General features: G+C 44.4%; 4 protein-coding genes and 1 non-coding gene across 6 annotated transcripts in view; 2 read left to right on the forward strand and 3 right to left on the reverse strand.

The window, feature by feature from the left end:
• The window catches only part of LOC133554104 (IQ motif and SEC7 domain-containing protein 2-like), a 134,876-nt gene extending 133,997 nt beyond the window's left edge, over window positions 1–879 (forward strand). Inside the window, exon 19 of the mRNA XM_061902510.1 lies at window positions 1–879. This exon is cut by the window's left edge and continues 802 nt beyond it. Within this exon, the coding sequence (XP_061758494.1) occupies window positions 1–362 (362 nt within the window). The 3' untranslated portion in view covers window positions 363–879.
• Window positions 880–22,215: 21,336 nt separating this feature from the next.
• On the reverse strand, window positions 22,216–22,312 carry trnas-aga (transfer RNA serine (anticodon AGA)). Its single transcript is given in 2 exon segments — window positions 22,216–22,260; window positions 22,276–22,312. It is a non-coding gene; the product is annotated as a tRNA-Ser (tRNA).
• A 3,833-nt stretch (window positions 22,313–26,145) lies between these two features.
• LOC133554108 (ER membrane protein complex subunit 3-like) lies at window positions 26,146–52,966 on the forward strand. Of its 2 annotated transcripts, XM_061902514.1 has the most exons (10): window positions 26,146–26,271; window positions 33,615–33,784; window positions 38,335–38,392; window positions 41,015–41,108; window positions 41,948–42,052; window positions 42,120–42,201; window positions 42,300–42,379; window positions 44,514–44,596; window positions 45,658–45,789; window positions 51,966–52,966. In XM_061902514.1, the coding sequence occupies exons 2-9, from the start codon at window positions 33,630–33,632 to the stop codon at window positions 45,784–45,786; spliced, it is 786 nt and encodes a 261-aa protein (XP_061758498.1). In that variant the 5' UTR covers window positions 26,146–26,271; window positions 33,615–33,629; the 3' UTR covers window positions 45,787–45,789; window positions 51,966–52,966. The 2 variants fall into 2 exon arrangements, with proteins under 2 accessions (XP_061758498.1, XP_061758497.1); XM_061902513.1 differs by lacking the exon at window positions 51,966–52,966 and having other exon boundaries at window positions 45,658–48,461.
• On the reverse strand, window positions 45,903–47,386 carry LOC133554106 (uncharacterized). The gene has a single exon (XM_061902512.1). It carries the CDS (start codon window positions 47,384–47,386, stop codon window positions 46,244–46,246), a length of 1,143 nt encoding a protein of 380 aa, XP_061758496.1. The 3' UTR covers window positions 45,903–46,243.
• On the reverse strand, window positions 47,277–105,759 carry LOC133554105 (ubiquitin carboxyl-terminal hydrolase 11-like). Its single transcript, XM_061902511.1, has 21 exons — window positions 105,499–105,759; window positions 97,768–97,877; window positions 97,379–97,509; window positions 92,137–92,254; window positions 90,449–90,594; window positions 85,602–85,663; window positions 76,580–76,679; window positions 76,258–76,431; window positions 76,028–76,186; window positions 71,280–71,504; window positions 68,181–68,264; window positions 68,026–68,120; window positions 67,767–67,949; window positions 67,568–67,668; window positions 62,964–63,392; window positions 52,138–52,208; window positions 51,963–52,075; window positions 50,919–51,068; window positions 48,530–48,645; window positions 48,280–48,368; window positions 47,277–48,200 (listed from the first exon to the last, which is right to left on the reverse strand). The coding sequence occupies exons 1-21, from the start codon at window positions 105,663–105,665 to the stop codon at window positions 48,042–48,044; spliced, it is 2,982 nt and encodes a 993-aa protein (XP_061758495.1). The 5' UTR covers window positions 105,666–105,759; the 3' UTR covers window positions 47,277–48,041.
• Between the last annotated feature and the right edge of the window lie 19,609 nt (window positions 105,760–125,368).

Genomic DNA, 125,368 nt, shown 5'->3' on the forward strand with positions numbered 1-125,368 from the left:
GACTTTACCACTCCCACCCCCGCGGCGGCGCCAAGTTGCCGCTCACCATCTCGCACTCCCAGCCCCACCCCCACGCTCACTCTCACAACCACTCCCCGCTCAGCCTGTCTCCCACCGCCACCCCGCCCACTCACTTCATCTTTTCCGCGCCTCCGCCGCAGACCCCGTCGGCGCGCCTTGTCACCCAGACGCCGCCCCAGCCCTACGGCCCCCACTACCCGCAGCTCTCCTCCATCCCGCCCCCGCCACCGCACTCCCCGCTACCACCGCCGTCTGCCGCGCCGCTCTCCCCACACCCGGGGGCGGCGGGCGGCCTGGGGTCCAAGTCCAAGCCGGTCAGTCGGATCAGCACGGTCGTGTGAGGAGCCTGAGAACCGGGGCGGCGAGCGACCTTGTCACCGCCCATCGTAGGGCGGCGCTGAGAGGAAGCCGGCGGCGCAGGAGGAGAGCGGGCGGGCAAGTGCAAACCTATCAAAATGGCCGCCTGGTGAGACGGCGAGCGCTTAAAGCGGGGAAGAGGAAGTTACTTAGCCTCTGTTATTTCCACCTCCACTTCCCCCGCGGTTAGCGCCGCCTTCTTTTAACTTACGGAAAGTGGAGTGGTCCCTTGAGCGGCCAGCGGGGGGCGCTGTACTTACTTTGTGTCCTTGATTGACAGCCATGCATGTCTTGCGCAATAGCGACTGAGTGTCCACGCTTACAGGGAACAGGGGGGCGGGGTTGGGGACCGCCAAGCCCCGCCCCCAAAGTCACTCGAGTTCTTTTGTAACTTTGAAAAGCCATCGAACTAAAAGTGTTTTTTTTTTTTTTTTACCTCCGTGCTTGCTGGAGTTCTTGTGGCGGCTCGCAGGGTTTGGACATTTGGACATTTGGACATTTCATCGCCCGTATGAAGAAATATAAATAATATATATTATTATAACCGACCCCCCCCCCCCCCAACCCCCCACACTATTTTCTACGTGTTGCCAAGGGAGGAGATTAACGTGCTACAAGGTGCCAAACAGGGTGCATTCTGGGAAACAGAGTCTCTTCTTTTTTTTCCAGACAAATATTCATAACAATCATGGCTTTAGTGGTTCACAGCAGGGGTCCCAAACGAGGGCCCCGGACCCCCAGTGGCCCCCACTTGACTTTGTATTTCCTACAATTTGTCCTGGCAGACGTCCAACCATCTTGTTGGCGTACACACTTGTGGACGTGTTACACACTAACTGTGTACATGTTACACACTAACTGTGTACATGCTACACACTAACTGTGTACATGCTACACACTAATTATGTACATACTACACACTAATTGTGTACATGCTACACACTAATTGTGTACATGCTACACACTAACTGTGTACATGCTACACACTAACTGTGTACATGCTACACACTAATTATGTACATACTACACACTAATTGTGTACATGCTACACACTAACTGTGTACATGCTACACACTAATTGTGTACATGCTACACACTAATTGTGTGCATACTACACACTAACTGTGTACATGCTACACACTAATTGTGTACATGCTACACACTAATTGTGTACATGCTACACCTTAATTGTGTACATGCTACACACTAACTGTGTACATACTACACACTAACTGTGTACATGCTACACCTTAATTGTGTACATGCTACACACTAATTGTGTACATGCTACACACTAACTGTGTACATGCTACACACTAATTGTGTACATGCTACACACTAATTGGCTACACACTAATTGTGTACATACTATACACTAACTGTGTACATGCTACACACTAATTGTGTACATGCTACACACTAATTGTGTACATGCTACACACTAACTGTGTACATGCTACACACTAATTGTGTACATGCTACACACTAACTGTGTGCATGCTACACACTAATTGTGTACATGCTACACACTAATTGTGTACATGCTACACACTAATTGTGTACATGCTACACACTAACTGTGTACATGCTACACACTAATTGTGTACATGCTACACACTAACTGTGTACATACTACACAGCAATTGTGTACATGCTACACACTAATTGTGTACATGCTACACACTAACTGTGTACATGCTACACACTAACTGTGTACATGCTACACACTAACTGTGTACATGCTACAGACTAATTGTGTACATGTTACACACTAACTGTGTACATGCTACACACTAATTGTGTACATGCTACACACTAACTGTGTACATGCTACACACTAATTGTGTATATGCTACACACTAATTGTGTACATGCTACACACTAACTGTGTACATGCTACACACTAATTGTGTACATGCTACACACTAATTGTGTACATGCTACACACTAACTGTGTACATGCTACACACTAATTGTGTACATGCTACACACTAATTGGCTACACACTAATTGTGTACATACTACACACTAACTGTGTACATGCTACACACTAACTGTGTACATGCTACACCTTAATTGTGTACATGCTACACACTAATTGGCTACACACTAATTGTGTACATACTACACACTAACTGTGTACATGCTACACACTAACTGTGTACATGCTACACACTAATTGTGTACATGCTACACACTAATTGGCTACACACTAATTGTGTACATGCTACACACTAACTGTGTACATGCTACACACTAATTGGCTACACACTAATTGTGTACATACTACACACTAATTGTGTACATGCTACACACTAACTGTGTACATGCTACCCACTAATTGTGTACATGCTACACACTAATTGTGTACATGCTACACACTAATTGTGTACATGCTACACACTAACTGTGTACATGCTACACACTAATTGTGTACATGCTACACACTAACTGTGTACATGCTACACACTAATTGTGTACGTGCTACACACTAACTGTGTACATGCTACACACTAATTGTGTACATGCTACACACTAACTGTGTACATGCTACACACTAACTGTGTACATGCTACACACTAATTGTGTACATGCTACACACTAATTGGCTACACACTAATTGTGTACATACTACACACTAATTGTGTACATGCTACACACTAATTGTGTACATGCTACACACTAACACTTCCACTCTGTTGAATAGACTGCAAAGACAAGATGTTTCATGTTCACACTGACAAACTTTGCTATTTGTTGCAATTTGATGCCTGCAACATGTTTCAAAAAAAGCTGGCACAGGTGGCAAAAAAGAGTGGGAGAGCGGAGGAATGCTCATCAAAGACTTATTTGGAACATGCCACAGGTGAACAGGCTAATTGGGAACAGGTGGGTGCCATGATTGGCTATAAAAGCAGCTTCCATGAAACTCTCACTCGTTCACAAACAAGGACGGGGCGAAGGGTCACCACTTTGTCAACAAACGCCCGAGCAAATTGTTTAAGAACAACATTTCTCAACAAGGAATTTAGGGATTTCACCATCTACGCTCTGTAATATCATCAAAAGGTGCAGAGAATGTGGAGAAATTACTGCACGTAAGCGGCAAGGACGAAAACCAACATGCCCTTCGATCCCTCAAGTAACACTGCATCAAAAAGCCACGTCGGTGTAAAGGATATCACCACACGGGCTCAGGAACACTTCAGAAAACCGCTGTCATAACTACAGTTGGCCGCTACATCCGTAAGTGCAAGTTAAAACTCTACTATGTAAAGCCACAATCATTTATCAACAACACCCAGAAAACGTTTCATCTAAGATGGACTGATGCAGAGTGATGCCAACAGTGGACGTGAACAAGTTCAGTGATGCCAACAGTGAGCGTGAACAAGTTCAGTGATGCCAACAGTGGGCGTGAACAAGTTCAGTGATGCCAACAGTGGACAAGAACAAGTTCAGTGATGCCAACAGTGGACGTGAACAAGTTCAGTTATGCCAACAGCGGACGTGAACAAGTTGAGTGATGCTAACAGTGGACGTGAACAAGTTGAGTGATGCCAACAGTGGACGTGAACAAGTTCAGTGATGCTAACAGTGGACGTGGACAAGTTGAGGGATGCCAACAGTGGACATTAACAAGTTCAGTGATGCCAACAGTGGACGTGAACACGTTGAGTGATGCCAACAGTGGGCGTGAACAAGTTCAGTGATGCCAACAGTGGACGTGAACAAGTTCAGTGATGCCAACAGTGGACGTGAACAAGTTGAGTGATGCCAACAGTGGACGTGAACAAGTTGAGTGATGCCAACAGTGGACGTGAACAAGTTGAGTGATGCCAACAGTGGACGTGAACAAGTTGAGTGATGCCAACAGTGGACGTGAACAAGTTGAGTGATGCCAACAGTGGACGTGAACAAGTTGAGTGATGCCAACAGTGGACGTGAACAAGTTAAGTGATGCCAACAGTGGATGTGAACAAGTTCAGTGATGCCAACAGTGGACGTGAACAAGTTCATTGATGCCAACAGTGGACGTGAACAAGTTCAGTGATGCCAACAGTGGATGTGAACAAGTTCAGTAATGCCAACAGTGGACATGAACAAGTTGAGTGATGCCAACAGTGGACGTGAACAAGTTGAGTGATGCCAACAGTGGACATGAACAAGTTGAGTGATGCCAACAGTGGACGTGAACAAGTTCAGTGATGCCAACAGTGGACGTGAACAAGTTGAGTGATGCCAACAGTGGACATGAACAAGTTCAGTGATGCCAACAGTGGGCGTGAACAAGTTGAGTGATGCCAACAGTGGACGTGAACAAGTTCAGTGATGCCAACAGTGGATGTGAACAAGTTCAGTGATGCCAACAGTGGACATGAACAAGTTGAGTGATGCCAACAGTGGACGTGAACAAGTTCAGTGATGCCAACAGTGGACATGAACAAGTTCAGTGATGCCAACAGTGGACATGAACAAGTTGAGTGATGCTAACAGTGGACGTGAACAAGTTGAGTGATGCCAACAGTGGACATGAACAAGTTGAGTGATGCCAACAGTGGACGTGAACAATTTCAGTGATGCCAACAGTGGATGTGAACAAGTTCAGTGATGCCAACAGTGGACATGAACAAGTTCATTGATGCCAACAGTGGGCGTGAACAAGTTGAGTGATGCCAACAGTGGACGTGAACAAGTTGAGTGATGCCAACGTTGAGTGATGCCAACAGTGGACATGAACAAGTTGAGTGATGCCAACAGTGGACGTGAACAAGTTGAGTGATGCCAACGTTGAGTGATGCCAACAGTGGACATGAACAAGTTCAGTGATGCCAACAGTGGACATGAACAAGTTGAGTGATGCCAACAGTGGACATGAACAAGTTCAGTGATGCCAACAGTGGGCGTGAACAAGTTGAGTGATGCCAACAGTGGACGTGAACAAGTTCAGTGATGCCAACAGTGGATGTGAACAAGTTCAGTGATGCCAACAGTGGACATGAACAAGTTGAGTGATGCCAACAGTGGACGTGAACAAGTTGAGTGATGCCAACAGTGGACATGAACAAGTTGAGTGATGCCAACAGTGGACGTGAACAAGTTCAGTGATGCCGACAGTGGACGTGAACAAGTTCAGTGATGCCAACAGTGGACATGAACAAGTTCAGTGATGCCAACAGTGGACATGAACAAGTTCAGTGATGCCGACAGTGGACGTGAACAAGTTCAGTGATGCCAACAGTGGGCGTGAACAAGTTGAGTGATGCCAACAGTGGACGTGAACAAGTTGAGTGATGCCAACAGTGGACATGAACAAGTTGAGTGATGCCAACAGTGGACGTGAACAAGTTGAGTGATGCCAACAGTCGACGTGAACAAGTTCAGTGATGCCAACAGTGGACGTGAACAAGTTGAGTGATGCTAACAGTGGACATGAACAAGTTCAGTGATGCCAACAGTGGACATGAACAAGTTCAATGATGCCAACAGTGGACATGAACAAGTTGAGTGATGCCAACAGTGGACATGAACAAGTTGAGTGGTGCCAACAGTGGGCGTGAACATTTTCAGTGATGCCAACAGTGGACGTGAACAAGTTGAGTGATGCCAACAGTGGACGTGAACAAGTTGAGTGATGCCAACAGTGGACGTGAACAAGTTGAGTGATGCCAACAGTGGACGTGAACAAGTTCAGTGATGCCAACAGTGGACGTGAACAAGTTGAGTGATGCCAACAGTGGACGTGAACAAGTTCAGTGATGCCAACAGTGGACGTGAACAAGTTCAGTGATGCCAACAGTGGACATGAACAAGTTGAGTGATGCCAACAGTGGACATGAACAAGTTCAGTGATGCCAACAGTGGACGTGAACAAGTTAAGTGATGCCAACAGTGGGCGTGAACAAGTTCAGTGATGCCAACAGTGGACGTGAACAAGTTAAGTGATGCCAACAGTGGACGTGAACAAGTTAAGTGATGCCAACAGTGGACGTGAACAAGTTGAGTGATGCCAACAGTGGGCGTGAACAATGAGTGATGCCAACAGTGGTCGTGAACAAGTTCAGTGATGCCAACAGTGGACGTGAACAAGTTCAGTGATGCCAACAGTGGACGTGAACAAGTTCAATGATGCCAACAGTGCACGTGAACAAGTTGAGTGATGCCAACAGTGGACGTGAACAAGTTGAGTGATGCCAACAGTTGACGTGAACAAGTTGAGTGATGCCAACGTTGAGTGATGACAACAGTGGACATGAACAAGTTGAGTGATGCCAACAGTGGACGTGAACAAGTTGAGTGATGGCAACGTTGAGTGATGCCAACAGTGGACATGAACAAGTTGAGTGATGCCAACAGTGGACATGAACAAGTTCAGTGATGCCAACAGTGGGCGTGAACAAGTTGAGTGATGCCAACGTTGAGTGATGCCAACAGTGGACATGAACAAGTTGAGTGATGCCAACAGTGGACGTGAACAAGTTGAGTGATGCCAACGTTGAGTGATGCCAACAGTGGACATGAACAAGTTGAGTGATGCCAACAGTGGACGTGAACAAGTTGAGTGATGCCAACAGTGGACATGAACAAGTTCAGTGATGCCAACAGTGGACATGAACAAGTTGAGTGATGCCAACAGTGGGCGTGAACAAGTTGAATGATGCCAACAGTGGACGTGAACAAGTTAAGTGATGCCAACAGTGGACATGAACAAGTTGAGTGATGCCAACAGTGGACGTGAACAAGTTGAGTGATGCCAACAGTGGACGTGAACAAGTTGAGTGATGCCAACAGTGGACGTGAACAAGTTGATTGATGCCAACAGTGGACGTGAACAAGTTCAGTGATGCCAACAGTGGACGTGAACAAGTTGAGTGATGCCAACAGTGGACATGAACAAGTTGAGTGATGCCAACAGTGGACGTGAACAAGTTGAGTGATGCCAACAGTGGACGTGAACAAGTTCAGTGATGCCAACAGTGGACGTGAACAAGTTGAGTGATGCTAACAGTGGACATGAACAAGTTCAGTGATGCCAACAGTGGACATGAACAAGTTGAGTGATGCCAACAGTGGACGTGAACAAGTTGAGTGATGCTAACAGTGGACATGAACAAGTTCAGTGATGCCAACAGTGGACGTGAACAAGTTCAGTGATGCCAACAGTGGACGTGAACAAGTTGAGTGATGCCAACAGTGGACATGAACAAGTTCAGTGATGCCAACAGTGGGCGTGAACAAGTTGAGTGATGCCAACAGTGGACGTGAACAAGTTCAGTGATGCCAACAGTGGATGTGAACAAGTTCAGTGATGCAAACAGTGGACATGAACAAGTTGAGTGATGCCAACAGTGGACGTGAACAAGTTGAGTGATGCCAACAGTGGACATGAACAAGTTGAGTGATGCCAACAGTGGACATGAACAAGTTGAGTGATGCCAACAGTGGACGTGAACAAGTTGAGTGATGCCAACAGTGGACATGAACAAGTTGAGTGATGCCAACAGTGGACATGAACAAGTTGAGTGATGCCAACAGTGGACGTGAACAAGTTGAGTGATGCCAACAGTGGACGTGAACAAGTTCAGTGATGCCAACAGTGGGCGTGAACAAGTTGAGTGATACCAACAGTGGACGTGAACAAGTTGAGTGATGCCAACAGTGGACGTGAACAAGTTCAGTGATGCCAACAGTGGGCGTGAACAAGTTGAGTGATGCCAACAGTGGACGTGAACAAGTTGAGTGATGCCAACAGTGGACGTGAACAAGTTGAGTGATGCCAACAGTGGACGTGAACAAGTTGAGGGATGCCAACAGTGGACATTAACAAGTTCAGTGATGCCAACAGTGGACGTGAACACGTTGAGTGATGCCAACAGTGGGCGTGAACAAGTTCAGTGATGCCAACAGTGGACATGAACAAGTTGAGTGATGCCAACAGTGGACGTGAACAAGTTCAGTGATGCCAACAGTGGATGTGAACAAGTTCAGTGATGCCAACAGTGGACATGAACAAGTTCATTGATGCCAACAGTGGACGTGAACAAGTTCAGTGATGCCAACAGTGGATGTGAACAAGTTCAGTAATGCCAACAGTGGACATGAACAAGTTGAGTGATGCCAACAGTGGACGTGAACAAGTTGAGTGTTGCCAACAGTGGACATGAACAAGTTGAGTGATGCCAACAGTGGACATGAACAAGTTCATTGATGCCAACAGTGGACGTGAACAAGTTGAGTGATGCCAACAGTGGACATGAACAAGTTCAGTGATGCCAACAGTGGGCGTGAACAAGTTGAGTGATGCCAACAGTGGACGTGAACAAGTTCAGTGATGCCAACAGTGGATGTGAACAAGTTCAGTGATGCCAACAGTGGACATGAACAAGTTGAGTGATGCCAACAGTGGACGTGAACAAGTTGATTGATGCCAACAGTGGACGTGAACAATTCAGTGATGCTAACAGTGGACATGAACAAGTTGAGTGATGCTAACAGTGGACATGAACAAGTTCAGTGATGCCAACAGTGGACGTGAACAAGTTCAGTGATGCCAACAGTGGACGTGAACAAGTTGAGTGATGCCAACAGTGGACGTGAACAAGTTGAGTGATGCCAACAGTGGACATGAACAAGTTCAGTGATGCCAACAGTGGACGTGAACAAGTTGAGTGATGCCAACAGTGGACGTGAACAAGTTGAGTGATGCCAACAGTGGACGTGAACAAGTTGAGTGATGCCAACAGTGGACGTGAACAATTCAGTGATGCTAACAGTGGACATGAACAAGTTGAGTGATGCCAACAGTGGACGTGAACAAGTTGAGTGATGCCAACAGTGGACGTGAACAAGTTGAGTGATGCCAACAGTGGACGTGAACAAGTTGAGTGATGCCAACAGTGGACATGAACAAGTTCATTGATGCCAACAGTGGACGTGAACAAGTTCAGTGATGCCAACAGTGGATGTGAACAAGTTCAGTGATGCCAACAGTGGACGTGAACAAGTTCAGTGATGCCAACAGTGGACGTGAACAAGTTGAGTGATGCCAACAGGGGGCGTGAACAAGTTCAGTGAGGCTAACAGTGGGCGTGAACAAGTTCAGTGATGCCAACAGTGGACGTGAACAAGTTCAGTGATGCCAACAGTGGATGTGAACAAGTTCAGTGATGCCAACAGTGGACATGAACAAGTTGAGTGATGCCAACAGTGGACGTGAACAAGTTGAGTGATGCCAACAGTGGACGTGAACAAGTTGAGTGATGCCAACAGTGGACGTGAACAAGTTGAGTGATGCCAACAGTGGACATGAACAAGTTCATTGATGCCAACAGTGGACGTGAACAAGTTCAGTGATGCCAACAGTGGACGTGAACAAGTTCAGTGATGCCAACAGTGGACGTGAACAAGTTCAGTGATGCCAACAGTGGACGTGAACAAGTTGAGTGATGCCAACAGGGGGCGTGAACAAGTTCAGTGAGGCTAACAGTGGGCGTGAACAAGTTCAGTGATGCCAACAGTGGACGTGAACAAGTTCAGTGATGCCAACAGTGGATGTGAACAAGTTCAGTGATGCCAACAGTGGACATGAACAAGTTGAGTGATGCCAACAGTGGACGTGAACAAGTTGAGTGATGCCAACAGTGGACGTGAACAAGTTGAGTGATGCCAACAGTGGACGTGAACAAGTTGAGTGATGCCAACAGTGGACGTGAACAAGTTGAGTGATGCCAACAGTGGACGTGAACAAGTTGAGTGATGCCAACAGTGGACGTGAACAAGTTGAGTGATGCCAACAGTGGACATGAACAAGTTGCGTGATGCCAACAGTGGACGTGAACAAGTTCAGTGATGCCAACAGTGGACGTGAACAAGTTGAGTGATGCCAACAGTGGACGTGAACAAGTTGAGTGATGCCAACGTTGAGTGATGCCAACAGTGGACATGAACAAGTTGAGTGATGCCAACAGTGGACGTGAACAAGTTGAGTGATGCCAACGTTGAGTGATGCCAACAGTGGACATGAACAAGTTCAGTGATGCCAACAGTGGACGTGAACAAGTTCAGTGATGCCAACAGTGGACGTGAACAAGTTCAGTGATGCCAACAGTGGACGTGAACAAGTTGAGTGATGCCAACAGTGGACGTGAACAAGTTGAGTGATGCCAACAGTGGACATGAACAAGTTGAGTGATGCCAACAGTGGACGTGAACAAGTTCAGTGATGCCAACAGTGGACGTGAACAAGTTCAGTGATGCCAACAGTGGACGTGAACAAGTTGAGTGATGCCAACAGTGGACGTGAACAAGTTGAGTGATGCCAACAGTGGACGTGAACAAATTAAGTGATCCCAACAGTGGACGTGAACAAGTTGAGTGATGCCAACAGTGGACGTGAACAAGTTCAGTGATGCCAACAGTGGATGTGAACAAGTTCAGTGATGCCAACAGTGGACGTGAACAAGTTGAGTGATGCCAACAGTGGACGTGAACAAGTTGAGTGATGCCAACAGTGGACGTGAACAAGTTGAGTGATGCCAACAGTGGACGTGAACAAGTTAAGTGATGCCAACAGTGGACGTGAAGACGGTGCCTTGTGACAGCAGGATGGTCAAAGACTACTCACATTCCCTTACTCACACAATCAGTGGTTCCCTTCTCTTCATTTATTCCGAAATGTTTGGGCTAAGGAAGGACATGAGAGCTGGACTTAACGTGGACTAGATCTGTTTTTTTTTTTTAATGCACTGGAGCCTACTTTGACCAGGTGTTTCACTGGTGCATGATGGGAAATGAAGCTGTGAATGCAAATATTGATGTTGTGTACATAAAAATGTGCTTGTTTTTCTTCCATGTGGCCAAAGTGTCAGGCAGGGTCCCAGTTGAGGGCGGCGTGCCTCTGGGTTCCTTCTTAAGTCCCCCCGCACTTCTAGAACATTGTCGATATTCTCCAAAACAAGGACATTATTTCTTGGTTTTGTACTTTGCGTGTGTTCTAGCATGTAAGTCAACTATGGTGACTGAGCACCACTCGCTTTGTGTGCACGTCTTATGTCAGCTTGAAACGATGACATCACTCTCAGTACCTCCCACACGGACCTAAATGGGCTGCCGAGTCGTCATTACGTACGTATTTACACAGGAAGTTACACAATGTCCGATGACTTTCTTCTAATTTGATAAACCGTTTCATATAATATAAGAATAGTAGTGCTGTCAATTTTTTTTTATTTTTTTTTAATTATTATATGATTTAAATTAACCTAAAAAAAAAATGTTGACACGAAAAGCAATTTTTTTCATACGCAAATATTGAATTTTTTTTTTTTTTTACGTAAATGTCCGTCATTTATTCGCCGGAAACCTGGTTGAAGCGTTATCTAAAGTCCTGTGTTGCTTTATTTTGAAGGGAAATGTGGCCATACCGCACATGTTCTTCCCCATCCGATACCAAGTAAAATCCAGGTTGGTATCGACGATACTGGTCCGATACTTTGTGCGTGTAAACTTGTCTAAAAAGTTGTGTATTTTCAAATAATAACATGTCTATCTAAAGTGTAAGGAAATGAGAAAAAGCTGAACATTTAATTGATGAGTTAATAATAAAACACTTAGTCAAAGCTGTGTCTTTAAATATATTATCATTTTTTAGCATTTTTTTTTTGTGTTAAAAAATATCAAAAAGGGCTTTAGTGGAAAAACACCCCTAACCAGAAACAGAAGCTCTCCAATTTAAAAATATACTGAAATACAAACAAAGTTTAGTCAGTTAATTCAAACATAAAATAACACAAATTTATAGATTGATTTGAAAAATGACAACAATCACGACAAACACTGATGAATGTGTAACTGAGCATTTTAGTACAGGCAGAATTTTCGGACGGACTTGGTTATGCAGTAAAAGTTTGGACGGGAAAGTGTCAAAAGTATTGATATTTCCATCGGAGGGTAAAGATCCGGTATCGAAATGTCAGTATGGATCGGCACGTGACCGTATCACTGACCTTGTCACATATGAACGCTGCCTTCAGGTTCATGTCAGGAGCGCAAAATAAATCAATGCTAAACATTTGTTTTTCCAAAATTTGAAATAAATGAGTCGATGAATCTGCAACTATACATGACTATATATGTTCTCCTAGGACTATACATGACTATATATGTTCTCCTAGGACTATACATGACTATATACTATGTTCTCCTAGAACTATACATGACTATATATGTTTTCCTAGAACTATACATGACTATATACTATGTTCTCCTAGAACTATACATGACTATATATGTTCTCCTAGAACTATACATGACTATATATGTCCTCCATGAACTATACATGACTATATATGTTCTCCTAGGACTATACATGACTATATATGTTCTCCTAGGACTATACATGACTATATATGTTCTCCTAGGACTATACATGACTATATACTATGTTCTCCTAGAACTATACATGACTATATATGTTTTCCTAGAACTATACATGACTATATACTATGTTCTCCTAGAACTATACATGACTATATATGTTCTCCTAGGACTATACATGACTATATATGTTCTCCTAGAACTATACATGACTATATACTATGTTCTCCTAGAACTATACATGACTATATATGTTCTCCTAGACCTATACATGACTATATACTATGTTCTCCATGAACTATACAAGACTATATATGTTCTCCTAGAACTATACATGACTATATATGTTCTCCTAGAACTATACATGACTATATATGTCCTCCATGAACTATACATGACTATATATGTTCTCCTAGGACTATACATGACTATATATGTTCTCCTAGGACTATACATGACTATATACTATGTTCTCCTAGAACTATACATGACTATATATGTTTTCCTAGAACTATACATGACTATATACTATGTTCTCCTAGAACTATACATGACTATATATGTTCTCCTAGAACTATACATGACTATATATGTTCTCCTAGAACTATACATGACTATATATGTTCTCCTAGAACTATACATGACTATATACTATGTTCTCCATGAACTATACATGACTATATATGTTCTCCTAGGACTATACATGACTATATACTATGTTCTCCTAGAACTATACATGACTATATATGTTCTCCATGAACTATACATGACTATATATGTTCTCCTAGAACTATACATGACTATATATGTTCTCCTAGAACTATACATGACTATATACTATGTTCTCCTAGAACTATACATGACTATATATGTTCTCCTAGAACTATACATGACTATATATTATGTTCTCCATGAACTATACATGACTATATACTATGTTCTCCATGAATTATACATGACTATATATGTTCTCCTAGAACTATACATGACTATATATGTTCTCCTAGAACTATACATGACTATATACTATGTTCTCCATGAACTATACATGACTATATATGTTCTCCTACAACTATACATGACTATATACTATGTTCTCCTAGAACTATACATGACTGTATACTATGTTCTCCTAGAACTATACATGACTATGTATGTTCTCCATGAACTATACATGACTATATACTATGTTCTCCATGAACTATACATGACTATATATGTCCTCCATGAACTATACATGACTATATATGTTCTCCTAGAACTATACATGACTATATATGTTCTCCATGAACTATACATGACTATATATGTTCTCCTAGGACTATACATGACTATATACTATGTTCTCCTAGAACTATACATGACTATATATGTTCTCCTAGAACTATACATGACTATATACTATGTTCTCCATGAACTATACATGACTATATATGTTCTCCTAGAACTATACATGACTATATATGTTCTCCTAGAACTATACATGACTATATATGTTCTCCTAGAACTATACATGACTATATACTATGATCTCCTAGAACTATACATGACTATATACTATGTTGTCCTAGAACTATACATGACTATATATGTTCTCCATGAACTATACATGACTATATATGTTCTCCATGAACTATACATGACTATATATGTTCTCCTAGAACTATACATGACTATATATGTTCTCCATGAACTATACATGACTATATATGTTCTCCTAGAACTATACATGACTATATATGTTCTCCTAGAACTATACATGACTATATATGTTCTCCTACAACCATACATGACTATATATGTTCTCCTACAACTATACATGACTATATACTATGTTCTCCATGAACTATACATGACTATATACTATGTTCTCCTAGAACTATACATGACTATATATGTTCTCCTAGAACTATACATGACTATATATGTTCTCCTAGAACTATACATGACTATATATGTTCTCCTACAACCATACATGACTATATATGTTCTCCTACAACTATACATGACTATATACTATGTTCTCCATGAACTATACATGACTATATATGTTCTCCTACAACTATACATGACTATATACTATGTTCTCCTAGAACTATACATGACTACATATGTTCTCCTACAACTATACATGACTATATACTATGTTCTCCATGAACTATACATGACTATATATGTTCTCCTACAACTATACATGACTATATACTATGTTCTCCTAGAACTATACATGACTATATATGTTCTCCTAGAACTATACATGACTATATATGTTCTCCTAGAACTATACATGACTATATGCTATGTTCTCCATGAACTATACATGACTATATATATTCTCCTAGAACTATACATGACTATATACTATGTTCTCCTAGAACTATACATGACTATATATGTTCTCCTAGAACTATACATGACTATATACTATGTTCTCCTTGGAATTCTACAGGTGCTGTTCATATTATTAGAATATCATGAAAAAGTTGATTTATTTCAGTAATTATATTCAGAAGGTGAAACTTACATATTATATCAATTCATTACACACATATATTTGAAATGTTTATTTCTTTAAATTTTGATGATTAGTACCGACAATTACTGAAAATCCCAAATTCAGTATCTCAGAAAATTAGTTAGGACTAGTACCAAAAAATATTTTTTAGAAATGTGGGCCAACTGAAAAGTATGAACATGGAAAGTTTCAGCAATCAATATTTAGTTGCAGCTCCTTTTGCCTGAATTACTGCAGCAATACGGCGTGGCATAAAGTCGACCAGTCTGTTGCACCCTCAGGTGTTATGAGAGCCCAGCTTGCTTTAATAGTGGCCTTCAGCTCTTCAGCATTGTTGGGTCTGGCATCTCGCACAATACCACATAGCTTTTCTATGGGGTTAAGGTCCGGTTCGTTTGCAGGCCAATCAAGAACAGGGATACCATGGTCCTTAAACCAGGTACTGGTAGATTTGGTACTGTGTGCAGGTGCCAAGTCCTGTTGGAAAATGAAATCTTCACAGGCAACATAAAGTGTTCTAAAACTCCCTGGTAGACTGCTGCCTTGACCCTAGACCTCAGGAAACACGGTGGACCAACACCAGCAGATGACATGGCACCCCAGACCATTACCCATTGTGGAAATCTGACACTGGACTTCAGGCAACGTGGATTCTGTGCCTCTCCTGTCTTCCTCCGGACTCTGGGACCTTGATTTCCAAAGGAGATACAAAATTGACTTTCATCTGAAAACATAACTTTGGACCACCCAGCAGCAGTCCAGTCCTTTTTGTCTTGAGCCCAGGCGAGACGCTTTTGACGTTGTCTCTTATTCAAGAGTGGCTTTACACAAGGAATGCGACAGCTGAAGCCCATATCTTGCATAGTGCGTGGTGGTTCTTGAAGCACTGACTCCTGCTGCAGTCCACCCTTTGTGGATCTCCCCTACATTTTTGAATCGGTTTTGTTTGACAATCCTCTTATCCCTCTTGCTTGTACACTTTTTTCTACCACATCTTTGTCTTCCCTTGGCCTCTCTATTAATGTGCTTGGACACAGAGCTCTGGGAACATCCAACCTCTGTCTTGCCCTCCTTCTTTAAAGTATCAATGGTCATCTTTTGGACAGTTGTCAAGTCAGCAGTCTTCCCCAGGATTGTGTGTCATACAGAATCAAAACCAGAGACCATTTAAAGGCTTTTCCAGGTGTTTTGAGTTAGTTAGCTAATTAGAGTGTGGCACCAGGTGTCTCCAATATCTGACCTTTGCAACATATTCTCATTTTCTGAGATGTTGAATTTAGGGTTTTTTTTAGTTGTCAGCTATAATCATCTCCTTTTTGGCAAAAAAAACACTTGAAATGTATCAGTCTGTTTGGAATGAATGTATACATTCTACAAGTTTGACTTTCTTAATGAAATAAATCAACTTTTTCATGATATTCTAATAATATGACCAGCACCTGTACATGACTATATATATATTACATGGCATCGTACATCACAATGTACACAAACATGGAGGTGTGCATCGTACACAAACATGGAGGTGTACATCGTGCACAAACATGGAGGTGTGCATGGTACATCACAATGTACACAAACATGGAGGTGTGCATGGTACACAAACATGGAGGTGTGCATCGTACACAAACATGGAGGTGTGCATGGTACATCACAATGTACACAAACATGGAGGTGTGCATCGTACACAAACATGGAGGTGTGCATGGTACATCACAATGTACACAAACATGGAGGTGTGCATCGTACATCACAATGTACACAAACATGGAGGTGTGCATGGTACATCACAATGTACACAAACACGGAGGTGTGCATGGTACATCACAATGTACACAAACATGGAGGTCTGCATGGTACATCACAATGTACACAAACATGGGGTGTGCATTGTCCACAAACATGGAGGTGTGCATGGTACATCACAATGTACACAAACATGGAGGTGTGGATCGTACACAAACATGGAGGTGTGCATGGTACATCACAATGTACACAAACATGGAGGTGTGCATGGTACACAAACATGGAGGTGTGCATCGTACACAAACATGGAGGTGTGCATGGTACATCACAATGTACACAAACATGGAGGTGTGGATCTTACACAAACATGGAGGTGTGCATGGTACATCACAATGTACACAAACATGGAGGTGTGCATGGTACATCACAATGTACACAAACATGGAGGTGTGCATGGTACATCACAATGTACACAAACATGGAGGTGTACATGGTACATCACAATGTACACAAACATGGAGGTGAGCATTGTACATCACAATTTACACAAACATGGAGGTGAGCATTGTACATCACAATGTACACAAACATGGAGGTGAGCATTGTACATCACAATGTACACAAACATGGAGGTGTGCATGGTACATCACAATGTACACAAACATGGAGGTGTGCATGGTACATCACAATGTACACAAACATGGAGGTGTGCATGGTACATCACAATGTACACAAACATGGAAGTGTGCATGGAACACAAACATGGAGATGTGCATGGTACACAAACATGGAAGTGTGCATGGTACACAAACATGGAGGTGTGCATGGTACATCACAATGTACACAAACATGGAGGTGAGCATTGTACATCACAATGTACACAAACATGGAGGTGAGCATTGTACATCACAATGTACACAAACATGGAGGTGTGCATGGTACATCACAATGTACACAAACATGGAGGTGTGCATGGTACATCACAATGTACACAAACATGGAGGTGTGCATCGTACACAAACATGGAGGTGTGCATGGTACATCACAATGTACACAAACATGGAGGTGTGCATCGTACACAAACATGGAGGTGAGCATTGTACATCACAATGTACACAAACATGGAGGTGAGCATTGTACATCACAATTTACACAAACATGGAGGTGAGCATTGTACATCACAATGTACACAAACATGGAGGTGTGCATCGTACACAAACATGGAGGTGTGCATCGTACATCACAATGTACACAAACATGGAGGTGTGCATCGTACACAAACATGGAGGTGAGCATTGTACATCACAATGTACACAAACATGGAGGTGAGCATTGTACATCACAATTTACACAAACATGGAGGTGAGCATTGTACATCACAATGTACACAAACATGGAGGTGAGCATTGTACATCACAATGTACACAAACATGGAGGTGAGCATTGTACATCACAATGTACACAAACATGGAGGTGTGCATGGTACATCACAATGTACACAAACATGGAGGTGTGCATGGTACATCACAATGTACACAAACATGGAGGTGTGCATGGTACATCACAATGTACACAAACATGGAAGTGTGCATGGAACACAAATATGGAGATGTGCATGGTACACAAACATGGAAGTGTGCATGGTACACAAACATGGAGGTGTGCATGGTACATCACAATGTACACAAACATGGAGGTGTGCATGGTACATCACAATGTACACAAACATGGAGGTGTGCATGGTACATCACAATGTACACAAACATGGAGATGTGCATGGTACATCACAATGTACACAAACATGGAGGTGTGCATGGTACATCACAATGTACACAAACATGGAGGTGTGCATGGTACATCACAATGTACACAAACATGGAGGTGTGCATGGTACATCACAATGTACACAAACATGGAGGTGTGCATGGTACATCACAATGTACACAAACATGGAGGTGAGCATTGTACATCACAATGTACACAAACATGGAGGTGTGCATCGTACACAAACATGGAGGTGTGCATGGTACATCACAATGTACACAAACATGGAGGTGTGCATCGTACACAAACATGGAGGTGTGCATCGTACACAAACATGGAGGTGTGCATCATACACAAACATGGACGTGTGCATGGTACACAAACATGGAGGTGTGCATGGTACATCACAATGTACACAAACATGGAGGTGAGCATTGTACATCACAATGTACACAAACATGGAGGTGTGCATCGTACACAAACATGGAGGTGTGCATGGTACATCACAATGTACACAAACATGGAGGTGTGCATGGTACATCACAATGTACACAAACATGGAGGTGTGCATCGTACACAAACATGGAGGTGTACATCGTGCACAAACATGGAGGTGTGCATGGTACATCACAATGTACACAAACATGGAGGTGTGCATCGTACACAAACATGGAAGTGTGCATCGTACATCACAATGTACACAAACATGGAGGTGTGCATTGTACACAAACATGGAGGTGTGCATGGTACATCACAATGTACACAAACATGGAGGTGTGCATGGTACATCACAATGTACACAAACATGGAGGTGTGCATGGTACATCACAATGTACACAAACATGGAGGTGTGCATGGTACATCACAATGTACACAAACATGGAGGTGTGCATCGTACACAAACATGGAGGTGTGCATCGTACACAAACATGGAGGTGTGCATGGTACACAAACATGGAGGTGTGCATGGTACATCACAATGTACACAAACATGGAGGTGTGCATCGTACACAAACATGGAGGTGTGCATGGTACATCACAATGTACACAAACGTGGAGGTGTGCATCGTACATCACAATGTACACAAACATGGAGGTGTGCATGGTACATCACAATGTTCACAAACGTGGAGGTGTGCATGGTACATCACAATGTACACAAACATGGAGGTGTGCATGGTACATCACAATGTACACAAACATGGAGGTGTGCATGGTACATCACAATGTACACAAACATGGAGGTGTGCATGGTACATCACAATGTACACAAACATGGAGGTGAGCATTGTACACAAACATGGAAGTGTGCATCGTACATCACAATGTACACAAACATGGAGGTGTGCATTGTACACAAACATGGAGGTGTGCATGGTACATCACAATGTACACAAACATGGAGGTGTGCATCGTACACAAACATGGAAGTGTGCATCGTACATCACAATGTACACAAACATGGAGGTGTGCATTGTACACAAACATGGAGGTGTGCATGGTACATCACAATGTACACAAACATGGAGGTGTGCATGGTACATCACAATGTACACAAACATGGAGGTGTGCATGGTACATCACAATGTACACAAACATGGAGGTGTGCATGGTACATCACAATGTACACAAACATGGAGGTGTGCATCGTACACAAACATGGAGGTGTGCATCGTACACAAACATGGAGGTGTGCATGGTACACAAACATGGAGGTGTGCATGGTACATCACAATGTACACAAACATGGAGGTGTGCATCGTACACAAACATGGAGGTGTGCATGGTACATCACAATGTACACAAACGTGGAGGTGTGCATCGTACATCACAATGTACACAAACATGGAGGTGTGCATGGTACATCACAATGTTCACAAACGTGGAGGTGTGCATGGTACATCACAATGTACACAAACATGGAGGTGTGCATGGTACATCACAATGTACACAAACATGGAGGTGTGCATGGTACATCACAATGTACACAAACATGGAGGTGTGCATGGTACATCACAATGTACACAAACATGGAGGTGAGCATTGTACATCACAATGTACACAAACATGGAGGTGAGCATGGTACATCACAATGTACACAAACATGGAGGTGAGCATTGTACATCACAATGTACACAAACATGGAGGTGTGCATGGTACATCACAATGTACACAAACATGGAGGTGTGCATGGTACATCACAATGTACACAAACATGGAGGTGTGCATGGTACATCACAATGTACACAAACATGGAGGTGTGCATGGTACATCACAATGTACACAAACGTGGAGGTGTGCATGGTACATCACAATGTACACAAACATGGAGAATTGAAGGCAAAAGCAGTTCTTGGCAGCAGAAACCAACGACCACATTTCTCCTTTTGGAACAAATCTTTTCTGACTGCTGCTTATTTCCCTTCCCCTTTTTGTTTTTGCAAAAGCAAGGCAGGTGTGTTGAAATAAAACAACAACTGTTGTGTTTGCTTCTGAGCTGGTTGGTCTACAAAATCTTTGTGTCCACAGAGAGGATTTTTTTACTGTACATAAATACAATACTTGTGACCTTGTTTTGGACATTGGAGAGACAGTGTGGAAATATTTATTGCTCTGAACATATAAAACATCTGTTCGTGTTGATGGAATGTAGTTTTTGTGTTATTTTGGAATGATTGTAGAAACCAAATTAGACTGAGAGAGTTTACAAAAACAACCGAGACTTTTCTATACTTCCAAGGCTCTCCTGCAAAGAAGAAAAAGCAATAAAAAATAGATAAAAATATGTACAGCATGGATAAAAAATATGTACAAAGTATGTGGTTTATCGAAACAAATGAAATCCCTTCCATAGGACAACAATATATTGATGTTTTCATTCTATTATTTTACAAGATTTTATTCATTTGAAATCATTCATCCAATGGGAGAAGGGGGCGTCTTCCACTTCCGCGTCTACTTCAACATGGAGATCCGTGATTGGACGAAAGAAGGCACTGCTGTAAAGACAGGAGTGCTGATTGGTCGGGGGGATTTGAGGTCGCCATTTCCCGGTTTAACATGTTAATATTTATTTATAATATTAATATTGATATTATTAATATATTTTGACGATTGCTATTCGTTCTGTTCGGCAAGGTAAGTGCCGTTTCTGCATTCGGATGTCCTTGGTTGAACATGTCGGCACATGATTGGCCAAATGTTGACTTTGCGTAAGAAGCGCCGCGCTGATTGGTTGAAGCGTCGGACAACGTTGGCTACGCCGGTACTGCGCTTTTGCCTTAAACATGATTATTTGGGAGGATATCAAATATATATTCACATAATTATATTATACTCCAAATAATCATGAATACCAAATATATTCACATAATTATATTAGACTCCAAATAATGTGAGGACCATCAAATGAATGATAAACCGGGACGTAAAAGAGACGTTGTCGGCAGGATTCGAACCTGCGCGGGGAGACCCCAATGGATCACTAGCCTGATGACTTCTAGTCCATCGCCTTAACCACTCGGCCACGACAACATGACATCTACCGGCTAATATTGTTTATATATACTCTGACACAGTACACACGACAAATGAAGGACTGGAAAGATAAAAGATATATATTTTCTTTCACGTATCAATTTTTGTAGTTCAACCGAAAGTTGTTTTTGTTTGTGAGTCCCGGAAATCAACCGCCGAAACCGGAAGAAAACGAAGAAGAAATGTGCTGATTTTTTTTTATTTTATTTTAGTTCAACAGTCAACAACAAGGAAAAAAAAACAAAAGCAAATACAGATAGAGTATTAAATATGAATAAATAATATCAATAATACAAATATATAAAAGACAAAAAGGGCTACCTGAATCACTTTAAATGTATTTAATCATTCTCCAATATTTGATTGATAATTGGTAGGCCTTACTTTCATAAATCGATATTTATGTAAAAAATGTTTCACCTGGAGCGTGATAATGTTGACAAACATTTCTATGTTATAGTCCTTTATAAAAATATCAAATGTGATCTCTTCCACACTGAATGGTGGATATCTCCACATTACACACACCCTCCTTTCTCTCTCATCTCCTCCACACACACACACACACACACACAAACACATGTGCACTCTTCAATTCTACGTACACACACACATGTACACACTTACACACACACGTACACGCTCTCTATCCCACACACACACATGTCCACACTCTCACACACACACGTGTACACACTCTCAGACGCACATGTACACACTCACACACGCGTACACGCTCTCTATCACACGCACACACACACACACATGTACACACTCACACACACACACATGTACACTCTCACATTCCACACACACGTGTTCACACTCACACATACACGCACACTCTCACATTCCACACACACAGGTACACACTCTCACACACACACACATACATGTACACTCTCACACACACACTTGTATACTCTCACATTCCACACACACATGTACACACTCACACACACACACACACACGTACACACTCTCTATCACACACACACACACACATGTCCACACTCTCACACACACATGTGTACACACTCTCACACGCACACACATGTACACTCTCACACACACATGTACACTCTCACACACACATGTACACTCTCACATTCCACACACACATGTACACTCTCACACACACATGTACACTCTCACATTCCACACACACATGTACACACTCACACACACACCTACACGCTCTCTCTCTCACACACACACACATGTACACACGCACACACACACATGTACACTCTCACATTCCACACATACAGGTACATACTCACACACACACACGTACACTCTCACATTCCACACACACAGGTACATACTCACACACACATGTGTGCACTCTCACACACACACATGTACACTCTCACATTCCACACACACATGTACACACTCACACACACACGTACACTCTCACATTCCACACACACACACCTGTGCACTCTTACATTCTACACGTACACACACTCACACACACACTTGTATACTCTCACATTCCACACACACATGTACACACTCACACACACACCTACACGCTCTCTATCACACACACACACATGTACACACTCGCACACACACGTACACGCTCTCTCTCACACACTCACGTGTACACACTCTCACACCACACACACACATGTACACTCTCACACACACACGTACACTCTCACATTCCACACACACAGGTACATACTCACACACACACATGTGCACTCTCACACACACATGTGTACACTCTCACATTCCACACATACATGTACACACTCACACACACACTTGTATACTCTCATATTCCACACACACAGGTACATACTCACACACACACACATGTACACTCTTACACACACACGAGTACACTCTCACATTCCACACACACATGTACACACTCACACACACACATGTACACTCTCTCACACACACGTGTACACACTCTCACACACACACACATGTACACTCTCACACATACATGTACACTCTCACATTCAACACACAGAGGTACATACTCACACACACACACACACACACACACACACACATGTACACTCTCACACACACACGTGTACACTCTCACATTCCACACACACATGTACACACACACATGTACACTCTCACATTTCACACACACATGTACACACTCTCACATTCCACACACACATGTACACACACACATGTACACTCTCACATTTCACACACACAGGTACATACTCACACACACACATACATGTACACTCTCACACACACACATGTACACTCTCACACACACACGTGTGCACTCTCACATTCCACACACACATGTACACACTCACACACACACATGTACACTCTCACACACACACGTGTGCACTCTCACATTCCACACACACATGTACACACTCACGCACACGTACACGTTCTCTATCACACACACACACACACACACACACACGTACATACGTACACGCTCTCTCTCACACACACACGTGTACACACTCTCACACACACACATGTGCACTCTCACATTCCACACACACATGTACACACTCACACACACACGTGTACACTCTCACATTCCACACACACATGTCCACACTCTCACACACACACGTGTACACACTCTCACACGCACACATGTACACTCTCACACACACACATGTGCACTCTCACATTCCACACACACATGTACACACTCACACACACGTACACGCTCTCTATCACACACGTACACGCTCTCTCTCACACACACACGTGTACACACTCTCACACACACACACACATGTACACTCTCACACACACACGTACACTCTCACATTCCACACACACAGGTACATACTCACACACACACATGTGCACTCTCACACACACACGTGTACACTCTCACATTCCACACACACATGTACACACTCACACACACACATGTACACTCTCACATTCCACACACACAGGTACATACTCACACACACACATACATGTACACACTCACACACACACTTGTATACTCTCACATTCCACACACACATGTACACATTCACACACACACGTGCACGCTCTCTATCACACACACACACATGTAGACACTCACACGCTCTCTCTCACACACACACGTGTACACACTCTCACACACACACACATGTACACTCTCACACACACACATGTACACTCTCACATTCCACACACACATGTACACACTCACACACACACACACACACACACACGTACACTCACACACACATGTGTACACTCTCACATTCCACACACACATGTACACACTCACACACACACACACACACACACGTACACTCACACACACATGTGTACACTCTCACATTCCACACACACATGTACACACTCACACACACACGTACACTCTCACATTCCACACACACACACATGTGCACTCTCACATTCTACACGTACACACTCACTCACACACACACTTGTATACTCTCACATTCCACACACGTACACACTCACACACACACGTACACTCTCACATTCTACACGTACACACACACACACACACACACGTACACACTCACACACACACTTGTATACTCTCACATTCCACACACACACATGTACACACTCACACACACACGTACACGCTCTCTATCAATAAATTGTGCAGACAAGGTAGTTTAAAGGCCATTTTAGGGATGGAGAAAACAATAAAGAATGTAGCAAGGCTTTAATCTTAAAATGACAGGTTTAATACTTAAATTATAAGTTTTATTTGATATATTTTATTATATATTTTTTTCTCTCCCCTTTTGTTATGTGTGGTTTTGTGGAAATACATATTTGATATGTTTATATAGCAACATAGTCTGCGATCTAAGTGCTCGCGTTGAGGATAATACACACTCCAGCACAGCAGGTGGCGCTGTGCACCCGGAACGCTGGTTGGACCCGCCATAAAGTGAAGAAGAAGAAGACTCCGGAAGTAGAGGAAGCCGAGGACTACTATTGAGTTGTCGGTAAGTTATTAAGTCTTCAAGTCTCAGCTTTTTATATTTCATCCCTTTTTTATATTTTGTGGCCGCGCACATGAAGTTAGATGCTAACTTGTCCACGATGGCGACCAGGAGAAGTCATGTTTGTTTCCTAGATATGGTCGTAACTATACTAAATGCACTGGGCATAATAAACACAACATTATTAATATTGCTACTACGGATAATTTGATCAAAAACTCCCTAAAACAGCCCACTACCTATAATATAGGTTTTTTAAACATAAGATCATTGTCTCCTAAAACGTTGTTAGTTAATGATATTATCAGAGACAACAATCTTAACGTCATCGGTCTCAGCGAAACCTGGCTTAAACCAAATGACTTTTTTGCGCTAAATGAGGCATGTCCTCCTAACTTTACACATGCGCATATTGCCCGTCCGCTCAAAAGGGGTGGGGGGGTTGCACTAATATACAACGAAAACTTTAACCTTAGTCCTAACATAAATAATAAATATAAATCGTTTGAGGTGCTTACTATGAGGTCTGTCACACCGCTGCCTCTACACCTGGCTGTTATCTACCGCCCCCCAGGGCCCTATTCGGACTTTATTAATGAATTCTCAGAGTTCGTTGCTGATCTAGTGACACACGCCGATAATATAATCATAATGGGGGACTTTAATATCCATATGAATACCCCATCGGACCCACCGTGCGTAGCGCTCCAGACTGTAATTGATAGCTGTGGTCTCACACAAATAATAAATGAACCCACGCATTGCAACGGTAATACGATAGACCTAGTGCTTGTCAAGGGCATCACCGTTTCCAAAGTTACGATACTCCCGTATACTAAAGTATTGTCTGATCATTACCTTATAAAATTCGAGGTTCAGACGCATGTTCGTCAAACTAATAATAATAATAACTGCTATAGCAGCCGCAACATTAATACAGCCACAACGACAACTCTTGCTGACCTACTGCCCTCGGTAATGGCACCATTCCCAAAGTATGTGGGCTCTATTGATAACCTCACTAACAACTTTAACGACGCCCTGCGCGAAACCATTGATAACATAGCACCGCTAAAGTTAAAAAAGGCTCCAAAAAAGCGCACCCCGTGGTTTACAGAAGAAACTAGAGCTCAGAAATTATTATGTAGAAAGCTGGAACGCAAATGGCGCACGACTAAACTTGAGGTGCACCATCAAGCATGGAGTGATGGTTTAATAACTTATAAACGCATGCTTACCTTAGCTAAAGCTAAATATTACTCAAATCTCATCCACCGTAATAAAAACGATCCTAAATTTTTGTTTAGTACGGTAGCATCGCTAACCCAACAAGGGACTCCTTCCAGTAGCTCAACCCACTCAGCTGATGACTTTATGCAATTCCTTAGTAAGAAAATTGAAGTCATTAGAAAGGAGATTAAAGACAATGCGTCCCAGCTACAACGGGGTTCTATTAACACTGACACGATTGTATATACGGCGGATACTACCCTCCAAAATACTTTCTCTCGTTTTGAGGAAATAACATTAGAGGAATTGTTACAACGTGTAAATGGAATAAAACAGACAACATGTTTACTTGACCCTCTTCCTGGGAAACTGATCAAGGAGCTCTTTGTATTATTAGGTCCATCAGTGCTAAATATTATAAACTTATCACTCTCCTCGGGCACTGTTCCCCTAGCATTCAAAAAAGCGGTTATACATCCTCTTCTTAAAAGACCTAACCTCGATCCTGACCTCATGGTAAATTACCGACCGGTGTCTCACCTTCCCTTTATTTCAAAAATCCTTGAAAAAATTGTTGCGGAGCAGTTAAATGAACACTTAGTGTCTAACAATCTATGTGAAACCTTTCAATCCGGTTTCAGGGCAAATCACTCCACGGAGACAGCCCTCGCAAAAATGACTAATGATCTATTGCTAACGATGGATTCTGACGCGTCATCTATGTTGCTGCTCCTCGATCTTAGCGCTGCTTTCGATACCGTCGATCATAACATTTTATTAGAACGTATCAAAACACGAATTGGTATGTCAGACTTAGCCCTGTCTTGGTTTAACTCTTATCTTACTGATAGGATGCAGTGTGTCTCCCATAACAATGTGACCTCGGACTACGTTAAGGTAACGTGTGGAGTTCCCCAGGGTTCGGTCCTTGGCCCTGCACTCTTCAGCATCTACATGCTGCCGCTAGGTGACATCATACGCAAATACGGTATTAGCTTTCACTGTTATGCTGATGACACCCAACTCTACATGCCCCTAAAGCTGACCAACACGCCGGATTGTAGTCAGCTGGAGGCATGTCTTAATGAAATTAAACAATGGATGTCCGCTAACTTTTTGCAACTCAACGCCAAAAAAACGGAAATGCTGATTATCGGTCCTGCTAGACACCGAACTCTATTTAATAATACAACTCTAACATTTGACAACCAAACAATTAAACAAGGCGACACGGTAAAGAATCTGGGTATTATCTTCGACCCAACTCTCTCCTTTGAGGCACACATTAAAAGCGTTACTAAAACGGCCTTCTTTCATCTCCGTAATATCGCTAAAATTCGCTCCATTCTGTCCACTAAAGACGCTGAGATCATTATCCATGCGTTTGTTACGTCTCGCCTCGACTACTGTAACGTATTATTTTCGGGTCTCCCCATGTCTAGCATTAAAAGATTACAGTTGGTACAAAATGCGGCTGCTAGACTTTTGACAAGAACAAGAAAGTTTGATCACATTACGCCTGTACTGGCTCACCTGCACTGGCTTCCTGTGCACTTAAGATGTGACTTTAAGGTTTTACTACTTACGTATAAAATACTACACGGTCTAGCTCCATCTTATCTTGCCGATTGTATTGTACCATATGTCCCGGCAAGAAATCTGCGTTCAAAGGACTCCGGCTTATTAGTGATTCCCAAAGCCCAAAAAAAGTCTGCGGGCTATAGAGCATTTTCCGTTCGGGCTCCAGTACTCTGGAATGCCCTCCCGGTAACAGTTCGCGATGCCACCTCAGTAGAAGCATTTAAGTCTCACCTTAAAACTCATTTGTATACTCTAGCCTTTAAATAGACTCGCTTTTTAGACCAGTTGATCTGCCGTTTCTTTTCTTTTTCTTCTATGTCCCACTCTCCCGTGTGGAGGGGGTCCGGTCCGATCCGGTGGCCATGTACTGCTCGCCTGTGTATCGGCTGGGGACATCTCTGCGCTGCTGGTCCGCCTACGCTTGGGATGGTTTCCTGCTGGCTCCGCTGTGAACGGGACTCTCGCTGCTGTGTCTTGGATCCTCTTTGGACTGGACTCTCGCGACTGTGTTGTATCCATTGTGGATTGAACTTTCACAGTATCATGTTGGATCCGCTCGACATCCATTGCTTTCCTCCTCTCTAAGGTTCTCATAGTCATCATTGTCACCGACGTCCCACTGGGTCATTATTGTCACCAATGTCCCACTGGGTGTGAGTTTTCCTACCGAGGATGTCGTGGTGGTTTGTGCAGCCCTTTGAGACACTAGTGATTTAGGGCTATATAAGTAAACATTGATTGATTGATTGATTGATTGATGTTTGTGCAAGGTGCTTTAAACACCGCCGTGCTAGCTCAAGCTAACTTTAGCCTCTTCAAAGTGTTACGTTATTTCTTTATTTCTATATTTCAATTTTTTAAATTTCTTTATATCTATATTTCTTTATTTATTTATTTCTGTATTTCTATTTTTAACATTTCTTTATTTCTATATTTATTTATTACTATATTTCTATATTTCTTTATTACTATATTTCAGAGGTGTGAACTCGAGTCACATGACTTGGGACTCGAGTCAGACTCGAGTCATGAATTTGATGACTTTAGACTCGACTTGACAAAATATAAAAAGACTTGCGACTCGACTTAGACTTTAACATCAATGACTTGTGACTTGACTTGGACTTGAGCCTTTTGACTTGACTTGGACTTGAGCCTTTTGACTTGACATGACTTGCTACTTTCCCCATTGTCACATATGGTACAATACAATCGGCAAGATAGGCTGGAGCTAGACCGTGTAGTATTTTATACGTAAGTAGTAAAACCTTAAAGTCACATCTTAAGTGCACAGGAAGCCAGTGCAGGTGAGCCAGTATAGGTATATATGTATGTATATATGTATATAAAGGTATATACAGTATAGGTATGTATATATGTATATAAAGGTATATACAGTATAGGTATATATGTATGTATATATGTATATAAAGGATATATACAGTATAGGTATATATGTATGTATATATGTATATAAAGGTATATACAGTAGAGGTATATATGTATGTATATATGTATATAAAGGATATATACAGTATAGGTATATATGTATGTATATATATATAAAGGTATATACAGTATAGGTATATATGTATGTATATATGTATATAAAGGTATATACAGTATAGGTATATATGTATGTATATATGTATATAAAGGTATATACAGTATAGGTATATATGTATGTATATAAAGGTATATACAGTATAGGTATGTATATATGTATATAAAGGTATATACAGTATAGGTATATATGTATGTATATATGTATATAAAGGTATATGCAGTATAGGTATATATGTATGTATATATGTATATAAAGGTATATACAGTATAGGTATATATGTATGTATATATGTATATAAAGGTATATACAGTATAGGTATATATGTATGTATATATGTATATAAAGGTATATACAGTGCAGGCGTAATGTGATCAAACTTTCTTGTTCTTGTCAAAAGTCTAGCAGCCGCATTTTGTACCAACTGTAATCTTTTAATGCTAGACATGGGGAGACCCCAAAATAATATGTTACAGTAATCGAGACGAGACGTAACAAACGCATGGATAATGATCTTTAAAGTAAAGCACAAATTTGTCATAAATATTGTCCAGGATGAAGCGACAGATGCCCTGCCATAGGGATCGAGTGTTTTCACAAGTCCAAAACAAGTGGTTGACAGTCTCTGGGTGCATGTTCGGTGGCCATGTACTGCTCGCCTGTGTATCGGCTGGGGACATCTCTGCGCTGCTGATCCGCCTCCGCTTGGGATGGTTTCCTGCTAGCTCCGCTGTGAACGGGACTCTCGCTGCTGTGTTGGATCCTCTTTGGACTGGACTCTCGCGACTTTGTTGGATCCATTATGGATTGAACTTTCACAGTATCATGTTAGACCCGCTCGACATCCATTGCTTTCCTCCTCTCCAAGGTTCTCATAGTCATCATTGTCACCGACGTCCCACTGGGTGTGAGTTTTCCTTGCTCTTATGTGGGCCTACCGAGGATGTGGTAGTGGTTTGTGCAGCCCTTTGAGACACTAGTGATTTAGGGCTATATAAGTAAACATTGATTGATTGATTGATTGATATTGTCCCGACCAGGGTCGTCACTAGACCTAATACTGGGGCACACCTGGGGCACAAATAATTCATGTGAACGTGCAAAGCGCGCAATCAAAAACATTTTTAGCACTTATTTATCATAAAAAATACATAAATAGTGCTTTAAACTATGAAATCATATCAGATGATGTTGTATGGATCTTTGATGAACCACCTGAAATTAACTCATGCATTTGACCTACTTGTGCACTTTTTTTTACTCCAGACTTCTAAACTACTACTGGTAAAAGCAAAAAGGAAGAGCAATGAATCTTTTTGAAATATTTATTGCAGTAATCATCTGCAAATTTAACATCTACAAAAGTAAAACAAAAAATAAAGCACCCCTACATCTCTGGGTTCTTTTATATTATTTAATTTCCATTTATGGCAAATGTGGCTAATCCTATTTCAGATACACAAAACTATAAAATATACACAAAACAATAAAGCCACAGTAGAAGAATAAATGAACAACTGTTGTGTGTCTGTTCAGGGAATCATTTTCTGAGAAGTAAACTGTAACGTCTCCTTTTCATTTTTGCAAAGTGGTCAATCACTCTGGACGGACATGGAAATATTACAGTAACTGTTATACAGTTGACCAGTGATTCCCAACTGCTGGGTCGCGACATGAAAGTGGATTGTGTGTCATTTTCAGTCAGATGTGTGCATGAAAAAAAAAAAGTTTAGGGAGAAAAAAATCAAATTGTGGCAACAAAACCAGATATTTTTAGCCATTTTTCTAGTGACTTTTAGTGAGTATTTTAGCAAAAGGCAAAGCGACTAAAAAGTTGGAGGAGGACTCAGGACAGACATGGAAATATATTAAAAAAAAATCTAAATGGGGCAACAAAACCCGATATTTTCAGCCATCTTTCTGAAAACAAATACAGAAATGTTACTATTTTTTCTGGAAACAAAACCAGATGCTTTAGCTGTAGCCATTTTTCTGGTGACAAAACACGATTATTTTAGTCAAAGTCACACCGATTAACAAGACTAGTCTATTTTTCTGTGAAATAAACTTGAATGATTTAAAAATGTGGCTCACGACTTGATGATATGGAAAAATGTTTTTCTTCCTGAAGATAAAACCATTTGAGAAGCACTCAACTCACACATGCTGACTCCAAATCATCATTGATGCAGAACCAGCAGACAATAACCAACATTATGTTTCATGTTCATTGGAAATTCCCCCGACAGCTCGTACTGCAAATGAATATGTTTGTCTTGATACAAGGAAGAACGTTAGCTAACTTAGCATCAACTTAAGACAATGATGTTGCCTAGCTAGCGAGGACTTCACTTACATCTCTCATTCCTGCTGCGGGCGAATAACTTTCTTAAATCCATCTAGGAGTTACAGTTTGAGTCAAATCAAAATCAAAATATTGTAATTAACAAATTGTTGTTGGCTAACGTCACCTACCTCACGCAGTGATTCGAATCCCCTCTCTCTCTCTCTCAACCGAAGTCTCGATCCACACGTGAATAAATTACCATATTAAGTAGCCATGTGCTCACTGTTTCGTGGAGTGAATACAGTAGCAATCAATTACCATACCAAGTAGTATGTGCACTGTTGTCTATGTTATGTAGACTTAAAACTCTGAAGCGTTTTATTTTTTTTATTGGTGAAATTTTTACTGGGGCACTACAGCTCAACAGTGGGGCACGTGCCCCAGTGAAATAGGTCTGGCGACGCCCCTGGTCCCGACTACAAATGAATAGATTTACATAAGTATTTAATACATTTTTTGACATTTTTTGCGCCCATTGATTTGCAAAATGTGCACCACACATTATTCAAATATATAGCTGGAAGCAGTTTGCAAAAAGATTGCGCATCATACAAATTTGTATAACGCGTTTGTGCATTTTGCAAATTGCTCACATTGTTATTGTGCCTCCAACATTGCTTCCAGAGTGTAAACAGAGCCATGGCCGGTCCAGAGCTCCTGCTGGACTCCAGTATCCGTTTGTGGGTGGTGCTGCCCATCGTGGTCATCACCTTCCTGGTGGGGGTCATTCGCCATTACGTCACTCAGCTGCTGCACAGCGACAAGAAGGTGGACCTGGAGCAGGTGTCTGACAGGTGAGCCTTCTCAAGTGCAACACTGCTGACACCACTTCAGGCAAAACTGTCCAGAAGCACCAAACTAATAAAGGTTTCTTTTAGCCAATATGTCAATAGTCAACAATGTAAGTGGAATGATGACTCAGCACACAGGTGCCATACTCAAAGGTACGCTGGGCGTGTCTATTCCTCACATCTTTAGCTAATTAGATTAGATTAGATTAGATAGTACTTTATTTATTCCGTCAGGAAAATTACAATTTTCAGCACAATCCCATTCAAGATCAGACAAACATTACAGGGAGACAGAACAGGATCGCTGACGGGTCTGCCGGCTTCCATGGGCCCCTGTGAATGAATATAGACAAAGTTTAGCTGACTTTGGCTGAAATAATTGTTAAATCTGCACTATATTGCCAAAAGTATTTGGCCACCTGCCTTGACTCACATATGAAGTTGAAGTGCCATACCATTCCTAACCCACAGGGTTCAATAAGACCTTCTGCAGCTATTACAGCTTCAACTCTTCTGTGTGATTTTCATTGATTGATTGAAACTTTTATTAGTAGATTGCACAGTACAGTACATATTCCCTACAATTGACCACTAAATGGTAACACCCCAATAAGTTTTTCAACTTGTTTAAGTCGGGGTCCACGTTAATCAAATCGTGGTACAAATATATACTATCAGCATAATACAGTCATCACACAGGTTAATAATCATAGTATATACCTTGAATTAGTTACATCAGGGGTGCCCATTACGTCGATCGCGAGCTACCAGTCGACCGCGGGGGGTGTGTCAGTCGATCTCCAGCCAGGCTTTTAAGAAAAATAGACCCAAAAATGAGTGATCATCAATCTTCACCAAGACGTCACTTAAATGACATTCACGGTACCGGAGGGTCTTGTGAGATGACGCTGGCTGCTGCAAGATCATTATTATGAAAATATGACCGAGAGGAAGGCGAGAAACACTTTTTATTTCAACAGACTCTCGCGCCGTACCTTCCGTCAAAACTCTAAAGGCCGACTGCACATTTCCTATCTTCACAATAAAAGCCCTGCTTCATGCTGCCTGCGCTAACTAAATACAGAGTCTGGGAAAACTGGCGTGCACAAGCGATCCCTCAGAAAGCCGGCGTGCACATCACTTGTGCACGCCAGCTTTCCCAGACTCTTATTTTGTTAGCGCAGGCAGCATGAAGCAGGGCTTTTATTGTGAAGATAGGAAATGTGCAGTCGGCCTTTAGAGTTTTGACGGAAGGGACGGCGCGAAAGTCTGTTGAAATAAAAAGTGTTTCTCGCCTTCCTCTCCGTCATTTTTTCATAATAATGAACTGGCAGCAGCCAGCGTCATCTCACAAGACCCTCGGGTGCCGTGAATGTCAATCAAGCAAGCTACGGAATTTGCCGCCAATGTTTTTCTTGTAAAGTGTATGGAAGCTGGATGAATTAGATGCCAAAAACCAACCACTTTCATGTGGTATTGTACAGAAAGGACCACTTTTTTTCTCCTCCATTTGAAAATGTGGGCGTTATCATCATTACTGTCTGATTCCAATCAATGCAAGTCATCAGAATCAGGTAATACAGCAACTTATATTCTTGTCTTGGTGAAAGAAAGACATCTATATGTGTTACACATGCTTGTATTATCATTAAACACATTTAACTTGTTTACAAAAATGTCTCTTTCATAAATAAATAAATATAAATGATATATATAAATGAGGTAGATCCCCTCGAGTTGGTCAATTGAAAAGTAGCTCGCCTGCAGAAAAAATGTGGGCACCCCTGAGTTACATTATTTAGAATCCAGGGGGTGGGATGAGGAGGGTTTGGTTGATATCAGTACTTCAGTCATCAACAATTGCATCATCAGAGAAATGGACATTAAAACAGTGTCGGTCTTACTTTGTAGGATATGTACAGCCAGCAGAGAACATAGTGAGTTCAGATAGCATAAGAAGAAGTATATACATTAGAAATACATTTGATTATTTACTTTAGGTTATTTACAATCCGGGGAGATTGGATGTGAATGGAGGAGGGTGTTAGTAAAGGGTTATAGTTGACTGGAGGTGTTGTTTTAGAGGGCTTTTGAAGGAGGATAGAGATGCACTTACTTTCACACCTGTTGGGAGTGCATTCCACATTGATGTGGCATAGAAAGAGAATGACTTAAGACCTTTGTTAGATCAGAATCTGGGTTTAACTTGCTTTGTGGAGCTCCCCCTGGTGTTGTGGTTATTGCAGTCATTTACGTTTGACATGTACGTGGTTATCAGGATTTTATAGACTAGGCTCAGTGCAAGTGGTTTGACTCTGTCCTCCACCCTGAGCCAGCCCACTTTGGAGTAGTAGGTGTGATCTGCGGTGGAGGTCTAGAAGTAACCTGACTAGCTTGTCCTGGGATGTTTGGAGTCTAGATTTGAGGGTTTTGGAGGTGCTGGGGTACAAGCATAATGGAAAAAGGGTTGAATGAGATTTCCTGCTAGAATCTTCATGGTGCTTTTGTTGACCAGAGAGGAGTTTTTGTACAGAGATTTTGTTCGTTGGTTGACCTTTTTGATGCCCTTTGTTGCCAATTTATCACAGGAAAGATTGGCCTCTAGAATGGAACCTAGGTAGGTGATCTCATCTTTCCTGGTGATAACAATGTCACCCACTTTTATAGTGACTTTTAAGAAGGTTAATGTGGGACCCAAATAGGATGGATTCCCGTTTACCTAAGTTTATGGATAGCCAGGTGCAAATATTAAGGAGTTCAGCACTGAGGATTTGTTCCACCTGTGACTTGTCCTTGCCGGATACCAGCAGGGCCGAGTCATCTGCAAACAGGAACAATTCACAGTGGCATGCTGATGGCATGTCATTTACTTATATTAGGAACAGTAAAAGTCCTAGTATACTGCCTTGGGGGACTCCACAGTTTACTGAGAGGGGAGGGGACACCTCTACCACCTGTTTCCTCCCCTCCAAGTAAGATTGCTTCCAGCTCCATGAGGTTTTATCAAATCTGATTGCTCTGAGCTTATCCAACAGTATAGCGTGGTTTATAGGAATTGGACCATTCTTCCAAAAGTGCCTTGGTGAGGTCACACACTGATGGTGGAGAAGGGCTGGCTCTCAGTCTCCGTTCCAATTCATCCCAAAAGTGTTCTATGTGGTTCAGGTCAGGACTCTGTGCAGGCCTGTCAAGTTCATCCACACCAGACTCTGTCATCCATGTCTTTATGGACCTTGCTTTGTGCACTGGTGCACAGTCATTATGGAAGAGGAAGCAGCCCCGCTGTATGTAAGAAGGTGCACTTGCTGTCTGTGAGGAGAGACACGAAAGAGCGAGGAGAGCCTGTAGTGTAACGCCAGCAGCTAAAAGCAACCGTGTGAGAACATATACTCCAATATCACAATATAGTCATTTTCTATAACGCACAAACAATCCAATATATTCCATATATCGCCCAGCCCGACTTTAAATCAACACTCGTTTGTCTCAAGGTTCCACTCCTTAGAACAAGAATGGACTTCCAAAAATATTTCTCTAAATCATGCTCTTAAACTGAAGAAATTACCAACAAAAGTATATGGTGTTTATAATGTGATGTAATAGGAATTCAATGGTATCATGTCTGAATGCAGCTGAGATAGGCTCCAGCACCCCCCGTGACCCCAAAAGGGACAAGTAGTAGAAAGTTGATGGATGGATGATAAACCGCCATAAAATTCCAGATGTTTAGTAATACCTTTTTACATTTTTAATTACAGAAAAATTGAAAACATTTTAGGCAACACTGCTTATTTCCTGGAAAAGGAGTCACAGCAGCGCACTGACGTTTTTTGGTGTGAAAAATGGTACAAAGAAACTACTCCTTTTCCCTCATTACTGTAGAGAAGAGAGAGAAGAGAATTATATTTATATAGCGCTTTTCTCTAGTGACTCAGAGTGCTTTACATAGTGAAACCCAATATCTAAGTTACATTTAAACCAGTGTGGGTGGCACTGGGAGCAGGTGGGTAAAGTGTCTTGCCCAAGGACACAACGGCAGTGACTAGAATGGCGGAAGCGGGAATCGAACCTGCAACCCTCAAGTTGCTGGCACGGCTGCTCTACCAACCGAGCTATGCCGCCCCGGCAACACCGTAGAATTGTTGTACTGTAATTAATAACTTTGTTGGCCTAAATAAATAAACATCCATCCATTTCCTACCGCTTGTCCTGTTCGGGGTCGCAGGGTGTGCTGGAGCCTACCTCAGCTGCATTCGGGCGGAAGAAATGGACTCATTTCATAAAGCAAAAATGTTACTGAAATAAATATCGAACATCTTACACTGCATTGTTTTCCCTGATGAAATAAGGAGGTTTGGACATTTTTTTTGCCATCAACACATTCTCCTTCAATTGTCGGCGTTGATGGGCTCATATTGCCCATCTCAACTACCACAACCAGACATTAGGCTTTGTCATCATCATTGTTTACTCCTAACTTGTTACTTTGAGGAACTGTGTAGATATTGTGCAAACATTGTGTATGAACACACAACATGTTTCTTGTCTTTCAGTCAGGTGCTCCTGCGCAGTCGCATCCTGCGAGAGAATGGCAAATACATCCCCAGACAGGTCAGACATTATCACACAGCTAGCACCTTTTCACCACTTTGCCATCTTGGATGTCAAGGAAAAGCTAGCATCCTGTTGTGGTGGATAACTTCCCACAAGATAATGTCGTTCCCCGAAGTCAGGGGTCGGGAACCTTTTTGGCTGAGAGAGCCATAAAAGCCAAATATTTTAAAAACGAATTTCCGTGAGAGCCGTATTATATTTAAGTAATACTTTGATATGGGGAACATATTCACCATTAATTAGTTGCTTATTAACATGCAAATTCATAACGTATTGGCTCTTAATTAGTCATTTTTAAGTACTTATTAATGCTTTTTTCTGCATGGCCTTATTTTACAAGCAGTAAGCCATTAACTAAGAGTCTTCCCTTATAACTTCAGAATTATTGCTTATTAGTACCCCTAACCCTTACATGGTCCCCTAATGTCCAAATAACTCTTAAGTCTTTGTTACTTCCGTACTAAAGTGTTACCGATATTTTTTAACACTGAATACAACTAAATGTGCGCATTTATAAGTTAGATTAACATTTTTAGAGTATAATAAGTCTCTTATTCTTTTTAATAACATTGTTATTCTGAAGCTAAGAAAAATTAAATGAAATACTTTTTACCATTAATGCGACTTCTTGGATTGATGGAATAAAATGCATGAGAATGTTTTTAATTTTGAACGTTATTTTTAACCCTGTGATTACCAGCGGAATCAATTATTACTTATCGTGTTAAGCAATGTCAGCTAAGATTTATCTGAGAGGAAGTTGCAGTCATCAAAAGAGCCACATCTGGCTCTAGAGCCGCAGGTTCCCTACCCCTGTTCTAAGTAATGGTCCTCATCTTGCCAGCGTGACTAACTTGTAGTTGACAGAGGTAGTGTTGCCATAAGTAGTTGCCGGATGGATGGTGGCAACATGAATGGATGGATGATGACAACATGAATCCTGATGGGTGGATGGTGGCAACATGAATGGATGGATGGTGGCAACATGAATGGATGGATGATGACAACACGAATCATGATGGGTGGATGGTGGCAACATGAATGGATGGATGGTGGCAACATGAATGGATGGATGATGACAACATGAATCGTGATGGGTGGATGGTGGCAACCTGAATGGATGGATGTGGCAACATGAATGGACGGATGATGACAAAATGGATGGATGCTGACAACATGAATCATGATGGGTGGATGGTGGCAACATGAATGGATGGATGTGGCAACATGAATGGACGGATGATGACAACATGAATGGATGGATGATGACAACATGAATCCTGATGGATGGATGATGACAACAAGAATCGTGATGGGTGGATGGTGGCAACATGAATGGATGGATGGATGGTGGCAACATGAATGGATGGATGGTGGCAACATGAATGGATGGATGATGACAACATGAATAGTGATGGGTGGATGATGACAACATGAATCGTGATGGGTGGATGGTGGCAACCTGAATGGATGCATGTGGCAACATGAATGGACGGATGATGACAAAATGGATGGATGCTGACAACATGAATCATGATGGGTGGATGGTGGCAACATGAATGGATGGATGTGGCAACATGAATGGACGGATGATGACAACATGAATGGATGGATGATGACAACATGAATCCTGATGGATGGATGATGACAACAAGAATCGTGATGGGTGGATGGTGGCAACATGAATGGATGGATGGATGGTGGCAACATGAATGGATGGATGGTGGCAACATGAATGGATGGATGATGACAACATGAATAGTGATGGGTGGATGATGACAACACGAATCCTGATGGGTGGATGGTGGCAACATGAATGGATGGATGATGACAACATGAATCGTGATGGGTGGATGGTGGCAACATGAATGGATGGATGTGGCAACATAAATGGACGGATGATGACAAAATGGATGGATGATGACAACATGAATCATGATGGGTGGATGGTGGCAACATGAATGGATGGATGTGGCAACATGAATGGACGGATGATGACAACATGAATGGATGGATGATGACAACACGAATCATGATGGGTGGATGGTGGCAACATGAATGGATGGATGGTGGCAACATGAATGGATGGATGATGACAACACGAATCGTGATGGGTGGATGGTGGCAACATGAATGGATGGATAGTGGCAACATGAATGGATGGATGATGACAACACGAATCGTGATGGTGGATGGTGGCAACATGAATGGATGGATGGTGGCAACATGAATAGATGGATGGTGGCAACATGAATCGTGATGGGTGGATGGTGGCAACATGAATGGATGGATGGTGGCAACATGAATGGATGGATGATGACAACACGAATCGTGATGGGTGGATGGTGGCAACATGAATGGGTGGATGGTGGCAACATGAATGGATGGATGGTGGCAACATGAATGGATGGATGATGACAACATGAATCGTGATGGGTGGATGGTGGCAACATGAATGGGTGGATGGTGGCAACATGAATGGATGGATGGTGGCAACATGAATGGATGGATGATGACAACACGAATCGTGATGGGTGGATGGTGGCAACATGAATGGATGGATGGTGGCAACATGTATCGTGATGGATGGATGGTGACAACATGAATGTGTGCTCACAGTCGTTCACCATGAGGAAACATTACTTCAACGATGCAGAGACAGGATTCTTCAAGAAGGTCAAGAGGAAGGTCGTCCCCAAAAACCCCATGACAGGTGAGTGTGTGCTCATGTGACAGGTGAGTGTGTGCTCATCTGACAGGTGAGTGTGTGCTCATGTGTCAGGTGAGTGTGATGTGACAGGTGAGTGTGTGCTCATGTGTCAGGTGAGTGTGTGCTCATGTGACAGGTGAGTGTGTGCTCATGTGACAGGTGTGTGCTCATGTGACAGGTGAGTGTGTGCTCATGTGACAGGTGTGTGCTCATGTGACAGGTGTGTGCTCATGTGACAGGTGAGTGTGTGCTCATGTTACAGTTGTTTGATGTGACAGGTGTGTGTGTGTGTGTGTGTGTGTGTGTGTTTGTTGCAGACAGCAGCATGCTGACAGACATGATGAAAGGTGTGTGTGAAGGGACAGGTGTGTGTGTGTGTGAAGTGACAGGTGTGTGTGTGTTGCAGACAGCAGCATGCTGACAGACATGATGAAAGGTGTGTGTGCGTGTGTGTGTGTGTGAAGGGACAGGTGTGTGTGTGTGTGAAGTGACAGGTGTGTGTGTGTTGCAGACAGCAGCATGCTGACAGACATGATGAAAGGTGTGTGTGTGTGTGTGTGTGAAGTGACAGGTGTGTGTGTGTGTGTTGCAGACAGCAGCATGCTGACGGACATGATGAAAGGTGTGTGTGTGTGAAGTGACAGGTGTGTGTGTGTGTGTGTGTGTGTGTGTGTGTGTGTGTGTGTGTGTGTGTGTGTGTGTGTGTGTGTGTGTGTGTGTGTGTGTGTGTGTGTGTGTGTGTGTGTGTTGCAGACAGCAGCATGCTGACAGACATGATGAAAGGTGTGTGTGTGTGTGTGTGTGTGTGAAGTGACAGGTGTGTGTGTGTGTGTGTGTTGCAGACAGCAGCATGCTGACAGACATGATGAAAGGCAACCTGACCAACGTTCTCCCCATGATTGTGATTGGAGGATGGATCAACTGGGCCTTCTCTGGATTTGTCATAAGTCAGTTGGTCACATGACATGGGCGGAGCTTAGATCATGACATCATAACTCCACTCTCCTCCTCCAGCCAAGGTTCCTTTCCCTCTGACTCTGAGGTTCAAACCCATGTTGCAGCGTGGCATCGACCTGCTGACGCTGGATGCCTCCTGGTGAGTGACTTACAGGTGTGTGTGTGTGTGTGTGTGTGTGTGTGTGTGTGTGTGTGTGTGCGTGTGTGTGTGTGTGTGTGACACTGTGCTGTGTACAGGGTGAGTTCCGCATCCTGGTACTTCCTCAACGTTTTTGGTCTTAGGAGCATGTACAGCCTCATCCTGGGTCAAGACAATGGTGAGTCCACCTCACCACCACCCTCACTACTTTGTGTGTCCACCTCACCACCACCCTCACTACTTTGTGTGTCCACCTCACCACCACCCTCACTACTTTGTGTGTCCACCTCACCACCACCTTCACCACTTTGTGTCCACCTCACTACCACCTTCACCACTTTGTGTGTCCACCTCACTACCACCTTCACCACTTTGTGTGTCCACCTCACCACCACCTTCACCACTTTGTGTGTCCACCTCACTACCACCTTCACCACTTTGTGTCCACCTCACTACCACCTTCACCACTTTGTGTGTCCACCTCACTACCACCTTCACCACTTTGTGTCCACCTCACTACCACCTTCACTACTTTGTGTGTCCACCTCACCACCACCTTCACCACTTTGTGTCCACCTCACTACCACCTTCACCACTTTGTGTCCACCTCACTACCACCTTCACCACTTTGTGTCCACCTCACTACCACCTTCACCACTTTGTGTCCACCTCACTACCACCTTCACCACTTTGTGTGTCCACCTCACTACCACCTTCACCACTTTGTGTGTCCACCTCACTACCACCTTCACCACTTTGTGTGTCCACCTCACTACCACCTTCACCACTTTGTGTGTCCACCTCACTACCATCTTCACCACTTTGTGTGTCCACCTAACTACCACCTTCACCACTTTGTGTGTCCACCTCACTACCACCTTCACCACTTTGTGTGTCCCCCTCACTACCACCTTCACCACTTTGTGTGTCCACCTCACTACCACCTTCACCACTTTGTGTGTCCACCTCACTACCACCTTCACCACTTTGTGTGTCCACCTCACTACCACCTTCACCACTTTGTGTGTCCACCTCACTACCACCTTCACCACTTTGTGTGTCCACCTCACTACCATCTTCACCACTTTGTGTGTCCACCTAACTACCACCTTCACCACTTTGTGTGTCCACCACCACCCTGAAACTTTTTGTTCCCCTCACCACTTTGTGTATCCACCTCACCACTTTGTGTCCCCCTCACCACCACACTGACACTGTGTGTGTGTGTCCTTGTCACCACCACACTGACACTGTGTGTGTGTGTGTGTGTGTCCTTGTCACCACCACACTGACACTGTGTGTGTGTGTGTGTGTGTCCTTGTCACCACCACACTGACACTGTGTGTGTGTCCTTGTCACCACCACACTGACAGTGTGTGTGTCCTTGTCACCACCACACTGACACTGTGTGTGTGTCCTTGTCACCACCACACTGACACTGTGTGTGTGTGTGTGTGTGTGTGTGTGTGTGTGTGTGTGTGTGTGTGTGTCCTTGTCACCACCACACTGACACTGTGTGTGTGTGTGTGTCCTTGTCACCACCACACTGACACTGTGTGTGTGTCCTTGTCACCACCACACTGACACTGTGTGTGTGTGTCCTTGTCACCACCACACTGACACTGTGTGTGTGTGTCCTTGTCACCACCACACTGACACTGTGTGTGTGTGTGTGTGTGTGTGTGTGTGTCCTTGTCACCACCACACTGACACTGTGTGTGTGTGTGTGTGTGTCCTTGTCACCACCACACTGACACTGTGTGTGTGTGTCCTTGTCACCACCACACTGACACTGTGTGTGTGTCCTTGTCACCACCACACTGACACTGTGTGTGTGTGTGTGTGTGTGTGTGTGTGTGTCCTTGTCACCACCACACTGACACTGTGTGTGTGTGTGTGTGTCCTTGTCACCACCACACTGACACTGTGTGTGTGTCCTTGTCACCACCACACTGACACTGTGTGTGTGTGTGTGTGTGTGTGTGTGTCCTTGTCACCACCACACTGACACTGTGTGTGTGTGTGTGTGTGTGTCCTTGTCACCACCACACTGACACTGTGTGTGTGTGTCCTTGTCACCACCACACTGACACTGTGTGTGTGTCCTTGTCACCACCACACTGACACTGTGTGTGTGTGTGTGTGTGTGTGTGTGTCCTTGTCACCACCACACTGACACTGTGTGTGTGTGTGTGTGTCCTTGTCACCACCACACTGACACTGTGTGTGTGTCCTTGTCACCACCACACTGACACTGTGTGTGTGTGTGTGTCCTTGTCACCACCACACTGACAGTGTGTGTGTCCTCACAGCGGCTGACCAGTCACGACTCATGCAGGACCAGATGACGGGTGCTGCCATGGCGATGCCCCCTGACCCCAACAAGGCCTTTAAGGTGACCTTGTTTTCTCTTCTCCATCTGACATGATCTCAAGATGAAAGTTCTCCTGTCTTGTTATATATATATATACACAAATGTATATATATATTCATGTGTATATATACATGTATATATGCGTATTTATGTTTATATGCGTATATATATGTATTTCTATATACTATATACATGTATATATATATGCGTATATGTGTATTTGTATACATGTGTATATATATATATATGTATATATATAAGTATATATACACGTGTATATATATACATGTGTATATATATGTATATCTATATAAATGTATATACACATGTATATATATATATATATACACACATGTGTATATATATATACATGTATATACTGTATGTATAAACTCACATGCATATTTAAATGTGTATATATGTAGATCTATATACATGTGTATATATATACATGTATAAATATATACATCTATATATATTCATGTGTATATATATGTATTTTTGTATATCTATTTACATATATAAATATACATGTATATATATGTATATTTATATATGTGTATATATTTACATGTATATATATGTATATGTATGTATATACATGTATATATATATGTATGTATATATATATATATATATACACATATATATATATATAGACATATATAAATACATATATACACACATGAATATATGCATGTATATATAAATGTATGTATATACAATGTTTATACACGTACATATACATATGTATGTGTATATATATGTACATGTATATATATGTGTGTGTGTATATATATATATATATATATATGTGTATATATAAATATATATGTAAATATTTAATCAGATTATTGTTGAAAGTGGTTGGACTATTTTCTTTGATTGTGTTGACATTTCCTTTGTTCAGGATTACAATCACATCCCATGTATTGATTGATGAAACATGTATAAAAAGACTAGTATGGAGATAGTCTTGGTACCAAGTCAGCATCAAAGTTCTTCTGGGCTCTCAGAACTCTCTCAAGGCGCCATGTTTTCAGCTTTGGAGGTTTGATCTTCCCCATTGTCCACTTCTCCAGAGCGAGTGGGAGGCGTTGGAGATCATGGAGCACAAGTGGGCGCTGGAGAACGTGGAGGAGGATCTAATGTGCAGAGACCTCAACTTTGGAACCTTCTTCAGCCAGGATATCAAGTCCACCATGTTCTAGAAGGTACCTGACGAGGTTCTCCTGCTGCTGCCAAATGTCTTTTTAATGTTGACGTGTGAGGTGTGGTCATGTGACCTCACACCAATAAATACATCCAAGATGAAAACAGGCTCAAGTTCCTGGTTAAAACAATTGTCTTTTATTTGAAAAGTCTTATAAAATCTGATATTTGACAAAGAGGAAGACCAAAATCAAGTTTGCTCTGGTAGAAAAATAGTGTAGCAGCAGCTGTTTGGTCTGCATGAAGTATGAAAATAATCATTCAATAAATACCACAACAAGCCAAAATATACACAAGGAAAGTCTGCTGCTGCCTTTACCCACAATGCATTCTGCTCACATTTGATGCCATCAATACTATTCTGACTTTGTGGGGACATGATGCTTTGAGGGGAATATTGACTATCATCTTGGACTCAACTGGACTTGGAAGACTTAGTCCTCCACAGCAGGGAGTCTAGTCCACCTTCTTCTCACATCTGCACATGTAAAATGTGTGATACTTCACACAGCACATGAAGGCCAGAGGAGAAACCATTACACTGTTCTTACTGTCAAATCTACAGCTGCTGCACAATTGTATGGAAACATGTTTGTTCTTGTTTAGACGATGTGTGTTGCTGTTCCCGTTTAGACGTGTGTTGCTGTTCCCGTTTAGATGACGTGTGTTGCTGTTCCCGTTTAGACGACGTGTGTTGTTGTTCCCGTTTAGACGACGTGTGTTGTTGTTCCCGTTTAGACGACGTGTGCTGCTCTGTTCCCGTTTAGACGTGTGCTGCTGTTCCCGTTTAGACGACGTGTGCTGCTGTTCCCGTTTAGACGACGTGTGCTGCTGTTCCCGTTTAGACGACGTGTGCTGCTGTTCCCGTTTAGACGTGTCTTGCTGTTCCCGTTTAGACGACGTTTGCTGCTGTTCCCGTTTAGACGTGTCTTGCTGTTCCCGTTTAGACGACGTGTGCTGCTGTTCCCGTTTAGACGTGTCTTGCTGTTCCCGTTTAGACGACGTGTGCTGCTGTTCCCGTTTAGACGTGTCTTGCTGTTCCCGTTTAGACGACGTGTGCTGCTGTTCCCGTTTAGACGTGTCTTGCTGTTCCCGTTTAGACGACGTGTGCTGCTGTTCCCGTTTAGACGTGTCTTGCTGTTCCCGTTTAGACGACGTGTGCTGCTGTTCCCGTTTAGACGTGTCTTGCTGTTCCCGTTTAGACGACGTTTGCTGCTGTTCCCGTTTAGACGTGTCTTGCTGTTCCCGTTTAGACGACGTGTGCTGCTGTTCCCGTTTAGACGTGTCTTGCTGTTCCCGTTTAGACGACGTGTGCTGCTGTTCCCGTTTAGACGACGTGTGCTGCTGTTCCCGTTTAGACGTGTGCTGCTGTTCCCGTTTAGACGTGTGCTGCTGTTCCCGTTCAGACGACGTGTGCTGCTGTTCCCATTTAGACGTGTCTTGCTGTTCCCGTTTAGACGACGTTTGCTGCTGTTCCCGTTTAGACGACATGTGTTGTTGTTCCCGTTTAGACGACATGTGTTGCTGTTCCCGTTTAGACGACATGTGTTGCTGTTCCCGTTTAGACGACATGTGTTGCTGTTCCCGTTTAAACGACATGTGTTGTTGTTCCCGTTTAGACGTGTTGTTGTTCCCGTTTAAAAGACGTGCTGCTGTTCCCGTGTAGACGACGTGTGTTGCTGTTCCCGTTTAGACGACGTGTGTTGCTGTTCCCGTTTAGACGACGTGTGCTGCTGTTCCCGTTTAGACGACGTGTGCTGCTGTTCCCGTTTAGACGACATGTGTTGTTGTTCCCGTTTAGACGACATGTGTTGTTGTTCCCGTTTAGACGACATGTGTTGGCAGCTCTCATCCAGACGTGTCAAAAGATAGTAGTAGTGAGACACTAACTGCAGACTAGATATACTTAGTAGTAGTACTAGACTAAGTAAGACATCAGATATGACCTTGACTTGGACATTGATGTCCTCCTGCTGACCTTCTTGTCCTGGCATCACAACAGCTGTGTAGGACTAGATCTGAGTGCTCAAAGCTGACCAGTCCAGTTGAGACTTGAGATTGTAGTAAGGAGGTGACTAGTTGGGGAAGAAGACAAGCAGCAGCAGCAAATGGCACAGATTGGTGGAACGTCCAAAGAAAAGAAAAGTTGAGGAAATGAAAATGTCAGCCAAATCAAAGTGAACTTAAGCCCCTCCCCCTTCAGTGTTGTACATTACAATAAAATAAAAGTCTTTTCACCACAAAGTTGGCACCTTTAGTCCGTTTCCATGGTGAGGGTGTTGGTGCCGTTGTCACTGCGCGGCGTGGCGTCAGCGGAGGAGGAGGCGGAGGCGGGGCTTGTGCTGGGGGCGGGCAGGGAAGGTTGCCTCATCTTGTCTTGTCGATGGTAGAACAGCACGTAGGCGGCGTTGGTCTAGGCAGCAACATGGAGGTCCGGAGGGGACTTCAGCTGGTTAGTGTGTGTGTGTGTGTGTGTGTGTGTGTGTCCTCACCATGATCTGGTCCTCCCTGGCGTACGTCACCTTGCTGTCATCAAAGTAGTACCACTGACCGTTGTCCTTGTTGCGTGCATAGCTGGTGTCTGCACACACACACACACACACACACACACACACACACACACACACACACACACACACACACACACACACACACACACACACACACACACACACACAACCACACACAACCACACACAACATGAGTCCAGTGGGGACTAAGGAGGACCTGGACTAGTCTTACAGTGTCCGTCTCGCAGTCCCCCATAGTGGTTGGACACAGCTATGAGGTCATAGCGGCTAGGTGGCTCCCCGCTGGACAAGTTCTTCCTCAGGAGACTAGTTGAGAAGTCCAAGTTCCTGCAGGACACAAGCAGTCAGAGTCCAGATCTCACACATTGTCATGAGGAAGGAACTTTTGTCTGGGAAATAATCTTTTAAAAACTAAACAATCTGGAGAAACTAGCAAGATAAAGCTGGCAATAACAATCATACACACACAACACTTCCTCTCCTTCACAATAAGAGCGCTAACAAAATAAAGGCCTCAGAAGTTAGTTCCTGCTACATTTCCAGGATGATGACACGGTGATGTCAAATATTGGTCCAACATGTCCAAAAATGTCAGCTTTTCTGCATTTGATGTACGACCCAAACATGACACTCTGCTGTTTAAGTGTGAAAGTACAAGATAGAATTTCAAAAAATAAAAACTTTTAAATTTAATGTTTTTGTTTATTTCAATTGCTGTTCTTATTTTACTTTTGTATTTGTTGCTACCTAAAGTTCTTAGAAAAACCTTTTCAAAGTTGAATTTTTCTGCTACAATAAATGTCAAAAAAGCACATGACACTATTAAGTTAGGGTGGACACTACTTTTGTCCCCACATCATGTAAACAAACATGTCCCCACATCGTGTAAACAAACATGTCCTCACGTCGTGTAAACAAACATGTCCCCACGTCGTGTAAACAAACATGTCCCCACGTCGTGTAAACAAACATGTCCCCACGTCGTGTAAACAAACATGTCCCCACATCGTGTAAACAAACATGTCCCCACATCGTGTAAACAAACATGTCCCCACATCGTGTAAACAAACATGTCCCCACATCGTGTAAACAAACATGTCCCCACATCGTGTAAACAAACATGTCCCCACATCGTGTAAACAAACATGTCCCCACATCGTGTAAACAAACATGTCCCCACATCGTGTAAACAAACATGTCCTCACATCGCGTAAACAAACATGTCCTCACATCGCGTAAACAAACATGTCCTCACATAGCGTAAACAAACATGTCCTCACATAGTGTAAACAAACATGTCCTCACATCGCGTAAACAAACATGTCCCCACATCGTGTAAACAAACATGTCCCCACATCGTGTAAACAAACATGTCCCCACATCGCGTAAACAAACATGTCCTCACATCGCGTAAACAAACATGTCCTCACATCGCGTAAACAAACATGTCCCCACATCGTGTAAACAAACATGTCCTCACATCGTGTAAACAAACATGTCCCCACATCGTGTAAACAAACATGTCATCACATCGTGTAAACAAACATGTCCTCACATCGTGTAAACAAACATGTCCTCACATCGTGTAAACAAACATGTCCTCAAATCGTGTAAACAAACATGTCCCCACATCGTGTAAACAAACATGTCCCCACATCGTGTAAACAAACATGTCCCCACATCGTGTAAACAAACATGTCCCCACATCGCGTAAACAAACATGTCCTCACATCGCGTAAACAAACATGTCCTCACATCGCGTAAACAAACATGTCCCCACATCGTGTAAACAAACATGTCCTCACATCGTGTAAACAAACATGTCCCCACATCGTGTAAACAAACATGTCATCACATCGTGTAAACAAACATGTCCTCACATCGTGTAAACAAACATGTCCTCACATCGTGTAAACAAACATGTCCTCAAATCGTGTAAACAAACATGTCCTCACATCGTGTAAACAAACATGTCCTCACATCGTGTAAACAAACATGTCCTCACATCGTGTAAACAAACATGTCCCCACATCGTGTAAACAAACATGTCCCCACATCGTGTAAACAAACATGTCCCCACATCGTGTAAACAAACATGTCCCCACATCGTGTAAACAAACATGTCCCCACATCGTGTAAACAAACATGTCCCCACATCGTGTAAACAAACATGTCCTCACATCATGTAAACAAACATGTCCTCACATCATGTAAACAAACATGTCCCCACATCATGCAAACAAACATGTCCTCACATCGTGTAAACAAACATGTCCCCACATCGTGTAAACAGACATGTCCTCACATCGTGTAAACAAACATGTCCTCATATCGTGTAAACAAACATGTCCTCACATCGTGTAAACAAACATGTCCCCACATCGTGTAAACAAACATGTCCCCACATCGTGTAAACAATCATGTCCTCACAACTAGTAAACAAACATGTCCCCACATCATGCAAACAAACATGTCCTCACATCGTGTAAACAAACATGTCCTCATATTGTGTAAACAAACATGTCCCCACATCATGTAAACAAACATGTCCTCACATCTTGTAAACAAACATGAGGGGGGGGGGGGGGGGGGGGTCTCACCTGAGGGGGAAGTCCACAATGGTGTCCAGCTTCTCTCTGGTGAACTTGGTGTAGGAGAACCTCTTCAAGTGGATGATGAGGACCTCCGGCAGAGACCACAGGTCCAGTTTCTTGGTGGCCAGCTGGTGCTTCTTACACACAGGACAGTACCTGACACACACACACACACACACACACACACACACACACACACACACACACATTAGAAGGATGTGTCTCGCCATGTTGAGACATGAAGAAGGAGAAGTGACTGCTTCATTAGTGGTGACATCGTCAAAAAGGAGGACGTGTCGTTCTTAAAAGAGCTTCCCCTCTGGTCAACATATGAAATAACAAGTGTGTGGTAGATATTGAAATGCGCTCCCTTTGGCCCAAAATGTATTTTTTAAAGAAATAAATATGTGGATAGAGACAAACTGTAATAACTTCAAGTCAATAATGAAGATTAAAAACCAATTACAAACAAAATGCTTTGGTTTGGTCCGCCTTTGGCTGCTGCCCCCGAGACCCACGGCCGGATATGCGCTAGAAGACGCCTTGGAGCCACTATTTTGAGAATCTAATGCATTGTGAAAGTAATGCAGTTGTTTTATTGAAGTGAAAATATCAAACTTCCTGTTGATTTTTGCTAAAGTATGTTAATTATCAAAATGTAGGTCTAAGTGAGACCTACATAGTGGATTATAATATGGCCGACATTTTAAAGTTTTCTTATAAAATGGTGACTTTTGTCGACGACTCTTCATGAAATTGCCAACATTTTAGGCTTTTCTTATAAAACTGACTTGGTGAGTAAAATTCCAACTTTGATCTTAATATTGCACAAATGTTCACTTTTTTCTTGTAACTTATTAGAATTCTGCCGACATTCTAACTTGTTCTTGTGAAATTCCAACTCGTTTTTTCAAACAAGCACAGTATGTATGTATATTCTTCTTTCTCTGCTCCTAAAGTGGTAGCCATGTTTCCCAAGAAGGAGTGTGTGTGTGTGTGTGTGTGTGTGTGTGTGTGTGTGTGTGTGTGTGTGTGTGTGTGTGTGTGTACCAGGGGTTCTCCTCCTCCAGGGTCTCCACGGTGGTGAAGAGCTGGATGCAGTCCTGCATGGGCACGGTGGTGAGCTGCAGAGGAACATCCATGCTGCTGTGCTTGAGGTACTTCTGCAGGTGAAGCAGGACATTGAGGCCATGACACCTTCACACCTTCACTGCAACACACACACCTCCGCCTCGTTCTCGTTGTAGAATCTCTTCTTCATGTCGGCGTCCCAGTCCAGCGCCACGTACGGCTGGGCTGCTCCCAGAAACAAAGACGCATGTTAGAAAGAGAGAAGGTGGCGTTTCTGCATTTGCTCCTAAAAAAATATCAGGACAAAAAAAAAAAACAGATTTCAACATCTGTACAACCATAACCATAAGGACAAGTGATTGTGGCGGGAGTCTGCCTTCGCTGCCTTGTGTGAGCTCCAAGACTTGCAACAAGGAAGAAAATAAGAACTTTAGTTGGAGGATCAGGTGTTTTTCACCACCTATAAACTGTACACAAACGGTTTGAAGTGACAAATGTGCCATCCAAACAATACCCCGTTTGTTGACAAAAACATGCAGCCATGGAAGCACACTCAATCTATTTATTAAGCAGAGCTTCATAAATGTCTTATGCTGCTTAGGCTGCTGCCCCCGTGACCCGACTTCGGGTAAGCAGAAGAAGATGGAAGGATGTTAAGTCATAAAAGTACACAAACATCTTCACAGTGGATGTTCTCTGTACATGACAAAGATTTGTAAAAGTTTTGAAAATGTTACATTCTGGTGTAATTTCCACATATTTTATGTGGTTAAATTCTACAGAATAATTAGTTTTATTCTGTCAAGGCAACTCATGTCAAGTCAGCTCCTTCATGCTGACTTTGCTGTCTTCTAATAAGAATCAATAGGAGAGAATCCAAAGTAAAGAGAAGTGTAAACATCACGTTTTCTAATTAATAATTGATCATCAATCATGGAGATGATGAGTGAGCAGCATGAACACATTAAAGTATTTCAAATAACTGTCAGGCTTTTTGTGTGCCTTTAGCGTGTTTTTGTGTGCCTTTAGCGTGTTAGCTGATGTCGCTAATCAACGGTCAATACAATCTAAAGACTTCTGGAGAGCAACTTAGTCATCATTCCAGGTTGGTGAGTGTTTGTCATCATGCACATTCATGTCGTCATCATGCACATTCATGTCGTCGTCATGCACATTCATGATGTCGTCATGCACATTCATGTCGTCGTCATGCACATTCATGTCGTCATCATGCACATTCATGATGTCGTCATGCACATTCATGTCGTCATCATGCACATTCATGTCGTCATCATGCACATTCATGTCATCATCATGCACATTCATGTCGTCGTCATGCACATTCATGATGTCGTCATGCACATTCATGTCGTCGTCATGCACATTCATGTCGTCATCATGCACATTCATGATGTCGTCATGCACATTCATGATGTCGTCATGCACATTCATGTCATGCACATTCATGTCGCCATCATGCACATTCATGTCGTGATGCACTTTCATGATGTCATCATGCACATTCATGTCGCCATCATGCACATTCATGATGTCATGATGCACTTTCATGTCATGCACATTCATGTCGTCATCATGCACATTCATGTCGTCATCATGCACATTCATGTCGTCATCATGCACATTCATGATGTTGTCATGCACATTCATGATGTTGTCATGCACATTCATGTCATGCACATTCATGTCGCCATCATGCACATTCATGTCGTGATGCACTTTCATGATGTCATCATGCACAATCATGTCATGATGCACATTCATGTCATGATGCACTTTCATGATGTCATGCACATTCATGTCGTCATCATGCACATTCATGTCATGATGCACTTTCATGATGTCATGCACATTCATGTCATCATGCACATTCATGTCATGATGCACTTTCATGATGTCATGCACATTCATGTCGTCATCATGCACATTCATGTCATGATGCACTTTCATGATGTCATGCACATTCATGTCATCATGCACATTCATGTCATGATGCACTTTCATGATGTCATGCACATTCATGTCGTCATCATGCACATTCATGTCGTCATCATGCACTGTCATGATGCACTTTCATGTCATCATGCACATTCATGTCGTCATCATGCACATGATGTCATAATGCACATTCATGATGTCATGATGCACTTTCATGATGTCATGCACAGTCATGTCGTCATCATGCACATGCATGATGTCATGATGCACTTTCATGATGTCATCATGCATATTCATGTCATCATCATGCACATTCATGATGTCGTGATGCACTTTCATGATGTCATGATGCACATTGATGATGTCCTGATGCACATTCATGATGTCATGATGCACTTTCATGATGTCATGCACATTCATGTCGTCATCATGCACATGCATGATGTCATGATGCACTTTCATGATGTCATCATGCACATTCATGTCATCATCATGCACATTCATGTCTTCATCATGCACATTCATGTCGTGATGCACTTTCATGATGTCCTGATGCACTTTCATGATGTCCTGATGCACATTCATGATGTCATCATGCACTTTCATGATGTCATCATGCACATTCATGATGTCCTGATGCACATTCATGATGTCATGATGCACATTCATGATGTCATCATGCACATTCATGATGTCATGATGCACATTCATGATGTCATGATGCACATTCATGATGTCATCATGCACATTCTCCCTTCTTGTGAGGATTTCCTCTCCCGAGCTGCAGTGCACCTGATGCTGTGATTTACTAAGACTGTGCGTGTGCTGCACACCATGGAGACACTCATTTACTGCACATTCACCTCTTTTCAAACAAGCCGCAGACATGTACCACTTTTTATGGGTAATTTAGAAGGAGGCCTGCAGTGTCTGCACTGAAGCACAGCACAAAGCTGCACTCAAAACTTACACCTTTTTTCCATGTATTCATTATTTGAATACGATTTATTCTGAATGCAGCTGGGATAGGCTCCAGCACCCCCAGAGGGACAAGCGGTAGAAAATAGAAGGATGGATGGATGGGTGTTTGTGAAAAAAACTAAGATTAAAAAATACTAAAGAACACCAAAACGCATCAATTGAATTTGTTTTAATCAGCTCCTTAAGCCCTCTAGTTGATAAAAAATTATAAAATGATGTTGCTGAATAGACAACATGTCCAATATTGTGTTTGTTTCTGATTGTCCAAAATATACTTGGAGGTGTACTCACACAGGTGTGTTGTTGTGTGGGCAGGTGTTTGAGTTGGGGTAGTCACACAGGTGTGTTGTTGTGTGGGCAGGTGTTTGAGTTGGGGTAGTCACACAGGTGTGTTGTTGTGTGGGCAGGTGTTTGAGTTGGGGTTGTCACACAGGTGTGCTGTTGTGTGGGCAGGTGTTTGAGTTGGGGTCCTCCCACAGGTGTGCTGTTGTGTGGGCAGGTGTTTGAGTTGGGGTAGTCACACAGGTGTGCTGTTGTGTGGACAGGTGTTTGAGTTGGGGTAGTCACACAGGTGTGCTGTTGTGTGGGCAGGTGTTTGAGTTGGGGTAGTCACACAGGTGTGTTGTTGTGTGGGCAGGTGTTTGAGTTGGGGTAGTCACACAGGTGTGTTGTTGTGTGGACAGGTGTTTGAGTTGGGGTAGTCACACAGGTGTGTTGTTGTGTGGACAGGTGTTTGAGTTGGGGTAGTCACACAGGTGTGCTGTTGTGTGGGCAGGTGTTTGAGTTGGGGTAGTCACACAGGTGTGCCGTTATGTGGGCAGGTGTTTGAGTTGGGGTAGTCACACAGGTGTGCTGTTATGTGGGCAGGTGTTTGAGTTGGGGTAGTCACAGGTGTGCTGTTATGTGGGCAGGTGTTTGAGTTGGAGTAGTCACACAGGTGTGTTGTTGTGTGGGCAGGTGTTTGAGTTGGGGTAGTCACACAGGTGTGTTGTTGTGTGGGCAGGTGTTTGAGTTGGGGTAGTCACACAGGTGTGTTGTGTGGGCAGGTGTTTGAGTTGGGGTAGTCACACAGGTGTGTTGTTGTGTGGGCAGGTGTTTGAGTTGGGGTAGTCACACAGGTGTGTGGGCAGGTGTTTGAGTTGGGGTAGTCACACAGGTGTGCTGTTGTGTGGGCAGGTGTTTGAGTTGGGGTAGTCACACAGGTGTGCTGTTGTGTGGACAGGTGTTTGAGTTGGGGTAGTCACACAGGTGTGCTGTTGTGTGGGCAGGTGTTTGAGTTGGGGTAGTCACACAGGTGTGTTGTTGTGTGGGCAGGTGTTTGAGTTGGGGTAGTCACACAGGTGTGCTGTTATGTGGGCAGGTGTTTGAGTTGGGGTAGTCACAGGTGTGCTGTTATGTGGGCAGGTGTTTGAGTTGGGGTAGTCACACAGGTGTGTTGTTGTGTGGGCAGGTGTTTGAGTTGGGGTAGTCACACAGGTGTGTTGTTGTGTGGGCAGGTGTTTGAGTTGGGGTAGTCACACAGGTGTGTTGTTGTGTGGGCAGGTGTTTGAGTTGGGGTAGTCACACAGGTGTGTTGTTGTGTGGGCAGGTGTTTGAGTTGGGGTAGTCACACAGGTGTGTTGTTGTGTGGGCAGGTGTTTGAGTTGGGGTAGTCACACAGGTGTGTTGTTATGTGGGCAGGTGTTTGAGTTGGGGTAGTCACACAGGTGTGTTGTTGTGTGGGCAGGTGTTTGAGTTGGGGTAGTCACACAGGTGTGTTGTTGTGTGGGCAGGTGTTTGAGTTGGGGTAGTCACACAGGTGTGTTGTTGTGTGGGCAGGTGTTTGAGTTGGGGTAGTCACACAGGTGTGTTGTTATGTGGGCAGGTGTTTGAGTTGGGGTAGTCACGCAGGTGTGTGGGCAGGTGTTTGAGTTGGGGTAGTCACACAGGTGTGTTGTTGTGTGGGCAGGTGTTTGAGTTGGGGTAGTCACACAGGTGTGTTGTTGTGTGGGCAGGTGTTTGAGTTGGGGTAGTCACACAGGTGTGTTGTTATGTGGGCAGGTGTTTGAGTTGGGGTAGTCACGCAGGTGTGTGGGCAGGTGTTTGAGTTGGGGTAGTCACACAGGTGTGTGGGCAGGTGTTTCAGTTGGGGTAGTCACACAGGTGTGTGGGCAGGTGTTTGAGTTGGGGTAGTCACGCAGGTGTGTTGTTGTGTGGGCAGGTGTTTGAGTTGGGGTAGTCACGCAGGTGTGTTGTTGTGTGGGCAGGTGTTTGAGTTGGGGTAGTCACACAGGTGTGTTGTTGTGTGGGCAGGTGTTTGAGTTGGGGTAGTCACACAGGTGTGTTGTGTGGGCAGGTGTTTGAGTTGGGGTAGTCACACAGGTGTGTTGTGTGGGCAGGTGTTTGAGTTGGGGTAGTCACACAGGTGTGTTGTGTGGGCAGGTGTTTGAGTTGGGGTAGTCACACAGGTGTGTGGGCAGGTGTTTGACTTAGGGTAATCACACAGGTGTGTTGTTGTGTGGGCAGGTGTTTGAGTTGGGGTAGTCACACAGGTGTGTTGTTGTGTGGGCAGGTGTTTGAGTTGGGGTAGTCACACAGGTGTGTGGGCAGGTGTTTGAGTTGGGGTAGTCACACAGGTGTGCTGTTGTGTGGGCAGGTGTTTGAGTTGGGGTAGTCACACAGGTGTGCTGTTGTGTGGGCAGGTGGGGTCCTCCCCCAGGTGTGCTGTTGTGTGGGCAGGTGTTTGAGTTGGGGTAGTCACCCAGGTGTGCTGTTGTGTGGGCAGGTGTTTGAGTTGGGGTAGTCACACAGGTGTGCTGTGGTGTGGGCAGGTGGGGTCCTCCCCCAGGTGTGCTGTGGTGTGGGCAGGTGTTTGAGTTGGGGTAGTCACCCAGGTGTGCTGTTGTGTGGGCAGGTGTTTGAGTTGGGGTAGTCACACAGGTGTGTGGGCAGGTGTTTGAGTTGGGGTAGTCACACAGGTGTGTTGTGTGGGCAGGTGTTTGAGTTGGGGTAGTCACACAGGTGTGCTGTTGTGTGGGCAGGTGGGGTCCTCCCCCAGGTGTGCTGTTGTGTGGGCAGGTGTTTGAGTTGGGGTAGTCACACAGGTGTGTTGTGTGGGCAGGTGTTTGAGTTGGGGTAGTCACACAGGTGTGTGGGCAGGTGTTTGACTTAGGGTAATCACACAGGTGTGTTGTTGTGTGGGCAGGTGTTTGAGTTGGGGTAGTCACACAGGTGTGTTGTTGTGTGGGCAGGTGTTTGAGTTGGGGTAGTCACACAGGTGTGTGGGCAGGTGTTTGAGTTGGGGTAGTCACACAGGTGTGCTGTTGTGTGGGCAGGTGTTTGAGTTGGGGTAGTCACACAGGTGTGCTGTTGTGTGGGCAGGTGGGGTCCTCCCCCAGGTGTGCTGTTGTGTGGGCAGGTGTTTGAGTTGGGGTAGTCACCCAGGTGTGCTGTTGTGTGGGCAGGTGTTTGAGTTGGGGTAGTCACACAGGTGTGTTGTTGTGTGGGCAGGTGTTTGAGTTGGGGTAGTCACACAGGTGTGTTGTTGTGTGGGCAGGTGTTTGAGTTGGGGTAGTCACACAGGTGTGTTGTTATGTGGGCAGGTGTTTGAGTTGGGGTAGTCACGCAGGTGTGTGGGCAGGTGTTTGAGTTGGGGTAGTCACACAGGTGTGTTGTTGTGTGGGCAGGTGTTTGAGTTGGGGTAGTCACACAGGTGTGTTGTTGTGTGGGCAGGTGTTTGAGTTGGGGTAGTCACACAGGTGTGTTGTTGTGTGGGCAGGTGTTTGAGTTGGGGTAGTCACACAGGTGTGTTGTTATGTGGGCAGGTGTTTGAGTTGGGGTAGTCACACAGGTGTGTTGTTGTGTGGGCAGGTGTTTGAGTTGGGGTAGTCACACAGGTGTGTTGTTGTGTGGGCAGGTGTTTGAGTTGGGGTAGTCACACAGGTGTGTTGTTGTGTGGGCAGGTGTTTGAGTTGGGGTAGTCACACAGGTGTGTTGTTATGTGGGCAGGTGTTTGAGTTGGGGTAGTCACGCAGGTGTGTGGGCAGGTGTTTGAGTTGGGGTAGTCACACAGGTGTGTGGGCAGGTGTTTGAGTTGGGGTAGTCACACAGGTGTGCTGTTGTGTGGGCAGGTGTTTGAGTTGGGGTAGTCACACAGGTGTGCTGTTGTGTGGGCAGGTGGGGTCCTCCCCCAGGTGTGCTGTTGTGTGGGCAGGTGTTTGAGTTGGGGTAGTCACCCAGGTGTGCTGTTGTGTGGGCAGGTGTTTGAGTTGGGGTAGTCACACAGGTGTGCTGTGGTGTGGGCAGGTGGGGTCCTCCCCCAGGTGTGCTGTGGTGTGGGCAGGTGTTTGAGTTGGGGTAGTCACCCAGGTGTGCTGTTGTGTGGGCAGGTGTTTGAGTTGGGGTAGTCACACAGGTGTGTGGGCAGGTGTTTGAGTTGGGGTAGTCACACAGGTGTGTTGTGTGGGCAGGTGTTTGAGTTGGGGTAGTCACACAGGTGTGCTGTTGTGTGGGCAGGTGGGGTCCTCCCCCAGGTGTGCTGTTGTGTGGGCAGGTGTTTGAGTTGGGGTAGTCACACAGGTGTGTTGTGTGGGCAGGTGTTTGAGTTGGGGTAGTCACACAGGTGTGTGGGCAGGTGTTTGACTTAGGGTAATCACACAGGTGTGTTGTTGTGTGGGCAGGTGTTTGAGTTGGGGTAGTCACACAGGTGTGTTGTTGTGTGGGCAGGTGTTTGAGTTGGGGTAGTCACACAGGTGTGTGGGCAGGTGTTTGAGTTGGGGTAGTCACACAGGTGTGCTGTTGTGTGGGCAGGTGTTTGAGTTGGGGTAGTCACACAGGTGTGCTGTTGTGTGGGCAGGTGGGGTCCTCCCCCAGGTGTGCTGTTGTGTGGGCAGGTGTTTGAGTTGGGGTAGTCACCCAGGTGTGCTGTTGTGTGGGCAGGTGTTTGAGTTGGGGTAGTCACACAGGTGTGTTGTTGTGTGGGCAGGTGTTTGAGTTGGGGTAGTCACACAGGTGTGTTGTTATGTGGGCAGGTGTTTGAGTTGGGGTAGTCACGCAGGTGTGTGGGCAGGTGTTTGAGTTGGGGTAGTCACACAGGTGTGTTGTTGTGTGGGCAGGTGTTTGAGTTGGGGTAGTCACACAGGTGTGTTGTTGTGTGGGCAGGTGTTTGAGTTGGGGTAGTCACACAGGTGTGTTGTTGTGTGGGCAGGTGTTTGAGTTGGGGTAGTCACACAGGTGTGTTGTTATGTGGGCAGGTGTTTGAGTTGGGGTAGTCACACAGGTGTGTTGTTGTGTGGGCAGGTGTTTGAGTTGGGGTAGTCACACAGGTGTGTTGTTGTGTGGGCAGGTGTTTGAGTTGGGGTAGTCACACAGGTGTGTTGTTGTGTGGGCAGGTGTTTGAGTTGGGGTAGTCACACAGGTGTGTTGTTATGTGGGCAGGTGTTTGAGTTGGGGTAGTCACGCAGGTGTGTGGGCAGGTGTTTGAGTTGGGGTAGTCACACAGGTGTGTGGGCAGGTGTTTGAGTTGGGGTAGTCACGCAGGTGTGTTGTTGTGTGGGCAGGTGTTTGAGTTGGGGTAGTCACACAGGTGTGCTGTTGTGTGGGCAGGTGGGGTCCTCCCCCAGGTGTGCTGTTGTGTGGGCAGGTGTTTGAGTTGGGGTAGTCACCCAGGTGTGCTGTTGTGTGGGCAGGTGTTTGAGTTGGGGTAGTCACACAGGTGTGCTGTGGTGTGGGCAGGTGGGGTCCTCCCCCAGGTGTGCTGTGGTGTGGGCAGGTGTTTGAGTTGGGGTAGTCACCCAGGTGTGCTGTTGTGTGGGCAGGTGTTTGAGTTGGGGTAGTCACACAGGTGTGTGGGCAGGTGTTTGAGTTGGGGTAGTCACACAGGTGTGTTGTGTGGGCAGGTGTTTGAGTTGGGGTAGTCACACAGGTGTGCTGTTGTGTGGGCAGGTGGGGTCCTCCCCCAGGTGTGCTGTTGTGTGGGCAGGTGTTTGAGTTGGGGTAGTCACACAGGTGTGTTGTGTGGGCAGGTGTTTGAGTTGGGGTAGTCACACAGGTGTGTGGGCAGGTGTTTGACTTAGGGTAATCACACAGGTGTGTTGTTGTGTGGGCAGGTGTTTGAGTTGGGGTAGTCACACAGGTGTGTTGTTGTGTGGGCAGGTGTTTGAGTTGGGGTAGTCACACAGGTGTGTGGGCAGGTGTTTGAGTTGGGGTAGTCACACAGGTGTGCTGTTGTGTGGGCAGGTGTTTGAGTTGGGGTAGTCACACAGGTGTGCTGTTGTGTGGGCAGGTGGGGTCCTCCCCCAGGTGTGCTGTTGTGTGGGCAGGTGTTTGAGTTGGGGTAGTCACCCAGGTGTGCTGTTGTGTGGGCAGGTGTTTGAGTTGGGGTAGTCACACAGGTGTGTTGTTGTGTGGGCAGGTGTTTGAGTTGGGGTAGTCACACAGGTGTGTTGTTGTGTGGGCAGGTGTTTGAGTTGGGGTAGTCACACAGGTGTGTTGTTATGTGGGCAGGTGTTTGAGTTGGGGTAGTCACGCAGGTGTGTGGGCAGGTGTTTGAGTTGGGGTAGTCACACAGGTGTGTTGTTGTGTGGGCAGGTGTTTGAGTTGGGGTAGTCACACAGGTGTGTTGTTGTGTGGGCAGGTGTTTGAGTTGGGGTAGTCACACAGGTGTGTTGTTGTGTGGGCAGGTGTTTGAGTTGGGGTAGTCACACAGGTGTGTTGTTATGTGGGCAGGTGTTTGAGTTGGGGTAGTCACACAGGTGTGTTGTTGTGTGGGCAGGTGTTTGAGTTGGGGTAGTCACACAGGTGTGTTGTTGTGTGGGCAGGTGTTTGAGTTGGGGTAGTCACACAGGTGTGTTGTTGTGTGGGCAGGTGTTTGAGTTGGGGTAGTCACACAGGTGTGTTGTTATGTGGGCAGGTGTTTGAGTTGGGGTAGTCACACAGGTGTGTGGGCAGGTGTTTCAGTTGGGGTAGTCACACAGGTGTGTGGGCAGGTGTTTGAGTTGGGGTAGTCACGCAGGTGTGTTGTTGTGTGGGCAGGTGTTTGAGTTGGGGTAGTCACGCAGGTGTGTTGTTGTGTGGGCAGGTGTTTGAGTTGGGGTAGTCACACAGGTGTGTTGTTGTGTGGGCAGGTGTTTGAGTTGGGGTAGTCACACAGGTGTGTGGGCAGGTGTTTGAGTTGGGGTAGTCACACAGGTGTGTTGTGTGGGCAGGTGTTTGAGTTGGGGTAGTCACACAGGTGTGTTGTGTGGGCAGGTGTTTGAGTTGGGGTAGTCACACAGGTGTGTTGTGTGGGCAGGTGTTTGAGTTGGGGTAGTCACACAGGTGTGTGGGCAGGTGTTTGACTTAGGGTAATCACACAGGTGTGTTGTTGTGTGGGCAGGTGTTTGAGTTGGGGTAGTCACACAGGTGTGTTGTTGTGTGGGCAGGTGTTTGAGTTGGGGTAGTCACACAGGTGTGTGGGCAGGTGTTTGAGTTGGGGTAGTCACACAGGTGTGCTGTTGTGTGGGCAGGTGTTTGAGTTGGGGTAGTCACACAGGTGTGCTGTTGTGTGGGCAGGTGGGGTCCTCCCCCAGGTGTGCTGTTGTGTGGGCAGGTGTTTGAGTTGGGGTAGTCACCCAGGTGTGCTGTTGTGTGGGCAGGTGTTTGAGTTGGGGTAGTCACACAGGTGTGCTGTGGTGTGGGCAGGTGGGGTCCTCCCCCAGGTGTGCTGTGGTGTGGGCAGGTGTTTGAGTTGGGGTAGTCACCCAGGTGTGCTGTTGTGTGGGCAGGTGTTTGAGTTGGGGTAGTCACACAGGTGTGTGGGCAGGTGTTTGAGTTGGGGTAGTCACACAGGTGTGTTGTGTGGGCAGGTGTTTGAGTTGGGGTAGTCACACAGGTGTGTGGGCAGGTGTTTGAGTTGGGGTAGTCACACAGGTGTGTTGTGTGGGCAGGTGTTTGAGTTGGGGTAGTCACACAGGTGTGCTGTTGTGTGGGCAGGTGGGGTCCTCCCCCAGGTGTGCTGTTGTGTGGGCAGGTGTTTGAGTTGGGGTCCTCCCCCAGGTGTGCTGTTGTGTGGGCAGGTGTACTCACAGCTGAAGGACATGTCGGGGCCCATCTCTCTCTCCGTGCCGTTACAGTTGACCGCCTGGATGGTGAAGAGAGGTTTCTTCTTCTTCTTGGCCCTGGTCTTGGCTACTTCCTTCTTGGCAGGTGGGCTGGGTGGACACGCCTCCTCCTGCTTGCCGTCATCTTCAGCGGCGTCGCAGCGTGACGTCGGGGGTTCCGCCGCCTCGTTGCCGCTGGCCTCGCCGCGGGCGTGGATGTGGCCGAGGTCGCCGCTGCAGACGAGCTTGGTCGCGACGTTGTGGACGTCGCCCTCCGCCGGGGGGGCCCGCGGGTGCTCGGGGTGGAGCTCAGGGGGCGGAGCCACGTCCTCCCGGCGGTTGTTCCCCGGCCCGTCTGCACAGCACGCCTCCGTGCAGGAGGGCCCTGCCTGCGCCACGCCCTCCTGCTCCTCGTCTGGAACAACAACAGGAAGTGAGGTCATCACAGAGTCCCTCAAATGAGTCGTCATGAATCCTGACTTTGGTCACGTGATCCACATCAACAACACCCGGGGGTCTCCTGAGCCACGTCTTCGGTAAGAAAATATGAGCGCCAGAAACACTTTGAATTCCCAGCTGCCGTCGAAACTCTATAGACTGAGCCCACACTTCCTGTCTTCACAATAAAAGCCCTGCTGCATCCTGCCTGCGCTAACAAAATAAGAGTCTGAGAAAGCTGGTGCGCACAAGCTAGCAAGCGAAGAAGAAGTCTGGAAGATGGACAAACTTTTATGTGGTTTTGGACAGAAAGGAGGACTTTTGTTGCGGAGGTGATCATCACGACCGTCTGGTCTGATCTGATTCCAGTCATCGCAAGTCAGCACCACCGCACCACCATGTTGCCACAAGTATTTGGACACCTGCCTCGACTCACCTATGAAGTTGAAGTGCAATACCATTCCTAGCCCACAGGGTGCAATATGACCTTCTGCAGCTATTACAGCTTCAACTCTTCTAGGAAGGCTGTCCACAAGGTTGTGGAGTGTGTTTATATCTTCTGAGAAGGCTGTCCACAAGGTTGCGGAGTGTGTTTATATCTTCTAGGAAGGCTGTCCACAAGGTTGCGGAGTGTGTTTATATCTTCTAGGAAGGCTGTCCACAAGGTTGCGGAGTGTGTTTATATCTTCTAGGGAGGCTGTCCACAAGGTTGTGGAGTGTGTTTATATCTTCTGGGAAGGCTGTCCACAAGGTTGTGGAGTGTGTTTATATCTTCTGGGAAGGCTGTCCACAAGGTTGCGGAGTGTGTTTATATCTTCTAGGAAGGCTGTCCACAAGGTTGCGGAGTGTGTTTATATCTTCTGGGAAGGCTGTCCACAAGGTTGCGGAGTGTGTTTATATCTTCTGGGAAGGCTGTCCACAAGGTTGTGGAGTGTGTTTATATCTTCTAGGAAGGCTGTCCACAAGGTTGCGGAGTGTGTTTATATCTTCTAGGAAGGCTGTCCACAAGGTTGCGGAGTGTGTTTATATCTTCTAGGAAGGCTGTCCACAAGGTTGCGGAGTGTGTTTATATCTTCTAGGAAGGCTGTCCACAAGGTTGCGGAGTGTGTTTATATCTTCTGGGAAGGCTGTCCACAAGGTTGTGGAGTGTGTTTATATCTTCCAGGAAGGCTGTCCACAAGGTTGTGGAGTGTGTTTATATCTTCTAGGAAGGCTGTCCACAAGGTTGTGGAGTGTGTTTATATCTTCCAGGAAGGCTGTCCACAAGGTTGTGGAGTGTGTTTATATCTTCTAGGAAGGCTGTCCACAAGGTTGTGGAGTGTGTTTATATCTTCTAGGAAGGCTGTCCACAAGGTCGCGGAGTGTGTTTATATCTTCTGGGAAGGCTGTCCACAAGGTTGTGGAGTGTGTTTATATCTTCTGGGAAGGCTGTCCACAAGGTTGCGGAGTGTGTTTATATCTTCTAGGAAGGCTGTCCACAAGGTTGCGGAGTGTGTTTATATCTTCTAGGAAGGCTGTCCACAAGGTTGCGGAGTGTGTTTATATCTTCTAGGAAGGCTGTCCACAAGGTTGCGGAGTGTGTTTATATCTTCTGGGAAGGCTGTCCACAAGGTTGCGGAGTGTGTTTATATCTTCTGGGAAGGCTGTCCACAAGGTTGTGGAGCGTGTTTATATCTTCTAGGAAGGCTGTCCACAAGGTTGTGGAGTGTGTTTATATCTTCTAGGAAGGCTGTCCACAAGGTTGCGGAGTGTGTTTATATCTTCTAGGAAGGCTGTCCACAAGGTTGCGGAGTGTGTTTATATCTTCTAGGAAGGCTGTCCACAAGGTTGCGGAGTGTGTTTATATCTTCTGGGAAGGCTGTCCACAAGGTTGCGGAGTGTGTTTATATCTTCTAGGAAGGCTGTCCACAAGGTTGCGGAGTGTGTTTATATCTTCTAGGAAGGCTGTCCACAAGGTTGTGGAGTGTGTTTATATCTTCTGGGAAGGCTGTCCACAAGGTTGCGGAGTGTGTTTATATCTTCTAGGAAGGCTGTCCACAAGGTTGCGGAGTGTGTTTATATCTTCTGGGAAGGCTGTCCACAAGGTTGCGGAGTGTGTTTATATCTTCTGGGAAGGCTGTCCACAAGGTTGTGGAGTGTTTATATCTTCTAGGAAGGCTGTCCACAAGGTTGTGGAGTGTGTTTATATCTTCTAGGAAGGCTGTCCACAAGGTTGTGGAGTGTGTTTATATCTTCTGAGAAGGCTGTCCACAAGGTTGCGGAGTGTGTTTATATCTTCTAGGAAGGCTGTCCACAAGGTTGCGGAGTGTGTTTATATCTTCTAGGAAGGCTGTCCACAAGGTTGTGGAGTGTGTTTATATCTTCTGGGAAGGCTGTCCACAAGGTTGCAGAGTGTGTTTATATCTTCTAGGAAGGCTGTCCACAAGGTTGCGGAGTGTGTTTATATCTTCTGGGAAGGCTGTCCACAAGGTTGCGGAGTGTGTTTATATCTTCTGGGAAGGCTGTCCACAAGGTTGCGGAGTGTGTTTATATCTTCTAGGAAGGCTGTCCACAAGGTTGTGGAGTGTGTTTATATCTTCTAGGAAGGCTGTCCACAAGGTTGTGGAGTGTGTTTATATCTTCTAGGAAGGCTGTCCACAAGGTTGCGGAGTGTGTTTATATCTTCTAGGAAGGCTGTCCACAAGGTTGCGGAGTGTGTTTATATCTTCTAGGAAGGCTGTCCACAAGGTTGCGGAGTGTGTTTATATCTTCTAGGAAGGCTGTCCACAAGGTTGCGGAGTGTGTTTATAGGAATTTTCCACCATTTTTCCAAAAGTGCATTGGTGAGGTCACACACTTGATGTTGGTGGAGAAGGCCTGGCTCTTAGTCTCCGTTCTATTTCCTCCCAAAGGTGTTCAATGGGGTTCAGGTCAAGACTCTGTGCAGGCCAGTCAAGTTCATCCACACCAGACTCTTGTCATCCATGTCTGTATGGACCTTGCTTTTTCCACTGGTGCACAGTCATGTTGGAAGAGGAAGGGGGCCCGCTCAAAACTGTTCCCACAAGATCTGGAGCATGGAATTGTACAAAAATGATTTGGTATCCTGGAGCATTCAAAGCTCCTTTCACTGAAACTAAGGGGCCAAGCCCAACTCCTGAAAAACAACCCCACACCATAATTCCTCCTCCACCAAATGTCACACTGGGTACAATGAAGTCTGAAATGTAGCGTTCTCCTGGCAACCTCCAAAACCAGACTGGTTCATCAGATTGCCAGATGGAAAAATGTGATTCATCAGTGCAGAGAAGGCGTCTCCACTGTCCAGTGGTGATGTCCTTTACACCACTGCATGCCACGCTTTGCATTGGACTTGCTGATGTATGGCTTGGACGCAGCTGCTCGGCCATGAAGCTCTCTGCGTACTGTGCGTGGGCTAATTGGAAGGTGACATGAAGTTTGGAGCTGTGCAGCAACAGAAAGTCTTTGCACTATGCTGACCTCTCTGTCAGTTTACCTGGCCTACCACTTGCTGGCTGACTTGCTGTTGTTCCCAAACTCTTAATTTTTCTTAGCATAAAGTGGATTTTGGAATATTTAGGACGGGATTTGATGCACAGGCGGCATCCTATGACAGTTGCACGCTGGAAATCACTGAGAGCGGCCCATTCTTTCACTTATGTTGGTAGAAACAGAGTCCTGGATTTGATACACCTGTGATTAGTGATCAGCACACCTGGTTGTCATCATTTGAATGGCTGGACACCATACTTCTGGCAATAGAGTGTAAGTTCTTGTCTTCATGACAGAAACAGCGGCATAGCTCGGTTGGTAGAGCGGCCGTGCCAGCAACTTGAGGGTTGCAGGTTCGATTCCCGCTTGTGCCATCCTAGTCACTGCCGTTGTGTCCTTGGGCAAGACACTTTACCCACCTGCTCCCAGTGCCACCCACACTGCTTTAAATGTAACTTAGATATCGGGTGTCACTATGTAAAGCGCTTTGAGTCACTTGAGAAAAGCGCTATATAAATATAATTCACTTCAAATATAATCCACTATCACCAAGGACCACCTTTCATAGATCACTGACTATAAATGATCTATACTTGGTGATAGTGCCCCCCCCCCCCCCATGTCTGACATAAACAACTTCCTGTCACATGATGCTACTACCGTCACTGATGCCGTTGGTCTGAGTCTTGTACAGATCCTCTTCATCCTCGTCCTCCTCACCTTCAGACTCCTCCGAGGGCTCAGGAACTCGCACGTAGCGCCTGCACGCACACACACACACACACACACACACACACACACACAGGTCACCATTAAAGTGCCAGAGGGACAAGACGGCGGCCATGGCGGCGCCCCTCACGCCAGTCTCTGCAGGAAGAGGCGGTAGAGCGCCTCCTGGCTGCAGCTGCTGCGCGGCACGTTGAGCAGCAGCGGGTGCCCGAAGAGGGTGGTGTTGATGGAGCCGTAGTCTCTGTAGTGGGAGCGCTCCCTCAGGTAGAGCGCCAGCAGCACCTGCTCCTCGCCACGCACGCCGCACTCGTACCTGCACGCACAAAGACATCGTCCGCGTGACGCGGACGCTCAAGACGGACAGGCGGCGGCGGCGGCGGCGGTCGTACACGAAGATGTCGTCTCGGTCCAGGATGCAGCTGAGGGATTCATCGGCCGTGTAGATTTTGTAAAAGCGATGGTTGAACAGGTCGGCCACCACCATCTGGAAGACAGGCGGGTGTGAGCTCCGGGACAGGAAGTGACGTCACGGCTGTGCTCTCACCTGAGCGGCGGGGACGGCGGTCATGTCGGCCAGAGCGCCGCAGAGGTCAGACACTCTGCCTGCTTTGGGAACTACCACACGGTGCTGCACACAGGAGGACATGACGTCTAAAACACTGGCCTGCTTTTGCCAAAATGTGCAAAGTGGAATAAAAGAGCCGACAGATGAAATGGAAGGAGAAGAAGTTGCTGGCTTCAAAATAACACCTTTAACACCTTCGTCCTTGCAAGTGGATGATGTCATGTCATGTACTTGCAGCCCGAAAGAAGTGTTTTCTATTCTTAACACTTGGATTATTTTTTAACACCTCAAGGAATGGCTAAATCAGACTAAAATTAAAGCTGTAAGCAGCGTTGGTCGGGCCCGCCTTTGGCTGCTGCCCCCGAGACCCAAACCCGGATAAGCGGTAGAAGCATGGAAAATAGCTGCTATTATTATAGGGTATTACGTGTAGAATTTTGAGGACAAAAAAGATTTAATTCCATTTCACATTGTCATTGTCTACTGTTAGCCATAAGTGTCCCAAAACTTTTGCCTAGTGTTAGTCCTAAGTGTCCCAATACTTTTGTCCAGTGGTAGTAGCCATCTTGAGACAACAGCAGCGCAGTTGATCTTTGAAGGGTCATAAAATCAAAACCGGAGCGGTAATCAAAACTCTGTTCAATACTTTTAATCAGAAGGGTTCAAAGTCTCTCCTGTGCGAGTTTGAAGCCGAAACGACAAACGGGCTCAGAGGAGATAATGTTTGAAGAAAGGTGATGGGTTTTTACAAAACTTTTGTTTCGAAGGGGTAATTGCCAACTTCCTGTTGATTTTTGCTGAAGGATGTTCATTATTAAAATGTAGGTCTAAGTGAGACCTACATAGAAGTTTTTGTTTCATGTCCCTCCAACATTCCTACTGGAAGTTACAAGCAGTTTTGTTTGTGTTTTCTTCCTAGGAGCAGTTTTTTCTGTGTTTTATTCAAAATTTGCGTTAGAGCACAATTTTGAGTTTTTGGGGGTTTGTTTTTTTTACTAAATCGCAATTTTTGCCAGTCCTGATGTGTGTAAGTTTGGTGAGTTTTGAAGCATTTTAAGGGGGTCAAATTACAGGTCAAAGGGGCAAAAACAGCATTTTTTTGCGAAAATTTTGTTTTGAAAGGGTTTTTGCCAACTCCCTGTACATTTTTGCCCGAAAAGGTAAAATTATGAAATGTAGGTCTAAGTCAGTCCTACATAGAAGTTTTTGTTTCATGTGCCTATGACATTCCTAACGGAAGTTACAAGCAATCTGTTTGTTTTTTTTTCTAGGAGGCGCTAGAGAGCAATTTTGATTTTTGGGGTTTGGTTGTTTAATAAGTTGGGAAGGTTTGCCAGACCGATGTGTGTGTCAAATTTGGTGAGTTTTGAAGCATGTTAAGGGGGTCAAATTAGGGTGCGAAGGTGCGGAATAATAATAAAGAAAGAATAAAACGCACGAAAAATTAAAGCTGCAAGTAGCGTTGGTCGGGCCCGCCTTTGGCTGCTGCCCCCGTGACCCAAACCCGGATAAGCGGTAGAAGCATGGATAGTAGCTACTATTATCATAGGGTATTGTGTGTGTAGAATTTTGAGGACAAAAAAGATTTAATTCCATTTCACATTGTCATTGTCTACTGTTAGCCATAAGTGTCCCAATACTTTTGCCTAGTGTTAGTCCTAAGTGTCCCAATACTTTTGTCCAGTGGTAGTAGCCATCTTGAGACAACAGCAGCATCAGCGCAGTTGATCTTTGAAGGGTCATAAAATCAAAACCGGAGCAGTAATCAAAACTCTTTCGATAACTTTTAATCAGAAGGGTTCAAAGTCTCTCCTGTGCGAGTTTGAAGCCGAAATGACAAACGCGCTCATAGGAGATAATGTTTGAAGAAAGGTGACGGGTTTTTACAAAACTTTTGTTTTGAAGGGGTAATTGCCAACTTCCTGTTGATTTTTGCTGAAAGATGTCAATTATTAAAATGTAGGTCTAAGTGAGACCTACATTGAAGTTTTTGTTTCATGTCTCTCTGACATTCCTACCGGAAGTTACAGGCAGTTTTGTTTGTGTTTTCTTCCTAGGAGCAGTTTTTTCTGTGTTTTATTCAAAAAATTGCGTTAGAGCGCAATTTATAATTTTGGGGTTTGTTTTTTTTACTAGATTGCAATTTTTGCCAGTCCTGATGTGTGTGTCAAGTTTGGTGAGTTTTGAAGCATTTTAAGGGGGTCAAATTACAGGTCAAAGGGGCAAAAATAGCGTTTTTTGCGAAAATTTTGTTTTGAAAGGGTTTTTGCCAACTTCCTGTACATTTTTGCCCGAGAAGGTAAAATTATGAAATGTAGGTCTAAGTCAGTCCTACATAGAAGTTTTTGTTTCATGTCTCTCCGACATTCCTACCGGAAGTTACAAGCAGTTTTGTTTGTGTTTTCTTCCTAGGAACAGTTTTTTCTGTGTTTTATTAAAAAATTGCACTAGAGCGCAATTTTGAGTTTTGGGGTTTGTTTTTTTCATTAGATCGCAACATTCGCCAATCCTTATGTGTGCGCCAAGTTTGGTGACTTTTGAAGCATTTTAAAAGGGGTCAAATCACAGCGCAAAGAGGCAAAAATTGCATTTTTTGCGAACATTTTATTTTAAAGGGGTTTTTGCCAACTTCCTGTAGATTTTTGCTGAAAGAAGTGAGTGTATGAAAATTGGGTCTAAGTCAGACCTACATAGGAGTTTTTGTTTCATGTCGCTATGACATTCCTAACAGAAGTTACATGCAGTTTTGTCTGTAATTTTTTTTCCTAGGGGGCGCTAGAGCGCAATTTTCATTTTGGGGGATTGGTTGCTTAATATGTTGGGAAGGTTTGCTATACCGACGTGTGTGTCAAATTTGGTGAGTTTTGAAGCATGTTAAGGGTGTCAAATTACAGCGCGTAGGTGCGGAATAATAATAAAACACAGCAGTTTCAATAGGGTCCTTGGACCATGGCAAAGGACTCCTGTGGAGTCCTTTGCCATGGACCAAGGACCCTAATTATGTATGAAACAGGAGATAGTTTCCATCCCCATGAAAGGGTAATAGTAATCCTGACAGTGACATGTCCTGTACGTCACCTGCATGGGCTTGGCGTAGGGGTCCAGCGAGACGAAGAAGACCTCCATGACACGCTCCTTGCTGACGGGCAGCGGGACACTCAGGTAGCAGAAAGGGTCGAAGGTCACAGAGACCTTGTGGCACTCGGGACATATGAGTGTGGACTTGAAGAGGCCGTGGAAGGTGTCCACGATCACAGAGTTGTTGCGCCGGCGGTGGTTACGCCACGCCTCCTCCGCCACTTCCTGCTCACATTTGAAACAACATTTTGGCCATGGCTGCAATTTCATGTGTCACATGCACCACATTTGTTTGTTATTTGATGTGTGACATGTGTCACATGCACCACATTTGTTTGTTATTTGATGTGTGACATGTGTCACATGCACCACATTTGTTTGTTATTTGATGTGTGACATGTGTCACATGCACCACATTTGTTTGTTTTCTTCGACTGAGTTGCTTATCTAAAGTGTCTTGTCAACAACAAAGTACACTTTGTGGAGTAGTCAGTGTACGGCTTGTATAACAGTATAGATCATCCATCCATCCATTTTCTACCGCTTGTCCTTTTCGGTGATCGCAGGGGGGGGGGGGGCTGGAGCCTATCTCAGCAGCATTTGGGCGGAAGGCAGAGTACACCCTGGACAAGTCACCCCCCTCATCACATGGCCAGTGGTTCTCAAACTCCAAGTACCACCATCGTGACAACATTAAATACAGTAGTGTAGTAGACCTAAGTATTCATCAAGTACCAACATAATGACATTAAATGCATTAGTGTAGTAGACCTAAGTATTCATTAAGTACCACCATAATGATAACATTAACATACAGTAGTGTAGTAGACCTAAGTATTCATCAAGTACCAACATAACGACATTAAATACATTAGTGTAGTAGACCTAAGTATTCATTAAGTACCACCATAATGACAACATTAAATACAGTAGTGTAGTAGACCTAAGTATTCATTAAGTACCACCATAATGATAACATTAACATACAGTAGTGTAGTAGACCTAAGTATTCATCAAGTACCAACATAACGACATTAAATACATTAGTGTAGTAGACCTAAGTATTCATTAAGTACCACCATAATGACAACATTAAATACAGTAGTGTAGTAGACCTAAGTATTCATCAAGTACCACCATAATGACAACATTAACATACAGTAGTGTAGTAGACTTAAGTATTCATCAAGTACCAACATAATGACATTAAATACATTAGTGTAGTAGACCTAAGTATTCATTAAGTACCACCATAATGACAACATTAAATACAGTAGTGTAGTAGACCTAAGTATTCATTACGTACCACCATCATGACAACATTAAATGCAGTAGTGTAGTAGACCTAAGTATTCATCAAGTGCCACCATAATGACAGCATTAAATACAGTAGTGTAGTAGACCTAAATATTCATTAAGTAGCACCATAATGACAACATTAAATACAGTAGTGTAGTAGACCTAAGTATTCATTAAGTACCACCATAATGACAACATTAAATACAGTAGTGTAGTAGACCTAAATATTCATTAAGTAGCACCATAATGACAACATTAAATACAGTAGTGTAGTAGACCTAAGTATTCATCAAGTGCCACCATAATGACAGCATTAAATACAGTAGTGTAGTAGACCTAAGTATTCATCAAGTACCACCATAATGACAACATTAAATACAGTAGTGTAGTAGACCTAAATATTCATTAAGTAGCACCATAATGACAACATTAAATGCAGTAGTGTAGTAGACCTAAGTATTCATTAAGTACCACCATCATGACAACATTAAATACAGTAGTGTAGTAGACCTAAGTATTCATCAAGTACCAACATAATGACATTAAATACAGTAGTGTAGTAGACCTAAGTATTCATTAAGTACCACCATAATGACAACATTAAATACAGTAGTGTAGTAGACCTAAGTATTCATCAAGTACCAACATAATGACATTAAATACAGTAGTGTAGTAGACCTAAGTATTCATTAAGTACCACCATCATGACAACATTAAATACAGTAGTGTAGTAGACCTAAGTATTCATCAAGTGCCACCATAATGACAACATTAACATACAGTAGTGTAGTAGACCTAAGTATTCATTAAGTACCACCATCATGACAACATTAAATACAGTAGTGTAGTAGACCTAAGTAATCATTAAGTACCACCATCATGACAACATTAAATACAGTAGTGTAGTAGACCTTAGTAGTCATTAAGTACCACCATCATGACAACATTAAATACAGTAGTGTAGTAGACCTAAGTATTCATTAAGTACCACCATCATGACAACATTAAATACAGTAGTGTAGTAGACCTAAGTATTCATTAAGTACCACCATAATGACAACATTAAAGACGGTAGTGTAGTAGACCTAAGTATTCATTAAGTACCACCATAATGACAACATTAAATACAGTAGTGTAGTAGACCTAAGTATTCATTAAGTACCACCATAATGACAACATTAAATACAGTAGTGTAGACCTAAGTATTCATTAAGTACCACCATCATGACAACATTAAATACAGTAGTGTAGTAGACCTAAGTATTCATTAAGTACCACCATCATGACAACATTAAATACAGTAGTGTAGTAGACCTAAGTATTCATTAAGTACCACCATCATGACAACATTAAATACAGTAGTGTAGTAGACCTAAGTAGTCATTAAGTACCACCATCATGACAACATTAAATACAGTGGTGTAGTAGACCTAAGTATTCATTAAGTACCACCATCATGACAACATTAAATACAGTAGTGTAGTAGACCTAAGTATTCATTAAGTACCACCATAATGACAACATTAAATACAGTAGTGTAGTAGACCTAAGTATTCATTAAGTACCACCATAATGACGACATTAAATACAGTAGTGTAGTAGACCTAAGTATTCATTAAGTACCACCATAATGACAACATTAAATGCAGTAGTGTAGTAGACCTAAGTATTCATTAAGTACCACCATAATGACAACATTAAATACAGTAGTGTAGTAGACCTAAGTATTCATTAAGTACCACCATCATGACAACATTAAATGCAGTGGTGTAGTAGACATAAGTATTCATTAAGTACCACTATAATGACAACATTAACATATAGTAGTGTAGTAGACCTAAGTATTCATTAAGTACCACCATCATGACAACATTAAATACAGTAGTGTAGTAGACCTAAGTATTCATTAAGTACCACCATAATGACAACATTAAATACAGTAGTGTAGTAGACCTAAGTATTCATTAAGTACCACCATAATGACGACATTAAATACAGTAGTGTAGTAGACCTAAGTATTCATTAAGTACCACCATGATGACAACATTAAATGCAGTAGTGTAGTAGACCTAAGTATTCATTAAGTACCACCATAATGACAACATTAAATACAGTAGTGTAGTAGACCTAAGTATTCATTAAGTACCACCATCATGACAACATTAAATGCAGTAGTGTAGTAGACCTAAGTATTCATTAAGTACCACCATAATGACAACATTAAATACAGTAGTGTAGTAGACCTAAGTATTCATTAAGTACCACCATCATGACAACATTAAATGCAGTAGTGTAGTAGACCTAAGTATTCATTAAAACAATACAGAGCTGGTGTTTTTGCAAGTATATTGTAACGTTACCCACAGTAAGATTGAATATAGGAAAAAGTGATTGTTAGTTGGAGAATGTACTATGCACTAAAGAGTGGGTGACCTGATGGGGTACAGGTACTATGCACTAAAAAGAGTGGGTGACCTGATGGGGTACAGGTACTATGCACTAAAAAGAGTGGGTGACCTGATGGGGTACAGGTACTATGCACTAAAGAGTGGGTGACCTGATGGGGTACAGGTACTATGCATTAAAAAGAGTGGGTGACCTGATGGGGTACAGGTACTATGCACTAAAGAGTGGGTGACCTGATGGGGTACAGGTACTATGCACTAAAGAGTGGGTGACCTGATGGGGTACAGGTACTATGCACTAAAGAGTGGGTGACCTGATCGTGTACGGGTACTATGCACTAAAGAGTGGGTGACCTGATGGGGTACAGGTACTATGCACTAAAAAGAGTGGGTGACCTGATCATGTACAGGTACTATGCACTAAAGAGTGGGTGACCTGATGGGGTACAGGTACCATGCACTAAAGAGTGGGTGACCTGATGGGGTACAGGTACTATTCACTAAACTAAAGAGTGGGTGACCTGATGGGGTACAGGTACTATGCACTAAAGAGTGGGTGACCTGATGGGGTACAGGTACTATGCACTAAAGAGTGGGTGACCTGATGGGGTACAGGTACTATGCACTAAAGAGTGGGTGACCTGATGGGGTACAGGTACTATGCACTAAAGAGTGGGTGACCTGATGGGGTACAGGCACTATGCACTAAAGAGTGGGTGACCTGATGGGGTACAGGTACTATGCACTAAAGAGTGGGTGACCTGATGGGGTACAGGTACTATGCACTAAAAAGAGTGGGTGACCTGATGGGGTACAGGTACTATGCACTAAAGAGTGGGTGACCTGATGGGGTACAGGTACTATGCACTAAAGAGTGGGTGACCTGATGGGGTACAGGTACTATGCACTAAAGAGTGAGTGAATGATGGGGTACAGGTACTATGCACTAAAGAGTGGGTGACCTGATGGGGTACAGGTACTATGCACTAAAGAGTGGGTGACCTGATGGGGTACAGGTACTATGCACTAAAAAGAGTGGGTGACCTGATCGGGTCGGCCGTCTGCGTCTCTCAGTTCGATGTACTCCTTGTTCTTGACCCGGTTGAGGTCCTCGTGCAGTCCGTCCAGCAGGAAGGAGAGCAGCTCCTGGCTGTCGTGTTGTTGGTACCCCAGGAACTGAGAGGCAAAGTGGCCCACCTTGGTCTGCCCGTGCAAAACAAAACAACCGCCGTCAGCGTGGACGCCCGGGACCGGCCAGCACCTGTCGGCGTCACCTTGAAGACGCGCGGCACCACCGAGTAATGGCGGCCCGACCACATCTGCTTGATGACGTCGGCGTAGGCCTCGGCGATCTCGCCCTTCATGCCCAGCGGGTTGGAGAAGTTGAGCTCCTCCAGGTAGGAGCTCTGCAGGAAGTACTCGGTCAGCGGGGGGGTGTTGCTCAGACACTGCACGGGCAAGGAGACAGCAGCTCAGCAACTCTGTGTGTGTGTGTGTGTGTGTGTGTGTGTGTGTGTGTGTGTGTGTGTGTGTGTGTGTGTGTGTGTGTGTGTGTGTGTGTGTGTGTGTGTGTGTGTGTGTGTGTGGAGGAGGGACCTGCAGGGCAGAGTTCATGAAGCAGGTGTTGCCCAAGTTGGTGAGGCCGCAGACACCAGGCTGACCTCGATACGAGTCCTGATCCTCCACGGAGTTCCTCCTGGGGAAAAAGGAAGTAGCGGGTTATAAGAAAGTAGAAGTAAGTATCATGTGGAGAAGAAGAGGAGTAGAAAAGAGCAGCCGGGCCAAAGTGTGTCATTGAAGGGATATTGTCGTGAGCACCAAAGGTGAGGGAAAAAAAGCCATCATCTCCCTCACTTGTTTGCGCCACTTCTGAAAGAGGAGCAGCTTTTCATGGCTCGTGGACGTGATCCAGCCTAGCTAGACGGGCCGGCCCCCACTTGATGGAGGACAGCCTTGGGAGAAGAAAAGACAACAAGGCTTCTCATGTTTGATGAAGTGCAATCCTCACATCTTCTCATCAAAAAGCTCTCCCCTGTGGAGCCACGCCCCCCATCCCGCCTCCAATTAAATACACTCCTTAGGCGGAAGCAGACAAGAAGTCTTAAACAACTTATTGGGGTGTCACCATTTAGTGGTCAGTTGTAGGGAATATGTACTGTACAAGTTGCACTCAATCAATCAAAGGCATGCTAAGTGCTAAACTAGCCATCAAGGTAGCGTGAAACAGAAAACAAAAGTCAAGTTTAAGCAGCTATTTACAGGAAATGAATGGATGAAGGAGTGCAGAACAGGTCGGTCCCACCGCGCAGCAGCAAGGAACTTAGCCCCATATGTAGATATAACTTTAGATTAGATTAGATAGTACTTTATTTATTCCGTCAGGAAAGTTACAATTTTCAGCACAATCCCATTCAAGATCAGACAAACATTACAGGGGGACAGAACAGGATCGCTGACGGGGCTGCCGGCTTCCAGCGCCCCCTTACAAAAAAAGATGAGATACAGGTAAACAAGGGGGGGGGGGGGGGAGAAAAAAATAGAAGATTAAAATAAAATTAAAAAAATCGGTCTTAGCCTGGGCCCTGGAGAGGGGGTGCAGACTGAGGCCAAGGGAAAAAAACAACAACTCATAGCCATGATACACACCCCTCTTCCATGTGTGTAAGAGGGAAACATCAAACATCAAAGAACACATAGGACATCAAAGACATTAAAGCAGCAGATACAACCAGACACTTCTACATACAGCTATGAATAAAAAGTAAAAGAAACATATCCACTGTGGTGGCCTCTGCGGTGTTCCACGCCATCGTCCGCTGGGGTGGAGGGAGCATGGCCAGAGACAGGAGCAGACCCAACAAAGCAACCAGGACAGTGTCCAGTCCGCATGGATGAGCGATGATACGTCCAAGGAGACTGAGGTGTCCGACACCTGCTCACCCAGCCAAGACACCGCCAAGCCTCTCCGTCCCAGCGCTCAGTGCCAGCTCCGCAGCCCTGTCCCCCTCATCCGCATCTCCTCCAGTCCCTCCAAACTCCGCAGCCCTGTCCCCCTCATCCGCATCTCCTCCAGTCCCTCCAAACTCCACAGCCCTGTCCCCCTCATCCGCATCTCCTCCAGTCCCTCCAAACTCCGCAGCCCTGTCCCCCTCATCCGCATCTCCTCCAGTCCCTCCAAACTCCGCAGCCCTGTCCCCTCATCCGCATCTCCTCCAGTCCCTCCAAACTCCGCAGCCCTGTCCCCTCATCCGCATCTCCTCCAGTCCCTCCAAACTCCGCAGCCCTGTCCCCCTCATCCGCATCTCCTCCAGTCCCTCCAAACTCCGCAGTCCTGTCCCTTCATCCGCATCTCCTCCAGTCCCTCCAAACTCCGCAGCCCTGTCCCCCTCATCCGCATCTCCTCCAGTCCCTCCAAACTCCGCAGCCCTGTCCCCCTCATCCGCATCTCCTCCAGTCCCTCCAAACTCCACAGCCCTGTCCCCCTCATCCGCATCTCCTCCAGTCCCTCCAAACTCCGCAGCCCTGTCCCCCTCATCCGCATCTCCTCCAGTCCCTCCAAACTCCGCAGCCCTGTCCCCTCATCCGCATCTCCTCCAGTCCCTCCAAACTCCGCAGCCCTGTCCCCTCATCCGCATCTCCTCCAGTCCCTCCAAACTCCGCAGCCCTGTCCCCCTCATCCGCATCTCCTCCAGTCCCTCCAAACTCCGCAGTCCTGTCCCTTCATCCGCATCTCCTCCAGTCCCTCCAAACTCCGCAGTCCTGTCCCCTCATCCGCATCTCCTCCAGTCCCTCCAAACTCCGCAGCCCTGTCCTCCTCATCCGCATCTCCTCCAGTCCCTCCAAACTCCGCAGCCCTGTCCCCTCATCCGCATCTCCTCCAGTCCCTCCAAACTCCGCAGCCCTGTCCCCTCATCCGCATCTCCTCCAGTCCCTCCAAACTCCGCAGCCCTGTCCCCTCATCCGCATCTCCTCCAGTCCCTCCAAACTCCGCAGCCCTGTCCCCTCATCCACATCTCCTCCAGTCCCTCCAAACTCCGCAGCCTTGCCCCCTCATCCGCATCTCCTCCAGTCCCTCCAAACTCCGCAGCCCTGTCCTCCTCATCCGCATCTCCTCCAGTCCCTCCAAAGCGACTCCGGTGTGGCAGAGACCCAGCAGCTGGTCTCCATGGCCAAAAGGCTCCCGGGAGGCAGATCCAGAAGTCCACAAAAAAAAAAGCACCACAGAGGTCACGAAAATCTCCCTGGATACGGGACTTGTCGTCTTGCACACCAACACACCCTATCTCAGACCAGGTCCTGATCACTAATATCACACCGGGCTGTAAGATTCCAGCCCTCCAGACTTCAAAGGCCGTCAGGAAGTGAAAAGTCCAGTCTGGTGCTCCGTCCTTTGATCAAGTGACCTGCTTTAATCCACCACCTTGTCACACAGTCCCAAAGGGTCCCGGACCAAAAGGCAAAAAAAAAAATATAATACCACATGAAAACAAGAGGGAAACACAAAAGGATGACACAAGAGCGCCATCTTGGAACGCTACGTCTTTTAGGGTTAAGGCTCTAAAAAGGCAGATTTCAGCCATTTCCAGGAGTTCTATAAGCAGTTCCTCCTCCATATTTCATCCTATGGCTATCAACAACACCCAGACAGACGGAGGTTGCAACGTTTTTAAGCATTTAGGTTGTCATTACAGGACGTGGGGTGAGGCCCTTTACAACTTTACCCTAGAGCTGGGCTCTCCAATTCAAACTGGCTGCCAAGTCAACCAATCAATCAATCAATGTTTATTTATATAGACCCAAATCACAAATGTGTCAAAGGACTGCACAAATCATTACGACTACAACATCCTCGGAAGAACCCACAAAAGGGTAAGGAAAACTCACACCCAGTGGGACGCCAGTGACAATGCTGACTATGAGAAACCTTGGGGAGGACCTCAGATGTGGGCAACCCCCCCCCCCCCCCCCCCCCTCTAGGGGACCAGATATTTTAACCCAAATGACTGTAAATGTCAAATTGTCTGTATAATCCAACTCTGGCCATTTTTTTTTTACAGTGCAAGCTATGAATTAAAAAAAACAGTACCTAAATTCTGGCAACTGAGCTGCTCGTTTTTGTATTGGCTTGTTTTCACAGGTGCATTACTGCACCTAATTACTGGAAATGGGCTTCACGGTGGCAGATGGGGTTAGTGCGTCTGCCTCACAATACGAAGGATCTTGCAGTCCTGGGTTCAAATCCAGGCTCGGGATCTTTCTGTGTGGAGTTTGGCATGTTCTCCCCGTGAATGCGTGGGTTCCCTCCGGGTACTCCGGCTTCCTCCCGCCTCCAAAGACATGCACCTGGGGATAGGCCCCTCCCACCTCCAAGGACTTGCACCTGGGGATAGGCCCCTACCACTTCCAAAGACATGCAACTGGGGATAGGTTGATTGGCAACACTAAATGGGCCCTAGTGTGTGAATGTTGTCTGTCTATCTGTGTTGGCCCTGCGATGAGGTGGCGACTTGTCCAGGGTGTACCCCGCCTTCCGCCCGATTGTAGCTGAGATAGGCGCCAGCGCCCCCCGCCACCCCGAAAGGTAGAAAATGGATGGATGGATGGATTACTGGAAATGGAAAATTGATGACTTTTCCACAGTCCAGCCTTGATGACTGAGCAGCTTTAAAGAGTCCAGTATCTAACTGAGGAGCCGCACTCTGGGCATCCTGGTCTGACGAGGACCAAACCAAAGCAACGGTTGCTGATCAGTGGCCATGTTCGTTGTTGCTTCTATCCAAAGTGCCTCCTGCTCTTAGCCATAAGCTAACTCAGCACCATGTCAAGTGCAATGGTGCGTTCCATTAACCTCCGAATTTGGGAGTCGGGAGCTGGGAACGAGGTCACAGCCGAGTTCTGAGAGTTCCTGGTACGAGACGGAAAGATACTCTTGCACTCGCCTTCTCTGAATATAAACAACTAGTGGAGAGCAAACTTCAAACACGGTTGATGAAAAGGTCAAAGGTACACAAGACCTACAACAGTACTGATTTAGTGCCACAACATCTAGTCAGAAGCTATTATTGTTTACACTCTTTGAAGCCAAGTGGAATATATCATCTTGGGGGCCATTCCACTTGACAGTACAATTGGAAGGCACCGTAAGACTGTAAAGCAGGGGTGCCCACACTTTTTCTGCAGGCGAGCTACTTTTCAATTGACCAACTCGAAGGGATCTACCTCATTTATATATATCTATTATTTATGAAAGAGACATTTTTGTAAACAAGTTAAATGTGTTTAATGATAATACAAGCATGTGTAACACATTTAGATGTCTTTCTTTCACCAAGACAAGAATATAAGTTGGCGTATTACCTGATTCTGATGACTTGCATTGATTGGAATCAGACAGTAATGATGATAACGCCCACATTTTCAAATGGAGGAGAAAAAAAAGTTGTTTTTTCTGTACAATACCACATTAAAATGGTTGGTTTTTGGCCTCTAATTCATCCAGCTTCCATACACTTTACAAGAAAAACATTGGCGGCAAATTCCGTAGCTTGCTTGATTGACATTCACGGCACCCGAGGGTCTTGTGAGATGACGCTGGCTGCTGCCAGTTCATTATTATGAAAAAATGACAGAGAGGAAGGCGAGAAACTCTTTTTATTTCAACAGACTTTCGCGCCGTCCCTTCCGTCAAAACTCTAAAGGCCGACTGCACATTTCCTATCTTCACAATAAAAGCCCTGCTTCATGCTGCCTGCGCTAACAAAATAAGAGTCTGGGAAAGCTGGCGTGCACAAGTGATGTGTACGCCAGCTTTCTGAGGGATCGCTTGTGCACGCCAGTTTTCCGAGACTCTGTATTTAGTTAGCGCAGGCAGCATGAAGCAGGGCTTTTATTGTGAAGATAGGAAATGTGCAGTCGGCCTTTAGAGTTTTGACGGAAGGTACGGCGCGAGAGTCTGTTGAAATAAAAAGTGTTTCTCGCCTTCCTCTCGGTCATATTTTCATAATAATGATCTTGCAGCAGCCAGCGTCATCTCACAAGACCCTCCGGTACCGTGAATGTCATTTAAGTGACGTCTTGGTGAAGATTGATGATCACTCATTTTTAGGTCTATTTTTTTTAAAAGCCTGGCTGGAGATGGACTGACACACCCCCCGCGGTCGACTGGTAGCTCGCGATCGACGTAATGGGCACCCCTGCTGTAAAGTTAGCATTTAGCTAACATAGCTACGCTAGTGGCTGCGTCCTCCTGTCCCCCTCCTTAATATTACATCCTTTAAGTTAATGAGTAATCTTACTCTTGATTTGTATTGCATTCAAAGCTCTTATTGATTGAAGGAGGTTTTGGCTCAAAAATCTCACGATACATGGCCCCATTCATTCTTTCCTTAACACGGATCAGTCGTCCTGTCCCCTTAGCAGAAAAACAGCCTCAAAGCATGATGTTTCCACCCCCATGCTTCACAGTAGGTATGGTGTTCTTGGGATGCAACTCAGTATTCTTTATTCCTCCAAACACCACCAGTTGAGTTTATACCAAAAAGTCCTATTTTGGTTTCATCTGACCACATGACATTCTCCCAATCCTCCGCTGTATCATCCATGTATCCATTTTGGTATCAACTCAACTCCTACTGTTTGGAGGAAGAAGAATACTGAGTTGCATCCCAAGAACACCATACCTACTGTGAAACATGGGGGTGGAAACATCATGCTTTGGGGCTGTTTTTCTGCTAAGGGGACAGGACGACTGATCCGTGTTAAGGAAAGAATGAATGGGGCCATGTATCGTGAGATTTTGAGCCAAAACCTCCTTCCATCAGTGAGAGCTTTGAATGCTTGACCAAATACTTATTTTCCACCATAATTTACAAATAAATTCTTTAAAATTCCTACAATGTGAATTCCTGGATTTTTTTCCCACATTCTGTCTCTCACAGTTGAAGTGTACCTATGATGAAAATTACAGACTTCTGTCATCATTTTAAGTGGGAGAACTTGCACAATCGCTGGCTGACTAAATACTTTTTGCCCCACTGTATATACTTACAGCATGTATATATTACATGTTATTATGAATGTTACTAGATACTACATATGTACTTAAATCATGTATACATTACATGTTATTATGAATGTTACTAGATACTACATATATACTTACAGCATGTATATATTACATGTTATTATGAATGTTACTAGATACTACATATGTACTTAAATCATGTATATATTACATGTTATTATGAATCTTACTAGATGACATATATACTTCCATCATGTATACATTACATGTTATTATGAATGTTACTAGATACCACACATATACTTACAGCATGTATATATTACATGTTATTATGAATGTTACTAGATACTACATATATACTTATATCATGTTTGTATTACATGTTATTGTGAATGTTACTAGATACTACATATGTACTTAAATCATGTATATATTACATGTCATTATGAATCTTACTAGATGACATATATACTTCCATCATGTATATATTACATGTTATTATGAATGTTACTAGATACTACATATATACTTATATCATGTTTGTATTACATGTTATTATGAATGTTACTAGATATTACATATGTACTTAAATCATGTATATATTACCTGTTATAATGAATCTTACTAGATGACATATATACTTCCATCATGTATATATTACATGTTATTATGAATGTTACTAGATACTACATATGTACTTAAATCATGTATATATTACATGTTATTATGAATGTTACTAGATACTACATATATACTTATATCATGTTTGTATTACATGTTATTATGAATGTTACTAGATACTATATATGTACTTAAATCATGTATATATTACATGTTATTATGAATCTTACTAGATGACATATATACTTCCATCATGTATACATTACATGTTATTATGAATGTTACTAGATACTACATATGTACTTAAATCATGTATATATTACATGTCATTATGAATCTTAGTAGATGACATATATACTTCCATCATGTATATATTACATGTTATTATGAATGTTACTAGATACTACATATATACTTATATCATGTTTGTATTACATGTTATTATGAATGTTACTAGATACTACATATGTACTTAAATCATGTATATATTACATGTTATTATGAATCTTACTAGATGACATTTTTACTTCCATCATGTATATATTACATGTTATTATGAATGTTACTAGATACTACATATGTACTTAAATCATGTATATATTACATGTCATTATGAATCTTACTAGATGACATATATACTTCCATCATGTATATATTACATGTTATTATGAATGTTACTAGATACTACATATATACTTATATCATGTTTGTATTACATGTTATTATGAATGTTACTAGATACTACATATGTACTTAAATCATGTATGTATTACATGTTATTATGAATCTTACTAGATGACATATATACTTCCATCATGTATACATTACATGTTATTATGAATGTTACTAGATACTACATATGTACTTAAATCATGTATATATTACATGTCATTATGAATCTTACTAGATACTACATATATACTTCCATCATGTATATATTACATGTTATTATGAATGTTACTAGATACTACATATATACTTATATCATGTTTGTATTACATGTTATTGTGAATGTTACTAGATACTACATATGTACTTAAATCATGTATATATTACATGTTATTATGAATCTTACTAGATGACATATATACTTCCATCATGTATACATTACATGTTATTATGAATGTTACTAGATACTACACATATACTTACAGCATGTATATAAAACCTCAATGAAGGTGTTTTTTTAAGGGCTTTGGAGGCAGAATTGCACGGCTCCCTTAGGAGCTTCATTGCAAGCTGACTTTTGATCGCATTTATTTACTTTTTAAAATGCAAAAAATGAAATAAAAAAAGAACATCCGTCGTCATGTGTTTCATAATGATCATAAACAACAGGCAAAAATCCAGAAAAGTGCAGTTCCTCTTTAGGTCAGGCTGATAAGTAAATAATAAAAAAAAAAAAGTACTAAATTAAATACCCTGCATAAGAAATACGCAAGGCAAGGATGGTTGGACAAGTATGTCGTGCTAAAAATACATTTCTCGATCAAATTTAAGTGCAAATGAAAACAGAGCTGTAGAACTTTAGTCATATTTTTTGCGCTGAGGCAACTTTTCTCTGACATTAGCTTCAGACAAGTTAGTACATGCGCACCACGGCTGGGAAAGTTGGTGTTTTTGCTGACCCCCTGAGGGCGGGGCAAGTGGATAAAGTACACAATAGTGCTCCCACACACACACACACCCTATCTATTAGCACTCAAGCTAAACCACGCTCTATTAAAAGCACTTTAAAAGAATAAATTCCAGGACCATGCGCGTCCCAAACATTCTCCTGGCACCTGGCACAACTGCTGTAGTCTACTTTCATTCGGGACTTGTCCCCTCACTAAGCAGTCAGGACACGTACCCTGGCCCAAAGCAACATGGCAGCGCCAAAGGCAAGTGTTTTTGCTTTCGTCCTCAACACCAACAACTCATTCCAAGTGATGACAACCAGGAGCAACACAAGAAAATGAAAGCAAAACTTACATGATTTGAGGTCTGGAGCTCGGCCAGGTGCCGTCAGCATTCCTCGTCTCCATGATCACCGTCTGAAATGCACACGCACACACAGTCTCATCACAGGTGCACTTTAAACACGAAATGGGCTAATTAGACCCTTTTTTAACCCGCCATTGGCAGGTGGCTACATACTGTATTATTTACAGTACATTTTGGAAAATAAAGTCATAATATACACATTTTATTTGATCTTCTTACAAGAATAAGTCATTGGTGATAACCAGAGGTGGGTAGTAACGCGCTCCATTTACTCCGTTACATCTACTTGAGTAACTTTTGGGATAAATTGTACTTCTAAGAGTAGTTTTTATGCAACATACTTTTACTTTTACTTGAGTATCAATCAATCAATCAATCAATCAATGTATTTTATTTCGGCAATCTTCACATAAAACAAAGAACAACAACAAGAAAAGAAAAACAAAAAACAAAAAAACAAAAACAAAAAAAAAACACTCATTTGAGCAATGATTGAGCCGAAAGGGTGTAGGTTGAAGCAACGCTTATATAAACCTACCCCATCACAACAAGAACAAGCTTCAAAATATATAAAATCTAAAACATGCTTCACTTATATTACTTTTTTTTTTTTTTAAACAATATATAAGCAACATATATGTAGCACACGTCTCATATACATAGTTTAACATTTAAATCAAACATATACATTTGTACACTTATATATATATATATATACATATACATACACACACATATATATATATACATATACACATACATACATACACACACATATATATATATATACATATACATACACATATACACACATACATACATACATTATACATACACAATTCATTTAAATTCCATATAAAGTGGTAATATATACATTTTAATATTTAGTATATTTATAGAGAAGGAACGCTACTTTTACTCCGCTCCATTTATCTGCAATCAGGTCGCTAATCGCTACTTTTTTTTTTATCGATCTGTTAATGCACGTTTTGTTTGTTTTGATTTTGTCAGACACGCATTCAAAGTAGGAACTACGCTTGCTTGCGTTTCACCAATCAAATGCAGTCACTGGTGACGTTGGACCAATCAAACAGAGCCAGGTGGTCACGTGACCGTCACACGTAGAACCCGACATGTTGAAAAACTTATTGGGGTGTTAGCATTTAGTGGTCAACTGTACGGAATATGTACTGTACTGTGCAATCTACTAATAAAAGTTTAAATCAATCAACCAATCAATCAAAAGTGTAAAGGAAAAAAGACACTTTTTATTTCAACCGTACTCCCGTCAAAAGCCTAAAGACTGATCGCACAGTTCCTGTCTTCACAATAAAAGCGCCGCTCCATCGCGCCTGCGCTAACAAAATAAGAGTCTCCGAAAGCCAGCGCAAACAAGCTAGCAAGCTACGGAGTTTGCCGCCAATGTATTTCTTGTAAAGTGTATAAAAACGAATATGGGAGCCAAAAACCAACGACTTTCATGATGTATTAGACAGGAAGGAGGAACCTTTTTTTCTCCTCCATTTGAAAACCGGGACGTTATCAGCACTATACTGTCTGATTCCAATCAATGCAAGTCATCAGAATCAGGTAATACACCAACTTTTATTCTTGTCTTCATTAAAGATAGGAATCTATATGTTAAACATGCATGTATATTCATTAAAACACCTTTAACGTGAACAAAAACCGCAAAATAAATATAAATTATATACTGTATACATAAAGGTATGTATGTATATATATATATACACTTGGTCATTTATTAAGTAATTGATAAATGTTGAAAAACTAATTGGGTTTTTACCATTTAGTGGTCAACTGTACGGAATATGTACTGTACTGTGCAATATACTAATAAAAGTTTCAATCAATCAACCAAACGTGTAAAGGAAAAAAAGACACTTTTTATTTCAACCGTACTTCCCGTCAAAACCCTAAAGACTGATCGCACAGTTCCTGTCTTCACAATAAAAGCGCCGCTCCATCGCGCCTGCGCTAACAAAATAAGAGTCTCCGAAAGCCAGCGCAAACAAGCTAGCAAGCTACGGAGTTTGCCGCCAACGTATTTCTTGTAAAGTGTATAAAAAGGAATATGGAAGCTGGACAAATAAGATGCCAAAAACCAACGACTTTCATGATGTATTAGACAGGAAGGAGGAACCTTTTTTTCTCCTCCATTTGAAAACCGGGACGTTATCAGCACTATACTGTCTGATTCCAATCAATGCAAGTCATCAGAATCAGGTAATACACCAACTTTTATTCTTGTCTTCATTAAAGATAGGAATCTATACGTTAAACATGCATGTATATTCATTAAAACACCTTTAACGTGAACAAAAACCGCAAAATAAATATAAATTATATACTGTATGTATAAAGGTATGTATGTATATATATATATACACTTGGTCATTTATTAAGTAATTGATAAATGTTGAAAAACTCATTGGGGTGTTACCATTTAGTGGTCAATTGTACGGAATATGTACTGTACTGTGCAATCTACTAATAAAAGTTTCAATCAATCAACCAATCAATCAAAAGTGTAAAGGAAAAAAGACACTTTTTATTTCAACCGTACTTCCGTCAAAACCCTAAAGACTGATCGCACAGTTCCTGTCTTCACAATAAAAGCGCCGCTCCATCGCGCCTGCGCTAAAAAAATAAGAGTCTCCGAAAGCCAGCGCAAACAAACTAGCAAGCTACGGAGTTTGCCGCCTATGTATTTCTTGTAAAGTGTATAAAAACGAATATGGGAGCCAAAAACCAACGACTTTCATGATGTATTAGACAGGAAGGAGGAACCTTTTTTTCCTCCTCCATTTGAAAATGTGGGCGTTATCGGCACTATACTGTCTGATTCCAATCAATGCAAGTCATCAGAATCAGGTAATACACCAACTTTTATTCTTGTCTTCATTAAAGATAGGAATCTATACGTTAAACATGCATGTATATTCATTAAAACACCTTTAACGTGAAAAAAAACCGCAAAATAAATAAATATAAATTATATACTGTATATATAAAGGTATGTATATATATATATATATATATATATATATATATATATATATATATATGTGTGTGTGTATGTATATATGAGGTAGATCACCTCGACTTGGTCATTTATTAATTGATTAACGTTGAAAAACTTATTGGGGTGTTACCATTTAGTGGTCAATTGTACGGAATATGTACTGTACTGTGTAATCTACTAATACAAGTTTCAATCAATCAATAAATGCCTACTGAGGCTATGGTGCTGTTATGTTATTGTGGCTCAATTTGCCTTAATTTTTTATTTATTTTAATGTATTATTATTTAATATATATTATTGTTTTAGTTGCTTAAGAGATATTCCTGGCTCTGAATTTGCTTATTGCTATTTTTATGTTTTTGTGCATTACTTGTTGCCGTAATCAGGTTACTCATCAGTTACTCAGTACTTGAGTAGTTTTTTCCACAACATACTTTTTACTTTTACTCAAGTAAATATTTGGGTGACTACTCCTTACTTTTACTTGAGTAATAAATCTCTAACGTAACTGTACTCTTACTTGAGTACAATTTCTGGCTACTCTACCCACCTCTGGTGTTAACCAAATCCCAAGACGATGAAAATAAATACAATGGTGGTCAAAAGTGTACTGTCTTGACTTTCCAATCATTTCTTATTTTCTTGTGATGTGGTGATTGGAACACATACTTGTTGCTCACGAAAAACAATTATTTTATGAATTTATTATGGCTCTACTGACAATGTGAGCAAGCAAAAGTATACGTACAGCAATGTTCATATTTGCTTACATGTCCCTTGGCAAGTTTCATCTGACATCACACGGACAAAGAGAAGACCTTTGCTCACATTTTCAGTAGAGCCATAATACATTCATCAAAGAAGGAATACCCAGAACCCCTTGCAGCACTAACTCTTCCGGGACACTACAATATAGCCCATGAATGTTTTTTGTGAGCAACAACTATGGTATAGCTCGGTAGCTATGGTATGGCGGTATAGCTCGGTTGGTAGAGTGGCCGTGCCAGCAACTTGAGGGTTGCAGGTTCGATTCCCGCTTCCGCCATCCTAGTCACTGCCGTTGTGTCCTTGGGCAAGACACTTTACCCACCTGCTCCCAGTGCCACCCACACTGGTTTAAATGGAACTTAGATATTGGGTTTCACTATGTAAAGCGCTTTGAGTCACTAGAGAAAAGCGCTATATAAATATAATTCAATTCAATGTGCTCCAATCACTACATCACAAAAAAACAAGAGTTGTAGAAATGAATTGAAAGTCAAGAAAGCCATGACATCATCTTCTTTACAAGTGTACGTACACTTTTGACCAATACTGTATACAAGTCTGCAGTAAAACAAATTCTATTAAGTGCAATATTGTGAAGAAAAAGCCTAAACACGTATGATGGGCAATATATTCATATTTACAAATAATAAATCAAATATGTATATTATATATAGGTTAAAGGGGACGGTGTGGCGCAGTGGGAGAGTGGCCTTGCGCTACCCGAGGGTCCCTGGTTCAAATCCCACCTAGTGCCAACCTCGTCACGTCCGTTGTGTCCTGAGCAAGACACTTCACCCTTGCTCCTGATGGGTGCTGGTTGACGCCTTGCATGGCAGCTCCCTCCATCAGTGTGTGAATGTGTGTGTGAATGGGTAAATGTGGAAGTAGTGTCAAAGCGCTTTGAGTACCTTGAAGGTAGAAAAGCGCTATACAAGTACAACCCATTTATCATTTATTTATTTAAAATAGCCTGTAGAAGAAAAAGAAGGTAACATGAATAAATGATAAAGTAGTACTGACCATCCCTGAGCTGAGGCAGGCGTCCAGCACGCTCATGTGGACGTTCCTGAGGCGTTCACAATTGTTGTCGGAGCTTTTCATCCACAGACGACACTCGGAGGTCTGAGGCAGCGAGAAGGCCTGGCACATGGCCGACTGGATGGACTCTGAAAGAACAACAATGTCATTCTACAGCGTATTCACCGCTAATACTCATACTTTGCCAACCCTCCCGATTTTCCCGGACTCGCCAAATTTCAGTGCCTCTCCCGGGGTAAACATTCTCCCAAATTTCTCCCGTTCTACCCGAACGACAATATTGGGGGTGTGCGTTAACAACCTGTCGTCACGTCCACTTTTCCGACATAGAAATATCGTGCCAACCCAGTCACATAATATATGCGACTTTCATACACACAAGTGAATGCAACGCATACTTGTTCAACAGCCATACAGGTCAAACTGAGGGTGGCCCGTATAAACAACTTTATCAATCTTACAAATATGCGCCACACTGTGAACCCACACCAAACAAGAACAACAAACACATTTTGGGAGAACATCTGCACCGTAACACAACATAAACATAAACAACATTTCTTTCTCCTATGTCCCCCCCTCCCTTGTGGAGGGGGTCCGGTCCGATGACCATGGATGAAGTACTGACTGTCCAGAGTCGAGACCCAGGATGGACCGCTCGTCGGGACCCAGGATGGACCGCTCGCCTGTATCGGTTGGGGACATCTCTACGCTGCTGATCCGCTTGAGATGGTTTCCTGTGGACGGGACTCTCACTGCTGTCTTGGAGCCACTATGGATTGAACTTTCACAGTATCATGTTAGACCCGCTCGACATCCATTGCTTTCGGTCCCCTAGAGGGGGGAGGGTTGCCCACATCTGAGGTCCTCTCCAAGGTTTCTCATAGTCAGCATTGTCACTGGCGTCCCACTGGATGTGAATTCTCCCTGCCCACTGGGTGTGAGTTTTCCTTGCCCTTTTGTGGGTTCTTCCGAGGATGTTGTAGTCGTAATGATTTGTGCAGTCCTTTGAGACATTTGTGATTTGGGGCTATATAAATAAACATTGATTGATTGATTGATGATAAACATCCATCCATCCATCCATCTTCTTCCGCTTATCCGAGGTCGGGTCGAATGCCGCTGTATAATACCGGCGGGCCAGCTCTAAGTTAATTTGATATTGCTTCAAGGGCCACATTTAATTACAGGGCGGGCCAGAGTTTGACATCCATGTACTAGAGTGTCTCATGTAGGAGTGTTTACATGCATATTTGTACGTGCTATCATAATGTAATACATTTAACGTCATTTGCTAATATGTTAATATAACACATTTATAAATGTCTGTTAGTGTTATTAACTTACAAAGGCACTTGTTTGTATTGTTTCAATGTCACAAGACATCAGTGTGGGGTTATTAAGTCGGTTTAGCCAACTTCTGTTTTGTTTGATCAGCCGTTTTACTGCCCTGTTACAGACACCGTTTAGAAACAAGTACGGTGTGTAAATAAACATCTACAGAATATTGCTGTGTAAATAAGAAATGTCAAAAAGGTATATATCTGCAGCTAGTGAATGGAAAATATTATTTTCTTGCAAAATGTTGCGTGTGCGCTCTGTAGCCTGGAAAATGGTGTATTAAATGCACAGTATGTACATATATAGCCTGCATTGTCACGACTACTTACGTATGTTGTCGGTGCGGCTGAACTGCGCCGTGGTGATGTTGTCCATGTTGCTATGGAGACAGAGGAAGAGCTCCACCGGGTACACCTCCACCTTGAGGGTGCTGGGCAGGTCCACCACCTGAAACACACACACACACACACACACACACACACACACACACACACACTGAAAGGGAAGTCACGATCCAAGGAGAAGAAGGCATTTTAAAAATGTTTTTCTTTTCATCAAACAGATCTGTATATTTTCTATATTAGTGATTATTATTAGTGATTCCCAAAGCCCAAAAAAAGTCTGCGGGCCATAGAGCTTTTTCATTTCGGGCTCCAGTACTCTGGAATGCCCTCCCGGTAAAAGTTTGAGATGCCACCTCAGTAGAAGCATTTAAAACTCATTTGTATACTCTAGCCTTTAAATAGACTCCCTTTTTAGACCAGTTGATCTGCCGCTTGTTTTCTTTTTCTCCTATGTCCCACTCTCCCTTGTGGAGGGGGTCCGGTCCGATCCGGTGGCCATGTACTGCTCGCCCGTGTATCGGCTGGGGACATCTCTGCGCTGCTGATCCGCCTCCGCTTGGGATGGTTTCCTGCTGGCTCCGCTGTGAACGGGACTCTCGCTGCTGTGATGGATCCGCTTTGAACTGGACTCTCGCGACCGTGTTGGATCCATTATGGATTGAACTTTCACAGTATCATGTTAGACCCGCTCGACATCCATTGCTTTCCTCCTCTCCAAGGTTCTCATAGTCATCATTGTCACCGACGTCCCACTGGGTGGGAGTTTTTCCTTGCCCTTATGTGGGCCTACCGAGGATGTGGTAGTGGTTTGTGCAGCCCTTTGAGACACTAGTGATTTAGGGCTATGTAAGTAAACATTGATTGATTGATTGATTGATAAGGTTCTGAATAAGAAACAAAACGTTCATCAGGGGTAGAAAAATGTTAAATCATGCGATGTTATTTCAATTCTTTTTCGGATTATATAATATATTGATTGTTAATGGTTTAAAAGTGTCCATTATCATGTTTTGGCACAGGAAGTTGGACCTTTCCTTTACATTTGAGAATCCAAAAAAAACTTTCTGTACAATTGCAATGAATGGAAATTGAACATTTGAATGACGTTGTTTATTTATTGACTGGGCTTGTCCAATTAATTTTTACTTTCCATCTATTGCAGGGGTTAAAAAACATACTTTTTCCAGGTGAAGTGAATTGAAGTCAATTATATTTATATAGCGCTTTTCTCAAGTGACTCAAAGCGCTTTACAGAGTGACACCCAATATCTAAGTTACATTTAAACCAGTGTGGGTGGCACTGGGAGCAGGTGGGTAAAGCGCCTTGCCCAAGGGCACAACAGCAGTGACTAGCATGGCACACGCGGGAATCGAACCTGCGACCCTCAAGTTGCTGGCACGGCCGCTCTACCGACCGAGTTATGCCGCCCCAGGTAGGTTATTTCAAGTTGACATTTTACTAAACGACACTTTCAATTGTTAAATTATTCTTTGATTACTTGTAAACACCAAACGTACACGCACTCACTCACTCGTTCACTCACTCATTCACTCACTCCGTGCAGGAAGCGTTATTGCTTCTCTTCTGTTTACTACCATCTGACCACAGAACTTTCCTCCGCTTTTGTCCATGTGATGTCAGATGAAACACAAATGTAGCGGTTACAGCGATATGTTTGGAGGAGAAAAGGTGAGGCCTTTAAACCCAGGAACACCATGCCTACCGTCAAGCATGGTGGTGGCAGTATTATGCTGTGGGTCTGTTTTGCTGCCAATGGAACTGCTGCTTTAAATGGGACAATGAAAATGGAGGATCAGCTCCAAATTCTTCAGGACAAGCTAAAATCATCAGCCCGGAGGTTGGGTCTTGGGTCTAGTCCCTTATTGCAGTGAAACTTGCCGGGGACCTGGCACATAGTTGTGGAGGGGCCCGGGGACCTGGCACTTAGTTGTGGAGGGGCCCGGGGACCTGACACATAGTTGTGGAGGGGCCCGGGGACCTGACACATAGTTGCGGAGGGGCTCGGGGACCTGACACGTAGTTGCGGAGGGGCCCGGGGACCTGACACGTAGTTGCGGAGGGGCCCGGGGACCTGGCACATTGTTGTGGAGGGGCCCGGGGACCTGACACATAGTTGTGGAGGGGCCCGGGGACCTGACACATAGTTGCGGAGGAGCCCGGGGACCTGACACATAGTTGTGGAGGGGCACATAGTTGTGGAGGGGCCCGGGGACCTGACACATAGTTGTGGAGGGGCCCGGGGACCTGACACATAGTTGTGGAGGGGCCCGGGGACCTGACACATAGTTGTGGAGGGGCCCGGGGACCTGACACATAGTTGTGGAGTGGCCCGGGGACCTGACACATAGTTGTGGAGGGGCACATAGTTGTGGAGGGGCCCGGGGACCTGACACATAGTTGTGGAGGGGCCCGGGGACCTGACACATAGTTGTGGAGGGGCCCGGGGACCTGACACATAGTTGCGGAGGGGCCCGGGGACCTGGCACATGGTTGTGGAGGGGCCCGGGGACCTGGCACATAGTTGTGGAGGGGCCCGGGGACCTGGCACATAGTTGTGGAGGGGCCCGGGGACCTGGCACATAGTTGTGGAGGGGCCCGGGGACCTGGCACATAGTTGTGGAGTGGCCCGGGGACCTGACACATAGTTGTGGAGGGGCACATAGTTGTGGAGGGGCCCGGGGACCTGACACATAGTTGTGGAGGGGCCCGGGGTCCTGACACATAGTTGTGGAGGGGCCCGGGGACCTGACACATAGTTGCGGAGGGGCCCGGGGAACGGGCACATAGTTGTGGAGGGGCCCGGGGACCTGACACATAGTTGTGGAGGGGCCCGGGGACCTGGCACATAGTTGTGGAGGGGCCCGGGGACCTGACACATAGTTGTGGAGGGGCCCGGGGACCTGGCACATAGTTGCGGAGGGGCCCGGGGACCTGGCACATAGTTGTGGAGGGGCCCGGGGACCTGGCACATAGTTGCGGAGGGGCCCGGGGACCTGGCACATAGTTGCGGAGGGGCCCGGGGACCTGGCACATAGTTGTGGAGGGGCCCGGGGACCTGGCACATAGTTGTGGAGGGGCCCGGGGACCTGACACATAGTTGTGGAGGGGCGCGGGGACCTGACACATAGTTGTGGAGGGGCCCGGGGACCTGACACATAGTTGTGGAGGGGCCCGGGGACCTGGCACATAGTTGCGGAGGGGCCCGGGGACTTGGCACATAGTTGCGGAGGGGCCCGGGGACCTGGCACATAGTTGCGGAGGGGCCCGGGGACCTGACACATAGTTGCGGAGGGGCCCGGGGACCTGGCACATAGTTGCGGAGGGGCCCGGGGACCTGGCACATAGTTGCGGAGGGGCCCGGGGACCTGGCACATAGTTGTGGAGGGGCCCGGGGACCTGACACATAGTTGTGGAGGGGCCCGGGCACCTGACACATAGTTGTGGAGGGGCCCGGGGACCTGACACATAGTTGTGGAGGGGCCCGGGGACCTGGCACATAGTTGTGGAGGGGCCCGGGGACCTGGCACATAGTTGTGGAGGGGCCCGGGGACCTGACACATAGTTGTGGAGGGGCCCGGGGACCTGACACATAGTTGTGGAGGGGCCCGGGGACCTGACACATAGTTGCGGAGGGGCCCGGGGACCTGGCACATAGTTGCTGAGGGGCCCGGGGACCTGGCACATAGTTGCGGAGGGGCCCGGGGAACTGGCACATAGTTGCGGAGGGGCCCGGGTACCTGAAACGTAGTTGCGGAGGGGCCCGGGGACTTGACACGTAGTTGTGGAGGGGCCCGGGGACCTGACACGTAGTTGCGGAGGGGCCCGGGGACCTGACACATAGTTGCGGAGGGGCCCGGGGACCTGACACATAGTTGCGGAGGGGCCCGGGGACCTGACACATAGTTGCGGAGGGGCCCGGGGACCTGACACATAGTTGCGGAGTGGCCCGGGGACCTGACACATAGTTGCGGAGTGGCCCGGGGACCTGACACATAGTTGCGGAGTGGCCCGGGGACCTGACACATAGTTGCGGAGGGGCCCGGGGACCTGGAACATAGTTGTGGAGTGGCCCGGGGACCTGACACATAGTTGCGGAGGGGCCCGGGGACCTGGCACATAGTTGCTGAGGGGCCCGGGGACCTGGCACATAGTTGCGGAGGGGCCCGGGGAACTGGCACATAGTTGCGGAGGGGCCCGGGTACCTGAAACGTAGTTGCGGAGGGGCCCGGGGACTTGACACGTAGTTGTGGAGGGGCCCGGGGACCTGACACGTAGTTGCGGAGGGGCCCGGGGACCTGACACATAGTTGCGGAGGGGCCCGGGGACCTGACACATAGTTGCGGAGGGGCCCGGGGACCTGACACATAGTTGCGGAGGGGCCCGGGGACCTGACACATAGTTGCGGAGTGGCCCGGGGACCTGACACATAGTTGCGGAGTGGCCCGGGGACCTGACACATAGTTGCGGAGGGGCCCGGGGACCTGACACATAGTTGCGGAGGGGCCCGGGGACCTGACACATAGTTGCGGAGGGGCCCGGGGACCTGGAACATAGTTGTGGAGTGGCCCGGGGACCTGACACATAGTTGCGGAGTGGCCCGGGGACCTGACACATAGTTGTGGAGGGGCCCGGGGACCTGGAACATAGTTGTGGAGGGGCCCGGGGACCTGACACATAGTTGCGGAGGGGCCCGGGGACCTGACACATAGTTGCGGAGGGGCCCGGGGACCTGACACATAGTTGCGGAGGGGCCCGGGGACCTGACACATAGTTGCGGAGGGGCCCGGGGACCTTACACATAGTTGCGGAGGGGCCCGGGGACCTGACACATAGTTGCGGAGGGGCCCGGGGACCTGGCACAATAACTGATACAAAGCAACACATTAGAATTATTCTAATTGATTAATTTCCATTGATTTGTGTACTTCCATAACATTCTTCTAGCTTCTCAGGCTTTGATGTTATAAGAAGTATCTACAAACTGAGAACATAATGTCTGCCATTTAGGGGAAAAAACGACTTTTCATAGCCTAATTTTATTGAAAATATTGTTTTTAATTTTGCCGAGCCTGTCCATTATTTCTCCAATAACTGTTGAGGTGACATCGAAAAGTAGCAGTTTGATTACATGACCAACAAGGTTTTACGATTATTCTCCCATGTTTCGAACGGCCCCTGAAGGAGATATTGCAAAGTCGCCTTCACCTTGCGCTCCAGCGGCGGCTGCTCCTTCACCATGCCATACCAGGCCAGGAGTTTGTGCCAGACCTGGGCCGGCACCAGGACAAAGTCCTCGTTCTCCACAAGACGCTCCTTTAGGTGGTAGGAGTCCAGATCTGCGCAGGAGAGATGTGGTTCAGGCTTGGGAGCCGAATAGTCGTGAGGCTTATTGACCGTGGACACAGAGATGATGTTTCTGCTGGGATCTACAACTTGTGTCCTGACTAGATGATCCATTTGATGACATTGATTTAGTCATTATAGACTACATCAAACATACTTAAGGTTGTTAGACCTTGGCGTGAAGACTGTGGCCCCCAGAACAATTACGTGTCCTGTGAGACCGGACATGAAATGTATATAAATGTACTGACCCTCGAACAGCTGGGTGTTGTTGATCTGACCGGGACACAATGAGGAGTTCTGGTCGCCGCTCTCCACAAACTCCTTCCACTGCTCGTACCAGCGATGCTCCACCACATACCTAAAACATAGACCATGGAACTTCACGGGAAACTTTACATTTGACAAGAAAACCTTCCAATTTGATGAGACCTATAATGCTGCACATTTAGAACTGACTTTCTACATTTCAAACACTTCCTTGTGGTCTTCGTGACAAGTGCTCTGGTCCAAATGTGCATGGACATCGTTAGAGGCATAATGGTTTTGGAGATACTGACGTGGTCTATCCATCTATCTTACACTTATCCGAGGTCGGGTCGCGGGGGCAGCAGCCGAAGCAGGGAAGCCCAGACTTCCCTCTCCCCAGCCACTTGGTCCAGCTCTTCCCGGGGAATCCCGAGGCGTTCCCAGGCCAACCGGGAGACATAGTCTTCCCAACGTGTCCTGGGTCTTCCCCGTGGCCTCCTACCGGTCTGACGTGCCCTAAACACCTAAGTTCTGACACCGATCAAACAGGGAGTGGACCGAGCTCTGACACTGATCATACAGGGAGTGGACTAAGTTCTGACACTGATCATACAGGGACTGGACTAAGTTCTGACACTGATCATACAGGGACTGGACTAAGTTCTGACACTGATCATACAGGGTGTGGACTAACTTCTGACACTGATCATACAGGGAGTGGACTAAGTTCTGACACTGATCATACAGGGAGTGGACCAAGTTCTGATACTGATCGTACAGGGAGAGGACTAAGTTCTGACACTGATCATACTGGGAGTGGACTAAGTTCTGACACTGATCATACAGGGAGTGGACTAAGTTCCTACACTGATCATACAGGGAGTGGACTAAGTTCTGACACAGATCATACAGGGAGTGGACTAAGTTCTGACACTGATCATACAGGGAGTGGACTAAGTTCTGATACTGATCATACAGGGAGTGGACTAAGTTCTGATACTGATCATACAGGGTGTGGCCCAAGTTCTGACACTGATCATACAGGGAGTGGACTAAGTTTTGACACCGATCATACAGGGAGTGGCCCAAGTTCTGACACTGATCATACAGGGAGTGGACTAAGTCCTGACACCGATCATACAGGGAGTGGACTAAGTTCTGATACTGATCATACAGGGAGTGGACTAAGTTCCTACACTGATCATATAGGGAGTGGACTAAGTTCTGACACTGATCATACAGGGAGTGGACCAAGTTCTGACACTGATCATACAGGGAGTGGGTCAAGTTCTGACACTGATCATACAGGGAGTGGACCAAGTTCTGACACTGATCATACAGGGAGTGGCCCAAGTTCTGACACTGATCATACAGTGAGTGGACTAAGTTCTGACACTGATCATACAGGGAGTGGACTAAGTTCTGACACCGATCATACAGGGAGTGGACTAAGTTCTGACACCGATCATACAGGGAGTGGACTAAGTTCTGATACTGATCATACAGAGAGTGGACTAAGTTCTGACACTGGTCATACAGTGAGTGGACTAAGTTCTGACACCGATCATACAGGGAGTGGACTAAGTTCTGACACTGATCATACAGGGAGTGGACTAAGTTCTGACACTGATCATACAGGGTGTGGACTAAGTTCTGACACTGATCATACAGGGAGTGGACTAACTTCTGACACTGATCATACAGGGAGTGGACCAAGTTCTGATACTGATCATACAGGGAGTGGACTAAGTTCTGACACCGATCATACAGGGAGTGGACTAAGTTCTGACACCGATCATACAGGGAGTGGACTAAGTTCTGACACCGATCATACAGGGAGTGGACTAAGTTCTGACACCGATCATACAGGGAGTGGACTAAGTTCTGACACCGATCATACAGGGAGTGGACTAAGTTCTGACACTGATCATACAGGGAGTGGACTAAGTTCTGATACTGATCGTACAGGGAGAGGACTAAGTTCTGATACTGATCATGCAGGGAGTGGACTAAGTTCTGACACTGATCATACAGTGAGTGGACTAAGTTCTGATACTGATCATACAGGCAGTGGACTAAGTTCTGACACTGATCATACAGTGAGTGGACTAAGTTTTGACACCGATCATACAGGGAGTGGACTAAGTTCTGACACTGATCATACAGGCAGTGGACTAAGTTCCTACACTGATCATACAGGGAGTGGACTAAGTTCTGACACTGATCATACAGGGAGTGGACTAAGTTCTGACACTGATCATACAGGGTGTTGACCGCCACAATCAGACAGTCCCATACCCTATAGTCTCTGAGCACCTGTGACGTGGTATCAAACAAAAACCTGGTGTGTGGTTCTTTTCTGACACTTCAACGTTGTGGGCGGGTCTGAGCATAAACTACGGCCAGGTGGGGACGTGGAACGCCGTCAGCAGGAAGTGGAGTGCGTTCGCAGTCGATGAGAGGAATGGTTGTTTTCGGACATTTCACCAAAAACTGTCCTGAACTTTTTGAGTTATGTTGCTAACAGACAAACAAACCCTGGCAAGAGACATTAGCTCTTTGGCGCAGGTAAGAAAGTCAGCGTTCTGCATAGCAAAGCGCACCCAATGTGGTTTCCAACGTTTCCGTTTTTATGGAGGTATTCACTATATTAAAAGTTAAATGGTTGGTTACCTTTTTTCTTAGAAAGGGCATATTCCAGAATATGTACATGTCCATTGTGGAGGACACTGTAAGTAAAAGTTGAAAGACACTTAAGTGAACATTATAAGTGTATGTTTGTATGTATACTTCAATGAAGCACTGGATGTACCTGCACACTTATTGCCACTTCAAAATAAACATTGATTACTACAGTCAAGCTTTGAGTGGGTTTAACATTCCTGCCTCTTCAGTGTGGTGGCATTCAAAGTGGAATAAAATGTAAATATGGCTTATTGTGGCATTAGAAGTGGAATAACATGAATATGTGGAGCACGGTGGCATTCAAAGTGGAATCACATGAATACATGAATTATATCGGCATTAGAAGTGAAAGGACTGGAAATATTGATCATGGTGGCAATAGAAGTAGCATAAACTGGAAATATTGATTATGGTGGCATTAAAAGTGGATTACATGGACCATATAGGCATAACAAGTGGAATAACGTGTACTTTTGGAGCATTGTGGCATTAGAAGTAGAATAATATTGACCACACATGAATATATGAAGAATGGTGGTGTTGGAAGTAGAATAGCATGTAGATATGGATCATGATAGCATTAAATGTGGAGTAACATGAATCCATGGAGAATGGTGGCATTAGAAGTGGAATTACATGTAAAAATATGGGGCATGGTAACATTAAAAGTGGCATAACATGTAAATATGGATCATGGTAGCATTACAAGTAGAATAACATGAATATATGGAGAACGGTGGCATTAGAAGTGGAATTAAATGCAAATATGGATCATGGTAACATTAGAAGTCGAATAACATGACTGTATATAGAACGGAGGCGTTAGGAGTGGAATAACATGTAAATATGGATCATTTTGGCATTACAAATGGAATAACATTGATATATGAAAAACAGTGGTGTTAGAAGTGGAATTACATGTACATGTGGATCGTGGTAGAATTACAAGTGGAATAACATGACTGTACGGAGAATGAGGGCATTAGAAGTGGAATTACATGTAAAAATATGGGGCATGGTAACATTAAAAGTGGCATAACATGTAAATGTAAATATGGATCATGGTAGCATTACAAGTAGAATAAGATGAATATATGGAGAACGGTGGCGTTAGAAGTGGAATTAAATGCAAATATGGATCATGGTACCATTACAAGTCGAATAACATGACTGTATAGAGAACGGAGGCGTTAGGAGTGGAATAACATGTAAATATGGATCATTTTGGCATTACAAATGGAATAACATTGATATATGAAAAACAGTGGTGTTAGAAGTGGAATTACATGTAAATGTGGATCGTGGTAGAATTACAAGTGGAATAACATGACTGTACGGAGAATGAGGGCATTAGAAGTGGAATTACATGTAAAAATATGGGGCATGGTAACATTAAAAGTGGCATAACATGTAAATATGGATCATGGTAGCATTACAAGTAGAATAACATGAATATATGGAGAACGGTGGCGTTAGAAGTGGAATTAAAAGCAAATATGGATCATGGTAACATTAGAAGTCGAATAACATGACTGTATAGAGAACGGAGGCGTTAGGAGTGGAATAACATGTAAATATGGATCATTTTGGCATTACAAATGGAATAACATTGATACATGAAAAACAGTGGTGTTACAAGTGGAATTACATGTAAATGTGGATTGTGGTAGAATTACAAGTGGAATAACATGACTGTACGGAGAATGAGGGCATTAGAAGTGGAATTACATGTAAAAATATGGGGCATGGTAACATTAAAAGTGGCATAACATGTAAATATGGATCATGGTAGCATTACAAGTAGAATAACATGAATATATGGAGAACGGTGGCATTAGAAGTGGAATTAAATGCAAATATGGATCATGGTAACATTAGAAGTCGAATAACATGACTGTATATAGAACGGAGGCGTTAGGAGTGGAATAACATGTAAATATGGATCATTTTGCCATTACAAATGGAATAACATTGATATATGAAAAACAGTGGCGTTAGAAGTGGAATTACATGTACATGTGGATCGTGGTAGAATTACAAGTGGAATAACATGACTGTACGGAGAATGAGGGCATTAGAAGTGGAATTACATGTAAAAATATGGGGCATGGTAACATTAAAAGTGGCATAACATGTAAATGTAAATATGGATCATGGTAGCATTACAAGTAGAATAACATGAATATATGGAGAACGGTGGCGTTAGAAGTGGAATTAAATGCAAATATGGATCATGGTAACATTACAAGTCGAATAACATGACTGTATAGAGAACGGAGGCGTTAGGAGTGGAATAACATGTAAATATGGATCATTTTGGCATTACAAATGGAATAACGTTGATATATAAAAAACAGTGGTGTTAGAAGTGGAATTACATGTACATGTGGATCGTGGTAGAATTACAAGTGGAATAACATGACTGTACGGAGAATGAGGGCATTAGAAGTGGAATTACATGTAGAAATATGAGGCATGGTAACATTAAAAGTGGCATAACATGTAAATATGGATCATGGTAGCATTACAAGTAGAATAACATGAACATATGGAGAACGGTGGCGTTAGAAGTGGAATTAAATGCAAATATGGATCATGGTAACATTACAAGTCGAATAACATGACTGTATAGAGAACGGAGGCGTTAGGAGTGGAATAACATGTAAATATGGATCATTTTGGCATTACAAATGGAATAACATTGATATATGAAAAACAGTGGTGTTAGAAGTGGAATTACATGTAAATGTGGATCGTGGTAGAATTACAAGTGGAATAACATGACTGTACGGAGAATGAGGGCATTAGAAGTGGAATTACATGTAAAAATATGGGGCATGGTAACATTAAAAGTGGCATAACATGTAAATATGGATCATGGTAGCATTACAAGTAGAATAACATGAATATATGGAGAACGGTGGCGTTAGAAGTGGAATTAAAAGCAAATATGGATCATGGTAACATTACAAGTCGAATAACATGACTGTATAGAGAACGGAGGCGTTAGGAGTGGAATAACATGTAAATATGGATCATTTTGGCATTACAAATGGAATAACATTGATTTATGAAAAACAGTGGTGTTAGAAGTGGATTTACATGTAAATATGGATCGTGGTAGAATTACAAGTGGAATAACATGACTGTACGGAGAATGGAGGTGCTAGAGGTGGAATAACATGGAAGTATGGATCATGGTAGCATTACAAGTGGAATAACATGACTGTAGGGAGAATGGAGGTGGTAAAGGTGGAATAACATGTAAGTATGGATCATGGTAGCATTAGAAGTGGAATAACATGACTGTAGGGAGAATGGAGGTGCTAGAGGTGGAATAACATGTAAGTATGGATCATTGTAGCATTAGAAGTGGAATAACATGACTGTAGGGAGAATGGAGGTGCTAGAGGTGGAATAACATGGAAGTATGGATCATGGTAACATTACAAGTCGAATAACATGACTGTATATAGAACGGAGGCGTTAGGAGTGGAATAACATGTAAATATGGATCATTTTAGCATTACAAGTGGAATAACATTGATATATGAAGAACAGTGGCGTTAGAAGTGGAAATACATGTAAATGTGGATCGTGGTAGCATTACAAGTGGAATAACATGACTGTACGGAGAATGGAGGTGCTAGAGGTGGAATAACATGGAAGTATGGATCATGGTAGCATTACATGTGGAATAACAAGACTGTAGGGAGAATGGAGGTGCTAGAGGTGGAATAACATGTAAGTATGGATCATGGTAGCATTAGAAGTGGAATAACATGACTAGGGAGAATGGAGGTGCTAGAGGTGGAGTAACATGGAAGTATGGATCATTGTAGAAGTATGGATCATTGTAGCATTAGAAGTGGAATAACATGACTGTAGGGAGAATGGAAGCGTTAGAGCTAGGACTCGGTGGCAGTAAAAGGGGAATAGAACTTGGTGGCAGTAAAAGGGGAATAGGAGCGCGGGTGTCAGTAAATGGGGAATAGGACTTGGTGGCTGTAAAAGGGGAATAGGAGTGCGGGTGTCGGTAAAAGGGGAATAGGACTTGGTGTCGGTAAAAGGGGAATAGGAGTGCGGGTGTCGGTAAAAGGGGAATAGGAGCGCGGGTGTCAGTAAAAGGGGAATAGGACTTGGTGGCAGTAAAAAGGGAATAGGAGTGCGGGTGTCGGTAAAAGGGGAATAAGACTTGGTGTCGGTAAAAGGGGAATAGGAGTGCGAGTGTCGGTTAAAGGAGTGCGGGTGTCGGTAAAAGGGGAATAGGACTTGGTGTCGGTAAAAGGGGAATAGGACTTGTTGGCAGTAAAAGGGGAATAGGAGTGCTGGTGTCGGTAAAAGGGGAATAGGACTTGGTGTCGGTAAAAGGGGAATAGGACTTGGTGGCAGTAAAAGGGGAATAGGAGTGCGAGTGTCGGTTAAAGGAGTGCGGGTGTCGGTAAAAGGGGAATAGGACTTGGTGTCGGTAAAAGGGGAATAGGACTTGGTGGCAGTAAAAGGGGAATAGGAGTGCTGGTGTCGGTAAAAGGGGAATAGGACTTGGTGTCGGTAAAAGGGGAATAGGACTTGGTGTCGGTAAAAGGGGAATAGGACTTGGTGGCAGTAAAAGGGGAATAGGAGTGCGGGTGTTGGTAAAAGGGGAACTTAGTGTCGGTAAAAGGGGAATAGGACTTGGTGTCAGTAAAAAGGGAATAGGAGTGCGGGTGTCGGTAAAAAAGGGAATAGGACTTAGTGTCAGTAAAAGGGGAATAAGACTTAGTGTCAGTAAATAGGGAATAGGAGTGCGGGTGTCAGTAAAAAGGGAATAGGACTTAGTGTCAGTAAAAGGGGAATAAGACTTAGTGTCAGTAAATAGGGAATAGGAGTGCGGGTGTCAGTAAAAGGGAATAGGAGTGCTGATGAAATCAAAGTGCTAGCATTAGCAGACATGCTGGAGGTGAGGAGCGAAGAAGCCCGGCGGAAGAAGCGCGTGGAGAAGGCGGCGGGCGGCTGGTCGGTCGGTCGGTCCGGTGGGAAGACGTGGACGGCGCGCGGCTTGCTCTCACCAAGTGTCCCCGGCGCGGAGCTGACAATCCCGCAGCAGACACTCGATCTCCCGCCGCTGGGTGTCCAGGCCCGGAGGCTCGGCCACGGAACAGCGGCTGTTGGCCGTCATGTGGGCGCTCAGTGAGGCAATGGCAAGCAGCAGACAGACGGCCGGGGGTGAAGACATGGAGGCCAGGAGGACTTTGAGCAGGACTTGGAGCAGGAGGACTTGATGCAGGACTTGCAGGACACCAGGAAGGCAGGACTCGCACTTGTTTGCGGAAACAGGAGTGAATCGCAGGGGGAGGATGACCACTTCCGGCTTCGCCCTTTCAACTTTCAACCCACAAAATAAATGTTCGGATTTATTTTTTTTCCACCGCCGGGGTTGTTAAAACATGCGCGGTGTGTTGGCTTTACACGTGTTCGAGACGTCGTGGCGAACAAGCGGACAAGTCAAAGGTGACATGTTGATGTTGAAAGACTCTTATTTGTGTGCGTCACGGCGTCGAGGCCGCAGCCGGATGACGTCATGGGTTTCCATGGAAGTTATCGCGAGGCTGGCGGAGTTTAACGCACGCACAGGCGGCTAGTATCGCGAGATTAGATTCATGTCAAAAATATACAACTTAAAATAGCAAGAAAGACGTCAATAATGAATCAAGTAAAACATGTTCTGGAACAAAAATCACTTTATACTCTCTACATATTGGACTTATAATGTAGAAACAACTACAAATGTGCGCTTCATTCACTAACTGTGTTAATTATACTAATGCATGATGTTGGACATAGAGAACATACAAACCTTTTATTTATTAAATCACAGTTATTGAAATTCGACGAATTGGTGCATTTGCAAACATGTCAATGATGTACAGAGCAAACTATAACCTGCTAGCCAAGAATGTACAACAATTCTTCTCAGCAAAAGAGGAGAATTTAAAACATGTCTGCTCGTCCAACATTTAAAACCTTTAGTATGTGGAATCAAACGATGGAACGGATTAAGCAAAGAAACCAGTATGAGTCACCTAAGAGACCGTTGAAGTACAAGTGTTCACAAAGTACACACAACAAGAATTATGATCAACATCTTCAACCCTTTTTTAATTTTTTTTTAGACAAATGATTTATGTATTTAATATTTGTATACTTACTATGGTAATGTTGATTGTTTATGATTTATTTGTCCACTGTTCTTTACAGCAGGGGTGCCCATTACGTCGATCGCGAGCTACCAGTCGACCGCGGGGGGTGGTGTGTCAGTCCATCTCCAGCCGGGCTTTAAAAAAAATAGACCTAAAAATGAGTGATCATCAATCTTCACCAAGACGTCACTTAAATGACATTCACGGTACCGGAGGGTCTTGTGAGATGACGCTGGCTGCTGCAAGATCATTATTATGAAAATATGACCGAGAGGAAGGCGAGAAACACTTTTTATTTCAACAGACTCTCGCGCCGTCCTTTCCGTCAAAACTCTAAAGGCCGACTGCACGTTTCCTATCTTCACAATAAAAGCCCCTGCTTCATGCTGCCTGCGCTAACTAAATACAGAGTCTCGGAAGACTGGCGTGCACAAGCGATCCCTCAGAAAGCTGGCGTGCACATCACTTGTGCACGCCAGCTTTCCCAGACTCTTATTTTGTTAGCGCAGGCAGCATGAAGCAGGGCTTTTATTGTGAAGATAGGAAATGTGCAGTCGGCCTTTAGAGTTTTGACGGAAGGGACGGCGCGAAAGTCTGTTGAAATAAAAAGTGTTTCCCGCCTTCCTCTCTGTCATTTTTTCATAATAATGAACTGGCAGCAGCCAGCGTCATCTCACAAGACCCTCGGGTGCGTGAATGTCAATCAAGCAAGCTACGGAATTTGCCGCCAATGTTTTTCTTGTCAAGTGTATGGAAGCTGGATGAATTAGATGCCAAAAACCAACCACTGTAATGTGGTTTTGTACAGAAAGGACAACTTTTTTTCTCCTCCATTTGAAAATGTGGGCGTTATCATCATTACTGTCTGATTCCAATCAATGCAAGTCATCAGAATCAGGTAATACAGCAACTTATATTCTTGTCTTGGTGAAAGAAAGACATCTATATGTGTTACACATGCTTGTATTATCATTAAACACATTTTAACTTGTTTACAAAAATGTCTCTTTCATAAATAAATAAATATAAATTATATATATAAATGAGGTAGATCTGACTAGATAATAGTCTTTAGAATGAACACACCCATTTCATAACATTAGACATATAGCTTTTGAATACCACGAAAATCAAGAGTAAGATTCTTAGTTTAGTTCAATATTTGATGGACATTTAAGGACATGAGAGGATGGTTCGGTCCCTGCATTTCTGTTCCGCCAAGGATTCTAACCTGGGTTGTCCGGCATGAGCCAGACCAGCGTGCTTGTGAAATACAGAGTCTCGGAAAACTGGCGTGAACAAGCGATCCCTCAGAAAGCTTTCCGAGACTCTTATTTTGTTAGCGCAGGCAGCATGAAGCAGGGCTTTTATTGTGAAGATAGGAAATGTGCAGTCGGCCTTTAGAGTTTTGACGGCGCGAAAGTCTGTTGAAATAAAAAGTGTTTCTCGCCTTCCTCTCTGTCATTTTTTCATAATAATGAACTGGCAGCAGCCAGCGTCATCTCACAAGGACCCTCGGGTGCCGTGAATGTCAATCAAGCAAGCTACGGAATTTGCCGCCAATGTTTTTCTTGTAAAGTGTATGGAAGCTGGATGAATTAGATGCCAAAAACCAACCACTTTCATGTGGTATCGTACAGAAAGGACAACTTTTTTTCTCCTCCATTTGAAATGTGGGCGTTATCATCATTACTGTCTGATTCAATCAATGCAAGTCATCAGAATCAGGTAATACACCAACTTATATTCTTGTCTTCGTGAAAGAAAGACATCTATATGTGTTACACATGCTTGTATTATCATTAAACACATTTAACTTGTTTACAAAAATGTCTCTTTCATAAATAAATACATATAAATGATATATATAAATGAGGTAGATCCCCTCGAGTTGGTCAATTGAAAAGTAGCTTGAATTAAAAAAACTAACTAATATAAAATGTACCTGGAATAAGTAAGTCTGGATGTCAACTAGTCCGTCTAGTCCTGGATATAGTGATGGGAAACTGAATAATCGATAGCGCGATACCAAATATTTATGCCCTAAATTTTGATTCCCAACTGAAAATATCGACACTTTATTTATTAAATATCAAGGAGTTGTTATGCTAATAGTAGTTCCGATTAATACGATTATTCTAACACTCGTTTCCTTTTTCATGCTTGGAAACACCATTTCTTTACATGATTTTGGTCCTTTTTTTTCCTGCTGCTTCAGCTTGACTATATTGTGATTCACCACCTTAATAAATACACCCGTTTCCTATTCTTCAATCAATCAATCAATGTTTATTTATATAGCCCCAAATCACAAATGTCTCAAAGGACTGCACAAATCATTACGACTACAACATCCTCGGAAGAACCCACAAAAGGGCAAGGAAAACTCACACCCAGTGGGCAGGGAGAATTCACATCCAGTGGGACGCCAGTGACAATGCTGACTATGAGAAACCTTGGAGAGGACCTCAGATGTGGGCAACCCCCCCCTCTCTAGGGGACCGAAACCAATGGATGTCGAGCGGGTCTAACATGATACTGTGAAAGTTCAATCCATAGTGGCTCCAACACAGCCGCGAGAGTTCAGTTCAAGCGGATCCAAGACAGCAGCGAGAGTCCCGTCCTCAGGAAACCATCTCAAGCGGATCAGCAGCGTAGAGATGTCCCCAACTGATACACAGGCAAGCGGTCCATCCTGGGTCTCGACTCTGGACAGCCAGTACTTCATCCATGGTCATCGGACCGGACCCCCTCCACAAGAGAGGGGGGACATAGGAGAAAGAAAAGAAGCGGCAGATCAACTGGTCTAAAAAGGAGGTCTATTTAAAGGCTAGAGTATATATTAGTTCTAAGACTAATAAAACATGTTTAAATAATTTTTGTATTTGACTAATAATAGTCACAGGACTGATTTTTTTTTTTCAGGGAGAGAATGGAGGGAATATTAATATATTGTGACAAAGTGTCTGAAGAGGCTGACTATCATTGGTACTTTAACTTGAACTAATGTGTGTAAAGCAGCACCATCATGGACTAAAATAAAAGCAAGGTAAGCTCGCTTGGTAGAGCGGCCATGCCAGCAACTTGAGGGTTGCAGGTTCGATCCCCGCTTCAGCCATCCTAGTCACTGCCGTTGTGTCCTTGGGCAAGACACTTTACCCACCTGCTCCCAGTGCCACCCACACTGGTTTAAATGCAACTTAGATATTGGGTTTCACTATGTAAAGCGCTTTGAGTCACTAGAGAAAAGCGCTATATAAATATAATTCACTTCACTTCACTTCGCATAGAATAGAGACAAGCAGTAATGTGCAGAGGGCATGCAGCTCTCAGGTGTGTCCAGCAGAGGTCGCTCATGCTCCTCACAAGACGTCACACAGTCAGAAGTGTTTTTTGGCGGAGGTTTTTGACTTGGCCGGAGTTTCCAGTCCAGAAAATGTTCCCTTGGGGCTATTTTTTTTAAATTCAAGGTATGATATTATCTGCGATGAGGTGGCGACTTGTCCAGGGTGTACCCCGTCTCATACTTGGCAACCTTGAGAAGAAGGGGCAGAGCCCCCTTAAATACATGTCTTGCCCCCTCATATCAAAATTTGAGAAAGCAAATTTGAATAAACTCACAAAATTACTTCAAGCTGACGAAATTATCTGCACTAGCGGAAAAATCCGCTGAAAAAGGGACACACACGATATGCGTGTATTCAACATTCCACAGGCCCCTCGGCCCTCAGTAAACATCCAATCACTGTTGCAGTATGAAAGTAAAGGAAAAGGAAAAGTTGTCTACATTTATCATATACTTCTTAGGATGGGTGTACTTGTGTAGTCTTATCTGTCATAAACACGTTTATCGTCGCAGACTTTCGTTTCTACGGAGTTCCTTTTTTTTATTTTTTTTTTATTTTTACAACCAGACGAGAGCAGTGACAGCGGAGGCTCTGAGCAGCGGTGGTTTGGAAGGCAGAGACCCTCCACTGTCCCTGTAACGAGCTACGAGTCATTTGTGATGCTGTTAATGAAGGTAAAAATGAAACATAAGGCATATATCCGGCTTAGCGGTCCTCCTCTGCTGTCCTCTGTTCAGAGCGGGGTCCCTAGCAACGGCCCGTTTTACTTAGCAACGGACAAGATTCAACAAACCAGGATAAGTTACTGTAAGATCTTCATCCAATTAAATGGGACACCGGGCGAAACAAAAGTGTTGGAGGGGAAGGAGAGAGAAGATCTTGAGAAGTCGGGACATTGATGCAACACTTGACTAGAGGTGGGAATCTTTGGCTACTTCAAGATTTGATTACGATTCAGGAGCCTCCATCTGCGGTCCCCTCCAAGGTTTCTCAATGTATCCCATTGGCTTGAGTTTTTTCTCAACATTTCTCAACCAGCTATTGCAAGGAATGTAGGGCTTTCACCAAATGGTTCAGAGAATCTGGAACACCGCACGTAAAGCGGCAATGCCCGTGACCTTGGATCCCTCAGGCGGTACTGCGTCGAAAAGCCACATCGGTGTGTAAAGGATATCACCGCATGGGCTCAGGAACGCTTCAGGAACCCACTGTCAGTAACTACAGCTGGTCGCTACATCTGTAAGTGCAAGTTAAAACTCCACTATGCAAAGTAAAAGCCGTTTATCAACAGCACCCAGAAACGATTCACCGGGCCCGAGCACATCTAAGATGGACTGATGCAAAGTGGGAAAGTGTTCTGTGGTCTGACAAGGTCCACATTTCAAATTTTTTTGGGGGAAACTGTGGACGTCGTGTCTTCCGGACCAAAGAGGAAATGAAGCATGGGGACTGTTCTAGGGTGAAAGTGTTCTAGGGTGAAAGTGTTCTAGGCAGCATGTGTGATGGTATGGGGGTGTATTAGTAACTTACACTTAGACTTTTGACAAGAACAAGAAAGTTTGATCACATTACGCCTATACTGTATATACCTTTATATACATATATACATACATATATACCTATACTGTATATACCTTTATATACATATATACATACATATATACCTATACTGTATATACCTTTATATACATATATACATACATATATACCTATACTGTATACACCTTTGTATACATATATACATACATATATACCTATACTGTATATACCTTTATATACATATATACATACATATATACCTATACTGTATATACCTTTATATACATATATACATACATATATACCTATACTGTATATACCTTTATATACATATATACATACATATATACCTATACTGTATACACCTTTGTATACATATATACATACATATATACCTATACTGTATATACCTTTATATACATATATACATACATATATACCTATACTGTATATACCTTTATATACATATATACATACATATATACCTATACTGTATATACCTTTATATACATATATACATACATATATACCTATACTGTATATACCTTTATATACATATATACATACATATATACCTATACTGTATATACCTTTATATTCATATATACATACATATATACCTATACTGTATATACCTTTATATACATATATACATACATATATACCTATACTGTATATACCTTTATATACATATATACATACATATATACCTATACTGTATATACCTTTATATACATATATACATACATATATACCTATACTGTATACACCTTTGTATACATATATACATACATATATACCTATACTGTATATACCTTTATATACATATATACATACATATATACCTATACTGGCTCACCAGCACTGGCTTCCTGTGCACTTAAGATGTGACTTTAAGGTTTTACTACTTACGTATAAAATACTACACGGTCTAGCTCCATCCTATCTTGCCGATTGTATTGTACCATATGTCCCGGCAAGAAATCTGCGTTCAAAAGACTCCGGCTTATTAGTGATTCCTAGAGCCCAAAAAAAGTCTGCGGGCTATAGAGCGTTTTCCGTTCGGGCTCCAGTACTCTGGAATGCCCTCCCGGTAACAGTTCGAGATGCTACCTCAGTAGAAGCATTTAAGTCTCACCTTAAAACTCATCTGTATACTCTAGCCTTTAAATAGACCTCCTTTTTAGACCAGTTGATCTGCCGCTTCTTTTCTTTCTCCTATGTCCCCCCCTCCCTTGTGGAGGGGGTCCGGTCCGATGACCATGGATGAAGTACTGGCTGTCCAGAGTCGAGACCCAGGATGGACCGCTCGCCTGTGTATCGATTGGGGACATCTCTACGCTGCTGATCCGCCTCCGCTTGAGATGGTTTCCTGTGGACGGGACTCTCGCTGCTGTCTTGGATCCGCTTTGAACTGAACTCTCGCGGCTGTGTTGGAGCCACTATGGATTGAACTTTCACAGTATCATGTTAGACCCGCTCGACATCCATTGCTTTCGGTCCCCTAGAGGGGGGAGGGGGGTTGCCCACATCTGAGGTCCTCTCCAAGGTTTCTCATAGTCAGCATTGTCACTGGCGTCCCACTGGATGTGAATTCTCCCTGCCCACTGGGTGTGAGTTTTCCTTGCCCTTTTGTGGGTTCTTCCGAGGATGTTGTAGTCGTAATGATTTGTGCAGTCCTTTGAGACATTTGTGATTTGGGGCTATATAAATAAACATTGATTGATTGACATGTGTGATGGTATGGGGGTGTATTAGTAACTTACACATCTGTGAAGGCACCATTAATGCTGAAAGGTACACACAGATTTTGGAGCAACATCCAAGCAAAGTTATCATAGACCCCCCATATTTTGAAACCGTTTTAAACTTTGATTTAGAGACCCTCGGTCCACTCGTCTACTGTGTTTTACCTGCAGGCCCAAGTCCAGGTTAACTTGCTGTAAGCCCCGCCCACAGGCACCCCCCCCATGCCAAAACGCTGCCATTAGTTTGAAACCGAAAGTACAGAAACAAAGCCTTAAAAACAAGTCAAAGATAAAACCTTTTCCAACACCCATAAACATTCAAAATGTACAAATTATAAATATTAGCATCGAACACGTGTTGTGATTCCAAAAAATTGAATTTCTTTCCAATGTTTGTATTTCTATTTTGCCAAATAGTTTCAGTGCCCCTCAAGAACCCTGCCGAGAGTATAGAGCTGGTCCACAGTTCCACGACCAGGACGAAAACCACACTGTTCCTCCTGAATCCGAGGTTGGACTATCCGGCGTAGCCTCCTCTCCAGTACACCTGAATAAACCTTACCGGGAAGGCTCAGGAGTCTTAAGTCTTAAAGAGAGGGACCACCACCCCGGTTCTTGAGGGTGCATGGGAGTTTGCCCAACCAGTCTACTTGGAGAAGGCATTCAACCGTGTCCCTCGGGAGGTCCTGTGGGGAGTGCTCAGAGAGTATGGGGTACCGGACTGTCTTATTGTGGCGGTCCGCTCCCTGTACGATCAGTGCCAGACCTTGGTCCGCATTGCCGGCAGTAAGTCGAACACGTTTCCAGTGAGGGTTGGACTCCTTTGTCACCGATTCTGTTCAGAACTTTTATGGACAGAATTTCTAGAAGCAGCCAAGGCGTTGAAGGGATCCGGTTTGGTGACCACGGGATTAGGTCTCTGCTTTTTGCAGATGATGGCTTCATCTGGCCGGGATCTTCAGCTCTCACTGGATCGGTTCGCAGCCGAGTGTGAAGCACCTCCAAGTCCGAGTCCATGGTTCTCGCCCGGAAAAGGGTGGAGTGCCATCTCCGGGTTGGGCAGGAGACCCTGCCCCAAGTGGAGGAGTTCAAGTACCTTGGAGTCTTGTTCACGAGTGAGGGAAGAGTGGATGGTGAGATCGACAGGCGGATCGGTGCGGCGTCTTCAGTAATGCGGACGTTGTACCGATCCGTTGTGGTGAATAAGGAGCTGAGCCGGAAGGCAAAGCTCTCAATTTACCGGTCGATCTACGTTCCCATCCTCACCTATGATCATGAGCTTTGGGTCATGACCGAAAGGATAAGATCACGGGTACAAGCGGCCCAAATGAGTTTGGGTCTCTCCCTTAGAGATAGGGTGAGAAGCTCTGCCATCCGGGAGGAACTCAAAGTAAAGCCGCTGCTCCTTCACATCGAGAGGAGCCAGATGAGGTGGTTCGGGCATCTGGTCAGGATGCCACCCGAACGCCTCCCTAGGGAGGTGTTTAGGGCACGTCCAACCGGTAGGAGGCCACAGGGAAGACCCAGGACACGTTGGGAAGACTATGTCTCCCGGCTGGCCTGGGAGCGCCTCGGGATCCCCCGGGAAGAGCTAGACGAAGTGGCTGGGGAGAGGGAAGTCTGGGCTTCCCTGCTTAGGCTGCTGCCCCCGCGACCCGACCTCGGATAAGCGCAAGATGATGGATGGATGGATGGAGTTTCAGTGCCAACACAACTTTGTCTACAATGTCTATTGTTTGGCTTTGGCTACATGCCTGTAGTATTACAATAATAAAACAATCTTCCAGTAAAGAAACAACAAAAAAACCTGGAGTTACAAGGCAGCGTTCATTAGATTACTACAAGTTCTTAAACTCAAGTCTCAGCAGGTTTCAACCAGTTAAATTCAACACTTTTTTAAGACCACGATGAATAGAAGTCACATTGTCTCCATTGCATAAATCTGCTTAGTCAGCACTAATTAAAGTCTGTGATAATGACTCCAGTCTATTATGTTGTTTGGTATTACAACGACATTACAGTGGCATCTATGGCACGGAGTGGTGCCGTTGGGAGAGTGGCCCTGAGGGGTTCCTGGTTCGATCCCCAGCTTCGACCAACCTAATCATACAACGGATGTGACTTTGTAGAAGCATTTAAGTCTCACCTTAAAACTCATTTGTATACTCTAGCCTTTAAATAGACTCCCTTTTTAGACCAGTTGATCTGCCGTTTCTTTTCTTTTTCTTCTATGTCCCACTCTCCCTTGTGGAGGGGGTCCGGTCCGATCCGGTGGCCATGTACTGCTTGCCTGTGTATCGGCTGGGGACATCTCTGCGCTGCTGATCCGCCTCCGCTTGGGATGGTTTCCTGCTGGCTCCGCTGTGAACGGGACTCTCGCTGCTGTGATGGATCCGCTTTGGACTGGACTCTCGCGACTGTGTTGGATCCGTTATGGATTGAACTTTCACAGTATCATGTTAGACCCGCTCGACATCCATTGCTTTCCTCCTCTCCAAGGTTCTCATAGTCATCATTGTCACCGACGTCCCACTGGGTGTGAGTTTTCCTTGCCCTTATGTGGGCCTACCGAGGATGTCGTAGTGGTTTGTGCAGCCCTTTGAGACACTAGTGATTTAGGGCTATATAAGTAAACATTGATTGATTGATTGGTAGAAGTTGGGGACTTGTTGTGTCCTTGAGCAAGACACTTCACCCTTGCTCCTGATTGGTGCTGGTTATAGCGCCTTGCATGGCAGCTCCCTCCATCAGTGTGTGAATGTGTGTGTGAATGGGTGAATGTGGAAACGGGGTCAGAACGCTTTGAGTACCTTGAAGGTAGAAAAGCGCTCTACATGGTGAACGAGATGGGTTGTGTCAAAATAAATGATTCCTAGAGCCCAAAAAAAAGTCTGCGGGCTATAGAGCGTTTTCCGTTCGGGCTCCAGTACTCCGGAATGCCCTCCCGGTAACAGTTCGAGATGCCACCTCAGTAGAAGCATTTAAGTCTCACCTTAAAACTCATCTGTATACTCTAGCCTTTAAATAGACCTCCTTTTTAGACCAGTTGATCTGCCGCTTCTTTTCTTTCTCCTATGTCCCCCCCCTCCCTTGTGGAGGGGGTCCGGTCCGATAACCATGGATGAAGTACTGGCTGTCCATAGTCGAGACCCAGGATGGACCGCTCGCCTGTGTATCGGTTGGGGACATCTCTACGCTGCTGACCTGCCTCCGCTTGAGATGGTTTCCTGTGGACGGGACTCTCGCTGCTGTCTTGGATCCGCTTTGAACTGAACTCTCGCGGCTGTGTTGGAGCCACTATGGATTGAACTTTCACAGTATCATGTTAGACCCGCTCGACATCCATTGCTTTCGGTCCCCTAGAGGGGGGGTTGGGGGTTGCCCACATCTGAGGTCCTCTCCAAGGTTTCTCATAGTCAGCATTGTCACTGGCGTCCCACTGGATGTGAATTCTCCCTGCCCACTGGGTGTGAGTTTTCCTTGCCCTTTTGTGGGTTCTTCCGAGGATGTTGTAGTCGTAATGATTTGTGCAGTCCTTTGATACATTTGTGATTTGGGGCTATATAAATAAACATTGATTGATTGATTATTTTCTTTCTCCTATGTCCCCCCCCCTCCCTTGTGGAGGGGGTCCGGTCCGATGACCATGGATGAAGTACTGGCTGTCCAGAGTCGAGACCCAGGATGGACCGCTCGTCGGGACCTAGGATGGACCGCTCGCCTGTATCGGTTGGGGACATCTCCACGCTGCTGATCCGCCTCCGCTTGAGATGGTTTCCTGTGGACGGGACTCTCGCTGCTGTCTTGGATCCGCTTTGAACTGAACTCTCGCGGCTGTGTTGGATCCACTATGGATTGAACTTTCACAGTATCATGTTAGACCCGCTCGACATCCATTGCTTTCGGTCCCCTAGAGGGGGGGGGTTGCCCACATCTGACGTCCTCTCCAAGGTTTCTCATAGTCAGCATTGTCACTGGCGTCCCACTGGATGTGAATTCTCCCTGCCCACTGGGTGTGAGTTTTCCTTGCCCTTTTGTGGGTTCTTCCGAGGATGTTGTAGTCGTAATGATTTGTGCAGTCCTTTGAGACATTTGTGATTTGGGTCTATATAAATAAACATTGATTGATTGATTGAAATCTGCTCTATTTTTGGAGGGGAAATAAACCACCGACGCTTGGATTTTTCTTAAGGGAGAAGAAAGAAATCTGCAAAAAAGGCGGAATTCCGAACGTCAGTGATGTGAAACCATGGAACAGTCTGAGCGTATTTGGAGCCGGTTCCAGGGTGCAGCATGGGGCGGGGTGGCGCTCCTACGTAGAAGAAAATGTTTCTCTGCATTACTAACTAATGAGTTAATTGACACAGCTAAATATCAGTCCCTCCCTGAGTTTTACGGAAGGTAAACAATGAAACCAGTTCTTGCACTAGAACAGCCACTCCTTGAGTTTTTGTAAGATAACACTTTGAAGCGTTGGTAAAAGCAGAACATGTGCAATTATCTCCTATATCTTCATACCTTCACTAAAGCGTGGAACAGTATTCCTTTCCAAATTAGGACGACACGTACTTTTTCACTATACAAAAGAGAACACAGAAGCTTGCTGTTGGACAGCTTCTCTGGTGAACTTTGGCAGACATGGTCTGGAGTCTGTGAGGCAAGCATGATGTCTCTTGTTTCTTCTTTTGATTACGCTTTCTTTTTGTCCAAACCAGAGTCACACCCCATTTGGACTTTAATCTTCCCTGTTTAATGAGTGAAAACAAAAATGAAATCACTAAACCATGGGGTGCCCATTACGTCGACCGCGGTGGGTGTGTCAGTCCATCTCCAGCCAGGCTTTTTAAAAAAAAATAGACCTAAAAATGAGTGATCATCAATCTTCACCAAGACGTCACTTAAATGACATTCACGGTACCGGAGGGTCTTGTGAGATGACGCTGGCTGCTGCAAGATCATTATTATGAAAATATGACCGAGAGGAAAGCGAGAAACACTTTTTATTTCAACAGACTCTCGCGCCGTAGCTTCCGTCAAAACTCTAAAGGCCGACTGCACATTTCCTATCTTCACAATAAAAGCCCTGCTTCATGCTGCCTGCGCTAACTAAATACAGAGTCTCGGAAAACTGGCGTGCACAAGCCATCCCTCAGAAAGCCAGCTTTCCCAGACTCTTATTTTGTTAGCCCAGGCAGCATGAAGCAGGGCTTTTATTGTGAAGATAGGAAATGTACAGTCGGCCTTTAGAGTTTTGACGGAAGGGACGGCGCGAAAGTCTTTTGAAATAAAAAAGTGTTTCTCGCCTTCCTCTCTGTCATTTTTTCATAATAATGAACTGGCAGCAGCCAGCGTCATCTCACAAGACCCTCGGGTGCCGTGAATGTCAATCAAGCAAGCTACGGAATTTGCCGCCAATGTTTTTCTTGTAAAGTGTACGGAAGCTGGATGAATTAGATGCCAAAAAACCAACCACTTTCATGTGGTATTGTACAGAAAGGACAACTTTTTTTCTCCTCCATTTGAAAATGTGGGCGTTATCATCATTACTGTCTGATTCCAATCAATGCAAGTCATCAGAATCAGGTAATACACCAACTTATATTCTTGTCTTTGTGAAAGAAAGACATCTATATGTGTTACACATGCTTGTATTGTCATTAAACACATTTAACTTGTTTACAAAAATGTCTCTTTCATAAATAAATAAATATACATGATATATATAAATGAGGTAGATCCCCTCGAGTTGGTCAATTGAAAAGTAGCTCGCCTGCAGAAAAGGGTGGGCACCCCTGCACTAGATGGACGACTGGGCAGCGCCTGAAGAGCTGCAGCCGGCCACCGTAGCCCCCACCCCCCCCCACCCCCTCTGTTGCAAGTCTCGAAATGTATGTTGTATTATGTATATGTGCTTTGTTATGGAGGGTTTTTTTTCCCACTCCAGACTGGGCCCCCTTAGGAGCCAGGTTTAGATCTCATTTTTTTACTCATCCTACCCCAGCGTTTACCTTTTTTCCCTTGTGGCAACCCATCAGCGTTCCTGTTCTGTAACCCTGCACACTGTTTGTTTGTCTCATATTGAACGGGTTTGTGCTGAAAACAACGTTTGTTGTACTTGTGCAATGACAATAAAGACCCACCTACCTACCTCCATAATTAGACTAGATCTAATCAACTAGATCCACTCGACATCCATTGCACCCGTCGCCCCGGGTGGTCCCCACATCTGCGGTCCCCCTCTGAGGTTTGTCATTGTGCCCATTGGTTTGAGTTTTCTGTGGCCCTGATGTGGGATTTGAGCCAAGGGTGCTGTTGTGGCTTGTGCAGCCCTTTGAGACACTTGTGATTAAGGGCTATATAAATAAACCTTCATTGATTGATTGATTGATTGAATTCGTATTATTTCTGTAGGGGCACTTGCATTCAGAGGAGGAGCTACGCCATGTTGAAACACCAATTTCTTAAAGGAACAAAACACCATGTGGATTGTCACAGATGGAATATTTCTACCTGGAAACAAATACTGCCATATTCTGTACATTACATGTTGTCTAAGTTAATGGTCTTCATATTGCTAAACATTCTGTAACTGAGGAGTATATACCAGAACATGTTATAAAGTCTTTTACACAATTTGTCAGACAGCCATAAGCCCCCTCCCATATTCCTTAACTGATCAACTAACACTTATCTAGCTCCACATATCACAGATTATGTTACACAACCCGGAAAAGGCTGGAGTGCCATCTCCGGGTTGGGGAGGAGACCCTGCCCCAAGTGGAGGAGTTCAAGTACCTAGGAGTCTTGTTCACGAGTGAATGGTGAGATCGACTGCGGCGTCTTCAGTAATGCGGACGTTGTACCGATCCGTTGTGGTGAAGAAGGAGCTGAGCCGGAAGGCGAAGCTCTCAATTTACCGGTCGATCTACGTTCCCATCCTCACCTATGGTCATGAGCTTTGGGTCATGACCGAAAGGATAAGATCACGGGTACAAGCGGCCCAAATGAGTTTGGGTCTCTCCCTTAGAGATAGGGTGAGAAGCTCTGCCATCCGGGAGGAACTCAAAGTAAATGGAGAGGAGCCAGATGAGGTGGTTCGGGCATCTGGTCAGGATGCCACCCGAACGCCTCCCTAGGGAGGTGTTTAGGGCACGTCCAACCGGTAGGAGGCCACGGGGAAGACCCAGGACACGTTGTGAAGACTATGTCTCTCGGTTGGCCTGGGAACGCCTCGGGATCCCCCGGGAAGAGCTAGACCAATGGTTCCCAAACTTTTGCAGGCTGGCGGCCCCCTTGGCTCCCCAGTGAATTCCTAGCGCCCCCCCCCCCCCTCCCCCACAGACACATATGGAAACAAACACCTCTTTCTTGATATTTGGTATGCTGCAATTTGAAAAGAGAAAGGTTAAACACAAATGTGTATTTCACAAATAAAACCCAATTTAGTAAACCAATTTATTTTTGAGCAGTTTTAACTGTTTCAGCAACATAGAATGGTAAATAAACATTCCACCAGTAACCTTCATTGTCTCACACTTAATATTAATGGGATGGATGTGCTTGGTGCAGGGACATAAGCTTCTCAACATCAGGCTGGAACTCACTAAGAAGAAGTCGTAGATCCCCGCCGTCAGTCATTTTCAGTCGGTTTCTTTGCTTGGAAAGAAGCAAGGCGACTGCACTGAAGCCCCGTTCTACTAAATATGATGTTGGCGTGTGGTAACCGGACCCTGATGCGTCGTCCACTGACTCGTCCTGCTGCACGTGTTGTGTACAAATCGTCAAACAAACGTTCGAACTTCTGACTTCGACTTCGGACTGCCGCCCCCCTACCGCCCCCTTCTTCCTCACCGCCCCCCCAGATCTTTCCACCGCCCACTTTGGGAACCACAGAGCTAGACGAAGTGGCTGGGGAAAGGGAAGTCTGGGTTTCCCTGCTTGGGCTGTTGCCCCCGCGACCCGACCTCGGATATGCGTAAGAAGATGGATGGATGGATGGATCTTTGACAACCAAGGCATGATCGTAACAATCCACGTGGTGTGCTATTCATTTGTGAAACTGGTATTTCAACATGGTGTAGCTCCTCCGCTGAATGCAAGTGCTCCTACAGCAAGAATACAAATACAATCAATCAATCAAAGTTTATTTATATAGTGTCTAAAAGGGCTGCACAAGGAATTGTCTTTCAGCTCCTGCTGCTATCTCCTTCTCACGCTCCAGTGTTGAGGACTGGTCTATTCCTTTCTGGCCTCCCTAGCCTTCAATTCTGCTTCTCGGCGTCCATAAGAAACCCTGAACGCAGTTTTGCTAGCTGAGTAAAGACCAGCTCCTCCAGTTGTGGTGGAATGCAGCGTCGGCTTCCCTGCTGGCCACGTCACCGCTGCAGAATCAGAATCAGAAATACTTTAATAATCCCTGCGGAGAAATGAAGATTTTCAGCACAATCCCATTTAAGAGCAGACACTCATTACAGGGAGACAGAACAGGATCGCTGCCAACTTCTGGCACGCCTTACAAAAATTGTTGAGAAACAGGTAAATGCTGGGGGGGTGAAAAGTGAAACAATCAATCAATCAATCAATGTTTATTTATATAGCCCCAAATCACAAATGTCTCAAAGGGCTGCACAAATCATTACGACTACAACATCCTCGGAAGAACCCACAAAAGGGCAAGGAAAACTCACACCCAGTGGGCAGGGAGAATTCACATCCAGTGGGACGCCAGTGACAATGCTGACTATGAGAAACCTTGGAGAGGACCTCAGATGTGGGCAACCCCCCCCCCCCCTCTAGGGGACCGAAAGCAATGGATGTCGAGCGGGTCTAACATGATACTGTGAAAGTTCAATCCATAGTGGCTCCAACACAGCCGCGAGAGTTCAGTTCAAAGCGGATCCAAGACAGCAGCGAGAGTCCCGTCCACAGGAAACCATCTCAAGCGGAGGCGGATCAGCAGCGTAGAGATGTCCCCAACCGAAACACAGGCGAGCGGTCCATCCTGGGTCCCGATGAGCGGTCCATCCTGGGTCTCGACTCTGGACAGCCAGTACTTCATCCATGGTCATCGGACCGGACCCCCTCCACAAGGGAGGGGGGGACATAGGAGAAAGAAAAGAAGCGGCAGATAAACTGGTCTAAAAAGGAGGTCTATTTAAAGGCTAGAGTATACAGATGAGTTTTAAGGTGAGACTTAAATGCTTCTACTGAGGTAGCATCTCGAACTGTTACCGGGAGGGCATTCCGGAGTACTGGAGCCCGAACGGAAAACGCTCTATAGCCCACAACAAACAACAACAACAAAACCTATACACAGTGGTGGCCTCTGCGGTGTTCCATGCCATCGTCGGGTGGGGTACGGGGAGCACGGCCAGAGACAGGAGCAGACACAACAAAGCAACCAAGAGAGCTGACTCCACTCTCGGCCGCCAACCAACTCTCGGCAAGGGTCCAGTCTGCATGGATGAGCTAGGATACGTCCAAGGAGACCGAGGTGTCTGATACTTCTGATACACGTTCAGCCAAGACACTGCGGAGCTGGCACTGAGCGCCGGGACGGACAAGCCTCCCAGTATCTTGGCTGAACGCGCAGGTATCGGACACCTCCATCTCCTTGGACATATCCTGGCTCCTGTCTCTTCATCCACATCTCCTCCAGTCTTTCCAAACGGACTTTGGTGTGGCAGAGACCCAGCAGCTAGTCTCCATGGCCAAAAGGCTCCCGGGAGGCAGATCCAGAAGTTCCCAAAAAAGCACGGCAGAAGTCAGGAAAGTGCCACCCCTCGTCACACAGTCCCAAAGGGTCCACAACCAATAGGCAAAACAAACAAAAAAAGTGTCCGTGACATAAACAAGCTGACAGATATTTGGTATGAGGATACGGAAGAACTTATGTCTTGAAGACTTTTCCTGTCCTTCTGTCTTATTGGTCATTTCTTTCTTTCTTTTCTCTTTCAATCAATCAATCAATCAATCAATGTTTACTTATATAGCCCTAAATCACTAGTGTCTCAAAGGGCTGCACAAACCACTACGACATCCTCGGTAGGCTCACATAAGGGCAAGGAAAAACTCACACCCAGTGGGACGTCGGTGACAATGATGACTATGAGAACCTTGGAGAGGAGGAAAGCAATGGATGTCGAGCGGGTCTAACATGATACTGTGAAAGTTCAATCCACAATGGATCCAACACAGTCGCGAGAGTCCAGTCCAAAGCGGATCCAACACAGCAGCGAGAGTCCCGTTCACAGCGGAGCCAGCAGGAAACCATGCCAAGCGGAGGCGGGATGTCCCCAGCCGATACACAGGCAAGCAGTACATGGCCACCGGATCGGACCGGACCCCCTCCACAAGGGAGAGTGGGACATAGAAGAAAAAGAAAAGAAACGGCAGATCAACTGGTCTAAAAAGGGAGTCTATTTAAAGGCTAGAGTATCAACTGGTCTTTCTATTTTTCTGCTTCTTTTTCTTACTTGCGGACAGCAGAATTGCTTCTAATGGAAGACGGTATCTGGATTACAAATGGCTAGGATATTCTATTTCAAAAGGACTGTCTTTTCTGCTTCCGAGGTACACGAAACAAAGAAGAGAAGGGTGTTGACACAATGGCTACATCCTGCCTACATGTGCCTAGGTCTGGGAGATGTGGACCTGTTGTCACCCATTCTGTTCAGAACTTTTATGGACAGAATTTCTAGGCGCAGTCAGGGCGTTGAGGGGATCCAGTTTGGTGTCTGCAGGATTAGGTCTCTGCTTTTTGCAGATGATGTGGTCCTGATGGCTTCATCTGGCCAGGATCTTCAGCTCTCACTGGATCGGTTTGCAGCGACCGGAATGACAATCAGCACCTCCAAGTCCGAGTCCATGGTTCTCGCCCGGAAAAAGGTGGAGTGCCATCTCCGGGTTGGGGAGGAGACCCTGCCCCAAGTGGAGGAGTTCAAGTACCTAGGAGTCTTGTTCACGAGTGAGGGAAGAGTGGATCGTGAGATGGACAGGCGGCGTCTTCAGTAATGCGGACGTTGTACCGATCCGTTGTGGTGAAGAAGGAGCTGAGCCGGAAGACAAAACTCTCAATTTACCGTTGGATCTACGTTCCCATCCTCACCTATGATCATGAGCTTTGGGTCATGACCGAAAGGACAAGATCACGGGTACAAGCGGCCCAAATGAGTTTCCTCCGCCGGGTGGTGGGTCTCTCCCTAAGACAGGGGTGCCCACACTTTTTCTGCAGGCGAGCTACTTTTCAATGGACCAACTCGAGGGGATCTACCTCATTTATATATATCATTTATATTTATTTATTTATCAAAGAGACATTTTTGTAAACAACTTAAATGTGTAACACATATAGATGTCTTTCTTTCACCAAGACAAGAATATAAGTTGGTGTATTACCTGATTCTGATGACTTGCATTGATTGGAATCAGACAGTAATGATGATAACGCCCACATTTTCAAATGGAGGAGAAAAAAAGTGGTCCTTTTCTGTACAATACCACATGAAAGTGGTTGGTTTTTGGCGTCTAATTCATCCAGCTTCCATACACTTTACAAGAAAAACATTGGCGGCAAATTCCGTAGCTTGCTTGATTGACATTCACGGCACCCGAGGGTCTTGTGAGATGACGCTGGCTGCTGCCAGTTCATTATTATGAAAAAATGACAGAGAGGAAGGCGAGAAACACTTTTTATTTCAACAGACTTTCGCGCCGTCCCTTCCGTCAAAACTCTAAAGGCCGACTGCACGTTTCCTATCTTCACAATAAAAGCCCTGCTTCATGCTGCCTGCGCTAACAAAATAAGAGTCTCGGAAAGCTGGCTTTCTGAGGGATCGCTTGTGCACGCCAGTTTTCCGAGACTCTGTATTTAGTTAGCGCAGGCAGCATGAAGCAGGGCTTTTATTGTGAAGACAGGAAATGTGCAGTCGGCCTTTAGAGTTTTGACGGAAGGTCCGGCGCGAGAGTCTGTTGAAATAAAAAGTGTTTCTCGCCTTCCTCTCGGTCATATTTTCATAATAATGATCTTGCAGCAGCCAGCGTCATCTCACAAGACCCTCCGGTACCGTGAATGTCATTTAAGTGACGTCTTGGTGAAGATTGATG

The sequence above is a fragment of the Nerophis ophidion genome, linkage group LG06 (genome assembly GCF_033978795.1).
Source record: "Nerophis ophidion isolate RoL-2023_Sa linkage group LG06, RoL_Noph_v1.0, whole genome shotgun sequence".
In the NCBI taxonomy this organism is placed as follows: domain Eukaryota; kingdom Metazoa; phylum Chordata; class Actinopteri; order Syngnathiformes; family Syngnathidae; genus Nerophis; species Nerophis ophidion.

What these genes read in the sequence shown, in the direction of transcription:
- LOC133554106 (XM_061902512.1), bottom strand. Translation starts at nt 47,386, where the DNA reads ATGTCGTTTAAACGGGAACAGCAACACATGTCGTCTAAACGGGAACAG.
- LOC133554105 (XM_061902511.1), bottom strand. Translation starts at nt 105,665, where the DNA reads ATGTCTTCACCCCCGGCCGTCTGTCTGCTGCTTGCCATTGCCTCACTG. An exon ending in TCATGAACTCTGCCCTGCAG is followed by an intron (nt 76,432 to 76,579) that starts GTCCCTCCTCCA and finishes TTGCCCGTGCAG; the next exon opens with TGTCTGAGCAACACCCCCCC. An exon ending in CCAGGGAGGACCAGATCATG is followed by an intron (nt 48,201 to 48,279) that starts GTGAGGACACAC and finishes GTTGCTGCCTAG; the next exon opens with ACCAACGCCGCCTACGTGCT.
- LOC133554108 (XM_061902514.1), top strand. Translation starts at nt 33,630, where the DNA reads ATGGCCGGTCCAGAGCTCCTGCTGGACTCCAGTATCCGTTTGTGGGTG. An exon ending in GCAAATACATCCCCAGACAG is followed by an intron (nt 38,393 to 41,014) that starts GTCAGACATTAT and finishes GTGTGCTCACAG; the next exon opens with TCGTTCACCATGAGGAAACA. An exon ending in CATCCTGGGTCAAGACAATG is followed by an intron (nt 42,380 to 44,513) that starts GTGAGTCCACCT and finishes GTGTCCTCACAG; the next exon opens with CGGCTGACCAGTCACGACTC.